This window comes from Ipomoea triloba, chromosome 15, assembly GCF_003576645.1.
Source record: "Ipomoea triloba cultivar NCNSP0323 chromosome 15, ASM357664v1".
NCBI classification, from domain to species: Eukaryota; Viridiplantae; Streptophyta; class Magnoliopsida; order Solanales; family Convolvulaceae; genus Ipomoea; species Ipomoea triloba.
In genome coordinates, this window is record NC_044930.1 from 5,184,297 (window position 1) to 5,315,153 (window position 130,857).

At 34.0% G+C, this 130,857-nt stretch overlaps 13 protein-coding genes and 1 long non-coding RNA gene across 19 annotated transcripts; 9 read left to right on the plus strand and 5 right to left on the minus strand.

Moving 5' to 3' along the window:
• Window positions 1-1,745: 1,745 nt before the first annotated feature.
• Window positions 1,746-6,082, minus strand: LOC116006561 (auxin transporter-like protein 2). Its single transcript, XM_031246991.1, has 9 exons — window positions 5,728-6,082; window positions 5,260-5,503; window positions 4,950-5,135; window positions 4,467-4,579; window positions 4,135-4,318; window positions 3,911-4,008; window positions 3,163-3,370; window positions 2,807-3,064; window positions 1,746-2,310 (listed from the first exon to the last, which is right to left on the minus strand). Exons 2-9 carry the CDS (start codon window positions 5,440-5,442, stop codon window positions 2,071-2,073), a joined length of 1,470 nt encoding a protein of 489 aa, XP_031102851.1. The 5' UTR covers window positions 5,443-5,503; window positions 5,728-6,082; the 3' UTR covers window positions 1,746-2,070.
• Window positions 6,083-23,050: 16,968 nt separating this feature from the next.
• Window positions 23,051-25,101, plus strand: LOC116007413 (BTB/POZ domain-containing protein At3g09030). The gene has a single exon (XM_031248074.1). The coding sequence runs from the start codon at window positions 23,155-23,157 to the stop codon at window positions 24,562-24,564; it is 1,410 nt and encodes a 469-aa protein (XP_031103934.1). The 5' UTR covers window positions 23,051-23,154; the 3' UTR covers window positions 24,565-25,101.
• Window positions 25,102-26,461: 1,360 nt separating this feature from the next.
• On the plus strand, window positions 26,462-29,422 carry LOC116005517 (protein NRT1/ PTR FAMILY 5.5-like). The gene is made up of 4 exons (XM_031245726.1): window positions 26,462-26,571; window positions 27,271-27,491; window positions 27,804-28,378; window positions 29,063-29,422. Exons 1-4 carry the CDS (start codon window positions 26,523-26,525, stop codon window positions 29,214-29,216), a joined length of 999 nt encoding a protein of 332 aa, XP_031101586.1. The 5' UTR covers window positions 26,462-26,522; the 3' UTR covers window positions 29,217-29,422.
• A 2,195-nt stretch (window positions 29,423-31,617) lies between these two features.
• Window positions 31,618-34,260, plus strand: LOC116007223 (protein NRT1/ PTR FAMILY 5.5-like). The gene is made up of 5 exons (XM_031247833.1): window positions 31,618-31,645; window positions 31,797-31,874; window positions 32,022-32,242; window positions 32,385-32,899; window positions 33,269-34,260. The coding sequence occupies exons 2-5, from the start codon at window positions 31,826-31,828 to the stop codon at window positions 34,113-34,115; spliced, it is 1,632 nt and encodes a 543-aa protein (XP_031103693.1). The 5' UTR covers window positions 31,618-31,645; window positions 31,797-31,825; the 3' UTR covers window positions 34,116-34,260.
• Window positions 34,261-35,742: 1,482 nt separating this feature from the next.
• Window positions 35,743-36,263, plus strand: LOC116006637. The gene is made up of 2 exons (XR_004095168.1): window positions 35,743-35,859; window positions 35,941-36,263. It is a non-coding gene; the product is annotated as an uncharacterized LOC116006637 (long non-coding RNA).
• A 631-nt stretch (window positions 36,264-36,894) lies between these two features.
• On the plus strand, window positions 36,895-50,350 carry LOC116006846. Its single transcript, XM_031247340.1, has 13 exons — window positions 36,895-36,909; window positions 37,519-37,716; window positions 38,760-40,024; window positions 41,155-41,304; window positions 41,455-41,464; window positions 41,895-41,945; window positions 42,043-42,121; window positions 42,786-43,003; window positions 43,331-44,598; window positions 47,261-47,318; window positions 47,424-47,508; window positions 48,213-48,439; window positions 48,876-50,350. The coding sequence occupies exons 1-13, from the start codon at window positions 36,895-36,897 to the stop codon at window positions 50,145-50,147; spliced, it is 4,896 nt and encodes a 1,631-aa protein (XP_031103200.1). The 3' UTR covers window positions 50,148-50,350.
• Window positions 50,351-51,400: 1,050 nt separating this feature from the next.
• Window positions 51,401-56,279, plus strand: LOC116006635 (putative tRNA (cytidine(32)/guanosine(34)-2'-O)-methyltransferase). Its single transcript, XM_031247084.1, has 12 exons — window positions 51,401-51,606; window positions 52,729-52,809; window positions 52,912-53,005; window positions 53,507-53,556; window positions 53,721-53,770; window positions 54,026-54,134; window positions 54,318-54,378; window positions 54,469-54,521; window positions 54,654-54,746; window positions 54,891-54,954; window positions 55,413-55,520; window positions 55,810-56,279. The coding sequence occupies exons 2-12, from the start codon at window positions 52,783-52,785 to the stop codon at window positions 56,049-56,051; spliced, it is 951 nt and encodes a 316-aa protein (XP_031102944.1). The 5' UTR covers window positions 51,401-51,606; window positions 52,729-52,782; the 3' UTR covers window positions 56,052-56,279.
• A 129-nt stretch (window positions 56,280-56,408) lies between these two features.
• On the minus strand, window positions 56,409-57,133 carry LOC116006636 (josephin-like protein). Its single transcript, XM_031247085.1, has one exon. It carries the CDS (start codon window positions 57,104-57,106, stop codon window positions 56,738-56,740), a length of 369 nt encoding a protein of 122 aa, XP_031102945.1. The 5' UTR covers window positions 57,107-57,133; the 3' UTR covers window positions 56,409-56,737.
• Window positions 57,134-61,727: 4,594 nt separating this feature from the next.
• Window positions 61,728-64,812, minus strand: LOC116006065 (protein FLUORESCENT IN BLUE LIGHT, chloroplastic-like). 2 transcript variants are annotated; one of them, XM_031246326.1, is made up of 4 exons: window positions 64,570-64,812; window positions 62,834-62,996; window positions 62,266-62,586; window positions 61,728-62,175 (listed from the first exon to the last, which is right to left on the minus strand). In XM_031246326.1, the coding sequence occupies exons 1-4, from the start codon at window positions 64,780-64,782 to the stop codon at window positions 61,973-61,975; spliced, it is 900 nt and encodes a 299-aa protein (XP_031102186.1). In that variant the 5' UTR covers window positions 64,783-64,812; the 3' UTR covers window positions 61,728-61,972. The 2 variants fall into 2 exon arrangements, with proteins under 2 accessions (XP_031102186.1, XP_031102184.1); XM_031246324.1 differs by having other exon boundaries at window positions 64,552-64,812.
• Window positions 64,813-67,968: 3,156 nt separating this feature from the next.
• Window positions 67,969-71,646, plus strand: LOC116006142 (sulfoquinovosyl transferase SQD2-like). The gene is made up of 11 exons (XM_031246422.1): window positions 67,969-68,319; window positions 68,974-69,040; window positions 69,205-69,275; window positions 69,403-69,520; window positions 69,644-69,717; window positions 69,811-69,866; window positions 69,960-70,043; window positions 70,133-70,220; window positions 70,328-70,405; window positions 70,688-70,744; window positions 70,933-71,646. Exons 1-11 carry the CDS (start codon window positions 68,204-68,206, stop codon window positions 71,411-71,413), a joined length of 1,290 nt encoding a protein of 429 aa, XP_031102282.1. The 5' UTR covers window positions 67,969-68,203; the 3' UTR covers window positions 71,414-71,646.
• Window positions 71,647-79,353: 7,707 nt separating this feature from the next.
• LOC116006382 (transcription factor DIVARICATA-like) lies at window positions 79,354-81,717 on the minus strand. The gene is made up of 2 exons (XM_031246734.1): window positions 80,705-81,717; window positions 79,354-80,213 (listed from the first exon to the last, which is right to left on the minus strand). The coding sequence occupies exons 1-2, from the start codon at window positions 81,139-81,141 to the stop codon at window positions 79,751-79,753; spliced, it is 900 nt and encodes a 299-aa protein (XP_031102594.1). The 5' UTR covers window positions 81,142-81,717; the 3' UTR covers window positions 79,354-79,750.
• Window positions 81,718-90,622: 8,905 nt separating this feature from the next.
• Window positions 90,623-94,562, minus strand: LOC116005544 (laccase-4-like). The gene is made up of 6 exons (XM_031245759.1): window positions 94,308-94,562; window positions 93,523-93,674; window positions 93,127-93,371; window positions 92,891-93,019; window positions 91,530-92,456; window positions 90,623-91,064 (listed from the first exon to the last, which is right to left on the minus strand). Exons 1-6 carry the CDS (start codon window positions 94,401-94,403, stop codon window positions 90,934-90,936), a joined length of 1,680 nt encoding a protein of 559 aa, XP_031101619.1. The 5' UTR covers window positions 94,404-94,562; the 3' UTR covers window positions 90,623-90,933.
• Window positions 94,563-106,820: 12,258 nt separating this feature from the next.
• Window positions 106,821-109,957, plus strand: LOC116007656 (protein NRT1/ PTR FAMILY 8.2-like). The gene is made up of 4 exons (XM_031248393.1): window positions 106,821-106,941; window positions 107,051-107,268; window positions 107,917-108,467; window positions 109,123-109,957. Exons 1-4 carry the CDS (start codon window positions 106,821-106,823, stop codon window positions 109,955-109,957), a joined length of 1,725 nt encoding a protein of 574 aa, XP_031104253.1.
• Window positions 109,958-120,646: 10,689 nt separating this feature from the next.
• LOC116005568 (AT-rich interactive domain-containing protein 2-like) lies at window positions 120,647-123,615 on the plus strand. Of its 5 annotated transcripts, XM_031245797.1 has the most exons (4): window positions 120,647-120,868; window positions 121,399-121,679; window positions 122,062-122,301; window positions 122,563-123,615. In XM_031245797.1, the coding sequence occupies exons 2-4, from the start codon at window positions 121,446-121,448 to the stop codon at window positions 123,217-123,219; spliced, it is 1,131 nt and encodes a 376-aa protein (XP_031101657.1). In that variant the 5' UTR covers window positions 120,647-120,868; window positions 121,399-121,445; the 3' UTR covers window positions 123,220-123,615. The 5 variants fall into 5 exon arrangements, with proteins under 5 accessions (XP_031101657.1, XP_031101654.1, XP_031101658.1 ...); XM_031245794.1 differs by having other exon boundaries at window positions 122,062-123,615; XM_031245798.1 differs by lacking the exon at window positions 122,062-122,301.
• Window positions 123,616-130,857: the final 7,242 nt, after the last annotated feature.

Genomic DNA, 130,857 nt, shown 5'->3' on the forward strand with positions numbered 1-130,857 from the left:
ATCGAGAGTTCAAACTCCCTCTTGTATAAAAAAATCAATCTGACCATGATTTTACCCTTTAATTGAGCCGACCTCTTGCGAATGGGGATTAGTTAAAGTATGTACACCTCATGGTCTACCTAAAAAAAATTTGTTAACGGATTTATTTCCACCCCTATCTGCTGGCCTTGAATCACCAAATCGGTGTAGTGGTGTCTAATTGCGGTGGCATTGGATTACTGAGTAATTTGATCATTTTCACACATCTTAAAGACCAAATATGTGATTAACAAAATATATTTTACACAATATTTTACTTTAAAAAAGAAACTCAAAAACTAAACCCTAAGAAACAAGTCAACTATCGACCAAGCAATGATTAGTAGAGGGGTGTGCCAGACTTGGGAATTGAAGCTCATGCATGTTCTTCCTAGGCACGTGACATGGCGTGGAGACCGATTTGATCGGCACGTGCATACCACGTGAGAATTTGGGTCTACTGCCTACTCCTTAACAGATAAAACAGATCAAAAAAAAAAAAAAATATAAAAAATAAACAGATTATCTAGATCTAGATGATTGTTAGATTCATAACCTTCAAAAGTCAATTTCCGATTTTGAAAATGGAAAATATTAATTAAATTTTTTTGAAGGTAAACGTAACTATTCCATTAATTCATAACATAAAACGTTTACATCAACGTTTACATCAACGATCAATGAAATGGTAAACCATTCCTTACAGTCAGACATAGAAACAACTTTTCTAACTATGCTATAGAAAACTTGAATCGCAGACTGTTTCATAACTAGGAAGCTATGTTCCTTCAAGGAGCTTAAAGCTTCATCAAAGATCTGGGTCTTCATCATCATTCTTTTTTGCTCGCCCATGATAAGATCAACACTTGCCGAAACCAAACTAAACGATTTATGCTAATGATAATGAAAAGCTCGTGAAAGTAACGAGAGGAAAAAGCCCGTGAAAGTAACGAGAGGAGAACACAATAATAGAGAAAATAAAAAGTGGTAAAGCCAAAATAGGGTTGGGAGTTCAAGACTACCAACACAAACCTCAATACCTACCTACTATTATTTTATTCAAAGGGAAAGAAAACAGAAGAAGAAGATTTGTGGCGATGGTCGGAGGCGGACGGGGCTGCAACGGTGGTCGGGACGGAAGAAGAGCGAGAGTAAACGTAGAAGGTGACCAAAACCGCCGGCTCAAAGCTCCATTAGAGCTCCGGCCGGAGGCCGGCGGTGGAAGCCGAAGTTGAGCAGCAGAGAAAAGCTTTTTGTTTTAGAGAGAAAAGGGAGGCAGCATTAGGGTTTTCAGAATATGCAAAATATTATTTAAATTAAATTTAAATTAAATCTTTTTAATCACACATTTTATCTCATATATAATAATATTTATTGATTATAAGTAAATTAGCTAATCACATCAAAATCAAAACTTAAAACTATATAAATTCATGTTACACTACCCATCCACATATCTTTATTCGAAGTATTACATGATGTAGAATATTACATATTTGTCTCAAAAGAGTGATTAAATGAGTAAAGCGTGATTTTTTATTTTTGTGTCGAATTATTCAGCTATATATATTACATGTTTATAAAAAGAATAAGTGCAATGATTAATGAGAAGTTATTCAATTTTACAAATCTGGTCGTCGAGACTCGAGATGTTGACTTGTTTGAGATGGAAATAAAGAATATATAATATTGTAACCAAATAAATGATGCAATGGAAATAGCCATGATATTGCAAGCCCTGCAAATCTAAATTATGTAATTTTTGGTGCTATAATAAACTAGGATATTGAGAATTGTTCAAAAACTAGCATATATTGGTTCCATTACTCTATGCTTTGATAGCAACGGAATGGTCACAAATCAGCACACTATCTTAATTATCTAATAACATATAAAACCCCAAAAAATCAAAATATTAGGAGTACCAAAAAAAAAAAAAAGGAAGATTAGCACACATCATAGGCAATTATAGGAGAAGTATTACTACTTCCCTATGTATATAATACAAAATACTAACACCTATCGAGGGTTGTTCGTCGGGACTGGTTTAAGTCAGTGGTGCCCGGTGACATTGGGCGCTGCTCGAGGAGGAAGCGCCACTGGTTTGGGCGGTTTGCATTGGTAGCACTTGGCGAAAAGCCCGAACGTGTCGATTTGTCTGACGAAATTGGTGACGCTAGCCCATCCCCCGAACCCGAACCCGACGACGAAAACCCAGCCCACTATGAAGATGTTGATGGCATACATGGCGGTCCAGCTGGGCATGAAGAATGGGGGCTTCTCCGCAGCATTCTGCAATGCCAACAAAAACCCCATCAATGACTAAAACAAACCCACCAGCAACTCATGTGAACCAAACATTCTAGTTTTCCGGATCACATGGTATACGACGTGGTACATTGCAACGTGTTGACAAATTGAGCCAAGACAGGGGAGGACTTATGAGGACCCAATTTTGGTACCAATCAATAATGTAACAGTTGTGCAGTTACTTTCATGGTGTGGTTTAATGGAGTCCCCAACTGGCCTGGACAGCTCATTTCAGACATTATCCAACACTTGGACTATACCATATAACTAAAAGGACCTCGCACCCATAATATCTTGTCTACCTATCAACATTTTCAAATCTAGGCCATTATCTGTTAATTGACTACCTGTCAGGTCCCTGTACTATAGTGTTTGTTCAATTTAGTCCATGTACTATAGTGTTACCTGTCGAGTGACTACCTGTGAGGTCCCGTACTATAGTGTTTTGTTCAATTTAGTCCCTGTACTATAGTGTTACCTGTCGAGCAGAGGCTTTGCGATAGGTGAGCATGTGGGCGAGGGCAGGGATGATGTAGACGGTGAAGCTAACTAGTAGCGCCCCAACAGCCGAGTTGATGGGGCCGAAGAACGGGAAGATTATAGCCAAGAACCATATAGGTATCACCACCGGGAGCCTCGCAAGTGCCCTCAGGCAAATGCTCTTCGTGTCGTGCATCCCTATTACCTTTTCCCACACAAAGTACAACGGGGTACATGCGAACCCAAATGTGATAAACTGCATACATAGTTAAAACACACCATCATATCATTTTAGTCTCGGTTTCCAATTCTGAACTTATATATAGTTGCAGTAAAGTTGTTATCACAACAGACCTGGTGAATGAGCATCAAGATAACAGCGGCGTCACGCCACCCGGACTTAGGGAGGAGCGAGAAGGCGTTCGAGTGGTCGAGAAGTTCATCCCCGAACGCCCAATAAACCGCGGTGGCTGAAGGAATGGTGAGGGTGAAGACATAGAGTGTAGCAAACAAGTAAATGTACTTGAACTTCTGTGGCTTCCACATAGCATGCATGATTTCCCTGTTTTTTTGTAACAATTATATACAATCAGGGCTATAGCCATTAATTACCACTTACCAGTTACCTCCAAATAAAATCTATAATTAAACTAGCAAAAAAAAGTATTCAACAGCTTCAAAGTAAAGGGATCAAGACAAATCATAAGCACTGGAACAATGAATCAACAGAATATAGAATCTAATGTTAATTATTAACTTCAGTGGTGTCAAGTATATCTAGACTAGAATATAAGCATTGGATTCTTGATTCCAAAATAGTTTAGTTGTTAAGATTAATGACCCAAATGCCCTTTAGTACTATGCAATTTAACATCCCCATAATTATCAAAGAATCATAGACCATGGTCAACATAGGAAAGAAATAAAAAAAAGAGGTCCTTTTTTCTTGCCACTCATTGTCTAATCAAGAATTGCATACTAAGTAGTACAAGAAGATATATAGTACAACAGATGAGCATAATAAACAACATACTCTACTTGGTATTAATTTCTTAACAGTTAATGTGCAGATAAGAACAGAACAGATCAAAGAAGTGCTTACACAGTGACAGCATGGCCACCAAAAGTGTAGAGTATATTTGTGGCACCAGTGAAGTACAAGACGAGCTTCGTTGGTCCCGAGTGCGCCACGCCTTCAGCCTAGTAACCGTGGTAAAAACCGTTATGCTTGGTCTGATCAATCATCAATGGTTTTCGGGCATAGACGTAGAAACTATAAGACCAGTAATTACAGAGAGTGTAATATTCGAGAAAAAATGTATTTACCTGACCATGAACAACAGCTGCAATAGTAAGGTACCAAGCAGTGTAAGTTGTCATTCCAAGGCCTAGGAAAGACCAAATCCTATAGTTGTGGAAGGAAGGAATAAAGACAGTGGTAGCACAGCAAGCTCCAAATATGTATGTCCAAGTCCTCTTGTCCAATCGGTCATTAATGTAATATATGTTACTGTATAATAGTCCAGAATATTGACAAACCAGTCAGTGTTCAAGAAACCCACCCACTTCAATTCAAAGTACAAAGTTTTTGTTTTTCTTTTCACACCTTTTCACAGATTATATGTTTGATGCAATATATGTATGTTAGTTCATCATACCTTGCACAAGCTATGAGTTGTATGACAGATCCAAATAGAAGGAAAGTACAGTTGAAGGCTAGCCCCACTGCTTTCCAATATGGTCCCAACAGCCCATCAAGCACTTCAAACCACTGCAAATTAAAAGATAATGTTAGGATCAAACGCTCACCGTCAAAAGTGGTAGCTATTAGTCAAACACCAACTTTATTTCCTTATATTTGCGTAACAGTCAACAGGCAAGTTATTGGACTTGGCCTTTAGGCCTATGCCCAACAATCTGCTAGCTGTTAGATTTGACCATTCAGACCTTGGCCCTTTAGGCCTATACCCAACAATCTGCTAGCCATCTGGTGTTAGATTTGACCATTCAGGCCTGCTAACCACTTGCTGCTAGACTTAGCCCTTCGGGTCTCAATCCAACGGATCAAAGCTTTATGATTTAGCATAAAATTCCAAAAAGAGGAAACAGTGTTTTGGGTGGCACATTATGCTATAACAGACCTGAATAACATGGTTCTTGAAGCTAACACCTTCTTTCTCTTTTCTGCTTCTGTACTCAACGTAGAGGACACTGATCAGATAAGCTGTCCAGCTACCAATCAGGCCATAGAAGATTTGGAACAAAATCCCAGATAGAATTCCAAGTTGTGAAAAGGAGTATGGCAGGGTCAACAGCACTTGTGCCACCTGTTTTACATGATTTTTCAAAACTTGTAATAAGGAATTCTGTCCCAGATTGAATAAATTAAAGAAGAAGAAAAAAAAAATTGAAGTGATATAGTGAAAGAAATAGGAGTTGTTAGTTTGTTACCTGATTGGAAGCACAACTGAACCAAGCATCCCAAGCAGAGCCGCCATGCCAGAGAAAGTTCTTCATACTGAACATGGACTCATTCTCTTCTTCTTTCTCGCCGAACCCTTCTTTGCCCCCAACCACGCCGTCGTGTTCTAAGCTGGAGACTATTGCTTCCTCGGCTTGCTTCTGAGGCAACATTGTTGTTCGATTTTGTACGATAAAAAAAGAAATATGTCTACGTTGTTGTTGCTGTGGGTGGCTGGAATAATAAGGACACGAAATGAGACAAAAAACAGAATTACAACAAATGGGAAAAAGATAAAAGGAAAACTCAGTCAGTCCCCCCCACCCCTCTGCACCAGATCCAAAAAAACACCCATCAAAATAGCCAAAGTTTTATGACTAGACAGATCTCATATTAACCCGACAATCTTAAACCCCCCCTTCTTTTTCCTTTTTTTTTTCATTTTCATAATCACATACCTTTCTTAGCTTCCCGCAAGAACTTCTCCAATTCCCAGTGGGAGAATGAACAGAAATATAAATTGGCGAGAGGGAAATAAATGCAGGCCAAAAATGATGGCACACAAGAATGCGAGAGAGAAAGACAGCCCTCAAAAGCTGCAAAAGCTCAGAGGGTCTGAGAAAAGAGTGTTCTGTTGTGTTCTGTTCTAAATTATTACAGAGAAAAAGGAAAGGAAGGGACTTTCACTCTTTCTTGCTCAAGATACAGAGAGATTGTATATATATTATATAAACAGCCTAGCTTTACTGGTGGGTTGGAGTGTATATATATTTATTGAGAGAGAGAGAGAGAGAGGGAGAGATAGAACTTTTTTTGGAGGGTATGGGTATGGGTATGGAATTCTCTCTCTTCACTGTATTCCACTGGCGATTCTGTTCTTGGATTTCCGTTTGAAGTTTGAAGAGACAGTGAAAGGGGAAGAGATAAATATGGTGATAGAGACTTGCGTTCACGCCGAAGAAACAAATGAGTGTAGCCTGCTTCGTCTTTATTGGCTCCCAACTGCCAATAATAACTTTTTTTTTATTACAAGATTATAATCAATTATAGTAATATTAATACCCAATTTAGTACCAAATTAATCAATTACAGTAATATTTTTAATTTAGTTTTAAATAACTTTTTTTTTACTTAATTACATCGTAGCCTTTGATGATTCTATCCATTTGACTCGTCTATTATGATAGTTTGGTAATTTTTTTGTATTAATATCTAATTTAGTCATTATAACGATTTTATCCAATTTAGTTCTCGACTATAATTGTTTTATCCAATTTAATCATTGTAGTTTTAACGATTTAATCTATCTATTATAATAGATTTTCTCAATTTAATCATTATTCTAACAGTTAATAGAGGCAGATGACTTAATTAGAAAAAATTATTAAAGTCCTATATCCAATTAAGCACCAAAAAAATCATTTATGACTAAACTGAGAAAAATCACAATAATCGATGATCAAATTGGGTATTAACTCATTTTCTTCTTGTCGCATAACAGTGCTCAATTTTATGTTAATAGCACGCACGTTGCCTGACTCAAATAATGTTAAACCTAACAATTAAAATAAGTAAATAATTAATATAGTTTTTATATATACAGTACAAGTTAATCAATATATCAATATATAATATAATGATTGTTTTCAATATAATCAAAATTGAAAATAAGTATTTTCAACTTCTGATAACAAGTAATATTAATAAAGATGAGTATTGTTGTATATCATTAGAATCAAAAAATAAAAATTATGTCATAAAAATTAATGCAATTTCAATGGTAATTGATAAGTTGGTAAAAGGTAACTTATCTTTGTTAAAAATAATGTGTCTATAAACCAACTATCATGTAGTGTGATAGCATCTAGGTTACTATTTTAAATGGGTGGTTATATGTTTGAACCTCAGTATAGAACAACTCATGAAAATACAAAAAAAAAATAAAAAATCGTATAAAATTGATTAGATAATACACTTTTGCATTTAAATTTTTAAAGTAGAGAGAAATTTTGTTGAAGATATATATAGAAAAACAACTTGTAATAAAATGTATATTCTAATTAAAGCAATATAGTTTTCAAATTAAAAATAAAATAAAATTTGTGTTCGTTACCATGGAGAGGATTTGATTTAATTAAAGAGAAGACAAATCATTTATTTCTCGCAAATATTATAATGATTATATTGTTAGATTAGTTAAATTCACTCCATTTAGAAAATATGGTCACCTTTGACTAGTCATACAATTTTAAGAGAGGATCTTTCCTGTTTGATTTCCTATAATAAATTTATTGTAAATTTAAGAGTATAAGACATTTAATAAATTGAGATAATATATAGTTTATTTACTGTACACTAGAATAGCATTTCTTGATACATCATCCTTTCATAGTTTCATTCATTACTTTATAGTGTATTGTAATAAATAATCTTGTTTGTATATTGTTTGAAAATTTCTTGAGTATTTTTCAAGAGGCCAATAGGACACCTACGCCCCAATGTCTATGTATTTTCCTTGTTTATAATTATTTATTTATCTCTGAATGTCAAAATTGTGACAGATGTACTTGGTTAAACAAAACAATCACAACCAAATAACTATTACTTACAAATTGTATTCGTTGACAGATGATGTAATAAGAGAATAAGTTATAGTTACAATGACTATATTGCAATATGAATGCAAAATAATGTAACAAGATACTAAAGAAACTTTTGTTTAGGGAGAAAAATGGGCAAATACAAGCTAAGGAAGAAAAATAGAAAAATAGAAAAATAGAGCCGGAAGGAGGTAATCGGCTTAAACGGAGCGAGCCGTACAGTGCAGCCGCCAGCCCCAGAACAAGCACGCAAAAAAAAAAAAAAAAAAAAAAAAAAAAAAAAACACAGCCCAGTATAGTATTTAAGCCCCTTGCGGCTTTTGCTCAGTCCCACATTCAACGCCGGCTTACAATTATAGCAAAAGATGCTTTTTTTTTTTTTTTTTTTTTCTCCTCTTTTCGATTTTTCGCTTTTTGTAATTTAGTAGTTTAATCATCAGGGGACGGCTAACCGTGACGGCGTGACCCATGTAATCGGCGCTTGGCCCCCACCAGAGCCTAGCACTAAACTATAAATTTCATCATTTTTTCATTAATATAATACTATTAATTAATAATTAAATACATATAATTATTACGATTATTAATACAAACCTATTAAAATGTCATGTAATACTATAGTTATTCATACTTCTTACTCTATTTTTTTTGAATGGCCATAAAAATTCGCATTCATTATTTAATGAAGATATAGACAAAGTAAACATGCCTATAATTATTCATACTTGATGTGGTAAATATACTAAGGAATACAGTCAAGTGTACAGACTCGAGAATAAGCGATAATAGATCAGAGGCTCCCAAGCTAATATGAGTTAAGTGAAAATGCCAAAATCCCCACACTCCTTTAGGCATTTAATGAGCTATTTATAGGAATTAAGAGGGAACATATGCCGGGCGTTCGACACGCTCTCCACATGCCTCACATGCACTGGTGTCGTCGGCAGTTCTCCCAATAGGTACATGTCGGGGTCGATTCCTGATAAGCCCATTTACAAGGGGATCATGCAAGGTGATAAGAAGATGGGTTTTTTCATATAGTGCAATGTTGTTCGGTTGAAGATATCCAGTCCGAGGGCTAAGGTCGAGACCGAGCTGAGGTTACGCTACAAATTGATACATAATCCCGATCGGGAGGATACTCGTTCTAAACTCATGTCGGGTTAGACCCAAAAGGATCGATTCTGGTCGGGAAATGCTCCTTTAGGAACACTCAGTACATACCAAGCAGATACACAATTGTATACACGAGAGGATATTCCCTATCAATACTTCTTACTCTATATTTATTCCACACTAACATTTAAATGTTGCAATAGACTAAAAAGTATGGGTCACAATTTAAAAAAAAAATATTATATTCTTTTTCCAATAAAAGCATAAATGTAATCGTTACCATATGAAGGGAGTCAAATATTCTATCCTAAAATAATATTGAAAATATCAAGCAATAAAAATGTCAACTATTATAAATAAAAATGGACATTAACATTTTTTAATTAACTAGTGAAAGTATAAATATAATTATATTTAATATTTATAAAAATACGACAATTATGTTCTATCTATTTCTAAAAACATAGTATTACAATTCTATCTATAATTATTGTCATATTTTAAAATTTCACCTTTAACCCCACAGGGCTTAGCTTCATGGGTTCAAGGATCATCTTGAAAGTCTTACTCTAGCGCCAAGGTAAAGTCGATTCTCACTGAAGACATGGGGAGTCATTAGGAGACTTTTTTTTTTTTTTGAATACTATTGACCTTGTTACATGATAAGATGTGATGAAGACTCTTTGTGTGTACAGTGTACATGTAGAAGTGAAAATTGTGGAATGAATATGCAACTTGTGATTTACCTCATCCAGCGTCTTTGGACAAAATTAAAGACGACAAAATTAAAGCAAAATAAAAAATGTAAGAGTAAAATTGGATTGGCAATTGAAAAAGGTGAAAGGAAAAGTTTGAGTTAGGTGGCGTATGCCATATGGAAAGCAGTGGTAGAAGAAAATTAAAGGCGTTTCGAATAAGGATTGGCAGAAGAATGCCTTTGCCAAATCTATGAATTTTTAACAAAAATCATTTGTTTTTTTTTTTTCCAACTGAAATTAATTAATTAATTGATTAAAATCGAATGACTTACATCGCTTTCAACTTTTTTGTTTTTTAAAGATTGAAAAGTAATATATGCATGCTAAGAGGAACGACAAACAAATACTAATTATAATAATATAAACAATTATTCTTTATAATTAAAGAAGGAACGTGCTATGTTTTTTTGAGTAATGATATTTGATAAAATTGACGATGTATAGATATCAATAATTTAATGAGATTTTGGAGTCTATAGAGGAACAATTTATATATCAAAGAGAAGTAAATATTTATATGAGGTTGCTTTGTATTTTTATAAATGGTATAATTAAAATTATTAACACTATTAAAATGAATTGTTAATTTTTCTGACATGACATTAATGTCATCACAATCACGTCACACATGATATGATGTGTTAAAGAAAAATCAAATAAGAATATTGAGAGAAAGTAGAAAGCTAAGGAAACTTAAAGCTCTAATGATTGTTAAAGCCATGATAATCCTTAGCATGTATATGATATAGTATGAATAGAGCTGAGCTTTGTTACGTTCCACTCTTATCGAAATGCTTATTAGTAATAGTAGTAGGATATACAATATTATTATATTAAGACATTTTATGATCTTTTCCATATATTCCCTCTTTGTATACAGGAGAAATAATCTTTATACAATTTTTTAAAACTCGATTATATATAGGTCACGATAAACTCTAAATTTTATTTGGTTCAGATACATATATATTTTGGCTAATTGCTAAATCAATTAGCATATTAGGATAGCTTCACTTCACTTTACCTATTTTGTTTTAACATATAAAGACCATATTGCCTTTGTGATTAAACAAAATAAAGTGAATTAAAAGTTTTTGGTGAGATTTGGCTGATAATTTGGCCGGACTGATTAAAGTTGATAAAATTTGAATAGTTAAGATACTAAAAAATTGATAATTTTAAAAGTTGTGGACTGCATTTAACAACATCCCAATAATCATATAACCAAAACTGAAATTTTCTCTATAAATTAATTTTAGTTCCAAAATAATTTTTAACTATACTATTTTTAAGTTGGTTGGGAATATGTTAGTGACTTAGTGGGGCTTGGATTGGAAAGCATGTGAAGAGAAGGAAGCACTCTTGGCATCATTTTTATGTTTCTCAATCAAACAGAAGCTAAGGTGAGTGGTTTGACCATCACCTATGCAAATTAAAGTTAGTTCAGCATAATAAAGACAAATACTCTTTTTTGACAACTGTTTAGTGCATTTGTAACAAAAAAAAAAAAAAAAAACTTAAAATTAAAATTATTCACACTATATTCTAATCAAATTAATCTCATCGTGAAATTTTTGTGTTGAGTCCGTCATTGTACACTATATTACTGTGTCAGTATAGAGTAAAAAATAATGTAAGTGTAATCATGTTCAAATAATTATTTTAATCATAAGATGTTAGTTCGAGTGGAAAGGTTTGAGTGAACTTCTAATGAGGCTGATCGCGCTTCATATAGATTCTGGATTAGTTCTATCTCGTAGAATACATATATTAGTGTCGCGGGTAGTAGAATACAGATATTAGTGTCGCGCGTTAAAAACAATAATTATATTCTAGTAGACGCATATATTGCTTATTGCAAGCAAATTATGATGGCAATGATCCCGGCAAAGAATGGTGGTGGGAGTGGCCGCCGTAGCATCCATGCGTGGTGGTGGTGGGGGAATTTTTTTTTTTTTTTTTACTTTTATCTTTTTTTTTTAATACTTACTTTGGGGGTTAAGAATAGAAAAAACATTTGTTTAATAAACAAAGGAAATGTGTTACACAAAACATTACAGGAACCCCCAACTTGCCCCGTTCAAACGGGTATCTGTCGGCCGTCTTGACCCAAAATTCCACCATTTCATACTTTGCACCCCACTTTAATTTTCATCATTTTGCTACTCTCAAACCTTTTAAAAAATAGTAATCTATAAATTTTTTAAATTAAAAATAGAGCTTCTATATTTTAATAACATAATTAATAACTAAATAATATGTCTCCATTACAAATTATAGATTTAAATTCATAGGTTGGGTCGAGTTAATTAAAATTTTAAAAGCAGATAATATAGTTAAACATAATCATCACAAGACCACAAATAGTTTGCATCAATGATATTTCTGTAAATAACTATATCATTCTGTTTAAAAAATGCATTACCTCTTTTTAATTAACGTTTTTTGAGTGTACTCAGAGTTTTCACTGCCGAACATCTTTTGGATGAGACAGCTATCTAACCTGGAAATTTAAGGCTGTTCCATATTCAAAGCCAAAGATTGAAACATTGACATTCGATCAAAGATGGATGAGTCCATTCCATTTAACTACACTCCCAAGTTATTGAATACTAATGATACAAGACATGAAAACTTGATTTTTTTTTATTACTTCGTACAATGTTGTTGAAATATGATTTTTAAAAAAGAAAATTGTAAATAATAGTAAAGCATTTGAGCATTGTACGGGGTAGTTGACAACAACTAGAATGAAATTTCCAATCACAGTCAAGAAATAAATAGTTTCTTAAATTTTTTATTAAAAAGGGGGGAAATGTTGGTGGTGATTTGTCATGAAATTCATGATTAGAAGTGAGTAGAGGACTTAGCAAAGTGATGTCATGATGGGGTGTATAGTGTATACCAATAATGAGATGGCATTAGAGGCTTTTTATTTATTTATTTTGTCAACCCATGCCAATTTTCACTTTCCTTAAAGTTATAAAAATTAAATTTATTTGCAGAAAACAAAAATAAAAACATTAAACTTATTGTTAGTGGAAGAAACAATGATTAAGGATAGGATATTAGAGCACGAGGCCTGAGAAATTCGGGAATCTGTTCCATCGTTGCCCTTCACATGGGTCCCGCTTTTACCGCTTCCAATTCAATCTCTTTGTATATTATTGTCTGTTTATTTGGTGTTCTGTTCTTTGTTTTCTATTTTTTACATTTTTAATTTTCATTTTTTTCTGTTTATAATTTTTTTTTTATTAATACTCTTTTTTAATTTAATTTTTAGACTAACATTACAAGTTAACATAAATCTAATTTTGAGTATTTTTAAATCTTATATTTATAATATTTTGTGGACATATTTAGTTTAAATGGAATACATATAAACTTTTTTTTTTTTTTTTTTACTTTTGAATCTATTATATACAAGATTTTAACATTTGTTATCTGAATTAAATTTATATTTAATATAGCATAATTAAAAATGTTCAAACAAATAACCTATTGAGTTCACCTATAATTTTTTTTTTTTTTTGAGTACGAGTTCACCTATAATTTAGTTTCTATAAAATGAATATTTTTCGACCTAATGGTATATGATCGCACGATCATATGTACAAGAATGTCTATCTAGCTACGTTCATTCAAATAAAACAATTTTTTGAATAACTGACCAAACTAACAACTAAATTGATAAAAAGAATTTGATTTTTATCGATTATTTGTTGAATGTTGTTTAAAAACTTTCTTATTTGTATTTTTTATAAATATTTTAAGAGTATCTTTATAATTGATGATAATATTAAATAAAATAATAACAAAATTAATTAATTATTATAATAAAATAGTTAAAATTTGAAATATTCATGATTCAGTACAAGATAATATCTGATCTATACTTTCTTAAACATTTTCAACCGAAAAAATCTAATTATTCACCACTATAGTTCTATGACCATCCATTTGAAATGATAATCAAAATGTCATCACACTACATAATTAATATCTAACCCATTAGATAACCTTAAAAAAAAAAAAAGTGAAACCACTCGTATTAAGTTAAAGTATTATTGTAATGTCTTATCTTAATTATGAAATTGCCTTTTCTCTTATTAGTTTTTCCTTTTGTGTCCTATCACTCACAAGGTCAATTTCACTTTCACTATATAACATTAATTTTAATTATATGAATTTTTCTATGTATTGATAATATTAATCATATGAATTTTTCTATTTGTTGATAATATGAAATACAATTAAGTAATTTTATTTTTCAAAATACTATTAACACTTATATCAACTACTAGTTTTTTTTATGCGCGATGCACAAAAAAATATGTGCCCAATATTAGTATTTTGTATTAAAATTTTAAATTTATTTATATTTTAATATAGTATAATAATAATAATAATAATAATAATGTAAAATATTTTTATAAATTGGATATTTATATTTTAAAAAATAACTAACATATAACTCTAATATTTAATGTGTATATATTATTATTATTATTATTGAAGAAGAAGATAAGAAAATATATGGTGGATGCATGTGCATAGTAACAATAGTGGAAAAGATAACGGAAGTTATAACGGTAGGGGTATATTTGTCCAAAATATTATGTAGTACAACTTTTATAACATAACGTACAAAAAAACTTAACGGAAAAAACGGACATAAACGAGGGGTATAACCTTCATTCACATTTATTATGTTTTTAGATTACTGGATAAGCTAAATATATTGTTTTTGTTGTACTCGGTATAGAAAAAATAGTCAAACAACACTATTTTTTTTTTTGAAATAGTAAAATGGGTTATATATTAACTATGTAGTGCGATGGTATCCTGATTACCCTTCCAAATGAATAGTTATAGATTCAAACCTGGTGGTGTGAGCTTAGGTTCTAATAGATCATTCCGTAAAATTTGAAACATTGTGGTTACAAAAACATTAACCTAATCAATAATAATGATATATTTTACATATCTTGTACTTGTAACTAATAAACTGAGAATTCTCAATTCATGCACCCAAGTGTGTGGTCCTAACAAAACATGATTTTATGTTTTCTCCCCTTCTCTATAGGTATTCTTTGGATGCTAGCTAGCTAGGTTGAAAGGGAAATGTAGAAAGGGAATTATGGGTTCTTTCATATGGGGCTAAGGCTAAGCCAGCTTTTATTCATCATCAACGTGCAACAACTTAATTAAAATAAAGAATCTTAGGTGGCCTGGGATGGAGTAGGGGGAACCCTAGAAGGAGTAGGGGCCAAAAAGTCACTCCAAACACACAAATTGTCTTTCCAAGTTTTGCCTTAGTGCATGCTGCTTAATTGGCTATACAAAGTGTGTACTTCATAGTATATTTATAGCTATACATACAAGTCCTCTCCCTTTCCAATATGGTATCTATCTCTTGCATGCCATAGCTTTTTCATCACTTTCAAAATGGGAGCTAGGTTGCTTTGGAGGTAACCTAGCTCCTAATATAAAGCATCACAAAGGTTAAAAGGAAATATTATATATAAGAACTACACTTAGAATTAGTGACAAATAAACTATATATATATATATATATATATATATATATATATATATATATATATATAAGTTTATTAGAAAATATTATAATATATGCACTGTGATAATACATGTGTTACGTAAAATTATATATGAAAAGATATAACTAATAAAGTGAAAAATGCTATTTCAGGTGGAACGTTTGAGATGATAGTTTAAAAATATAATGTAGTTTTAGTTTCTGAATTATAACGGAATAGTGATTTTAGTTCCTAATTAATCATTTAATGTGAACATGAGTAGTCTCTAAATTTTTATTCACACTATGTTTTTGGTTGTCTCGCACTACAAGAAAACACTAAAACACTTATAAACAATAAATAAATAAATAAATAAATAAATAAATATATATATATATATATATATATATATATATATATATATATATATATTTCGGGGTTAATTTGATTTTTTGTGTGGTGTCATGTTGGGTGCTATTTTAGTTTATAGGTTATGGCTAAAATATTATTGCTTCAATTTTTTCAGCTTAAGAAGACTAATACCGCAACTTGGTTAGAATTTTAGTGACTATTTATATTCACTTTGGATAACTAGAAATTAAAATTTCTATTTAACTCCTTTCAAAAAAAATTTCTATTTAACTATGACATAAAGATGAAAATAACACGTTTTTTAATCTTATAAATTTATTATTTTTTTTAGTACTACTAACTATGTTACAATGTAGTACTTGAAACCCATAACCTAGAGCCACTTTGTGCCTCTAGATAGACCATAAGGTCATTGACTTATAAAATTAGTGTTATAACTTCCTTTTTCAGTTAACTTGTGAGGTCATGCAAGTATGCTTATAAAAAGAATCATCACAATTTTATTTTTTTATACTTTTTGATCTTTACATTTACTATATCTCCACCACTATAAAATTAATATTTGTAACAGAATTTAAATCTTAATCAGGATAAACTTTGGCATTAAACGCATTCTTTACGAAATTCATAATTTTATTTGATTTTGTAGATCTGGTGAATATAGATATAATAATACTTTTGATTAGTCCAATTCTAATCCGAATTGAATAATTGTATTGGATGATTCGGATAGAGAGAAATGGTTTGGACCCATGAAACCGACCCGAAATGGGGTCCGAACATTATTTTGTACCAAACATCGAAACGGGTCCCCACTCTCCGGCATTCATACCATCAAGCATTAAATGGTTAAATACCAAGTTGTCTCAACATTATTTTCAGTTCAAGGCATATATCCTCCTTTAACGCCATGAAAACGAAATCTGGATATATCATATATATATATATGGATGGCTCTTCATTCCTACTTCCTAGCGCAGTACTGTGCAGTGGTACCAAAATTCCATCTTTATTTATACCTACACAAAACTTCAATTCTTGATGATTGATCTTTGGATAATATTAATTGCATTTTTTTTTTATTTCAATTTTGGTTTCCTATGATTATGCATTTGATTAAAAAAGTAATACTTGTACATCAAAATGTTAAAATATTACATTTGCCCTAAAAAAATTGTTATCCGATTCCTTATAAGTAAGAAACACTTTATTTCTAATTAGTAGTACATTTGCTAGTATAAGTATTATATTTGCATATTGACTCGATTAAACCCGACCCATATCATGATAAAGATCCGTGAGACGGTCTCACACAAGTGTGACCCTATATATAGAGTCCTTTTATTATTATTATTATCATTATTATTATTAGAATATAAGTGACTACATTAGGTAACTTAGGTTGCTAGCAGCTAAATAGTAAAAAAATTATGTTAGATCATTCATTGTTTTTTGTTAAGTTATATACTATTTTGTTGAATATTCATTGGTTTTCAACCCCTCAACAAAAATTCTGGCTCTCCACCGTATGCACCAATTACAATCATGAATTTTATTCTTTTTTTTTTTTATTGTTAAACATTTAGTTGATATGATACATATCATTCAATTGAGCACTAGAGTAGATAAAGAATCCTAAGTTTAAATTTCTATGATATTCAACAAATAAAAAAAAAACTAGTTTAATTTGACACACATAAAAGTGAATATAAAAACACAAGATAATAATAATAACTTAATAAGTTTAGGTTTCGCATCTAAATATTTACTCTGTTTTTTTTTCTTCTTCTTTTTTTTTTTTTGAGTAAGGAGGAAAATCCACCTTCACTATCCGAGAGTGTGCATTGGGTAATCTTATCCGAGAGTATGCATTGAGTAATCTTCTCTTTGACCATAGCCGGCAAAAAACCAGAAGAAGGTATACCAGTCTAGACTGCATATAGTTGACATACTCAAACCAAGAAGCTAACTAATAAAAACCACTCCCATTATGAATCGAACTTGAAACCTTGTATAATTACCAAGGTGATCAAGCGCTTGTCCAGCTTTAATTGGCTGGAGTTACTCCTACTAAATTTTAGAATATGTGATTTTGACATGCTATTAAAGTTTGACTCATCTTCTTATCAATAATTTAGAGGAATAATGGAACAATATCCTTTTTACTACAGTAGGTAGTAACTTTTTGTGAGCTTTCATTTCATGTCACATAATATAATTTATGAGGTGAGGATAATTAAGTGAAGAGAGAGAGGGTTGAAGAAGCAATTCAAAGTGTGTGTTAAGTGTCATTTCCTTTAGCTTTTACTTCTCAGTCTTTGGAATCTTTTTGGATTGGTGGGGGAAACTACAAGGGAGAATAGGACATCATTCATATCCCTATTCCCTAAAGCATCACCTACCCACACACATTTGTGGTGTTTATCCATCCTAAATCGACCAAAACTATGGTAATTAACATGTTGCTTGATTGCTTAAACTTAATGAATTCCTTTTCATAGAGGATAAAAACAAACAATTAAAGGAATAAACATGCAGGATATGATGATAGATTCTCGTTATATTATCTAATGGCGGCGGCATTATTTCTCTCTCTTCCTAATGTATATTAGTCAGATGATTCTTCAATGATTGATAGATTTTTTTTTTTTTAATTTTGAAACGATAAATCATAAATACAATACAATATTCACTGAAGAATAAGACAAAGTTCAGTTTTCATATGTTCCCCCGAAATGAATTGAATCTATTATGTACTCCTAATTATTTATGATGCACATAAATTCTTAAGAGTGAACGTTTTCGCGTTTTGTAAACGTTTTTTCTTTAAAAACTTACAGAACTCTACAAAATGTTTAACTGTCATTTTCTTAATTTATTTCATAAAAAAAAAATTAGTAAACAAGTTAACTCCGCCTTGTGACCATAGTCAGTAGGCCAATAGCTTGATCAATTTGGTTGTGTTACCATACTATCTAATTTCTTAATAAGAATTCTGCTATATTTGTTTTAATTACAATATAATTTCACATGTCTTTTAACTAATTTGTAGTGTGGTAGCTAGAATTCATAAATAAACAATAAATTAAACAAAAATAGTTTTGAAAATGGTTACAATTCATATAGTAATAGTTAAGTTTTAATGTAAATAGTATTTTCTCAAAATAAATTAGCAGTCCACCTTGCTTTGAGGTTTGTGCATGGTGATGATGAAAACTTATACAACAATATACGTGTTACAATGATAATAATAATATATTCATAATGTGATAAACCATTTAATAATTGAGAGAGACTCTTGCTCTCGTCATAAGTTATCTAATGCTGTAAAAATACAAGTAAAAATAAAAAGTTAAAGTAGGGATAGTTTGTTGTTGGGATTAAAAAAAAAAAAAAAAAAGGATGTAATGTGAAAAGGTAAATGAAGTCCGGCAGCAACGGATCAAGTGCTCCGAAAGCGCGGACGGCGGCGACGCCACCGATTGTGTCGGCACGGTGAAATTCACACTCACGCAAAACCACGCCGACAGAAGCTGTTTAGAATTTCGCCCATTCTAAGCAACCCATTTTTCAATTTGCAAATTGCAATCTTTCTTGGTAATCCTAAATAACCCTTTTACTTCGTCAATTCCAAGGTAAAATCATACGGAGTACTAAATAAATTACCTTTGACCTTAGCTTGTCTCTCAATTTCCGCTTGCCATTTTATATTAACAAAAATATATATATATAATCCTCCTCATGTAGTCAAAGTGATCTAACTGCATGCATATCATCGTCATCACCCCCATGTTATTCATTTATTACTTCAACACTTCTGGGGATTTGCAATGTAACAGTTTCATGTTACATGCACCAGTTGAAGCCACCCCATGCTCAACTACTCATTATTTTACACCAATCTGAATTCTCACTTAAATCTTCAAACAAATTTGACCACCATTTGAGTTGTCACTTACCCTTATCTTGTTAACTCAGTAACAAATCTATCAATTAAATTCAGGTAAATCTTTCCAAGATCTATTAGATATGTGATATCCAAGATAAACATGCACTTACCACTAGGTCAGTGTCAACAATCCCTACTAATACCTACTCTAATACTCATTGTTAGATCAAGTCCTCACTATTATTGTGTCAAAAATTATAGTTTTAGAAATAAAAGCACAACGTTATTTCTTTATAATTGCATAACAATCAACGTTACATTTCTATTAGGACCAAGAGCTTACTACCACGCCAAAAACTATAGCTTACAGCGAGTGTGCACCTTTATTTCCTTATATACGATCACATTTTTTAGATGCAAGGTGCTGGACTTGGCCCTTTAGGTCTCTGTCCAGCAATCTCATACCCACCAATTGCTGAGTTTGGTCTTTCACGGGCCTCCGCCAAACAATTTCAATGATAGAATGTTAATTAAACTCTATAAATTAACCTCCACTCAACCGAGATAAGTGGATGGGACATGGATGTATGCATAATGGCATTCCTAGCTCATGAAACTTTGGGGAGTTTGTAGGGCTTTTGTGGTGCTGTTCAAATTGAACACTATTATAGCAGGGCTGCATAATATGTGCTGATGATAATTGAAACCAAACATATTGGTGGGCCATGTTTTTTCACCAGACAAAACTTGGCTACATATATATTCTCATCCCAGTACTGTATAATGGCATGCATGCTTAAATAATTTGAACTGTCCATTAATTAATCAATGGGTTGTTCTTGCAGTAATTGTGTTAGCTAGCTTTCCTATTATCATCTTTGCTTGCTTACTACACTGCAATATAATAACATCAAAAGGGCTGTCTTGTTTGTCCACACTTTACGCATTTTGTTCAGTCAACATTCAATAAAGTGGCCAATGGCTTCAACCTTGGCGGTTTATAGAATGTATTTCTAACTCAGAATATATAAATTACTGGATCAAATGTAGATAGGGCTTCTTGTGCTGTCGGTGCGAATTGCACTATTAGGTATACATAAATGCACTACACAGTGTTCGGAAATGCACCAGAATGAAATGTATAAATGCATCACAAAATGCACTACACCTAATGGTGCGTTTCTGAACAATTTGTAGTGCATTTGTATGTACCTAATAGTAAATCACTGCACGGTCACGCGAGAACCTGACTCTCTCTCTCTATGTATATAAAAGAAGGGGAAAAGCTAACCATTTGAAAGGTCAAACTCACATTTTTTCCTTATTAAAGTAGTTTATCATAGGGTAAGTTTAGATTAAAAAGATATTGTGATTGAAGCGATCTAATTTTCTATGACCTTTCTCATATGTTTACTGCTAATACTAAATTTTCTTTTGTCTCAATTAAAAAACTAAACTAGTTACACATTTATTATTTAAATATTAATTATTTGCTTAATGATAATCTTATTTTTTTAGTTTTTTTTAATCATTTAAGTAGAGCATCACTAGATTTGTGGGATTGAAGAGAGAAAAGTGGAAATGAAGGCAATATAATGGGTGAATGGATGTCAGAGATGATGGTTGGCTTTGTGGACGCAGTGGCATGTGAGACATGTTGGGGTTTTTTGCGAATTTGCAGACAAAATAATATAAGTGAAACCATATGAATAAATAAATTAATATAAATTTCATCGATGTAAGATGCAGAAATAATATGAGCACATGAAAGTGTAGATAGCACTGATTTGTGTGCGTATGTATATATTGCTGTCTTAGATGCATGTTTAAATAAACTTTAAACTATGCAGTGTGTGATTACAAATGTGCCAAGTGTTTATTTTGGATTTAATAATTAATTAATTACCACCTGCATGTGGAATTAACTTATTAACGGCTATAACTGCCGTATTTGAAATAAATAGTTGAGTATATATAAATTTGAACCAAAACATAACATCTCAATCCAGACTGAAATTGTTTGAAAAAGTATAGATTATATATTACCTTGTAAAAAATCATGAGTATTTAAAAAAAAAGTATAGTTGATATTGCGAGGAAGGAGCTAAGGGAGATGTATCATGTATGTGTGAAAATGGAGGTACTGAAAGCTGCAGGTCATGCAAGTTCACATCAACCATGGAAAACAACCTTATTTCTCTTATCTGCAGGACAACTAGGTTACCCTTGGTACAAATTAAAACAGTGTTTTTGGCGACAAGAGAAACTTTGCATATATGTTAGTACAGGGACATTATAGTTTTTTTCTTTTTTTTTCTTCAGTCAGATCCCTCTCCTAGAGAGTTCCCGAGGTATCCATGTCCATGCTTCCGTCAATTTGGGGAGCTTAAGGCCTTCTATTTTGATGAGTTATACATATTTATCAGAGTTAAGTTGTCAAGATGAGCTAGCCGAGCAGGACATGCCAAAGCCTAAGGCCTTCTATTTGATGAATCTATAAGAAGACTATAATGTTCAAACCCAATCTTACCTTAATAGGTAGCCCGACCCGGTATGCAAGTTAGCTCTAAATATATGAATACCGCAAATTATAATGTGGACCGTGGTATCAAAACGACGTCGTTTTGATTAATGAAAATAGCCGCGCAATTGCAGTTTCCTTTTAACACAAGAATTTATTATCGAAATTGTCTCTCGACTATTGCGAAATTACCAATTTGGTCCCCGACAATTTTTCGTGCCCAATTAAGTCCCTCGACTTTAAAAATTTTAACCAATTTAGTCTTCTGTTTATTTTGCCGTTAAAATTGGGATTAAATTAATAATTTTGCTATAGTCAATGGACCATTTCAGCGAAAAATTAACTATCAATTTGGTCCATTGACTATAGCAAAATTACCAATTTTGTCCCAATTTTAATGACAAAATAAACGGAGGACCAAATTGGTTAAAATTTTCAAAGTCGAGGGACTTAATTGGGTACAAAAAATTGTCGAGGATCAAATTGGTAATTTTACAATAGTCGAGGGACCATTTCGATAATAAACTCTCAACACAACTACAATATTAGTTCAACACAACTGCAGTTCCAGACGGATGAAACAACCTCCGTTCCGCGCAACTGCAGTATCAGTCATGACCATGGTCCACGGTATAACAAGTGTATGAACACATGACTCAAGAAACTAAGGAAGATCAGAAGATGTTAACTTCAAAAATTAAAAGGGTGTTGCCTAGTTTTAAGTCTTTGAATGTGGATAAAAAATTCTAACTTTGGACCAACATTTTTGGGTTGGATCCAAGTGAAAAAATGTGGCATTTGCATTTGTAAGACAGGGTCCAGTTTCTGACTAGCCCAAAAACTGGGGTCTTTCCATCCAACCCAAAGTGCCTCACTGCCTTGTGCCTATTAAGGGAAAAGATGTTGAATGGCAGCCCAATCTTATCTTCATAACTTAACATTATGGGCATCTGGGAGTTAGTTTTGTTGGGTAAAAGTAGTTGTAACTCGTTGACAAAAATGACTTCCCCAAAACTTAGCGTTGCGTCTTAGAATCCTAGATTGCCCCCAAAACTCTCGTACGGCCTTTGGGTTCTCTGCTTCATAATCATGGAGGAGCGCCGAAATCCCGAAAATGCCCAGCCCGGTGACCGGGTCAAACTCAACGTCGGCGGCAAGCTCTTTGAGACCACCGTCTCTACGCTCCAGTCCGGCGGTCCCGACTCTCTTTTATCCGCCTTATCCAACCGCCCTTCCCATGACGAGGTTTTCATAGACCGCGACCCCGAAATCTTCTCCGCCCTCCTCTCCCTCCTCCGCACCAACCGCCTCCCCTCCACCGCCAGACGCTTCTCAAATCAAGAGCTCATCGACGAGGCGCTCTATTACGGCATCGACTCCCAACTCAGATCTGCTCTCGCTCCGATTCAACTCAGCGGAATTGACGCTTCGCTGTTTACCACCATTAAACCCTCCTCCGACGGCGTCGTATCGGACTTCAACGCCATCGACTCCGACGGATCAGTTTGGATTGCTCACGGTGGTCAGATTTCTATCTATGATTGGAGTTTGAGTCATTCAGGAACGGTACGGACACATCTGGATTATATTAGTTCGATTCGAACGGTCCGCCCGGATATTGCGGCGATAGGTTCGGAATTTGATTCCGGACTTCATTTCTATAACTTGGCGAACGGGCGGCGAATCGGGTCGACGGAGTGGACTGATCCATCGGACCCTAGAATTTACAAGGCGCGGGTCAACGCCATCGCCGACTCCGACGACTCTGTTTTCGCTTCGTTTCAGTGCCAACACAGAGAGAATTGCATTCTCGTGATCGACAAGTCCACCATGAAAGCGACGTCGGAGCTGGGGAGACAATCCGGCAACTCAGCCAAAACGACCGTCATCGGAAAGATGACGTACGTGCCGGAGATCGGTGCATTGTTCGGAAGTTCCATATCGGCCGGGGCGTTCGGGTATTCCGGATACGTGCGGTTATGGGACCCGAGATCCGCGGAGGTGGTTTGGGAGACGAACGAGCCAGGTTCGGGGCGCAGCAGCAGGTTCGGAGATCCATTTGCTGACGTGGCGGTGGACCCAGAGGATTTGACTCTGTTCAAGCTCTGCTCCAAGTCCGGCGATTTGGCAGTTGCAGATCTTCGGAAATTAAGCGATGACCCGTGGGTATATTTGAAGGAGAAGAATCCGAGTATGAGGTATACAGGAAATGGTGATAGTTTGAGTAGTTTCTTAATCCATTGTTACAGAAAACAAGTGTTTGTGGGGAGGGAGGGGGAATTGGAGGTATGGTCAAGAATTGAAGAACCCCAGAATGAAGGGGATTTGTCAGAAGGAATGTATAGGAGAAACTATGTGGATAAAGTGGATGATTCTGAAAGAGGGACAATCAAGAAGATTGAGGGTGGTGGAGATAGGCTATTTGTTACAAGAGAAAATGCTGAGGGGATTGAGGTCTGGCAAAGTTCCCATTTTTCTGGTGCACTCATGGTTTCTTGAATGTATAGTGCTGGGATTGTTTGATCATTGAGAAAATGTCATCATGTTCACCAATCAAGAACAAATGCACAGGGTATGTAGAGTATTAGCTGCTGAGATTCTTTGATCATTTGTTCACCAATGTTCCTAGTTTTGTCAAAGATTAATCTATTCAAAAAGGCTGCTTTCTTCCACCTTTCCTTTTATCAACCTCATGGAATGGTTGAATACTGGATTGCTGTTGCAGCCTTTAAACCTGCTGTTTATTCCTCAAAAGTTTGAAAATGACTAGCAGATTGTATTGATAAACTAGCATTGGAATATTGACCGGATTGTCCATGATTTTGGCAATGCAATTATGTATTGAAATTAGTGGTGCAAGGCCTCGCCTGATGATTGTGTTGTTGATTTACTTTTGCCTGTGTTTCATTGCTTACTTGGGAATTTAGAATCATTCTGGAATAATTCTTTTTGCCAAGTGTTTATTTGCGATTATTCCAGTTTGATGTATGTCTTTGTTATACTATTTTTGAGATAATTCCAGTTTGGTATATGTAATTGATGCATTTCAAATTCACCATTAGAGGCAAAAATTATTATTATTATTATTATTATTATTATTATTAAAATTATTATTATTATTAAATTTTTTTTTTATTTCAATTCATATTTAGTACTACGTACTAAACAAAAGTGATTATTTTACTTAACCATTTCACATGGTCCTTGGCATGACAGTTATTTGTTATTTAGGATAGAAATCATAATATTTATTACAGAAAATTCAATACTTATTTGAAATAAATAAATTGTTACTTATAATAGATATTATAATATTTATATGTAAAATTATTGTTATACTATTTAAGACCAGTAAAATGATTGTAATTGTGATACTTACAAAATGTGATTTGAAAATTGTAATCAGATTATCTTATCCTTTAATTAGTTTGATTTAAACATAAAGATAAAGAAAGTAAAACCAGGACACAACAAATGATTACGCAGTTCGAAGCCAAATCTCCTACGTCTGCGGGACACCCACGACAGCCCAATCCACTAGATGTTTGCCAAGATTACAGGAGATGAAATGCTAAACATACACAAGGTCCAAAACCTACTACATCAACATTCATCAAAACAATCTTCAAAACATCAACATTCATCAAAACAATCTTCAAAACATCTTCACGTGATTGGATTTGTGCAGCCTCAACACACTGAATCAGCACCAGATCATGAACAAAGAACCGAGTAGGAAGAACAAGAATTCTGCTGGAACAATGTTAGGAAACTCTTAGCTTAATAGGTCTCGAAAATCTCACTTGTAGAACTTACCAAAAGAAGCTTCATAAACCTTCCTTTAAATAGTAAGTCACGTAACCAACTTCCCTCAATCAAAAGCTAAAAAGACTCCCTTGAAAAGATAATGTCCACACATTTAAAACAACCCATAAACCTTTGATAAAACAGATCAGCTTTTGTTGGGATCCAAGAGCTTTGAACACGTCAACCTCAAAACAAAATAAAATTAAACTATCCTAGTTTTGTCAATTAATTAAGCCAATATATAAATGTGCATCATTTGTGCACTTACATGATTCTGTTACAATATAATGTCTGTTGGATTTTATTACTCACCTTAATTAGTTTGTTTCACAAGTTTGACTGTTTGAGGAACAAAATGTTTCACATACCGTACCGTACTGGCGGCATCTTCCGATGTCTTACTTGAGTTGCTAATAATAATTTATTCTTTACTTGGCTTTTATCATTATATTGAATTGATTCCTCGTTAGCTTAAAGATGAGATGAAGTGATAAAGTACGTATTTGTTAACTTTAATTGATTTGGAGACACATATATATAGCAGAGATCAGAGCTAGCTTCATTATATATATTCTCAGGTTTCTCAAGGAAGCTAGCTGTTTAATTTAAGCTCAATTATTTTAATTTGTTTCATTTGAAGCTGTAAACTGATGGCGTGCATTAAGCTTAGTGGGGAATGCACTATTGCGTGTACTATGGGTAATTTTTTAATATAATATTCACTGTTTGGCTAGCATTTTATTTAATTTAGAGTCATTTTCATTTTTGGTCCTATTGTTATTGGGGCATTGTCAATTTTAGTCCACTTCATTAATTTTTGTCATAATGCGGCCAGTCTTATTTAGTCATTGCCACTTTTAGTCCACCGTTAAAATTTTCGTCAAATGGCTGTCCAAAACATGGGTATTTTTGGTCTTTTCATGTTTTAGTCATCTCCTTGACCCTTTGCAGTTGTTTTCCTTACACATTTTCATCCAATGAAGAGGTCCAGCGAAAGCCATGTCAGCCACATTACAAAGCCATGGCTTTCGCCGGACCTCTGCATTGTATGAAAATGTGTAAGGAAAATCACTGCAAAGGGTAAAGGAGATGACTAAAGCAGGAAAAGACCAAAATACCCCTGTTTTGGACGGTTATTTGACAAAAATTTTAACGGCGGACTAAAAGTGGCAATGACTAAATAAGGTTGGCCGCAATGTGGCAAAAATTAATGAAGTAGACTAAAATTGGCAATGTCCCAATAACAGTAGGACCAAAAATGGGAATGACTCTTTAATTTAATTTGCAATTGATCCGATCCTTACATTATTATTTATGTTTTATTAATATAATTAAACTAAACTTGCTTTGATTTGTTTTAATAATTATATTGTTGTATGTGTACTACTATGCATGCAGTGTCAGGTTTGAAATGGGCTCATATCGTTGCAGAATACGCATTGTTCGTGCTCATAAATTACTTAACTAACACTTGGGGGCTAGGCTTTGCACACGCTGCCGGAATTATAAATCTTTTCTTTGGCATCTCTAAAGTTTTAGAGATATGTTTTGCTTTCATGGCGGATGCTTATCTTGGTATCTTTAAAATGCTTTTGCTCTCCACTCTAGTCTACAGCATTGTAAGTACTATACCTACAAAATTTTGATTTTTGGGGTCGGGGTGGGAGCCTGGTCCGCCTGCAATTCATGAATATTTTAGTACATATATGTTTAGATCATATATATATATCTATGGATACATTGATTTTAATCCATATTTCTTCTGGTATTCTTTAGGTCGTTTTTTCATATATGTTTTCGGTGAGATTCAAATCTCATACTGATGCCACATTCTGTAATAGTTTTTACTACTATAGGCTAAATCACACTTTATTTACTCTGTTATTACTTCTTGTTCTCTTTAATCTTAACAAATGTAGTGTAATGAACAGGGTTTGGCATTTCTAACAATGTCGACGCCACCGGTGCTCTCCAACTTTGCCGGAAACTGCAACAGATATGAGGCGGAGTGCGTTGGTCCCATACAAAAGGCATTCTTCTTCACATCATTGGTGTTAATGGGCGTAGGCATGGCGGGTAAGGCGGTTTCTCTGGATGCATACCTACGCCACTACCAAACCCCTCGTGATGATAATTCAAACGATCTTAATAACCAACAAGTTTATGATGAAGAAGAAGATGGTTTTTGGAGTGTAAACAATTTACTGGTAATAGGTATCTCCGTCGTTGCTGCTCTAGCACTTTCGAATATAAAGCCTTGGGATATTAAGTTTGCCATTCCGGCCATATTTTCCTTCACCGCAACACTGGTATTCTTCGCCGGAAAGGCGCTTGGGTTTTACAGTAACTACGGTGATAAGCCAGAAGGGAGTGCCCTTACTACAGTTCTGAGAGTCTTAGTTGCCGCCACGTACAAAAGTTGTCATGAACTCCCTGTCAACTCTGATGAACTTTACCAAGGAAACCACAACTCTGCTAACCAATTGCCCCATACTCATGGTTGTGGGTAACTTAGCCAACTAAATATTGTGTACTACTCGATTATTATATTAGATCAATTCCAATTCCAAAAACGTATATACTGTTAGGCGGAGGTCGGTAAGAGCTAAGTCTAGCAACATGTGACTAGAGGGATTGTTGGCAAATTATTGTATGGACCATGATAAAATGTACATTTTTAATGTACTAAATGTACATTATTTTTGTACTGAATGTACATTATTTTTATACTATAAAAATAATGTACATTCAGTACACAAATAATGTACATCCCCTGAATATAATGTACATTATTTTTATACTGGATGTACATTATTTTTATATTGAATGTGCATTATTTGATAGTATGGTCCACACAATAATGATTGGGGATTGTTAAGCCGGGCCGAGGTCAGTAAAGACCAAGTCCAACATCATTTAACTAGAGGGAGAGATTATTGGGCAGAGACCTATAAAAGGTCAAGTCCAGCATTCTAGCTCTCGAAAACGTTAACTGACCAGCCCAACACTATATGGTTAGAGATATTACTGAGCTGAGGCCTGAGGCTGCCAGGCAAGTAAATGGTCAAGTCTAGCATCCTAGCTTAATAGAGTTGCATGTGCTTCCTTTAGCTATAACTTTTTACATAGTGGTAAGCCAGCACTTATTATGTATCCTACATATCCTAATTTCTCTATAAATACATGACAGGTGCTTTGACAAGGCAGCCATCGTATCATCGCCGACAAAGAGAGTGGATAAGGAGGAGGAGAAGAAATGGAAAGTGTGCAGTGTGACAGAAGTAGAAGAAACCAAACTAACTGTTCAGACTGTTGGAAATATTTCGGGTAAGAGGAGAAAATAGGAGAGGAAATGAGATCTTCAGGCGTGATATCACTTTCCTATAAGCTTTTAATCTTTCCTCTATGAAAGCAACGAGGTATCAAGATTAAATCTTATGGGATACAAGAAGATGAAAACAAAGTTCTTAGGTTGCTTTGATAAGAACTTACTGGAGAGTTATTGTACTGTGATATATCAAGATATCATGCAAAATAAATTGCGTATTTGATCAGATGACACTCCTAGAATTCTAACTGTTAGGAGTAGTTACTAGAAGTTTATACCAGTTTAAAACTTCCAAAAATATATATAAAATATATTCTTTTGGATTTCACCATTCTGGTTCAGGCAGTTACGTACACACATGTGAAATATAATTTTAAATTATATTCACATGTTAATATCTCCAAAGATATATATTAATATAACTGATTTTAGATAAGTGTACGTAGGATTAACTTAGCATGCATGAAATCACATGCACATCAATAATCTCACTGCCTCATTCGAAAGGTAAAAGGCTCTTATGTAACAATAACCTATATATGAATGACTTTTAATGCATTTCACCCATGCAAAATTGCCATGTAATATATTATCCAAATTGGGCAGTAAAGGTGCATCACCTTTGACGAAGACATAACCCAATTTCCATGCAAGTATTATTGCTCAGCCAGACATCACCTTCGAGAGATACAACACCATTACATTCGAGAGATAAAATGCAGTACGCAGATTGCCTTCGAGACATTGTTTCCACGCGGACCTGCGAGACATCGATAGAACGATTCACGCAACCCTCAGTTCGAGACATCGTTTCATCGCGAACCGATCTCTCGTGCGAACTGACCTCTCGAGGCAACTCTCGCGATCTCTCATGACCTCTCGAACATCCAAAACCATCTCTACCAAACTAAATAATATTTATTACTCCACAACTCCAAAATATTATTTAAGCTTTCATGGTAGATATCTGAACCATTAATCTCATTACTATATAAATATCCAACACAAACAGCCATTGTGTGGCCACCAATCATAATATGCGGCTTGGTTTCTTCAATTGGAAACACCTTCTTCGTGGTGCAGGCAGCCAAGATGAATCACAACATCGGCAAATGGCAAGTCCCTTCCACCATCCTCCTACTCCTACCCAAAGCCGCGAAGTACGTCACGGTAGCCGGTTACAAAAGTGCCTTGAAATCTAAAATAGAGAGTCTAGAAAGAAAATATTCCACGGAGTTGGGATCAGTGATCGGCCCCATATATGCCATGATTAACACGGCAATGTGTTGTTTGTTCGCTGCCCTGGTGGAAACCGATAGGAGGCAACACATTGATCATGATGAGACGATTAGTGTATTTTGGCTGATACCTCAGTTCAATTTTCTTATTAACGTGGATGCGACTTTCCATGAGTTCATGAATGCCTTCTTCAAGGCTAACGCCGCTCCGTCCATGGCAAAGTATTATTGGTTCATAAACGCTCAGTCTTGTCTCGGTTTTAGCCTGCAACAAATGGTTCAAAAACGATGTTGACCAAAGTCGGTTGGATAAGTATTATTGGACTCTTACAGCTCTCACTGCCCTCACTTTTATTTGCTACTTTGTAATTGTGATATTGAAGATTAAGAAGCAGAACGCTAATACTGATGAAGTCCAATCAACAATTCATTCAGCAGCTAATATGATCTATTAGTGGCGGTTTAGTTGTTATATATGAAGTTAGACTTTTGTTTCTATTTGATTATATATATATAGTTTGTATTTTGTATCTCTCCCTCTTGTAAAGTCAGTTTTCCAAAACACATCCATATTGATGAAATTTTCTCTATTTTTCTTTTACCGTGAATGAAATCTTAATATTCTCTCTTCTGTTAATTTAACATGATATCGGAACATAAGTATCGGAGTTACACAATTGTTCTTTTTCTAATATTGGTGTAGGACAAGGGAAACTTAACATGTCAACAAGTGACGAAGAGAAAAACTGTCTAGAACTAAAATTAACTTAATTAGAAGCTTTTTTAATTATATTCAAAACTAACTTTTAAATACAAAAAATTGTTTAAATAGACACTAGAAAAATTGAAGAATTACAAATACTAAAAGCATGCTTGGAAAAGTAAAAAACACATAAATGGATTACTCTTTTATCACTCACCTCACCACCTTACTTAGTTTGTTTCACAAGTTTGAGGAACACGTTTTTCACGTATACTTCTAGCTATATCTCTTACTTGAGTTGAGAACAGTAATTTATTCTTTACTTAGATTTTATGATTGATTCTTGCTTTAAAGTTGAGATGTGCAGAAGTTCTTAGCTTGCTACTTTTGGAGATGTCTCCTTGGCCACGCCGGCCATCTCTTTTTCTCACTATTTATTTGCACTGCCATGCGTGGATATATACATGCATGCATATCACAGAGCTTCTCAGGTTTCTAATTAAAGTAAGGTCAATTATTATATTTTAATTTATTCAGAAACTAACTCTCTCAAGTTTGATTTGTTTCATTTATTACTCCGTATTTAATTAGTTAGTTACTACACATTTTCCAATTTATTCATGTCATGCTGTGCTGTCTGGTTGCATATATGCAGAGAGTGAGTGAACCTGCAAACCGATAGGAATGGCATGCTTCAGGGAACGCATTGAGGCTATCATTCGGTGGATTATGCGTAATAATTTTCATTTTCACGTTATTATCACTAAGTGTAACAAAAATAATATATATAAATTAAATGTAACGGTTATCGATACTATATATATACATGTAATCAGCTATCAACTATTTTTAATCTTCTTGTTTTAAATCTGTACGGCAGTGTCATCCTTGAAATGGGCTGATATAATTGAAGACTACACATTGTTCGAGATGATGACTTACTTAAGTGAAACATGGGGACTAGGATTTGCACGTGCTGCCGGAATTATAAACGTGTTCTATGGCGTCACCAAAATTTTGAGCTTAAGTTTTGCCTTCCTGGTGGATGCTTGTCTTGGTAACATTAAAATGCTTTTGCTCTCCGGTCTAGCCTCCAGCATTGTAAGTGCAATAATAATATTTCTCTCATATTAAAAAGATAATGTTGTAGTTAAAGATCAATAAAGCCAGATATCATTCAAATTAAAACTTATGCTAATAGTTGGATTGCACATTTATAGTTTTATATTATATGTTCAAACAGGGTTTGGCGTTTCTATCCATGTCAACGCCGCCGGTGCTCTCCAACTTCGCCGGAAACTGCAACAAATACGACGGGAAATGCGTCGGCCCGGCACAAAAGGCCATCTTCTTCACATCATTGGTGTTAATGGGCGTGGGCATGGCGGGTAACGCGGTTTCTATAGATACATTCCTTCAAAACCATGACAGTAAAAAAAATAAACTCAACTTCATAGTAGGGGCCATTGCTGCTCTAGCACTCCCATTTTTAAAGCCTTGGGAGGTTAGATTTGGGGTTGCCGGGATAATTTTCTTAGCCGCAACACTTATATTCTTCGTCGGAACGGTGCGCCGGTCTTACAGTCACAAGGATGACGATGATCCAAATGGGAGTGCCCTTACAACGGTTTTGAGAGTCTTTGTCGCCGCCACGCGCAAAGGTTGTCATCAACTCCCTGCTAACCCTAATGACCTTTACCAAGGACATGGCAACGACGACAACTTTGCTAAGCAATTGTCCCATACTAATCGATGCAGGTAACGTTTTATGTATCTTAACTTATATTTTCCAACACCAATATACAAACACTTTTAAAATAGTAAACTGTTTGAGACGTCAATACGAGCTAGCAGGCCAGTAATGAATCGGACGCGACCAGCCTCGGTTGTTGATTTTGTCGCCGAAAACGGGTAGAAGGTTCACCGGAAATATATTTAATCTGCTATCACAGGTCATAAATAAGTCTAGGGTTTATTTGCCCTAAAATAACAAGTTTAAGAGCCAAGCTTTTTGTAGTTGAAGGGCCTAATTGTACAATAAGGTATAGTTTGAGGGTTTATTTGACCCTTATCCCTAGATTTTTTTTTGTTTGAAGTATATATACGTTCGTTATGTTATTAATGTAGGTGGTTAGACAAGGCAGCCGTGGTATCACAAGGAAAGAGTGGGAGAGTGGATGAAGGAGAAGAGAAGAATAATAAGGAGGAGAGCAGATCATCATGGAAACTCTGCACTGTGGGAGAAGTAGAAGAAACCAAAATTTGCCTTCAGACCGCCATTTTATGGACATCATTCATAATATGTGGCCTGGTTTCTTCCTCCGGGAACACCTTCTTCGTGGCGCAGGCGGCCAAAATGAACCGGGGCATCGGGAAATGGCAAGTCCATCCCACCATCCTCCTACTCCTATCCAACGGCGCAAAATACCTCCTGGAATTCAACAACAAACACGGCTACAGATGCCTGAGAAAGTGCCTTGGCTGTTGCGGCTGCAATTTGATCGCCGCGCTGGTCAGCATCGCAAGTTCGATGCTCAACGCCGTGCTATGTTGCCTGAGCGCCGCCGTGGTGGAGAGTATAAGGAGGAAGAATATTAATAGTCCGATGAGCATATTCTGGTTGATACCTCAATTTTATTTCCTTACGATCCTGGATTCGTTGTTCGAAGAAGCCGTGGAAGATTTCTTCGAGGATCATGAGGTTCCGGCGTTGAAAAAGTACGCCGTACACCTCTTGAGGTTTGTGTGTGGTTTAGGACAAGTGGGGAGTGTTGTGTCGGTTTGGGTGTGCAAGAAATGGTTCAAGAATGAGGTTGACGAAAGTCGGTTGGATAAGTATTATTGGGCTCTCACTGCTTTGAGTGCCGTCAATTTGATTTGGTATGTTATAGTTGCAGTTGTTTACTACGTGAAATTCAAACCACGTTTCAAATCTAAGCCCGCCGATCCTACCCCTACCCCATGCTGCTGCTAGTTGATGCTGTATTTTTTATTTTTATTTTTAATTGTATCTAACAAATCCGTGGCTTTAATTTTCTGGCATTCTTGTAACTAGATATTGTCCATTTGTCCAGTGTGAAACACGATGTTAACTTATATAAATAAATATGAAGTAATGTTGTAACAAGAAATCCTAATGTTTGATTTAATGCTATGATTGGAAAAAAAAAACTACAAATTATTGAAAACTTCTTTGTAATAAACTACATTAATTGTAGAAGTAAAAATTCTTTCTGATTCATCACAAATTAAGATTTTGAGCTCGTTTGGGTTACTTTCCCTTAATGCAGCAACATATAATTGATCATGGACAAAAACAAGTTTCTTTAATAGCATGCCAACATTTGATAGTATATAATTGACCTTGACTTTTGTTTATGCTCATTGCATAGGATAACATCAGTGGAAATTATCTTTTGTTAAACTTGAAAGGCAATCTTGAGCCTGATAGGGTGATAGTCATTATATTCTAGCTATTAGTACCTTGTCCCAGCATTGGTCCATACCAATATGCTTGTTTTTATAGCATGGTCAATTAATTTCGTTACAACCAATTAACCGAGTACCATTGCAAATTAAAGGCCAAGAGTGTGATCAATATTTTTCAACCTTTTAAGAAGGTTAATGAATGATTTGAAATGTTGTAGCTTTTAGAGAACTCAATAACTTTACAATTTTAGTCCCTCACCAATAGAGATCGTTAAAGTTCATCACATTAATTTGCATTATATTACACATGTAGAGCTTGCTAGTAAATAATATAAAAATAAAAATACAATTTGTAATTATAAACCATTAAAGTTTTTGTTAGCATGCTAATGAGTTAAAATCATCAAAATCACTACCTCATGAAAAAATGGACGACCAAAGTCACCACATCATGAACAATATTGCTTACAACTATAATTGGACTGAAATCATTAATTAATTTGTATAAACATAGGGAGCAAAAATATCAATTTTCCTAATAATACAATAATTTACCCCATGCTAATATATATCGTCAAATTTAATTTATGGTTAACACTAAATATTCTTAAAAGTATATATTACACATTATAAATAATGATGAAACTAAGGTTAGCAAGATAAGTGAAGTCTCATTATGAGACATCAGAAAAGAAGAACATTAGCAAAGGTTTAAAAGAAAAATCTTACGGTTAAATAAGTTGTACTTGTAGATAAGTTAAAACTATTAAATATGTAGTAGTAGTAGATAAGTTAAAGTTTAATTTGCAACTATTTTTACTTTATATATAATACTCTTTGTCGCTGGTAGGGTTGCATGGTAAATAGTTAACTTTATATAAAATTGACTTAAGTATAATTACCATATTTGCTCCAATAATACATGATTTCCCTTTTATGGCATAGAAAATTAGGAAAGATAACTTCATTTTAGCTTGTACATCAAGTTAATGAATCATGCTTTTCACATATACGTACAGTATGATCTCTTACTTGAGTTGGTAGCAACATTTTGTTCTTTACTTGGCTTCTGCCATTATTTTATTTCACTTTAAAAAAGTTTAAGGTTGTGGAAGTATATGTTTGCTCATCCAATTAAGTATATATTGCTTTTAAACCTGTCTTCTTCCACATGCCACTTTACTTTTTATATTTCAGCATTGTGCATGCAGTGGATGCAATCTCCACTGTACTGATCGATCGAGCTTCTCAGGTTTCTGAAGGTTGAGATAGAGACTACTCTCTTTAAGGTTGATATATATATATATTTTTGTTCCATTTCTCATTCCACACACACAATTCACTGCAAATTGTGTGATTTTCTTTGGCAGCATGCAGGCCGGGAGTGAACCTCACAAAGTGATGGAGCAAAGTAAATGGTCCAACTGCCTGAGGACTTTTATTATTATGTGGACTTTGGGTAATTTCAATGTTAATTTTCATGTATTGTTATAATTACTATACTTATTTTAATTTCCCAAAAATGGTAAGTAATGTTATTAATATAGGCCAAGTCAGCTCTAGTTTGAGCCGTATATATAGTATAAACAAGTTGAGTTTGGGTGGCCTTGGGCTAGCAGGCTAGGCAGTTTGTAATTGATTATACTCTCACTGTCTCATTCATAAGTCAAATCAACTCTTTTTTCTTTGCTTATTTTATGTAGTAATTTTTAATTATTTTGTGTGTGTTTAATAATAGTTTTAATGTAAGTTCTAAATATATAAATTTTATATATTAATATTAAACTTAATTTTATGAAAACTGAATTAAAAATAACTTCATGACATAAAATGGGAAGGGGGATTAATAATATGCAGTTGGTGTTGGGAAAAATCCCACCTCCTGTGACAATCAAAATCACAGACCCGACACGGTACACAAATACGAGATAATACACAATAGCCCAAAAATAAATATGAACACAAGAAACACAAGATTTACGTGGAAAACCCCAAAACCACGGGCCACCAACAACAACAATTTCCACTATATCACAAATCTCGGGTACAAAGTTTTAGGCTACCACACGAGCCATACATCCACAAATCATCAAATACAACTCCTAGGCCAAAACATTCTTATAATATTCACAGGCTAAAAGGAATAATATCTCGTACTCAAAATATTCAACTACCACGAACAAGGTAAAATGAATACAAATATTACGAGATTATCCAAAGAGATGCCTGGAATAAATACAAGCTGACCTCAAATATTTGATGAAGATAGTACCCAAGAACTAGGCAAACCCACGACAAAATAGCACGGCAAAACTGCACCAAAGATGAAGGAGAAAATAGTTTGTTCCTTCTACTGATGAACCGCCGAACGCCAAAAGAAGAGGAAGAAGAAAGATGAGTTTTTCTTCCTCTGCCGAACTCACTGCCTCTCTATGTTTCTCTCTACTGCCGAAAAAAGAGAGAGAAGAATGGAAATAAAATTTCCACACTTGCTGCTGCCCACTACTGCCGAAAAACAACAACAAAAACAAAATGGGAATAATTGGAGAATGGAGCTACAGTGAAAGTTGCAGTCCACATGCGCATGATGTCTCCACTTGCTGCAAAGTCATGCTCCTTTTTCCTTCCACTACATTGTGTTTTTGTTTTATTTATTTTATTTTATTCCATTCACATAGGAGGGACCCAACAGTTGGATAGGTAACCACTTATTGGGTTAGTCAAATTATACCATGCAGAATGGTCCACCTTGTACATAATTTATTAATTGAAGACACATAATATATTAATTCCATGTACATCATTTAAATGTAGTTTTGGATCAACATAAGTTCGACTTGTTCCATGGTATAACATTTAATTTGATACAAGTGTTAAGACATGCAACTAATCCTGTTCACTTAATTTTGTATGGCATGCAGTATCACATGTAAAATGGTTTAATATAGCTGCAGCCTGCAGAGTACGCATTGTTTCTGCTGATGGATTACTTGACCGATGCGTGGGGACTAGGGTTCGCATATGCAGCTGCAATTATAAACATTTGGACTGGCCTCAGTAAACTTTTGATCTTATGCGGTGCTTACTTGGTGGACAAAATTGGTAACTACCGGATGCTCCTCTACTCCACTATAGTATACAGCATTGTAAGTAAAATATGTAATCTGAATGTTATTTTGAATCAAGATTCACAATGCATGGTAGAACATAATCCCGGTCAGGGTCAAATTTTAGGGCGTGCAAAATATGCAACAGCGCATGACCCCAAAATTTTAGGGGCCCCTAATCCCGTCCTGCCTCAATAGATAGTATATGTTTGTGATTATATTGACTCAAAATTAGATTTTCATGACTGATCTAAATTCTACTATGTATTATTCAAAAAAAATTAATTCTACTTTGTAATATTTAGGGGAATCACTTTTATTCAATTCACATTTCATTTATACTTCAATTTTTATTGCATGGACCATGGTCCACACAGCTATGTGTGAACCATAAATAAAAAGTACATTTTTAATATATTGAAAGTACATTATTTTTATACATAAAGTACATTATTTTAGAGTACATTATTTTAGTACTGAAGGTACATTATTTGATATCATTATTTTATATATACTATCAAATAGTGTACCTTCAGGACAAAAATAATGTACTTTTAGCATAATAAAAATGTATCTTATATTCATGGTGCATACAGCTATGTGGACCATGGTCCACTCAATAATTTGTCTTTATCCTTTTATAGGGCCTCACTTATTTATCCGCAAATTATATTGTGGACCATGGTGATCCACAATGCAATCATAACTGATACTGCAGTTGTGTTGAAAGGATACTGCAGTTGTGTTGAAAGGAAACTGCAGTTGCGCGAAACAGAGGCCGTTCATCCGTTCAACACAACTGCAGTATCTGTTCAACACAACTGTAGTTCTAGACCGATGACACGGCTTCCACGCAACTGCAATTGCCTTCCAACACAACTACAGTATCTGTTCAACACAAGTGCAATATTAGTTTAACACAACTGCAGTATCAGCCATGACCCATGATCCAAAATACATTGTGGACCATGGTTCCGATATAATGACTATTATTTATCAGGCCAGGCAAATCAAAAAATCCGCCATGGTTCCGGTAGTAAACCAGGCCGGCCATTCACAAGTTAAACACTATATATGGGCAGGGTTTGGCGTTTTTATACATGTCAACGCCGGCTGTGCTGGACAACATGGCCGGTAACTGCGGCGAGGACCGGGCGGAATGCTACGGCCCAGCGCAAAAGGCTACGTTCTACATATCATTGGTGCTAAAAGGCTTGGGCATGGCAGGTCACGCCGTTTCTCTTGATCCATACCTGCACGAAAAAGATGTGAACGAGAAAGTCCATAATATTTGGAGTCTTTTCAGAAATAAAAGTCTAGGTAATAATTTGACGAGAGCGGTGATCGCCGGAGTCTCCAGTTGGCTTCTGCCGCAACGTTGGAGTGCGCGGTTTGGGATTGTTGCGATCTATGGGTTTGCGGCCACGATCGCATTGGCGATCGGAAACATGTTTAAGAATGAGACAGAATATAAGAGTGAGGATATTAAAATAAATTTCTGTAAAATGTTGAACCAAACCGCCATGATTTGGACATCGTTCATAATGTGTGGGGTGGTTTCCTCCCTCGGAAACACCTTCTTCGTGGAGCAGGCCGACAGAATGAAGCCCACCGCCGGGATTTACACCGTCCCTCTCGGCGTCCTTTTACTCATAGCCCACGCCGCCAAGTTCATCCTCAAACAATGCTATCATTTTAGCTACACCTTGATCATGAAAATAATTGACGATTGGTGCGATAAGATAGCAAAACATTTCATAGGAGTTGAGGTCCATAAGCCGCTTTGTTTAAACGAGGTGCCGGCGCTGCTCGGCAACGTACCGGCGATGCTCAACGCCTTACTATGTTGCTTGGCGGCGGCGGTGGTGGAAAACTTAAGGCGGAAGGACACTATGAAGAAATATCTGCACCACGATAGCAAATTTTGGCTGGTGCCTCAATTCATTTTTGTTATCAGCATCGATGCATTCCTCCAAGTAAGCGTCAATGGTTTCTTCCATAACTACTATGAATCATCGCCTGAGGGGAAAGACGTCTCGGGAGATCAGTCATTGAAAAAGTACAGTATCCAGTTCACCAACTTCCTGATGGGTCTGGGATTTATAGGCAGTGTGGTGTCGGTTTTGGCGGTGGCCAAAATCAGCGAGAGTGTGAGTGGGAAAAGCTGGATACAGAAAGAAGTGAGTGATAGTCGGCTGGAGAACTACTATTGGCTCCTTGCTGTTCTATGTAGCGTCAATATCGTTTATTACGTTCTTGCAGCGATTTGCTACACCAGAAAGGCAATGACGGCCGCCGGCGACGCTCCTCATCAACCCCGGGATAAAACTGGATGCTGCTCTTGCTAGTTCATATGGTGCTGGGTTCTTTTTGTTATAAGCCGCTTGCCAGACTGCCAGACCAGACGGCCGATGGATTTTAATGTATGTCGAGTGATTTTTTTATTTTTATTATTTATTTATTTATTTTGGTGAAGAGAAAACCCATTGTCATTTTCTAAGGTGTGTCCAGTGTACCTGATAATTTTATTTTTTATGAGGCAAGATTAGAACCACGGAAAATAACTCCTGGAAAATATTTTTCGGGTTTTCAATGTTTTGATGCAATACGAAAATTTAGTCAACAGAAAATATTTTTCATTGATGAGGAAAAATGAAGGCATATTGTCATAAGTCATTTTCTGCCAACAACCAAAACATGGTTTCAATTTCCGCCAGTCTATTGAGAGATGAGAGTGTACGATCACTCACCTAATGAAAATGGTTATAATTGCTCGCACTCGATAGGCAGTATTTAAGAGAAGAGACCAATGTTTGAAACTCGACAATGACAGTATGGGAATTATGTCCAAAGTGAGCAAATTTTTTGTACGCATCGGCGTTTGACCATATCTATCGAGCCCCTCACATGCTCTCTCAGGACAAGGTGTGAGGAGTCGTTGGGGTTGGGGATTCAACCTTTTGGGATAAAAAATTGGTTATAATTGTCATCATTTAAACCTTCATAATTGGGAAGAAAAATACTACATGGACTCCAAAGTTATACGACTTACTTGTACTCTCTCACAAAAGTTTGATGTTGACACTTTCCTTGAGACCCACAGAATGAAGATAACCTATCATATATTGCCATGTCAGGGAGTACAAGTGAGGGAGTATAAAATGAGAGTTCATGTAGTAGAACTCAATTGGGAAAGAAATCCAAGAAACGTATGCATTTATTTCGTATAGTAGCCGCCGCGCAAATTATTGTGTATGTGGATCATAACAAAAAGTACATTTTTAATATACTAAATGTACATTATTTGTGCATTACTTCAATAAGGTGACAATTTTAATCACTCACCACCGATAGAAATTTTTAAAGTTCATCACATTTGCATTACACATGTAGAGCTTGTTAATAAATAATAATATAAAATAAAAAATACAACTTGTAATTATAAAGCTTTAAAAGTTTTTGTTAACATCTCTATAGCATCACCGATGCGCTCAAATGGAATCTCCGATTCATTCGCTCCTCATCAGGGAAGGCTTTGCAGCATCCTTTGCTCCTCCGAAACGTCGCAAAACATTTTGGATCAAATGGTCAAAGCCTCCTTTGGAAAGGCTTAAGCTCAACACGGACGTATAATAACAACCCTAGTTAAGGTGTGGGCAATCTAGTTAGCTGACCTATTAATATGAACAACGATACAGTCTCAAAATTTTCCATGAGAGTTGTACAGGATTGGACAATAAAACCTAAATATGATATGTTTGTAATGGGGTTATGCAGTTCATTGACGGTACTTAAAGCAATCAATCTCCACTCTTAGAACCAAAATTTGTCGCTTGTAGGGTTGCATGGTAAATAGTTAACATTACATAAAATTAAAGTGACTTAAATATAATTGCCATATTTGCTCCAATAATACATGATTCCCTTCTATGGCAGAGAAAATTAGGAAAGATAACTTCATTTTAGTTTGTACATCAAGTTAATGAAGCATGTTTTTCACATTTATAGTATGATCTCTTACTTGAGTTGCTAGCAACTTTTTGTTCTTTACTTGCCTTCTACCGTTATTTTATTTCACTTTAAAAAAGTTTAAGGTTGTGAATATGTTCCCCCATCCAAGTAAGTATTGCTTTTAAACGACCTGTCTTCTTCAACATGCCACTTTACTATTTATATTCCAGCATTGTGTATGCAGTGGATGCAATCTCCACTGATCGATCGAGCTTCTCAGGTTTCTGAAGGTTAAGATAATAGAGACTCTCTCTAAGGTTGATATATATTTTTGTTCCATTTCTCATTCCACACACACAATTCACTGCAAATTGTTAAGGTTATTCATGTCTGATTTTGTTTGGTTGCATGCAGGCCGGGAGTGAACCTGACGAAGTGATGGGGCAAAGTAAATCTTCCAGCTGCCTGAGGACTTTGATTATGTGGACTTTGGGTAATTTCAAATTTATTTTTCATGTATTGTCATAACTATACTTATTTTAATTTCCTAAAAATGGTAAGTAATGTTATTAAGATAGGCGAAGTCAGCTCTAGTCTTGATTATACTCCCCATGTTTCCTTTTATTTGTCATGTTACTATTTATTGGTAAAACTAACTCTGTTTTTTTTTTCTTTGCTTATTTTTGTAGTAAATTTTAATTATTTATAAATTTAATTTTTTTGGTTTAATAGTAGTTTAATTTTAATTTAGTTTCTAAATATATAAATTTTATATACTAATATTAAACTTAAAAACTGAATTAAAAATAACTTACATAAAATGGGATGGGGAGTAATAATATGCAGTTGGATAGGTAACCACTGAATTATACCATGCAGCATGGTCCAACTTGCATAGTGACATAAAGGTTACGTATCTATAATTAATATATTATGAACAATCAGTTACTTGTAATTAAACTGAAGGTATTTAATTGTAATAGGTATATAATTTATTAATTGAAGATACGTAATATATTAACTGCATGTGTATAATTTAAATGTAGTTTTGGATCAACATCAACAATGCATGTTCGACTTGTTCCATGTTATAACATTTGATACAAGTGTTAACACATGCAACTAATCCTGTTCACTTAATTTTGTATGGCATGCAGCATCACATGTGAGATGGTTTAATATAGCTGCAGAGTACGCACTGTTTCTTCTGATGACTTACTTGACCGATGCGTGGGGACTAGGGTTCGCATATGCAGCTGGAATTATAAACATTTGGACTGGCCTCAGTAAACTTTTGAGCTTATACGGTGCTTCCATGGTGGACAAATTTGGGAACTACAGGGTGCTCCTCTACTCCAGTATAGTATACAGCATTGTAAGTACAATATTTATTTTTACTTATATAGAGTAATAAAGTACTGAAGCTCAAAACCACTCATATAGGAGAACAATTTGGTATCACTAGACCATAAAATCCTTAACATTATGTCTGTAGTTAATATTTTGTACATGTAATTTAATTAATAACTTATGTGTATGTGGTTAACATTTTATGTATCAGTAGTACGTAGTTAACATGTTATGTGAAAAACACATAATTGTATCAACGGCAAGTATATAATTTAAAAATTATTTTGAAACAAGGTCTACCATGCAAGGCAGACCACCAGGCCATTCACAAATTAAATACTATAATGGGCAGGGTTTGACGTTTCTATACATGTCAACGCCGCCGGTGCTGGACAACATGGCCGGTAACTGCGGCGAGGACCGGCCGAAATGCTACGGCCCAGCGCAAAAGGGTACGTTCTACATATCATTAGTGCTAACAGGCGTGGGCATGGCAGGTCACACCGTTTCTCTTGATCCATTCCTGGACGAACAAGTGAACGAGAAGAAAGGCAATTCCAGTTGTTTTTGTTCGCCAAGAAATCTGGCTAATTATTTGATGAGAGCGGTAATCAACGGAGTCTCCAGTTGGCTTCTGCCGCAACGTTGGGGTGCGCGGTTTGGGATTGTTGCGATCTACGGGTTTGCCGCCACGATGGCCTTGGCGATCGCAAACAGGTTTTTTAATGATGATGAGAAACCAACGACCAGTGAGGATAACAAAATTGATTTCAGTAAAATGTTCAAGGAAACTGCGATGGTGTGGCCGTCGTTCATAATGTGTGGGGTGGTTTCCTCCTTCGGAAACACCTTCTTCGTCGAGCAGGCCGACAGAATGAAGCCCACCGCCGGGGTTTTCACCGTCCCTCTCGGCGTCCTTTTACTCCTAACCAAAGCCGCGGAGTTCATCCTCAAACACTGCTACGGTTTTAGCTACACCTTGATGAAAATATTCTTCAAATTGTGCGGTAAGCTCACAAAAAACTGCTACGGATTCGACGCCGATAAGATATCCGCGCTATTCGGCATCGGAACGGCGATGTACAACGCCGTACTATGTTGCTTGGTGGCGGCGGTGGTGGAAAACGCGAGGCGGAAGGACACTATGAAGAAATATCTGCACCACGATAGCAAATTTTGGCTGGTGCCTCAGTTCGTTTTTCTAATCGGCATCGATGCATTCCTGGAAGAAAGCATCCATGATTTCTTCAAAAAAATTGCCCCTCTCTATAAATCGTCATCCGAGAAGAAGGAAGATCAGTCCATGCAAAACTACATTATCCAATTCACCAACTTCGTGATGGGTCTGGGATTTATAGGGAGTGTGGTGTCGGTTTTGGCGGTGGCAAGAATCAGCAAGAGTGTTACTGGGAAAAGCTGGATACAGAAAGAAGTGTCTGATAGTCGGCTGGAGAACTACTATTGGGTTCTTACTGTTCTAAGTAGCATCAATATCGTTTATTACGTTTTTGCAGCGATTTGGTACACCGTAAAGCTAAGGGAGGCTACCAAGATCAGCGACGCGGCCGCCGGCGACCATCCTCAACAACCCCGGGGTGAAACTGGATGCTGCTCCTGCTAGTTCATGGTGATAATATACTCAGCACAAATGTGTGGAGCATGGTACATAGAATAATGATTGTTTTAATGTTGTTTTTTTTTTTTTTTTTACTGAAGCACAAAGAGTCAACAGTTACTCTTTTTTTTTTTTAATGTAAAACTAACAAAAGCTTTGGAGTGGCATTGTTGCTTTAATGTTTCCTGCAAGTTATTATTTGTGTCATGTTTGTATTTTTCTTTTTTGGTAAATGCGTTGGAAATAAATAAAGCTATTTAGGCGCACTCTTAAACTCTATTGTAGAGAGTTCTCACGTTTTAAGAATGGTGACCTCCGGTATGGGAGAGCTACTACATACCATTTAAGCACAAGGCTAATGATCTAGTGAATCTAACCTAAAAATATATATATATTTTTTGAATACTACTGACTCTATTACAAGCACACTGAGGCTCAAACCCACCACTTCCCGTATAAAGGGAAGGGTTTGACGCCACTGGACCACAAGGTCCTTGGCACCTAAAAATATATATGAAAAGCACGAATAGGAAATAGCTAGGATTTAATTTGAGTGATATGATGTTCAGAACTGAGAACAAATTACAGGTCAGGATACTACTATTTTGTACTCAAGAAATTGTGTGTCACGAGGCTCGTGACAGCAAAAGAAGACGGCACATTGGAACTGGGTGTCACAACCCTTGTCATGATGTGATGGGGTGCGTGATTGCAAAATTTGACTTGTTGGTCTTCATGAATGTTGTAGCCTTTTAACTTCACAATTTTAGTCCCTCACCAATAGGGATCATTAAAGTTCATCACATTTGCATTATATTACACATGTAGAGCTTGTTAGTAAATAATATAAAAATAAAAATACAATTCGTAATTATAAACCATTAATATTTTTGTTAATATGCTAATGAATTAAAATCATCAAAATCACTACCTCATGAAAAGATAAACGACCAAAGTCAACACATCATGAAAATTTGGAGGGTTAAAATTGCTTATTACAATTTACAACCATAATTGAATTGAAATCGTTAATTTGTATAAATATAGGGACCAAAAATGTCATTTTTTCTAATAATACAATAATTTACCGCATGATATATAATATATACTGTCAAATTTAATTTATGGTCAACACTAAATATTCTTAAAAGTATATATTATTATATTACACATTATAAATAATGAAACTAAAGTTAGGAAGCTAAGTGAAGTCTCATTAGGAGACCATATCAGAGAAGAAGAACATTAGCGAAGGTAAATAATTATGTTTAAAAGAAAATCTTAAAACTATGGGAAAATGGCATCTTTAGTCCCTGAGTTATGGGGTAGTGCCGACTCAGTCCCTGAGTTATGGCCGTATCCGAGTTTAGTCCCTCAGTTATTAGCAAAGTGGCGAGTTTAGTCCCTGGTCATTAAATTTGACGAAAAATTAAAAAATATATAAAATTTGAGGGGTAAAATAGGAAAATCACATTTTATTCTTATTCTTATATCAAAACTACTTTTACAACATTATTTTTTACTTCAAAGCATCATATTTTCAAGATTCTTCAATTTTAAAAGCAATTTAATAACTTTCATATCACTTGTTAGGAACCTGACTCTCGTATAAAGAAACACATGATCATTGTATTTAGGTGTCTGAAACACTCTATCCTAACAAGTTTTGATTTTTTTTTACTAAGTAACAAATGTAATCAAATTAAAACTTTTGAGATATAAAATGATGTCAAATTTCTCAGGTTGCTTTTATGATAAATTCACTAAAAGAATATTTGACTAAACTACTTCATACAAAAGAACTTTTACATACTAAAAATCTCAAGTTATTTCGTTGGTGATCAAGTGTTTCTTTGTTTGTGCTAAGTCTTAAGTTTGTTATACGAGAGCTAGTCAGCCAGGTTCCTAACAAGTCATTTGAAAGTTATTGAAATGCTTTTAAAATTGAAGACTCTTGAAAATAATTAGGCTAAGAAGTGAAAAATAATGTTGTAAAAGTGGTTTTGATATAAGAAGAAGAATAAAATGTGAATTTCCTATTTTACCCCTCAAATTTTAAATATTTTTTAATTTTTTCATCAAATTTAACGGCCAGGGACTAAACTCGCCACTTCGCGAATAACTGAGGGACTAAACTCGGATACGGCTACGACTCAGGGACTGAGTCGGCACTACCCCTATAACTCAGGGACTAAAGATGTCATTTTCCCTAAAACTATTAAATATGTAGTACTAGTAGATAAGTTAAAGTTTAATTTGCAACTATTTTTACTTTATATATTATACTCTTTGTCGCTAGTAGGGTTGCATTGTAAATAGTTAACTTTATATAAAATTGACTTAAATATAATTGCCATATTTGCTCCAATAATACATGATTTCACTTTTATGGCATAGAAAATTAGGAAAGATAACTTCATTTTAGCTTGTACATCAAGTTAATGAAGCATATCCATGCTTTTCACATATATAGTACGATCTCTTACTTGAGTTGGTAGCAACTTTTTGTTCTTTACTTGGCTTCTACTATTATTTTAATTCACTTTAAAAAAGTTTAAGGTTGTGAATATGTTCTCCCATCCAATTAGTATTGCTTTTAAACCTGTCTTCTTCAACATGCCACCTTACTTTTTATATTCCAGCATTGTGTATGCAGTGAATGCAATCTCCACTGATCAAGCTTCTCAGGTTTCTGAAGGTTGAGATAATAGAGACTCTCTCTAAGGTTGATATATATATATATATATATATTCCATTTCTCATTCCACACACACAATTCACTGCAAATTGTTAGGATTTTTCATGTGTGATTTTGTTTGGTTGCATGCAGGCCGGGAGTGAACCTGACAAAGTGATGGGGCAATGTAAATGTTCTAACTGCTGCAGCCTGAGTACTTTGATTATGTGGACTTTGGGTAATTTCAATTTCAATTTTCATGTATTGTTATTACTATACTTATTTTAATTTCCTAAAAATGGTAAGTAATGTTATTAATATAGGCCAAGTCAGCTCTAGTACGTATGAGCCCTATAGTAAACAAGTTGAGTTTGGGTTGCTTGGGCTAGGCACCCTGTAATTGATTATACTCTCTTATCTCGTTTTATCCGTTACGGTACTATATTATATTTATTGGTCAAACTAATTCTTTTTTCTTTGTTTATTTTCTTAGTAATTCTTAATTATTTTTAAATTTAATTTTTTCGTGTTTAATAGTAGTTTTAATTTAGTTTCTAATTATTTAAATTTTATATATTAATATTAAACTTAATTTTGTAAAAAATTGAATTAAAAATAACTTCAGTCACAGAAAATAGGACGATGAGGTAATAATATGCAGTTGGATAGGTAACCACTGATTGGCTTAGGCAAATTATGCCATGCAGCATGGTCCACCTTGCACTGTGACATTTAAGTTATGTACCTGCAGTTAATATATTATGAACATTCAGTTATTTGTAAATAAATTGAAGGTATGTTAATTGTAATAAGTATCTGATTTAAATATAATTTTAGATCAACATTTACCGTGCAAGTTGGACTTGTTCCATGTTATAACATTTGATACAAGTGTTAACACATGCAACTAATCCTGTTCACTTAATTTTGTATGGCATGCAGCATCACATGTGAAATGGTTTAATATAGCTGCAGAGTACGCATTGTTTCTTTTGATGGCTTACTTGACCGATGCGTGGGGACTAGGGTTCGCACATGCAGCTGCAATTATAAACATTTGGACTGGCTTCAGTAAACTTTTGAGCTTATACGGTGCTTACTTGACGGACAAAAATCAAGGAATTGAGAACTCCCGGATGCTCCTCTACTCCAGTATAGTGTACAGCATTGTGAGTACAATATTTATTTTTACTTAAAAGAGTAATACACGCACATAGTCGATCAATTGTTATTAAATAGACAAGGGTTCATCTTGCATTTTAAATCCTAGTTCAAAAATTATTTATCTCCGGTACTTGCACTTAACTGTTTATATGTGGTGTTCTTGTAAATAAATTGAAGAATATCACAAACTACACAAATAAAATGGTAATTAAAGGTATATAAATTGTTAACTACATGCATGTAATTTATAACTTATGTGTCTGTGGTTACCATTTTATATATGTATCACTAGTTAACAATGTTATGTGAAGGTACATAACTCCAGTTACAAAACATGTAATCTGAAAATTATTTGAGACTAGGGTCCACAATACAGGGCAGACTATGGTTGTGAGAGAAAACCAGGTCATTCACAAATAAAATGCTATGGGCTATGGGCAGGGTTTGGCGTTTCTATACATGTCAACGCCGCCGGTGCTGGACAATATGGCCGGTAACTGCAGCGAGGACCGGCCGGATTGCTACGGCCCAGCTCAAAAGGCTACGTTCTACATATCATTGGTGCTAACAGGCGTGGGCATGGCAGGTCACGCCGTTTCTCTTGATCCATTCCTGGACGAACGTGGTGTGAACGCGGAGGGTTTTTGCAACGTAAAAAGTATGTTTAATAAATTGATGAGAGGGGTGATCGCCGGAGTCTCCAGTTTTCTTCTGCCGCAACATTGGAGTGCGCGGTTTGGGATTGTCGCCATCTATGGGTTCGCGGCCACGATCGCATTGGCGATCGCAAACGGGATTTATAAAGAAGATGAGAACAAAACAAAGGAAATCGCAAACGGGACTTATAAAGAAGATGAGAAAAAAACAAAGAAAAAGGATGAAAAAATAAATTTCTGTAAAATGTTGAACCAAACCGCGATGGTGTGGCCATCGTTCATAATGTGTGGGGTGGTTTCCTCCATCGGAAACACCTTCTTTGTCGAGCAGGCCGACAGAATGAAGCCCACCGCCGGGGTTTACACCGTCCCTCTCGGCGTCCTTTTACTCCTAGCCAACGCCGCCAAGTTCATCCTCACACAATGCTTTAGTGCTAGCAACGACTTGATGAAAAAAGTCTTCGGTTGGTGCCATCTGATATTAAAAAATTGCTTCGGAGTAGTTGACGACGGTATAAAGAAGTTGGCGCCGCTGTTCGGCATCGGAATAGCAATGCTCAACGCCGTACTATGTTGCCTGGCGGCGGCGGTGGTGGAAAACATAAGGCGGAAGGACACTATGAAGGAATATCTGCACCACGATAGCAAATTTTGGCTGGTGCCTCAGTTCGTTTTTCTTATCGCCATCGATGCATTCCTCCAAGTAAGCGTCACAGATTTCTTCCAAAACTATAAATCATCATCGCCTGAGGAGAATTGGAAGGAAGATCAGTCCCTGAAAAAGTACAGTATCCAGTTCACCAACTTCGTGATGGGTCTGGGATTTATAGGCAGTGTGGTGTCGGTTTTGGCGGTGGCCAGAATCAGCAAGAGTGTGAGTGGGAAAAGCTGGATACAGAAAGAAGTGACTGATAGTCGGCTGGAGAATTACTATTGGGTTCTTGCTGTTCTAAGTAGCATCAATGTTGTTTATTACGTTATTGCAGCGATTTGCTACAGCAGAAAGGCAAAGAAGGCTCCCAATAACAACACGGCCGCCGGATGCTGCTCCTGCTAGTTGATGCTGCTGGCTGCTTTTTGTCATAATAAGACGCCTGGCCAGTGGCCTGCCAGAGAAAACCTGTTGTCTTTTTTAATGTGTGTCGAGTGATTTTTTACTTTTTTTTTTTTTTGAAGAGAAAACCTGTTGTCATTTTAATTTGTGAGGGTGTGTACAAATGTACAATGTATTTGATAAATTTATTTATTTTTTTTGAAAAATAGTATAATCCCTTTTTTTTTTTTTTTATTTTTAATATAATCCCTTTTTTACTTCCAACTTTTACTCTTACATCACCGTTCGTCATATTAGGAAGTAAATTTTGGAAATACCTATAGTGGAACGCTTTTCTTTTTTTTTTTATAATGTAAAATTGTCCAAACATGAAAGGTAAACTCCATTAAAAAAAAAACTTTGTACGACAGAGTTGGAGTGACATTCTTGCTTTAATGTTTCTTGCAAGTTATTATTTTTGTCATGTTTGTATTGTTTTTTTCTTGTTGGGCAGTGCAATGGAAATAAATAAAGTAACTTTTGACAAATTATATGGTGGACTCTAATTTAAAATTAAATGACATTATTTTATATTAAGGGTTCATTTGAAAATTTGAAAAACATTTTTCAAAAAAAAATTTCAAAAAATGACTCTTTTTCTTTTTGAAAAATAATCTAATTTTCTATTGTTTGACTGAAGGTTAAAAAATTATATATATTTTTCTCTTTCACTAGCTTGAAAATTATGAAATTACATTTTTCTGTTTGGTTTATTTTCTTGAAAATGAACATATTATTTATTTGACTACTATTAACCTTTTTGACTTTGTTAAACAGTCAATAGTGTTTAATTAATGAACTTTTTGTAACAATTTATTGTCTAAACGCTAAAACTCAAAAAGTTGCTCAAAATAGTTTTTTCAATAAGCTTTTTGAAAAAATCATTTTGCATTTAATAAGCTATCAACTAAGAGATAATTGTACTTTTTACATATTTAGAAGCTTAATTGACTTTTCCAATTTAGGGGTTTATTGAATTATTTTCTCAAAAATAAATCTTCAATATACTAAAAAGAAACATTTATTAATGATTCATAATATAATTTCTCAAGTAAATAATTGCTAACTAGAGACCAACCTATTTTTTTTTCAAACCTTTTCTCTCTTTCCAAAAAGAAAAAAAAAAACAAAAACAAACAAACAAACAAACCACCAACATTTTATACTGTGAAACTTGAACTGGCTCGTCGGGTTAGTTAAATATTAAAAAAAAAAAAAATTCTAAAAAACCAAAACCCTCGTCCCTCGTTGCCTCAGGCCGACTAGCCCTCAGCCTCGTTGCCTCTTTCAGACTTGAGCAATCCGATTCGCGGGTCGCTCCCTCTCTGCTGGGAACAGTCGAACAGCGTGCCCGACAGTCGTGGTCGTCGCTACCTTTGTGTCTGACGTGCTTCAGTAACCGAACAGGCGAACATCTGAACCAGTGAGTTTAGTCGTGTGTGTGACTGTGTGCATATTTATTGTAACATTTTTGCCCAATTTTCTGAAAGTTTGATGCTAAGTATGCAACCAGTGAGTATCGATATATATATTATTGAGTTTGTTGTTCTAATTTATTGATTTTTTATACAATTTCTTTAGTGAGATTTAAATTGATTGAATGATGTTTAAATTTACATTTATTGATGTAAATGTGCTCATTTTTGTTAAAATTTGAAGTTCAGAATTTTAAATTTAAAATTTTCAATGAGCTGGCTTATTGACATCCCTAGACTCATACCCACATGCATATATACATAAATTTTTTGATTTTGTTTCATTTTTTCTTTCCAATGTTTTTGGAGAACTGACCTAATTTTTGGCATTTCTCAATTTGTGGAGTATCCTGTAATAGATTTCATCTTTCCCTGTTCAATACTCAACCCATTAATTAGTGTTGGTTGTGTCCAGTAACTGAATAAGCCAAGAAAATCTTGATGGTTTTGCGAGTATTATCATATTGGAAGTATTTCTAGATCCATTTGAGTTGATGAGAACTGGGGATAATTACATTGTACATTTCAAACTCTAGCTTCCCACACTTTACTTATCCAATCATTCATATTATCAATACGTGGAGAATTGGATTGAATTCCTTTCGATTGCTCAGTTATACAAGTAATTTTAGATTTTAGATGTGTTTTGCATATTTGGACTGTTAGTATTTTGTAATTTGATTAGTCTTTTCCTTAATTTTATTCAACACATGGAATTAATTGCAATGTTCTATGAACAAAGAATTTCTGTAATTTATCCTAGTTTTAATTTCTGGCTTCTTGTATTTACTAATAGTGTTGCTATGCATACACCAATTACAGCTACATGAAATGTGATTGTGTTACATCTATAATGCTGATGGACTACATGATATAAAGTTGTTGCAATGTGTGCTTAATTATAGCCAGATTAAATTTGATGCCACTGGTGCCCAGTGTGGTGCCTGTGTGCCACGTGTGCACAAATGTTGCAAAATAGACTTTCACTTTCTCTCTTCTTTGAGCTTTATGTATTTTTATACGATACATGATATGATTTATAAAATTCACTTTAAATTGTTATTGAACAGGATTGAGTTAGGGGTTCCCCTTCACTTGTTAGCAGACTTACAGAAGTTGGGGATATGGGAAAAGCTTCAAGGGATAAAAGGGTACACTGTTTTGTCTGCTCAAATATATGTTGATATGACAAGTTTCATTTTATTTTTTTTCCCACCATATGCCAACTTTTTGTAACTAAATGAACTTTACAGGACATTTATTATCGGAAAGCTAAAGAGGAAGGGTGGCGTGCAAGGAGTGCCTTTAAACTCCTTCAGATTGATGAGGAGTTTAACATATTTGAAGGTGTTTGTTTGAAAATCTAGCAAAACGTTGACTGATTTTAATTCCTTATGAAGTGAAATTAATAATATATTGTTCACTGATGTTTTTTAATTGGGGTGCAGTTCAAGAAGGTGTTAACCACAATCTGGAATTACTTGGAATTATTAAGACACTATTTCCCTTTTAGATGAAGATTAGGGAATTTTTATCATTGGACAATGTGTACGTAGAAAAACTGAAATAGTTGTTGTAACTTAATGCGTATGTATATGGCAATGCTAGCAAGCTTTCGTTTGTCCTATGCTCCCAATTCAGATTTCAAGAAAATGTTTTCCTTTACCTGTTTAGTCTCAATTATTCATTTTTTGATCTCATGAAGTTGGCTATGTGTTATTATATTTGAAAACTATATGAAGATGGCAGGTTTTCATTTCATTATAATGTCCCCAATTAAGATTTTTAGCAAATGTTTATCTTGATTTCTTGATTTCTTGAAATGGACTATATGATATATATTTGCAGGGGTGAAACATGTCGTGGACTTGTGTGCAGCTCCTGGTAGCTGGAGTCAGGTATCTAACATTAGTAAAAAGTATTCTTTCCATTGATGATTTGTGTCTTCTTTAAGTCATCCATCTTACTAAGAACTTGGAGACTATTTTATTGTTAAAAACCCTAAAATGCTATTGTGGGACTGAATCGAATAAACATTTGAACTTATCTTTCTTATATATAGGTTTTGAGCCGGAAATTGTATCTCCCAGCAAAGCTGTCCCCAGATTCAACGTATGTGCATTGTTTTGATCTTCATTTATATTTATGTTATTTGTTTTTGTTTTTGTTTTTTTGTTTTTTTGTTTTTTGTTTTTTTTAATTTTCTTTAATAACCGGCATAGAAGTTTGTGGGTTCTTTATCCTGTCACACATACTTATACCAATTTGTTTATATATAAGGCTACCAACTTTATAAATAACAATATCTGATCCTTGTTGCCTAAAGTCTTATAAGCTAAGGTTTTCCCTTTTGCTATCATTTGCCAGGGACAATGATCTCCCACTTATTGTAGCCATTGATTTGCAGCCAATGGCTCCAATTGAAGGTGTGATTCAAGTACAGGGTGATATAACAAATGCTAGAACAGCTGAAGTGGTATGGGCTTTTACCCTGCTTTCTTTCAGAAATGTTTTTGTTTTGAGAGTTTGGGTGGGAATAATACATTGTCGTAATATAAATATGGTGCTCTGAGCCTCTGACATATAATTAAATAGGATAAGTGTTAATGCTAACTTTGCTACTGGTTTGTGAACATCATTTATCTTATTCTCTCATCAGGTAATTAGACATTTTGATGGATGCAAAGCTGACCTGGTTGTTTGTGATGGTGCACCTGATGGTAAGTGTTAAAACTTCACTTACTGTAAGTTGTTAGCATTTCTATTGATTGTGATCTCTGATAGCCTTTGTCTAACTCTTTATCTTGCAGTTACCGGACTCCATGATATGGATGAATTTGTTCAGTCCCAACTCATATTGGCAGTTAGTGCCTCTCTCTCCATATGTGTGTGTTTGTGTCTATATATGTATATGTATCATGTGTATGTATCTATCTATCTTTGTTATTGACTTTTTCTCTTGACCAGCATCTTTGTCACTGAAATGGCCTTGCAGGGTTTGACAATAGTTACTCACATACTAAAAAGTGGTGGAAAGTTCATAGCAAAAATTTTTCGAGGGAAAGATACAAGCCTTCTTTATTGTCAGGTTAGTTGCTTACATTTATATCCTCTTAGATGAGTTTTTGTATAAGATTTTACAACTAATCCGACGTATATATCCTCATTTTTGTTAGTTCAGCATTACTGTATCTTACTAGTGTAGTTTCTCATGTATTGGTTTTTAATGCAGCTAAAACTTTTTTTCACTGAAGTTACTTTTGCTAAGCCCAAAAGCAGTCGTAATTCAAGTATAGGTAAGTAGCAACTCCTTTCTCCCATTTTTGTGTAGAATTTGCCATAATAAAGCCTCTATAATAGAGGTGGCCCGTGGCCATGTGAATCTGTGATTGCCCATACCCTCACAGTTGTAGGAAACTAATAGTAAGTACTGGTGTTAGGATCCTTAATGGAGCAAGATAACCCTAAAAAGCTGTTTTTAATACTTTATTAAATAGATTTTGTAATCATTTACTTAAATAAGAAAGAATCCACCCTCCAAAAATTTGTGGTCCACAGAACCCTAATAAATCGTTGATACTGGGATCATTGTCTTAAAATCAAAGAAATGTAATACTTGTCAATGGCAAGGTAGAAAATTTTAGATTTGCTGTATTCTGGTAGGTAGTCCAATGTGTTCAAATGGAAGGGGAATATCAAATACTATTTGTAGAAAATGATTTTGCAGCTAAGCCATATGTTGTATCAAGTGCAGAAGCATTTGCTGTCTGTGAGAACTATTCTCCTCCTGAAGGATTTAATGAGAAAGACCTGTATCGTCTCCTTGAGAAGGTTGGAAGTCCATCTGGTGTAGAGGATCTAGGTAATTGCTGCTCCCATACCCCCCTATATTCTTTCCAGTATTAATGCTTCTCATCATTTCTCAGTTTCCACTTTTCCGATGCACTTTGTTCCTTTAACTGATTGTTTTTTTATGGCGCTGTTGTCAGCTTCTTTCTTTTGTCGTACTTTTCAGCTGTTGATTTGATTCCCTGCTTGATAAGTCAATTATGGCCCAAAATTCAGCGGCTAGAAAAGTACTTTTGCATAAATATGTATCTGCATTTTATGTCAAGTACTCAAGTTGTGAATTTTCATTTGTTACGTGGCAGATTGTAGTAGTGGATGGCTGGAAGGACCAAATAAGGTGTATATCCCATTCTTGGCTTGTGGAGACCTCAGCGGGTATGACTCTGACCGCTCATATCCCCTTCCAAAAAGTGCAGATGGAACTTATCAGAGCTTAGATCCTGTACAACCTCCAATTGCACCCCCTTACAAGAGAGCTCTCGAAATGAAGAAAGCTCAAAGCCAGGGTGTCCGGGATCTCGAGAAGCTTTCCCTTGGCCCCTAAAAGTATTGTATCCACAAATAGTTTCATGTACTAATTTATAAACCACAGGGCATGGACAGAAGGCTTTTGTTTGTAGTGGTTGGTGCTGGATGAGTCATTTTTTTGGTGTACCATTTATGAGGTTTTGAAATTTTGAAAACTACTGATTCTTTGTACTTGTGAACCTTTAAACCCAACAGGAAAGAGATTTGAAATGTTGCATTGATATTCAGATCTTGTGGGATGAAACTAATTCCGTCAAGTTTCAATTGGTTTCATTTGTCTGGACTGTTTAGGGTGTTAAAGTAATGCTAGACCTGCCTATAGTGTGCAATCTCAGGTTCATTTAAGCTTGTTCTTTTTCTTAAAACATTTGACTACAGGCAAATGCAGTATCATAAAAAAGTGTAACAAACAAATTATATGAGAAAGAGTTGTTGAAGAAAACAAAATAGTAGAAAATCCACACTGGAGCTCTGCCAATGAAAGACAGGCATTGGTCCAAAAACAACACTCTCTCTCCTACTGCCCTGCTTCTAAGCTAGCCATGCCAAAAACAACAAATCTCTGTAAAATTTCTTACATGAAAACACTGAATCAACGAATCAACAAACTACTCTCTTTCTCTCTCCTGTTCTTTCTTTACTTTTTTTTTTGGTGGGGCTAAATTTACACAAGAGTTTCCACTCTATACCAGGAAACTAACCTTAAAAAGAACTGGAAACCGAGCTTGATCTGGGCAAAGACGAAGAAGAGTTCAAGAACTCAATGCAATCCTCAATAGCCTCAGCTCTCTGGGAATCAACCAGCGTTTCTGCATAAGACCTGGACCTTACCAAGCTACTAGCAGAAGAAACTTTACGCGACGATCTCTTCCTATTAGAACTCGACATCAAACGGACGGCTTTCGACATCTTGGCTCCTAAGCTCTTGAGAAATCTGGCCGGCATAAACAGTGAAGACTTCTGGGGGAATTTGAAGCTCCACACTGGTGTTGTCACCCTCTCCTTGTTTCTCCCAACTTTTACTGCTCTTTCGTATTCGCCTTCTGGGCTGAAAATCACTCTCTTGCTCATTTTCTAGAATCTTGCTGGAGTGGGGAGGGTGGGAGTGGGGTAGGGGGGTGGTAGGCAGAGTAGTTGTAATATGGAGAAGAGAGGAGGGTGAAATGATGAAAGGAGGTATTTATTGAAAATTGATGAGAGGGAAAGAAGGTCTTACCAACTCCAAATTTATGGAATTAATGAATTTATGGGATTGATGGGTTAATCCAGCTAAGTTAGTCGGACTGTTAGCTTTATAATCACAATATAGTAATTTATTAATTTTTTTTTTCTTTTGAGCCGAAACACGAGAATTATGTGATGTCATGTATTTTATAAAGTTATATTTGATGTTTTATTAAAAAATATTTTTAAAAAATAATTTTATAATATACTATAAGATTCAAAGAAGCATAGGATATGAACACCGCACTTAATTGTAATTAAAATTTTAAATATTTGCATCTTTTTAATTATTATCAATTAATTTTATTCTTTTGTGATAAAGTCGGTCAATGAACCACTCATAAAAATTGTAACATTTATTACATGCTTTGGAAAAATATTCATTAAAAATTTTGTTTAAATAACGTTTTCTTGACGGGATTCTTTCAAAAAAAGTGGGAAATAGAATTTTATTCCCTATTTCAAATGGGTTGACCGTTGACCAGTTCTGAACAAGAGTTTAAAGCAGTAGTATATATTCCTTCTAAAAAAAAATTTAAAAATTAAAAAAGAAAAAAAAAAAAACCAAAACAGTTAAACACAAGAAAGGGGTTACAACTTACAACTAATAAAATCCCCAAAAATTATGCCCAAACTTTTAAATCATTGCATTCCAAATTTAGTTTTTAAAATGATATATAAGTTTCAACCCTAAACTTAAGGCTCTCACTGCTCTTTGTCTTGAAGATGGATGAAAGAGGTAAATCGTCGGATGTGCTTCAATTGGCTTATATATCATGGGCGTAGAGTCTGGTGCAGCGTAAAATACTCATGTGGCATCTTGGGACCCCTCTTACCCTGCGGACCAGCCTTATCCCTCATATGTGTCATACTGGTTTCACCATCCCATGGGCTCATAAGGGAAACGACAATAGCTCCCGACCAGTTGTGCCCTTCAAATTGCACCTCTTCATAGTCAAGTCCAAGACTAGTGACAAGCTCCCCAACTTAACTGGGTCGGCATGCTTGACTCGACCATACCTTAGCGTCTAAAGCAAAATTCACCTTGCCGCTATTGTCTCCCCCTACCCATCGCGCGTCAAGCTAGCCAGTTGGCCCATCCATTCATTGAGTCTAACACGGTTACGCAAAACAAGGTGTGACATATAGGCCTCTAAATACTTGTACACTAGTGTTTACAACAAGTCCAAATCAATACCTTGTGGTCCTTTGTAGAATGATACATACTTTGTTAGATATGATATACTTATTGGATCCGAACTTTCACGAACACTATACCACAATTTGAAAACAATAAAAATTTTCAACGTACTTCTCACACTACTAGTTTAGCTATTATCAATCTCCTTGCTTAATGTTACTTATTCATTTAATTTAATCCTTATCTACATTTTTACTTAAAAAACGTTGTATTATACTATTATATATACAATGCCGCAAAATATTGTTTAATGCTACAATTTTGTGAAGAAAACTGTGTTTTAGTTAGATGTACACCTAGCGTTAGTTAATAATCTTATAGGGATGTATAAACAAACTTGACATGTGTGTGTATATAGACATGATTGAATTTGATTTGTTCAAGATGGACCAAACGTGCATGGAAGGCAATCATAAGGTTGCATTAAAAAAAGAGAATATCCATTGCCCTATTTTTCTTCAAAAGTTGAAGAAATATCATTTTCACATCATTAATCAATTCAAATTATTCATTTTTTAAAAATGTGATTTTTTTTTTTTTTGTTGAAATTTGAAAACACACACATATACATGGTCTTGGAATCAAGAATGATGTCTGAAGAAAAAATCTGAGGATAGAGGACAAGCTGAGTATGAAGAACAACAGGCAGGAAATTGTGTTGCAAAAATCAAGAAAGAAAACAAAAATAGGGTTTTGGTCAAAAAGGAAAAAGGGGGTGGGGGGTGGGGTAGTGGGGGCAGGGTGTGTGAGGAATGGGAAAAAAGTGAATTGATGAAGATGGTAGAAAGAGTAGAAGACTATGGTGAATAAAGAGACAAGAAATGATGATTCTCTTCTCTTCATCAGCTTTTGCTTTAGAGAAAATGTTCCCTCTCTTGCCCTAACCCTCTCCCCTTTTCAATTTTCATTCTATTCTCATATCACATTTCTTTGGACTCTCCCCTTTTCATTCATCTCTATGTATATATGTTTTGTATTTATGACAAGGCCATGATATGGTATTTGAGATATTTTTTTATCATATCATTTTTTATTTCTCAATTTTTTCTTTCAAATTGATGAAGTTCAGTTCGAAATGTTGTCAATTCCACCAAATTTCACCGTTCTTCATACGAGAACTTTTTTTTTTTTTAATTTAATTTTGTCGATTCAGAAAGACCAAGAGTTGTCGAAATACTAGTCAAGAATAGCAAATAATAAAAAAGAATCACCTTGGTCAAGGAATCAAAAATGAGATTAATTCTTACAAATTATTATATATTTTCTAAATTTCTAAACAGCTAATCAACTTTTTGTTTTTATTTTATTTTATTTTAATTCACGCATAAGTATGTTTTTTATCCATTTTATTATTAAATTAAATTAATATGTAAGACTTTCTATTCTAATGCGTAAATTTTATAACATGATATGCATGTCCTTATCTCTTTAGCTTGAAGTGTAAACCTATTATTATAAACACATTTTACAAATTATTGCTCTCTTATATTAAACCATACACATAACACATACATTAACATACATGCATCATTTCCATCTTCATTATGGGTAATAATAACCAAATTGATTTTCATATAAATACAAATCATCATACATTAAAGTTAAAAATTTTTTTCTTCTTTAGAACAGTATTTTCCTCTTTCTCACTTGAGAAACAATCATATATTCTCAAATCTTATCCGATCCATGGATTCTCAATTTTGCATCTTCCTCCTTTCTTTGAGAAAAATTTTGCTTTTTCCTTTTATTTTTTTTAGCAAGCTAACATGATACGGTTGTTGAAAAATTGACTCGTAAATACATAGTCATTTTGAATTATAATTTAAAGTAGAATCTATTAATGATTTTTTTAAAGCATGCACCACTTGACTAAAATGTTTCCTTGTGAAGAAGTAACTATCAATTTTGAATTATTAGAGATCTCGGTTGTAAAGAAGTGAAGTATGTAGCAGACAATTTTGAATTATTAAAAATCTCGGGAATAGAATATGCATTAAAAAGAATCACGTTACACGGAGAAAAATGCATGAAAAAGAATCGCATTACACGGAGAAAGACCAAGTGATATGTAACACATGGTTTAAAGTTTGATATTGGATTTCCTACCATAGATTTTGAATGCAACAAAGAAATGTTGTGCTGACGTGGTTCCTGATAAATATGATGTTGGTATAATATTAAAGAAAAATATGATTCAAATATTGAATAAAAGAAAAGGGAATTCTTTATTCAACTATTTGCAGTCAATCTTCGTAGGTATTGTGAACTGATGACAACAACAAAAAAAAAAAAGGTACTTTTTTATTCAGATTTCTGATTGATCTCAAATTTGGTTTTATCTACTGAAAATTTTCATTTCAGTTTCAACATTTGATATTAATGGAAATTTAATGTCACGGGACTTATATAAGAGGGGGTCGATCAATATTCCAATATTGATTTGACACATCTTTTGAATAGTGGGATAAGAATATTATCCTCCCTCTGTCCCATTTTACTTGTCATATTTATTATTCATTGGTCAAACCAATTCTTTATTTTTTACTTATTTTCTTTCGTAATTTTTTATTATTTTTAAATTTAATTTTTTGTGTTTAATAGTACTTTTAGTGTAGTTTCTAAATATATAAATTTTATAATTTAATGCTAAACTTAATATTATAAAAAATTGGATTAAAAATTACTTCAGTCAAACCTCGTTAAACGAACCAGACAACCATTTTGGAACGGAGGTAATATATGTTTTCAATTTGAGTCTTTTTTTAAGAGACAAGATTTATCTTGACATTTTGTCTAATTAACAATTTTTACTCGTGATATGCAATAATAAATACCCTATATTATTACTCAATATTATACTATGTAAACAACAACAACAATAATATTTGTATTATAGGAAGTCCTAAAGAGGGACATAGTGTTTATAAAGAGGACCAATAAGTTGTGGTTGGACTAGGGAGTTGAATGGTTGAGGTGAAGGAGATAATGATTGTAGTTACTTGATTATTTGCCTTTAATTTGTTTACAAGTACAAAAACAACGGCAGATATATGATTTTTGGACTAGGGTTTACAATGAAATATGAACCTTGATTCATGTTACAGCAATTGCCTTGTAAGTGTGTAAATCATAAATGTAAAGAAGGCAATTTTGTGAGCTACTTTTAGTCAAGTATCCTGAAACCAATTCAATTCTTATCCCAAGCTTAAAGTCCCCTAATCCAGGGTTTCAACCAAACAAGGAATACAATTAGAGCCACCACCCACAAACCATTAATAAGCTTTTGATTTGGATAATGACAATAAACAAAGAAAAAGAGTTTTCTTTTAGACTTTGGCAAACATCATTAATTAACTCAGACACTAACTCAGACAAGTGTGGGAGGCAAACAAAAAGCAGACCATAGAAAACAAAGATTAGTTTTCTGGGGGAATTTAGAATTCCAGCCAACTAACTGTGACTACTAACAAATTAACATTATACTACCAAGAGGAAAAAGAGAAGAAAACTGCTCAATCTGACTGTAACCTCGAAATATATTGATCATAGTACTTTGCAGCTCGCTCCAGATCACCAAGCTCGGTGTAGCAGTCAGCTATTGCTCCATAAGCTTCGGTATTCCCAGAGTCCTCTTTCTCCCGTTCTGAAATGTCGAGAACCATAGAATGGTATTTGATGGCTTCCCGATACTTTCCCTGCCTTTGCAGTGATGCACCTAAGAAGACAAGGTTCGTCAAAATGTTCAGAGAGTTTGTCATTCTTAAGTAAAATAGTAGGGAGTATATGTGTATGAGATATTGCACACCTAAACCCCTTGCAGCCTTCTTCTCCTCTATTGAATCTTTAAGATCTTTGGCAAGATCAAGGGCTTTCTTAAACTCCGAAAATGCTTGCTTTGGGCCTTGGTTTCTCAAGAAACTCTTTCCGCTTCTAAGACAAGATAGTAGCTGCTCTTTCCTTGGATCAACAATCACTTCGCTTTCTGGTATTCTTGCACCAGCTGGAGCGTAACTCAAGCTTGGTGCATAAGATTCGATTTTAGCTTGCCTTTTTAATGCCGCATTGATCTGAAGCAGTTGTTCATTCAACCGCTTCAGTTCTCCTTTCCTCTGGCGTGCAAGTAACCCTGCAAACACAAAAGTATAAGAATTAAAGGAAATCCCCGCCCGTCTGCCCCAAAAGAAGAAAAACTTATGAGTTCTTTCACATAATAGTTCTGGCACAGCATTTCGTTAGGTGGGACAACTAATTAAATTAATTCACAGCAATCTATAACAATTTGTTATTTGTCCCAAAAAAATAATCCCAGAAAGCTAGCATACTGACATAAAGAAAAAGAAAAAGACTATTTTTGAAGCACCTTTCATCCTTACCTCCAACTGCGGCCCCGATTAGAGATACAAAGAGCAGCAAGGGCATGCTAAAATCAGATTTTTCTACTTCACATGTTTCCGCCAGCGCTTCTAGAGGTGTAACTATCATCAATGCATTAGCAACAATCAGTGTTGCTGGGCGTAACATAAATGGAAATATTTTCTGCCACGTAAATGATTTGATGAGCAACAGCTTGTACACTATTATTGTTCAAGAATATTTGAAATCCTTGTGAATAAGGGCATGATAAAATCAGATTTATCTACTTCACATGTTTCCACTAGTGCTTCTAGAGGTGTAACTATCATCAATGCATTAACAAGAAGTTTTGTTGGGCCTAACATAAATGGAAATATTGTGCCACATAAAAAATTTGATCAGGAACAGATTAATTGTTCACTATTATTATTCAACAATATTTTATATTTGGAATCCAAGCAAATAAAGGAATTGGATGACAATTTTTACACTTCTACTTCTCTGCGGAATTTCAATCTTCAGATTTTAGACTACTGAATAAGCTAAGTACATGTTAAGAGTAATAAATTAGAATTGAAATGGGAAGAACATTTAGACTTATAATAATAGTTGCTAAATCTAAAATTTCAGTTGAAATGATTTGATCTCTTGTTAACTATCTAATGATCCTTGAATAAAGCTTCAACGAATCAGACCAAATATGATACATCACATACATAAATCATGATCCTCGTTGAAAAGAATTAATGGGGCTATATAAAACAAAATATAGGCAAATGTGCATAGAACCACTTTGTCAAGGGTGACTAAACAGGAGAATAAGGTCCACCTTAAGTAGCCAAAATTGCAAATTGATTAGACACGATCCAAAACTCGAACAATATAAGCAAAACAAGAAGTGCATAAGAAGGAAAAAGTTTCTCACTTATCTACAATTGGGTCATTGAACTTTAAAGTGTGCAATTAAACCATTAAACAAGTAAAATATGTGCAATTGAGACATTTTTCCAAAATTTTCCAGTAGAATTCAATCACATTACTTACATGGTATGCACTAAGAACAGTCATTTCCTCCGTCATACTAGTTGGGATGAAAGATTGAAATGTTTTCAACTTCAATTGCATTAAAAGAAATCATAAAAATGTCCCAATTGCACATATTTTGCTTGTTTAATGGTTTGATTGCAAGTTCAGTGACCCAATTGCACAAAAGCGATAAGTTCATTAACCTATTTGACACTTGTTCCTAAGAAGAAAGACCTTGACAATTCAAAAGCTAAGCATATAAGGCATGATTGCCAGCACAGTGAACCTTAGTTCTTGACAGTTTGTAATGTCCTAAAACATGCAGAATTCAATATGAAGAACTCTATTCATGCTTCAATCGAAATATATAAAATCTGCCTAACCAAATGCCAAATGTTAATTCCAGTGAGTTACATTTGTGTGACTCATGAAAAGATCAAACAATGGCATTCCTTGTACTCTTTATTTCAGTTCACTCACATTAGTTTTCTACTCTAAAAGGCACACAAAGCAGCATAAATGTAATAAATCTAAATATGTCCCAAGATTATATCCCATTCAAGAATTAAACTATAATAAGTCTTAAATATGGCAGCATTAAAACAAACAACTGACAGATTTTTTTCCCCCCAGTTCAGCAAAAGAACACACACACACAACTGGCAATGCAATTATAGGAAAATGGTCACATAAGGAAACTAAAAATTAGTACTTTGATTTCTACTGGTACCCATTCGGTAGATTTTTTGGAATTTCTTTCCACAGCCATTCCCTGCTCATTCTTGAGCTGCCTATCGCTTAGAGGGGCGAGTGTTGCAGAGATGGTGACCAAATTGGGTTTTGCAGTGTGGGTTTTGGGGATGGAAAAGGAAGATGAAGAAGCAGCATGACGGCAAAGACTCCTCCTCGGCAGAAGCCCTTGCTGCACCACCATGATCCTCATTGCTTCTCTTCTTTTCGGTTTTGGATTTCTGATAACATTTGGATAAAAGATACTCCGTATTTCGTAAGAGACAAAATAAATAAATTAATTAATTAAATTAAATTTTAAAAATTAAAATATGTAAAACAATGGCTACTAAAAGGTAATTTCAGTCAAGCTATCAGGTTATTGATTTGATAACCACAAGATTTTAAATTTGACTCTCAATATAAACAATCTATTTGTTTAATTATGAATTTTTCTCGTAATAAAATAAAAGAACAGGTACAAATTTGAGAGTCATGATCAGGTGCGGCCGTGCGGTTCACACCACTCAATGTTAAGAAACACACCACACAAATATGCATTGTGCTGTGTTTCTTAACATTGTGGGTGTTTCTTAACATTGAGTGGTGTATTTCATAACATTGAGTGGTGTGTGACCGCAAGGCCGCACGGAAGAGCACGGCCGCATTTGAACCAAAATCACAAATATGATATCAAACTATTTAGAAAATATCAATTAAACCATTGAACTTTAAAAAGCTCAAAATTAGTCCATGAATTCAGAAAAAAATTGCAATTAACATTTTTAGCAAGTCTGCTGACACGGATTGCCACGTGCAACGTGTAATAATATTTTAAGAAAATGTACAAATAGCCATCGAACTATTCGAAAATAATAATTGAGCCACTAAACTTGAAAAAAATTCTAAATTAATCTATGAACTTGAAAAAAGATGATTTAAATTTTGTGAAAGTTGTGTACATTATTATTAAAATATATATAACTTTTTTATTTCTCTATATTATTCAAATATGATAATTAAAATTTATCACTTTAGAAATTGTGAAATATAATTTGAATTTATTTTTAAATTTATCAATATTTTAATATTGAACATGATTTTTCGCGTATTGCTATAATAAGTTTAACTCTTGCATAATATTGTCTTAAACAATGTGATGATCAAATTAGTTGAAATTGAAAATTAGGAACTACGTTAATAGTTGAGAAACATTTGAGGGACCAAAATAGTAATTTTTTCTTAATAATATAAATTCTTTTACTATCACATCAAGAAGTTATTGAAAGTGAATTTAGAAGAAAAAGTTACTCCTTTTTCATTCAAATATCTTTGCTTGAAGCCCGGAGAAAGTTTGGGGTTTCTATAATTCTATTGTCCATTGCTCATAGAGTTTTGCCATGCATACTCTCAAATTTTACTTCATTAATTATACTACTTCATGTGATAAATAGGGATAGAATATTTTCATTTTGTGACTTTGAGAAAAAAATTATTTACATAAAAGATTTGAGAATAAGGAATAAAAAGGGAAAATGGTCAAATAGACCCCTAAACTTTACACCAAAAGTAAATTATGCACTCAACTTTAAAATGCGCAATTAAGCCCTCAAACATGTCAAATTGAGACAATAAAGCCCAAAAATAGATACATGACATGTTATTGCAGGTCATTTGTATCCGGCGACCGGCGTGGACGTCGGTCGCCTGAAGTTTCCTTTCATCGTTTGTGACATTTTTCGGTAATTTTTGACAGGTAACCTATTGATTACCGATAAACTTGACTTATTTGACCAAAAATAACATATTTGAAGGCTTAATTGTACCTTTTTAAAGTTTATATATCTAACTGACTTGTGGTATAAAGTTTATAGTCCTATTTGACCATTTTTTCGAATAAAAATTATAAGTAAAATTGGAAATACATACGGAGTAATATTTTTCTTGCCCATATGGCCCAACACCAGTGGAACAGACAGTATTGTCACTTTGTCAGACAGCTACATTATCAGATGTTTCTATACACATTTACCATTGGTTGAAAATTTGTGACATTGTAATGATGTGGATAATATATTTTAATTGATTTAAAAATCAAATCTCAAATTCTAAAGCAAGAATGTAATGTTTTGACTCTTTAAATATTGAATTATTTGTAATTTTAAGTTGATGTGATTGGTGGCACTCAAACAAGACCCTGTGATTATCAAATACTCCGTAGCAATTATCAATTTCTTCAAACTTAAAGATCATTGTACATTAAAAGTGCATATAAGAGAACAATTAAAATAATTAAAACTTTCATTGTTTCAATCACGAAAAGATAATAATTTGTTAGAACAATGAGATTGAAGAAGCTTAATTAATTTCAGCATTGACATTGGTAATTAATTAATCATTTTAAATGTAATCTTAAAAGTTATAGCATCAATAATATTGGTCAATGATGTGATGGCAAGGAAACAAGTATATGCTTAATTAGTGTTCCAAAACCATGATTTGGACAGGTGTTAGAAGTGTGAAAGAAGCTGAGATGGTAGTAGTGGATAAAAATGTAGTAATCATTTTCATTGTTCAATGGACGCTCAGATTCTCTTCCAACTTTGCACGCACTCCCATCTCTTGCCATGCTCCAGTGGAATGAATCTACTGAATTTATTTTTTTTAGAGTACTCTCAATCTACTGAATTTATTTTTCAAAAAGAGTACTCTCAATCTACTGAATTTATTTTTTTTTAGAGTATTACAACTTAGTATTGCCTACTGAAGCACAAAAGCACTAAAACTCGAACCCACTCCCATCATCCATGTAGGACTGTAAACTGGGACACCGGATGCCACTAGACCACAAGATCTTTGGCATTAGCTACTATTTAATTAATTCTAATCAAATAACTTTGTATCGATTCTTTAAGATTGACCAGACAAGATAACTATGGCTTTCCATGTTCCAAGGCATTCGTTTCACATTATTTATTTACAATCCTACGATCATGTCTTCCATCTTCTGTTTTATGGCGTGCTTGATTGGAAGAAGAGAATTTAAAAGGAGAAAATTATAATTTTATGTGAAATAATAATATGAAAATAAAATGAGAATTTAAATTTTAGTATTTGATTTGTAAGAATAGAATTACTTAGATTTTCAGTGTTGCATATCAATGAAAATTAAAATATAATAAAAATATTAAGATTAAAATGTCCATATGTATTATGGCAGATAAATGAAATATCAACTTTAGATTAGAAAAGGTAATGAAAATTTTGTCTCAATATCTCCTTTTTTTTTCATTTTTCTTTTTTTCCTATAAACTGTCAAATTAAAATACCAATAAATTTGTTTACGTTTAAAATGAGGTGAAAGTAAAATTTTAATTTCTTCCCACTAAACAGGAAGAGAAATTTGCTTGACATTTACGACCAAACGAGCTGATACAGTTTTACCTCTCCATCTACCTTCTCCACCTGCTTTTCTTCTTCATGTGTACCCTCAAGTTTTCTCCAAGTTTCTTGCTTTTCTGCTTAAAGAACAAGAGTGGTCGGGCTTTTTAAGCGTAAAGAATGAGTCTTTAAAGTGGGAGAAGCGTAAAGGGGAGGTAGAAAGAAAGAAAGAGAGACCCTTTGTTGAGGGCAAGATGACCATTACAGAGCATAGAGATGAACAGGAGGAAAGCCCTCCTCCTTTGCTTGAAGCTGATATGAGTTCAGGGCCTAGGCGTATTGCTCTCTTTATTGAGCCTTCTCCTTTCTCGTGAGTCTTATTTCTGCGGATTTTATTTTTTAAAAATTTGTTTTGTGAGCTGACTTTGATGATGATGTAAATTATGCAGTTTTTGAACCATGGATTATTTTATGATCCATTTGACTTTAAAACAAAAGATAAAAAAAAAATTAATGAGTGGTTGTGATTTAGCTGGAGTTTTCTTGGATGTGTCCTTTAACAAAACATGTTTCTCCCCTTCATATAACTACATTTACTTTACATGTGCAACATCAAGTGTAGTAAATTTGTCATCTTCCAGTTAATCTGGTATTCTTCTCTTGGATGAGGGAAGGTTTTGATTTAATGCAATGGCATAGTTTTGGAACTATATGAGTATTTGTGCCAAGATTAAGTATTGTGTTAGACTGTCTCACATAATTCTATTAAACATATATTTTAACTAAAAAGTATTATAGATAGTCTCATAAGTCATAACTTATTCTTGTGCCATTGCATAAACTTAACAAATGTAGGTGCTATTGAACTGTGTTTGCTTCATCTCATTGTGCTAAGAAAATGATAAATAATGTGAAGGCTTGTATGCTGGTTCTGATGTTGAGAACAAACTTCTGAGAACTGAGAAGAACACTTAGGCATATGTTGATTAAACTAACCACATATTTTCTTGGGAAAAATGTGCAGTTATGTATCGGGTTATAAGAATCGATTCCAGAATTTCATCAAATATCTACGCGAAATGGGAGATGAGGTACACTCCATCTCTCATTGTACTGCTATTTCTTATAAGTGATAGCCTATTTCGTGATTCTACTTCCTGCTAAACGGATAAGTGGTTTCTTGATTAGGAATTCAATTCTAATTTCTTAGACAAGAAAATGTGAATTGAGCAGGCTTGTTGAATATCTGATGCAGGTAATGGTTGTGACAACACATGCAGGGTTGCCTGAAGAATTCTATGGAGCAAGACTAGTAGGATCACAGAGGTGTTAAGTGCTTGATTCATATGCTTGTTTACTGAATATTTATGTACCCATGTTTCAGCTGTTATATTATAAACTATTGACTTCTCAACATATTATAATCTTCTAATAGGTTTTTATTTATATCCAGCTTCCCCTGTCCCTTGTACCGAAACGTGCCTCTTTCACTCGCTCTCAGCCCTAGAATAATCTCTGAAGTTGTCAAATTTAAGCCTGACATTATACATTCCACTTCCCCTGGTATCATGGTGAGTTTTCCTTTGCTCCTTATCTAATACTGTTTTTGAATGCGATTTGCTTATTAGGGTGTTTTCGTATTCTTTTCAAGATGTTATCCTTTTTGTATTATGACATTTTCCATTGGCTTGTAGGTATTTGGTGCTCTCATTATTGCGAAACTCTCGTGCATCCCCATTGTCATGTCTTATCACACACACGTTCCAGTGTATGTCAACCTTTCCTTCGTTCTAATTATATTTTCACACGGAAGAATTTTAGTAGCTTCCATACGTGACATTGATTAGTCCTTTCTCTGCAGATACATTCCAAGATACACCTTTAGTTGGCTGGTCCAACCTATGTGGTTAATTATAAGTATGTGAACATCTAATATCCTGTAATCTTCACTTTGGATTTGACACCTTCATTTCTTTGATAATAATTGAATGTTTATTTATTCTCTGCCAGAATTTCTTCACAGGGCAGCTGATCTTACACTTGTGCCATCTGCTGCTATTGCAAAAGATCTGGAAGCTCACAAGGTAACAGAAGGTGAGAGCTAAGAACTTAAATGGAACTGTATTGACTATCATGATCTTCTTACAATGTTTTTCTGTTGAAATTTCTATCTTCCTTTGCAGCTAACAGAATCCGTTTATGGGACAAAGGGGTTGATTCCGAGAGCTTCCATCCCCGACATTGCTCACATGAAATGAGATTGAGACTTAGGTATGTATTGCTGTTTTCTGTATCGAATTTTCTTCATGCATTAGTTGCTTTTAGTATGACAGTTGAAATATTTACTTTTTCATTTTCGTTTTGTTTCTCATAATTAGCAATGGGGAACCTGACAAGCCATTGATAATCCATGTTGGACGACTTGGGGTTGAGAAGAATTTGGATTTCCTTAGAAGGTACTATGCTATTTTAGCTAAGCGTTAATAATTGCTTGTGCCGTCATTGCCTTCTTCCTAATAGTAGATTATTCTGTTTCTTCTGAGGATAATATGCCAATTCATTGGTTTTAATTATAACCTTAAACACCTGGTGAAATTACAAACTTTTAGTTTAGGTATTGGTCACTGAGGAGCACAAACCTAATACTATAATGTCTGTTATCTATATTTGGAGTTTAAATCTTCATTTTCAGGCTGTAGCTCAACTGCAACATTGACATTTTTGATTCCTAAAAACAGGGTTATGGATAGGCTTCCAGATGCTCGGATTGCTTTTATCGGGGATGGACCATACAGGTGAGTTGCATCATTGCAGAAACTCTGATTATTACTGAACAAAGTTTCTTAGGACAGTAATTTCTTGCAGCAAAAAGGCCAAATTGCGGTTATTTTTGTTGATAGTTGAGTCCATTAGACAATTGTTAGGATTTCCAGTATCTGTCGATTTGCAAAGTGATTACTTTTTTTCCATTTAATCGTTGTAGAGAGGAGCTGGAGAAGATGTTCTCTGGCATGCCTGCAGTGTTTACTGGTATGCTACTCGGGGAAGATCTTTCTCAGGCATACGCCAGTGGAGATGTTTTTGTCATGCCTTCAGAGTCCGAGACGCTTGGACTCGTTGTTTTAGAGGCCATGTCGTCTGGACTCCCCGTGGTGGCTGCTCGTGCAGGGGGGATCCCGGAAATTATTCCAGAAGAACAGCAAGGCAAGATCGGGTACTTGTACAATCCCGGGGATCTTGATGACTGTTTGAATAAACTGGAGCTTCTTCTGTGGAGCCCTGAATTGCGAGAAACAATGGGAAAAGCTGCACGCGAGGAGATGGAGAAGTATGACTGGAGGGCAGCGACGATAAGGATTCGCAATGAACATTACAGCTCTGCAATCTGGTTCTGGAGAAAAAAGAGAGCTCTTTTGCTTAGGCCATTCCAATGGCTATTTAAGTGTTTTTTTCCAGGCACCTGAAACCCAATAATGCCATTCGGATGTTTTTCTTGCAAGCACATCACAATCAGTTGTGGTCTTACTATTGATTGCATTGCATTGTATTGATGTAAATTATACTCCAAATTAGCTATTGTAAACTCATTTGATTGGAATATAGTTTTGAGAATCTTGGTGTTTTGTAAAGAGGCTGGTAAACCTTGCTGTGTAATAACCCGAAAACCACACATATATGAAGTGTTGAGGTCGTTTAATGATTTTTGAGTGCTAAAAATGAACATTTTATATGAACTGTATTTAGGTTAATGGCCAGTACATGAGTTTGTGGATATTATTTTTGTTGTAAATGCATGATGGAGGAATGAGGCCTCAACCCAAAGTTTGTTGGGCCAAAAAGTGGTGTTCCAAGAGTTAATGGGTCTAGAGAGTAATTATAACTTGCAAAATTTTTGGGCCTAGATGGGAAGAAAACAAAGTTAGGAGTGGGAATTGAGTTGAGAAGTAGAGTTAAGAGGATTGAGGCGCAAATGTTAGATGGTTGGTTCAAAAGTGGGACAATGCGAAAAGTTAAAGGGATGGGATAAAAGTGAAAAATAGAAAAAATTTAGGCCCAAAGTATGGCAAGGTATAAAATTCGAGATCATAAGCTGCAAAAGTGAAGAAAGTCAATTGTTATTGTGTGAACAACGATCCAAAAACACATAAATTACATTATTCTAACTCATAAAACACATTATTCTAGCACATAAAGACATAAAGTATATATTATTCTAAATCATTAAATATATTATTTTACCCCATAAATTTTATTATTCTAACACATAAAGTACATTATAAATTATTTTAACTCATAAAATACATTATTCTAACACATAAAGTAAATTATTTTAACTCGTAAAATACATTATCTTATCCCATAAATTTCATTATTCTAACACATATAAAGTACATTATTCTAACACATAAAGTACATTTTTCTAACTCATAAAATACATTATCTCATCCCAAAATATTCATTATTCTAACATATACGCGGAGCAAGATTTTTTTTTAAACATCAAAACGACGTCTTTTTGGACATTAGTCCACATAGAATTTTCCGAAGAAAGTGGGATGGATTAAAACTATATATATATATATATATATATATATATATATATATATAAATTTGGAATAAAAAAAAAGTTTATATTTTGAAAGTAAGCAAACATACATAAATATAATAAAGTGTTCATATATGGTCATAATAATTAACTTCCATATCACTATTATCATTACACAAAAACTCAATGGAGTAGCTCAAGTGACAAGTAAGCTCTTTTTGTTGAAAAAATTTTGAGAAAATGAACGCGGGTGGACCCGGACCGTTAAACGGAGGCGGTGAATTTACCAAAAAAAAAATATCATCACACAAATAATTAGCATGGACAATTGACAACCACTTCTTATGAACTATTGCATTGCCTTAGAAAAACATATTACACAATGAAGAGATTCTACTCAACAACTATTTATGGCACCAATAAAAACACAATATCACAAAATAAGAATTTATTTGTTTAACAACCTGCTTTGAAATTAGGCCCCCAATTTAACCAATACATTAATCAAACTTCTTCAATTGAATAATAATTAGTAGTTATTTGTAGTCACATATTTGAAAACTGGAAGCAATTTCTAACATATATTTTTTAAATATCAAGATAATAACAACGCCAGTATGCAAGGCAAAAGAATTCAATTTACGAAGACAAATAGACAGTTTTTATGTGATTCTTATACTCAAATATAATTGAAAAGATGTGCTTAGCTAATTTTGTATATTTCAAATGTTGAAGCTGATGGAACGTATGGAATTTGATTGTTTGAATAAAATTGTGTTGGAGTATTAGAACAGTTAAACATATATTATATAATCCATACATAACGGATTTTTATAACTCATTTTTGTATATGTTAAATTTTTATTAATGATATATTATATCAATGTCATGCCAGTGAGTTAAACTAACTTAATCATTGCTTTACTTGTAGGCAGCTTTGTTCTTTAGAAGATATGCGGAGTTAAATATTTTTAAGGGCTATTCTGCTTAATTAATTGTTTGTTTAGGACAATGGCTTCGAATTCTTTAATGCAGGGACCAGCACGGAACAATTCCATTGACAGTTATCAAAATGATAAAATTAATGATGGACCACAATAAAGAGTATTATATGTATGTTATGTCACAAAGACAAAATTTCTATTTATATATACAACACTATCTCATATTAAACTTGAATCATATCATACGGTCATTATACGGTGGACCATGGCCCACAATGCATGGTGGACTATGGTCTACAATGGTTTCAAAAACGCTGTCATTTCATTAAGTAAAGAAATCGTTGTCGTCAAGTCTTAACGAAGCTCCGTAAATAAAATTACAGTTTTGAGAAATACTATCTCACATTTGTTTTTATATTATCAAATAAAACTGTAGGTATATCAAAATGAAACTGTAGTTGTGTTAAAAGGATACTACAGTGTATATAAAATGAAACTGAATAACAGTTTCACATTTTGAGTATATATTGTCCTGTAGTTATATTGAAATGATATTGTAGTTGTGTTGAAAGGAAACTACAGTGGTCAAGCGACATAGTTGTGGCTCTACCACCTGAGAGGTCACAGGTTCAATCTTCAATGTGGGTGTTGGCATGTTGTAATAGAATCAATAGTAATAAAAAAGAAATTGAGTTGTTTCTTTTTATTAATCAAAAAAGCGCTGTTTTGATGCATAAACTACAATCCATTATTCACCACAGTCCATAGTAAAATTTGCGTATATCAGTTCATCCAACTAATGAGCTCTTGTATCTCGGGAGTCCTGGCCCATCTCCACGAGGCCTCCTTCACTCCTTCAACTTGACTCATCCTTGCTATCTTCAAGCCTATCGAGCTTTTATGAACCAATTCAATCCGTACACCTACAACTCTACTAGCTTACTGTCTCCAAATATCTATACCCATCAATAATTATTAAATTGTTGAAAAGGCATGCATGCCCTCGCGCTCAGCTCCGACCCATCTCACAAGGCCCATTTTTAGGGGCAGGTTCATATTTTTTTTTTCCTTCAATAAGGCGAAACATTAAAACAAAAGAGATAATTAAAAAAAAAGAAGAAATAGTTAAGAAATATAGTCATAAATATTATTGGATATAGACGAAAATAAAACACATCAAAATTTTATAAAGATATTCCTAACAAAAAATGAAACATAATTAATTTGACGAAATAATTCAAATAGATAACACATTATAAATTTTCAAACCCCTGACATTTCATAGCATACGCATCTATCAACTAATCCAACTAATCTATTGCTTACATTTATATGATTTTATATAGTTATATCTAAAACACGTACTATATACACATATATTTACATGGGCTATATATGGGGTGAGTGGGGGCAGCTTTCCCCACTGTAGCTCCGCCCCTACCCACTTCACTCCTTTGACTCGGCTCATTCTAGATTCCTAGTCATCCTCAAGTCCGATCTGTTAAGCTTTTTTGAAAAAACTCCCCTCCATACCTACAAATTCATGGTCTCGAAATATTAATTGAAATCAATCAATTATTATTATTAATATTATTATCAAATTACTAAAGAGTGGGCACATGCCCTCATTGTGAGTTATGCTTCCCTCTGTGGTTTCAGTGATTTATATAGCTTGAACTAGAAAACTTTTCTAATTTAACCTTGGATTAAGATAATCTTCCACAATCCAAAAAACATGATTCAAGGCCTTTGTAATGTTCTATCATTTTTTTTTTAATACTATTGACCCCGTTACATGTAGTATCTATCCATGGAGTAGATTGATCATTTGATCTAACCAAAATTTCCATTAATGTAGTTTATTTATTAGTGGCGGCTAAGAATCTAGTGGACCTTAGCTTTATCCTTTGCATTTTGGACTACTACTAATTCTAAAGGACAATGGAATTCTGCATTCCCTGCTGGTCCCTGCCCCTTCATCTTCTGTTTGTCCTTACTACCTGCACCCCTCAACTTGGAGTATTTAAAACGTTTTCGTTTTCTTCTGCTTAAACCGTAGTGACATTCAATTGAACTTACTATAATCGATCTCAGAATACCCAATGCCAAGGTTGTGTAGTGCTTTATAATCAAATATAATTGGTCTGCCTGCCAATTCTTGCTCCATGATGCAACCTTTTCTTTTAGCTTTCAAGTCACCATGAAGTCATAAATATGTTGATTTTGCTGTTTTTTGCTTTTTTATATACACGGAACACAATATGAAAGTGCCTTTCTTGACTCATAAAGCATCGACACAGGCATCTTTTTTAATTTTCTGTCAACTTTTACATACCACCCATATATCTGCCATCAATTTTGTTGTGGGCTTTGTTGGTGGTCGGTATTTTCATAATATTTCAATCAGTGTCAACAATGATTTTCGTTCCCTGTCTGCATGGTAGAGTTAACCAGCAAAGGCTGTGTTTTATAGTACATACCATAATGCTTCTAGAATTAGGTAAGAGGTGTTACTTCATACGACGTAAGCTACCTACTGCACCATTTTTATGCCTGCAACTACCAGCATACTCCAAACCAAGCATTCATTACAGCAAAAAAAATTCAGTGTATCATGTGATGGTGTATGGAACATGTTAGAAGGGACTTAAGTGCTTAGACTTGGCCTCTAACCTGACTCTGATACCATGGTTAGAATCAAGCAATTATTATGCTACGGCAAAAGTTATAGCTTGGAGCGAAGGTGTAACTTTATTTCCAGTTATACCGTCACATTTTCAAGATGTAGGGTGCTGGACTTGGCCTTTCAAGCATCCGCCTAACAATCCCCTAGCCACCTTGGGTTGGACTTCTGTCACATTTTCAAGAGGCAGGGTGCTGGACTTGGTCTTTCAGCCCTTCACCGGCCTCCACCCAACAAAATAAGATAGAGTTAAGTTTTTTAATGTATTTTGAGGGAAACCAGCAGTCATTGACCAAAGATGTGCACATGGTAAATCCTGCTTTGTGACCTAGCATGTAAAGAATCACAAAAAGGTAAACAGTCTATGTTACTTATAGCTAGTTGGGAGTTAAACTTGAAACCTTATAATTATTAAGCTAACCGTATGACCAAGTTGGGAATATATGTGTGTATGTATTTGATTTGTGAGGAGTGTTGCAGATAACAGGTTACAGATTTTGTTCAAAGGTTGTTCCAACAGAAGGCAGACAGGACAAGTGGAACCTTGCATTTCCAGCTAAGATCTACCAATCACAGCACATTGTACGGCTTTTGGTATTTCCTGACAGCTACGTATATAATCTTTAATCATTCTTGATGGAAAATACCTCACAGCCACACATTTATTATATATGGGGCTCTTACCTTGTGTGGGATCATTACTCTGGCATGTTGTTGTTTTGCCTCATTTTTTCTTCTTGTTTGGACTTAATTGTGCAATTTATATGTGTTCTTGGACTGATTATATATGATAATATATATATATCTGACATTCTCCACTTTCTGTCTTCTTTCTACTTTCCAATGAACTGAACCAGTTCTTTCATTTCTATGGCCTAAACTACACAAAATATATTTATTTCTTTCCAAAATAAACTATATGCACATGCTTTGACTCCTTTTAGCTTTATTTTTCATTTTCTTTATTCTAAGCTCCCAAAACCCCTTCCCATTAGAGGATGTAAATTACAGGTCACCCAAACAATCTCTCAGTCAGTCCACACTTTCGCCAACTCAGAGAGCCCAATAATAACCCAAAGTCTAGCCTGGGGAGCCCTGGCGCTAAGGTTTTGTCGGTGGAAGTTGAGTCAAACCCCTACCCTACCACTAGAATAGTGACTTTAGGTCAGGTGATGAACCACTTGAACTAGCTCGCGGGGCAACACTTTTAGGTGATGTGCATTACTAGATAGTGCACTGTTTTTGATATCATTCTGAAGCAAATTAAAGGGTTCAGAATCTTGTTAAATAAATGAGTATAAAACACAATAATATGGCCTTCATATACTCTTATTAAGAGGTCTGCATCAGAGTAGAATAAAGTGACAAAGTGCTTTCTGTGCAACTTGCAAAAAGGTACTTCTTTTCATCAAAAAGGAAGAGTGGGGCAGTTTTGTTATTTACTGGGAAAAGTCCTTAGGGCTCTGCAGGGCACTGTGGGCTGGGACCTAAAGCATTATGTTTTTTGGGACCATGATTTCCATGGTACTTATGACTCCAAATCTTCAAGGTAAATGCACCAATTAGCTAATGGCAGCCAAGAGCTCTTTGGTGAAAAGTAACAGTATCCTTAGCAACACAACAATCATTCTCAGTTCTTCATGTGTGGCCTTATGATTGGAAGTTGATTAAAATCATTTCATTTCAGTATCCAATTAAGATCTCACTGCTGCTTTAGTTGGATATATATATATATATTTTGGATTGCGAGAGAAACTGGTAGCGACTACCCAAGAATGTGTACTAGGTAAATTCTACCTTATGACTGTAACCAGTAGGTTAGGTTATCCATAATTGATTAGCTCAAACCAAAAAGACCACTCCTAGACAGCAGGCTAGGTTGCCCATAACTAATCTGCTCAAACTAACCAAGAAGGTCAATAGGCTGCTCCTGCCGAATAAACAGTCTGACCAATTTGGTCAAGGTTGTCCCGATATACATATTTATATCTATGGATGCTGGACAAAAGTGATTCATGGAAACATGTTGTGATAATGATTCTTCATTCTTTGATCATGATAATGTATCCAAGTGTTTTCAGTGGATCTTCACTAATCTTGGATACCTATTCTTTGACTATAACCCCATAGCTTGACTATTTTATCTCATCTCTCTAGATTACTGGAATCTAAATCCCACTTCTGCTTGATCAGGAAGGTGTCCACTGTGCTTTTTAATATACTCTTACACAATACCAAGCTCATATATAATCATCTCCCATGCACCAGGAATATTACTACCCCAATTGGGTATCTCTAATATGGGAATTTTTTTTTTCTTTTTGCTATATATTTTTACATGTCATGAAGATAGGTACACTACAATTTCAGTGGCTTTTAGGTCTTGAAAACTTTCTTCTTTTTCTTTTAAAAAAATTTTTAACTTTTTTTTGTATAAAAAGTGAACTACCAACTACTGATGCATTTGTATAGAGAAAAGAGCTTGGTATTAAATAAATACTAAAATACCCATACTGTCATTTTGCAGATCTGGCTTTCACCATGCTGGGTTCTGTTTAGGCGTCTCCACTTTTATCATAAATGCATCCTAGTCAAACAGAAGAGAAGATCAGAGAGGAGAGAGAACTTCAGTCAATGCATATACAGATCAGAGATTTATACCAATATATGTAGTTGTAGTGGTTATAATAACAATTGAAATAATTGGACCTTTGAGGTATAATAGCATGTGACGTTTAGTCCTAAACTTTCAATTTAACTATTTAATTTGTGGTCCTTCAACTTTCAAATTTAAACACCCATGATCTTTTAACTTTCAAATTAACGGCCCTTCAACTTTAATTTCAATTTTTAACTAGTCCTAATCCTAAGTTTGCTTTTACTTAAACTAGTGGAAACATCACAACTGGTTAAATTTAAGTGTGGTTAAATTGAAAGTTTAGGACTAAACGTGGTGGTGTCACTATATTCGAAGGCCCAATTGTTACCCAATTGTTATTAACTCTATTAAACTTCTATGGCAATTCTACTAAGGCTCATGGCTAACATTTTGGCATGGATAGTTAATATTAACAAGAACCAACTTATATATGCTTAATTCTGAGTCTGAAAGAAATCTGGAATTGATGAAACTTTCCCAACACTGAGAATCTTGATTCTTGAAGCTGCAGAATTTGCTTTATTTTGTAGTGTGTCTGCCTCTCTGTGCAGCTTATAATCACAACATGTTCATTTAAGGCCATTTGTGGACCAAACAAACAAAAATCTGGGATAAAAAAAGGAAAAAAAAAATGCAGTGATGGGCTTCCTGCTAATCAATCTTGATGAACACCCTTTGGAGCAGTGAAAATGAGGATGACAGCTTGAAGCTGAGCTCCTCCTCCAAATGCTACCCTCTCTCTCTCTCTCTCATCAGTGAACTTAAAGATTTGAGTTTTTAACAGTTGGAGCTCTTGTGTTTGCTTGTCATCAATTTGGGATGAACATATTACATTATAAGGCCATTATACTGAATTGTATGTACTATTACAGACAGTGACACACATCACACATCTATATATATATATACCTCAGCTCTGATCGAATTAGGCCGGCCTCCACCCGGTTTAATTTGATGATGATGAAGCAGTCATTCTGGTTGCATCTGAAACTGCAGACCATGCAGATTAATGTTGTTGTTGTTGTACTGCATATTATTATGTTCATGCAGATTTAGTCCGTACGATGATGTCCCTTGGAAAGTTGCAGCGGTTGCAGTTATCAAGCTGCCATATTGAGAATCGAATGTAATGCTCACTCCTCCATGATTATTCGACAAAGGAGGAGGAGTAGTTATAACTTGAGCCGCAGGTTTATCTGAGGAACAACTGTTAATATTGTTTTCTGGGGAAGGAGACTTGGTTTCTGACAGATTAACTGTTGTGATATCGTGTATGCTTGATCTCCTTTTATCTTTCCCTCCTGAAAGCTGCCTGATAAAGTATTTCTGGGCATGACTGGCAACTTGAGTTGGAGTTCTGGAAGTCACAAAATTTCGAGATATATTCCTCCAGTCCCCTTTCCCATACTTCTTCAGCCCCAGCAGAAATTGCCTGAAAAGTTGCCACAAAAAAAATAAATTAAAAAACACTGAACTATTATTGCAAGATTCAGACCATCTAATGTGTTGGGCAGAGGCCTTAAGAGCCAAGTCCAGCACCACCACGTGATTAGGGAATTGTTAGGTGAAGGCCTAAGGACTAAGGAGATTGTTGTGTAAAGGTTTGAAGGGTCAAATCCAGCACAAGTGACTAAAAAATTGTTGGATAAAGGCCTGAAACATCAAATTCAACACCAATGGTTAAGAAAGAAATTGTTAGGCAAATTAAAGGTTGAAGGGTCATGTCCAGGGCATCAGATGACTAGAGGATTGTTAGACAGATGCACGAAGGGTCGGGCCAACACCTGACCTTTTGGGCTATAACTGTTATGCATGTATAAGAAAATAAAATTGCGCCGCCCTTCGCTGGTGGCTATAACTTTTGACATAGTGATAAATTCTTGATCACAACGTAATGTTATTGAAATGATGATATGAGATCACCTGTGTTCTTCCTCAGTCCAGGGAACACCCTTTTTCCTTTCATGATCAGAAGAACGGCTGGAATTGCTGCGCTTCCCAGGAGGAGCATAGAACTGCCTGTAAGCATCATATCCGCCATGGGAATGGCTATCCACCCACTCCAATGTGAAAGAATGACTAGTTGCATACCCAGGAATGGGTATCAGCCCTGCCTCAATATCACTAACATCCGCCACCAATTCCCTATACTGCCTGATCACATCATTCACAGTCTTTCCAGGTATCATGGCTGCCACATTGTGCCACCGATCTGGGGTATCTTTATCAAACAAGGCCAGTGCATCCTCAAACCTCTTGTTCTCTTCCGCGGTCCATTTCGAGGCCTTCGCCTCATCGAACAGCCAGTTGGAGTCACTGAGATATGTTTCAGATGAGAGAATTCCCATTTCTTGGCTCATTCTTCACTGTTCATTACAGCTCTTCTGGGGATGTTTATGTATATAAATCATAAATGAATAGTGGGGGTGGGGAGGGGATAATGAAAGGGGAGGTTTCTATGGTTAATGGTCTGACCAGAATAATATAAATCAACAAGCTAAGGCATTTGAAGGAAAAAGGATAGGAATAGGAATATGAATACTTCTTTTGACATAAATATGAGGTGAGGAATCCAGAAAAGACCACCCAACTTTCCCAACCCCAAGGAAAAAATTTTCAAGAAACTGTTGAAGAAAAAAAGCAGATCTCTTGAAGGCTTCTTCAGAGTTCAAACTCACTGGGCAAGACTCCTATAGAAAACAGACAGCAGAGGGGGGAGAGATCTGAGTAAAAGTGTGGGAGATTTAAAGAGAAGCAGAATTAGGGGCAGTGATTGAGCTTAATAAAGAAGTAAAGCTTTTACTTTGCTTGGTCTTTATACTGTACTTATGAGAGAGAGAGAGAGAGAGAGAGAGATCTGAAATGGCAGAAAGCAATTGAGGGAGAGGGACAGAGAGATCAGAGGTGTTGAGTTGTTATTGGCTAGAATGGTTTCTTGTGGGGGCTGTGCCTCAAGAAAAACTTCTAAACTCCGTATATAAAATCTAGAGAGAGAGAGGGAGAGAGAGAGAAACAGCTGCCCAATCAAAAGCCCAAGAGGACAGACAATCTGTCACTGTAGATGTAGATTTCCATGGGCATTTTTGGAAGTGCAAACAAATAATTCTGCTAGCCTTACTCCTAGGAAATGTTTCTGCTGACATTTACCCTTCCATGTAACCTCAATTTCAAGAATTCTCACTTAAAATCATAACAAAAAAAAACAGCTTGATTGGGGTGAGTGGCCATAGACTTTTCTCCCTTAAAAGAGGTCAGGAGTTTGAACCTCCTCTTAGGCCGACCCGATGCAAATGAGGATTAGTCTGAGTATGGTACGAGTCCTGCACTGCGCCCATTGTGCTTTTACACACTAATACCTGTAGTATCACCATTGTCTTAGACTCCAGCAAAACAAAGCTCTTAACTTTTTTTTTTTAATCTTTAGATTGGTTAATTAGTGGAACTATGTTCAGGGTGACATTTACTCATTTAATCTCGATCTTGCAATAACCAATATGGTTGGCGTGGTGGTTCAACATCTCGTCCCATGTGAATGAAACAAACCATTTGGCCAGTCCCCTACCACTTAGTGGGTTGACCATTGGAACGGAAGATTAGTCTTCTAGCTGTCGACTCGATCTTGCAATATATGGTTGGGTACTATTATATATACTGACATTATATCATTTATCCCACTTTGTTACAAATAACTTGTAAAAAGTAATATATATATATATATTTTTTCTCCGATCCATTATGTGTAATTTGATGCAAAAAGTTGAGGTGTAGAAGGATGCTATATGATTGAAATTCTGATGCCCAAGCAGGAAAAATAGCAGATAGAGAGAATAAGAGTACATAATGGGAGAAAGACAAAGGAGGAGAAGAAGGAGAAAGAAGGGAAAAGTGTGTGTATTTATCTCACAGCTGCAAAACACGTCTATCCATAACTTGCAAACAAACAAAAGTATAATTAATTAGACTTCATTCTTCCCTGTTAAACGTCCTTTTCCTTAATTAACAATTCATCAACGTAACTTTCATGCATCTAACTTTCTCAAGCCTACCTGGCCTCAATGTTGTTAAGGAGGTTATGATGATGAATCATCATTTATCCATTCTTATTCTTATATAAATTAAATTAAACCATCTTTTGATGAAGGAATTGAAGCATTCAATTCAATCTTCTGTTAACAATCATCTAAGCACTGAAAATTATATGGATGGTTGACTTTATTGGTTCAAAGTGCATTTAATTTGCTCCAACCACTCTTTGAAAGAGTGTTGAGATGAACTGCAGTTGAAAACACTATTTCAATTGCAACACAAGTAAAGATCTGATAAGAGAAGAAGCGTAATTGAAGCGATTTTACATACAATTCTGATTTGTCATTGTTAATGTATTTTTTCAAATCCATTAGTATTATTTTCTTTTTGGTTTAATTGTTGTAACAGAATATATAATGTGTCAGAAAGTCAATTGTAACAAATTAAGGTATGGTAGTAAATGGTACAACATCAACAACGTGGTTTGAAGGAGTGTTGAAACCAATTGAAGTGATTTCACTTTTTTTTTTTTTTTTACACTTCTATTGTTTTTGCTGTTTTATATTCTATTTACGTGTTGTCACAATATTTACTATAACACTATAATAGTGACTAGCACAATATTCATAATTTCTGAACTGGTTAACCTGAAATAATCTAAAAATCTTATTTGCATTAATAATTCTCAAAAGAATCTATCATCAAAGTTTGAGAGCTGAAAAATTTTCTATACTCACTATTTTAACTCCTCCAATGTAGACACTGCACCCTCCTGGCTCATGTTGAATGGTGATTGGTGAAGCCATTCCTAGGTAGGCTCAATGAGTTTGGTGTTGTTACAATCAACTTTAATTTAATCTATTTTAGGTGAATTAAAGAATGATAGATTGATGTTATCACCCCATGTGTTTTGAGCAATTTTTTAATGCCTCGGGACCAAAAATGTTGTCCTTGGATTCATCACTCAGATGGATTATTGCACCATGCGTGAAGTTATTTATTACCACAAAATGTTAATTAAATTATATGGTTTTGTTTAATTAGTTGGAAGTACAGTGCAATTAATGAATAAATAATTGCTTAATTACAGATATTTAGCGTACGTAAATGTACGAAGTTCGAATTTAGCAGAGGATGTGTTCATACTTCATAGCAACATATGATCCTCCAAAGTCAGATTATTCGTATTATTTAAAAATTTATTGCGCCTGATCTGACAAGCTAAGAAGGATTGCTTTGGGTTGTTGAAAGTTGAAACATTACAATAATTTGAACTTTCATTAAAAAAAATGGTGTTGATAGAAAGAAAATAAATAATTATATAAAGATTAGTGGTGGGCTCCACTTTTACCTGTTCAATGATCTGTTTTATCATTATTCTTTTACTCATTTTTTTTTTTTTGGGAAAACGTAGTGGAGGATTTCTCCAATTTTGTATTTAAAAAAAAAATTAATGTTCAAAGTGATTTGCGATATATAAGATAATAAATATTTATTAACTATTATAACTTATTTGATTTTGAATTAATTGAATAAAGTCACATTAAATTGTTACAAAATACTCCGTAATTTTTAATACTTAGGAGCACATAAGAAATTAATTTTTTTCTTTATTAGACTACAAGTGTCTTGAGCAGACATTAATTGTATGATGCACTTTTAAGTTTGTATCATACTCAGACTAATTCTCGTTCGCACCGGAACTGACCCAATTAACATGCAAAATGTTGGCAAGATTGATTTTTCCATACCAGAGGAGCACACAAGAAATAAATTTACATTAACTAAAATCGTGTTATATCTACATATATTCAGTAATTAAAGATGTCTAAAATCATTTCAAAGAAGATCAAATACGCAAGAGATCGTTCTTTGCTGCGTATAACTCTATTGATTCTTATTAATAGTTTGCAAATTAACTACACAAAAAAAATATTTATGTATAAGAATAACGTTCTTCTCACTTTTTTTTAGCAATATGTATGTTCTACACACTTAAGCACTCATTTCGATACAAATAATTATTATTTATAAAGTATGATGCCTTATATTTAGCGATTTGTCTCACTTATATACGTATGAAAGGTAAAATATGCAAACATGAAATGTGGCATCTCCAAGCACCTTGAAAGTTTCGAAATATTATATAGTCGGATCCGTAATACCATGAACCACGACTAAGTATCAAGTGTTGAATTGAGAGAGAGAGAGAGGGGAGTGAGTTGTAGTATTAAAAAAAGAAAAAGAAAAAGGAGTGACTTTCCATAAATAGAAAGATGCTTTGGTTGTCATCTTTCCCAAAAGGGTGCGTATGGTTAGATGGGTGAGATCATGTCCACCTCCTAACGCCATTAAATTGCTTGCATATGTTGCTCATCTACACCAACCCAAGACCATTAATATATATATATAGTACTTAAATAGTTAAAAATTAGTGTTTGATATAAATAATATATTAAGATTAATATATATTCGCCTAAGATAATTATGCTCATTAAGATTAATGTATCAATAAGATTTTCAAGACTAAGTGTCACATATTTGTTGAGATCGGCCACATCACACAATTGAGCAATACTCGGTCAACGAGTCACAAAAAAAGACAAAATAGATCATTGTTGTTAAAGGATAATGATTGATTATAACTCCTAAGTCCTAAGATCCGATTTAAGTCTAAGAAATGAAAACAAACTAATTAATTGTACATTTAGACATGGTTGGTTTTGTTGGAACGATCCGATTAGTTTTAGTGAGATTCACTTTAACTTGTATAAATTTAACATTATTCTAACATTCAAGTGAGGATATATACTGACTTTTATTATCAATTATAACATAGAGATACATAATTTGAATATGATTCATACTGCGTATGATAAATCTTGATCCACGATGTAACGATTCAAAGCTTACCTCTGTCTGTTCAAATTTTTGTTCACTATCCACAAATATACACTAGGATGGCTAATATGGTTATTTGGGTGGTTTAAATCGCATGATTAATGAACTGTTGGTGAGTCATCTTCAACAGTCCCACATAGCGACATCATATAATGTTTGCTGGAATGTTTATACGAAAACTAAAGTGAGATCCGAATTTATAAGAGGTTAAGTGGTAGCAGTAGTGCATGTTTTGTTTTGTTGCTTTATGGAATTTGTTTCTTCATTCTTTAGAAGAGTGATAAGTGCAAAAGATACCACTTTTATAAGGTTATTTGTGGATCATTAAGTGCATAATTCACGGCCCTTATGAATGTTTTAGTCCTAATTTGCTTTAGAATGCTTGTTATTGTCATTAGACCCCGTTCCACGCTTGGCTAATTGTTTTGTAGGTAAAAGATGTGCAAAAAGGGCAGGAAATGACAACATTTCAGATAAGTGAAGAACAAACCAAAGTTGGAGCAAAAAATAGGCCAGGACTGCAGTGGACGCGAGGTGGACGCGCGTCCACCCATGCATCCACCCATGCGTCCAGGCCTGCGTTCGAAATTATGCTTGCAGAAGTTTGGCAGCAGAACAGCAGTCTGCTGTGGACGCGCAGTGAACGCGGGTTGGACGCCCGCGTCCAACTTTCAGCCCTCTGAAGTTTGGAGTTTGTGCAGCAAAAGGCACGCTGGACGCGCGTCCAGCCGTGCGTCCATCGCGGAAATTTCAGCAGTTGGGCGAGATTTAAAAGGGGAATGGAGCCATTTTGCAGGAGATCGATCACACTTCAGTTTTAGATCACTTTAGAATATTTCTCTCTCTAGGATTAGCCTAGAGAGATCTCCCCCAATTCACTCCACATTCCCAATTCACTCCACATTGCAATTCTTAGGTTTAGATTAGAATTAGAGAAGAATTCCATTGTTGCAAGATCGAGATCAACATTCAAGTTCAAGTTCAAAGTTCAAATCCCTAGCTAAGTCTTCATTTTAATTTCTTGTCATTACTTTTGCATTTTGTTATTTCAATTCCAAGTATGATTAGGTAGATCTTTGTGGATTTGGATTGAGCAATGTTGTATGGATATTCTTGAGCTTTGAATTGATCAATTAGGTTTTGCAATTGCTTTGATTATGAGTTTAATTGTGTGAATGGTGATCTTCTTTGACTCTTGTGTGGGAATGATCAACCTATATGAGAGATGTTTGGAGAAGGAGTCTCACTTACGAGAGTAAGGTTACTCCTTAGCCTAGCCTAGCACATTTCCCTCTCACCTTTGAGAAAAGGGAAAAGTGGAAGATAAGAGGCACATAACGTGTTTGACGAAATGCCTCTCCTAGCCTAGTGATCACAAGTATGACATTACGGTCTAAGGAGTGAGTCCATTGACCACGAGAGTGGCGGTGGTGTTGGTGACCTTGTCTCATTTTCATTATCTAAGTGTTGCTAGCCTAATATCTTAGGAAATCAAGGATACCTATATGAGTTGCAAGATCCAAATCCTCCTTTCCAATTGATTGTTTCCTTTGTTTGTTCCTTTTTTTCATAATGTTTCATGTGCATTTTCTTACTATGTTTGGGTTAGCTTTCAAACACTAAACACTATTGTGCTTAATCCCCTTACCGCTTGAATTCCCTCCTTGCCATCCTTTGAGAACGATACTCGGGAACTTCTTCCCGTTTTAACATCTATTTTTTTCCATCCACCGCGAAAACTACACTCATCAAAGAGACATTGGCACTAGACCCTTACTGGTTAAGTGGTTAGACCATAGTTTCTGAGAATCATGCCGGAAAGTTTTATCACTGTTATTTAATTGTTACCTGTTACTACAATATAATGAATTGTTACTATTGTTACATTGTTCACAGTCATTGTTGTACAAATTAAATGTTTTGAATTAGTTATAAATTTTAAGAAATTGAGTGGTATTTTCTTTTGGATATATTTATATAGTGTTGTTATAAGTTTAACTTATTACTTCATTGCTTACCTTCTATTATATTTTATAAAATTCCATTTCTTATTCTTTCATTTCCTTATGTGAAAGGAAAAAGTAGTTCTATGCACTCTTTGTTGGTAAGAAAAAGTTTATCTGACATTATTCTATCATTTTGTTATTAGAAAATGTCAATTATTATACTATTTTTGGACTATATATTGAATCATGTAACGTGATTTGTGACACATTCTTGAGAATAATCTGTGTAAATTTTGATTATGTTAATTGATATATATAATTTTATGGACTTAGACTCCCAAAATTTACTTTATAATAACATTAATGGTTAATCCTTGAATAGACCAAATTAGGACTTAATTGTTGCCTAAGCTTGGTATATAGTTTATCTACACTGAGAGATGTATAAGGTTGTATACCTAAAATATATAGTTGATTGCGTTCACTATCGGAAGACGTACATTATTTGGTAGATCACTTAGGATTCTAGTAGATCTTGCTTCAGTTCAACACGTCTATATCTCGGTAGACCCAACTAGCAAATCTCAACTCTGTTTTATATAAGCCAACAGTAGATCAGACGACCCTTAATTCAAGTGTTAAAGTCTTCCGGTAGATGTCCTATATATCATCTAACTTTGACTGGAATCATTCGAAGTACTTAAGTTAGGATTTGAAAGACCTTTTAATTTGTAGCAAATCCTAGGTCTACCATAAAATGTACTTTCAGTACGAGAAATATTATTTGTCATTTTTTGAAAAGAGTTGTTGCGCACACTTTTCAATGACACCTGACAACAATATATCTTTTGATTACAAACAAACATGCATTTTGGACCTACACCAACCAGAAACATTCCTTTTACATAAAAAGAAATGATTTTTACCCACTAGTTAATAGCGTGTTGTAAAAAGGAGGAAATTAAATGGAAGCTTTTGGACATTTACCATTTTAGAAGGCGCCAACAAGAAAATTTTAACATTCAAATTTTCTAGGCTCCCAACTCTACATGAAGAGTCACTCCTGAAGTGTGAAAAAGTTACGAGGTTAAGAGATTACAAACATTGGGAAATCTTCTATGAGCAAAGTCAATATACAATTCCAAGTACCTAGCCAATACAAGGCAACAAGTGAGCTGAGTGTGGTCAAAAGATTTTTTCATAATGTAATTAAGAGACATTACCTATGAATAAAGACATTGTCTCCATGCTAGGATACATAATTCATTATCTACTACCAATAATATCTTCTTGATATACATTATTAAGGCTTTATTGAAATTTAATTAAATATCTACTACCAATAATATCTTCTTGATATACATTATTAAGGCTTTGTTGAAATTTAATCTTTCAATTTCAATTTATTCTTGATTCTTGATATACCGAGAAATCAAACTCTAACACTGTGCTACAAGTTAAACTACACAAGAATGATAAGATAATGACTCTGTTTGGTAAATGACAGCTGATTGGGTTAGAGGATATAACTAGTTGATAAATAAATTCTATCACAATAATTATTACCATTACCATATTACTATCATACTAAATCATAATTATAATTAATATTATTCTAAATCATACTAATTACCATATTACTAAAATGCCCCTACGTTTGGGCGGGAAAATTTTGGAGGAGGTTATTGCTTTTATATATAGTATATAGTATACATTATTATTATGGAGTATTATTAGATTATTTTTGGGCCACTAGTTTTTCATGTCGCCTTTCATATTCCTCAGCTTCTGATGAAGTTGCTAGGCCCAATTTTAACTTAACCAAAATAAAGAGGCACGGAGAAGATGATTTGTATTGGGCTCTTGGGTATAGTTTATTGTATCGGATGGATTGAATGTTCATAAATTATTTGGAAGGAATCTCAACTCTGACCATAAAAATGATGAATAGTTTCATTTTGGTCTGAAAGTTTAACAGTTCAATTTCAATATATCTACTCATTAATATAATGATGTTTTTTAAAAAATAAAAAAGAAAAAGAAATATTATACCAAATTGACATGATAATTGGAGTGATGGAATAAAAGTTCTGATCCAGTATGAAGTATTGCATACTCCATAAATAAAAGAGGAATGATATAAGCTGTATTAAGTGTTTGCAAAGAATTAATAAACAATAAGGACACAAGGATTTAACGTTGAAATTACAACGGTAAAAATCATGAGCATTTTTAATAAAACCAACATAAAAATATTTAATGAATTTATAATATTTTTTAAAAAAATTTTTAACATCGATTTTTATAAATCAACCGATGTTGTTGATAATTATGAGATTTTTTTTAATTTTAAAAACAATACGACATCGACTTTTTGAATAACCGACGTCGTATATTATACATATTTAAAAAATGTATATTGAGGATACAAAAAAACCCGACATCGTATCTTATTTAAAAAAAAAAAAAAATTAACCAAGAAATCCATTGATTTTTTTTTAAATCGATGTCATATAGTTTACAAATTTTTTATTTTTATTTTATTAACGATACGATGTTGGTTATATTAAAAAATCTACATCCTATCCTAAATCCATCCATTTTAAAATCTAGATCTGCACATTTTTCATCATTATCATCATCTTCTTCTTTTTTTCTTCTTCTTCTCACCACCACCACTAGCTAGCTTCTTCTTCTTCTTCTCACCGTCGCGGTCTGCACTCCGCCACTGCTACCGCTGTCACCACCACTTTCCTTCTTCATTGTGAGTTTTTTTTTTTTTTTTGAAGTATTATTTTAATTTGTGAATTTTTGTAATTTGAAAATAATAATTTTAATTTATTTTGAATTATTTTTTAAAATTTTTGTGAATTGTTATAACTCGTAGTTGCATAATTGCCGGTGTCTATTTATTTATTTATGCTAGCAAATTATTAGTCATTTAGGATATTTTTAATGCAAAACGATATCTTGCACAGATTAGAAATTTATAAAATTGAGAAAAGAATCTCAATCAAAGATACATGAAAATTACAAACAAACAAAGAAAAAATTATAATTATTTTGTATTTGCTTGAGCAAAACTTTTCTTTCACTCAAGAAACGAATACTATACGGCATCTATCCTGATTGCCGATTGCTCATCACTCGTTTATTAATTTTCACTCTTTACTTCTGTATTGTGTCTGTTCCATCCTCGTCTCCGGCCTCATCAGCTCCCACGTTTGGTTCCTCGATCTCACAAATTAAACTGCTAAGTTTTCCGATTATATTGTTGCTTTAACACTTGGGTAGATCCTTAGGTGGTGGCAGAAGACTCTCGTTAGGACCCTTTCCATTATCCACAAGGAATGCCATCTTTAATCCCCATGTTGTGTGCACTTCAAGATGACAGTGCATGAACCATACTCCTGCAAATTAAAGTATCAATAATATAATTTCGATTAGTACAAGTTACCCCCACCAAAAAAAAAAGATTAATACAAGTTACAAAATTGGAATATTTGTTTGCTTATAATTAAAAGTTTAAATTGATAATGAGGTTACATATATATACTTTTTTGTCTAAATGTATGTACCTTTTTTAGTTAAGATATATACTAAAATTCCAAAGACTTAGACTTGCCCATTGGTAAATTCTCACACTCATGTCCTCACACTCTGATCTCATAGGATACTGGAGGGATAATTAGGGTGGTTCGACCGATTAAGTGGAAGGACCAGTATCTCGCTGGCATGAAGCCCACCATATTAGATATAATTTCACCTTGCAGCTATTAGGCCAGGCTTGATTATGTATCTTATTTATAATCTACTATCTAAGAATCAATTAAGCTGTCCGTGTCCAGCAATTAGATTAATCTATCTGTACCTACCTGGATTATCAGCACGGAATCTTATAGCAACCCATCCACCTGCGGGAACTCCGATAGTGTTTCTCTCGACTGGGTCAACGAGATTGAAGTTCTTAGGATCGGTTTTGGGGTTGAAATTCCCTAACCCTTTTCCGACAGCGAAGAAGTTGAATCCATGCAAATGGATGGGATGGTTTTCCGGGGCAATGATCCCCGTGTCCTGCAAAACCAACTGGACCGTCGAATTGTACGCCAGCCTGTAAAGCTTCGTCCCCGACGTAGTCTGCAGGTTGGCCGGGCCGGCGCCGGTGTAGTTAAAAGCATTCGGAGGATTCGCCGGGAAATCAGTGGTGAAAACTCCCTTTGTACCGAAGAAATGGGCCTGCAAGAGGGCCGTGGTGGGCATCACAAATGTGACGTTATTTATACTGGCCACGACCCGGCTCCCGTTCGCGGGCTTGCAGGACGGGCACGGGTTGACGCCCAGCCCGACCGTGAAGAAGAGCGAGTGGTCCACGCGCTGGGGAACGTTCGCGGGGAATTGCTTCGAATTGAGGCTTCTAAGAGCGTCTACGAAGGTGTTGGCCACGGGGGTGGCGTTTTTGGGCGGGGCGGTGGTGAGGGTGGTGGGGCCGGTGGCGAGTGTGCCGGTGTAGTGGAGCGTGGCGGTGGCTGTTTGGTTGTCGACGGCGACCGGAGCGTCCATGAAGGGGGAGGCGGCCACCATGTACTGGCCGGAGCCCTGGTCGGCGGTGACGATGACGTTGGTGGTTTGCCCCGGGGCGATCACGATCGTGTCAGCCTTGAAGGGCTTTACGTACGTGGCGTCAACCTCCACCACCGTCATCTTGTGGCCGGCGATCTTGAAGAAAAGCTCTTCATTGAGCGCAGCGTTGATCACTCTTAGCATGTACCTTTTCCCAGCTTCAACACTCAATCTATATCCACCTGCATGCAATATACCATATTCAGAGATTCCTAGATTGCCTATAACTGATTAGTCCAAAAAATCGTCGAAATAGGCATGAAGGTGCCTACAATGGGCACGATGGTGGATTATGCCTTAGGCCTTAGTTGAAATAGGCACGATAGTGTGTTATGCCTTGGTCAAAATGGGCATAAAAGTGTGTTATGCCTTAGCTGAAATGGGCACTAAGGTGCCTACAATGAGCACGACAGTGTGCTATGTCTGGGTCAAAATGAGCAGGAAGGTGCCTATGATGGGCACGATAGTGTGTTATGCTTTAGGCCAAAATGGGCACAATGGTGTGCCACTGTTAAGGCAAATTTGTAATATTGTAGTTACCGGTCTAACCAATTTGGCTGGTTGGGGTTGCCCCATTGTTATAATTGTACACAATTATGTTAAAATGTCACTATACCTTGTGTTGAACAATTTGCGACGGGTCCAGGATGGCCATTAATGGTATGAGCATCAGACACATTGGGGGCTAAACCTGATTTCAATGCTTCATTGATCACAGCTTCAGTATCAGATTTCCACCACTCAGCTGCAAATTTTCCAAATGATTAATTAATTAATTATTTCTGCAAATTAAACGAACTATATATTCCCATGTTCTTATTAGTATTGTTAGTTTTATATATATTTGCTTACCTAGTAGTACAACGGCTTCGTGGTCGGGTTTTGGGAAAGGGTAAGGGACACCAAGCTTAGGCAATATAACTAAAGCACCATGGACAGTAGACCTCAACCACAGAATATGTGCATGCCAAAATAGCGTGCCCCTTTGACCTGTAATGGTAAAATTGTACACATAACTATGTCCCGGACTAATTGGACATTGTGTGATATATGCCGGTCCATCTGCCCAACCGGTCCGAAGCTGCCTAACACCGTGCCTGTTATTAGAAAGTAGGAAATATATATGTTAACAACAACTAACTTAACTAGGGAAACCTTTATTACTAGCTAGATGTGAGAGTTAGTAAGAAATGAAATTAATTAAAATGAGTTGATTAAGGATTACGTGACTGAATATAATTATATTACCAGTGAATGGAGACATTGTATTTAACATGATTGACGACTCTAATGAGCACTGTATCACCTTCCCTAGCATAGATGGTGGGTCCTGGAAACTTTCCATTGACGGTGACGGCAGGCTTGGATGAGCACATGCGAGTCATGTTCTTCATCACCACCTAAACAAATAAAATTGTTGGTTAGTTCAGTTATAATACTTTAATTGATTTGTTGTACTTGCTACTATATATATAAACTGAGAACCATTATTTTAAACTGTACCTTGAAACCTATCCCTATTGAGCTTTAAAAAAACTCCATCCAATATTCATGTGAGAAAAAAGTATGTTGAAATATATAGTTTAGATCAACCACTATAACTAATTAGAAAATTTAATGTTAATTTTGACTCCGAGCTATCCTAGCTGAATAATTAAATACTATAAACTGTAACCACTCTAAGTAAGGTTGACTTACCAGAATTGAAGGTTCATCATCATCACCTTCAAATTATTTTAAGACATCCAACCAGGAACATGTGTAGTTCATTAATAATGATGACATGTTTTGTATAAATTAAAATTTGGAAAATAAAACTCTTATCACATGTCTTAATTTTTTTTTTTTTATGTACTTGGGTGATTTAACCTTCAATTAGCTCATAATGTTACTGATACAAGAGAAAGAGAGTAATAAAAATTACAAACAAACATTGATTTTTTTTGATGAATTAAAACCCATCATATAAACAGGGAGTAAAAAAAAAAGATTACAAGGTTTTGGGCAATTATAAATTTATAATTCATACTTACATCAAACTTGTAATGTCGAACCCGGCATTCCACGATCGCCGGAAACATAATACAGCAGGCAAGGAGGACGACAATCCGAAACCAAGAACACTCCATCGTAGGTTGTTTTGTCTCTCAGTTCTCTCTCTTTATTTTTATTCTTTTAATTTCTTGTAGATAGTAGTAAGAGAGAGAATAGTATGTAGTTGTGGGTTGTCGCAATGAGGCAATGACGGCACAATGCAAAGGGGATATATAGGAGATCGATGAAGCTAAAGGGCCTATGATCTGATCTGCTGCCATGTCGTTTTTGTTGGTTAGGTGAGAAGTGTTTTCATCTTCTTCTCATTTCTCAGTCTTCGTTTGAACTTCAACAAAACATCATCGTCGTCCTCGTCGTCCATCCTTCAATACGTACAGTATTAGGTAATTCCCTCCCAATCATTTCTTGCACCTTACATAAAGTTAGTTGTCACATATATTTTTCCATTTGTGCAGTGGTACCCCACTTCTAATTTACTTTAATTTGTAAGCTAAGTTATTATTCACTTACCTCCTAACCTCCTAACCTCCTTATAATTACATCTCTTTCTTTTCTTAATCATTTTGATCACCAAATCAGAAATTGCTAAAATGTGCCCAAAACACAATTGTTTTTGTTACCCATAGATGATCCGAGTTATATTTGAGAGTGTAGTTACCCAACACGTCATGTCTTATACCAAGTTATACTCTACTACGTACTAAACAAATAGACATCTCTTTAATTTTGATAAGATTAAATTTAGTATATATAGTCCAATCAATTCAAAATATTTAATTTATGGATATGTGGTAGTATATTAATTTGAGAATAGCAGTTAAAGAGGCCCTTGCCTAGCTAAGGTCCATCATTTTGTTAATTTAGTGGTTGAGTCTGATTGTCTTAATTTCTGTTATAGTTTTAACTCTACACTTTTAGACTTTTCTTGTGTTGGTTTGATTGTAAAGCAATGTCATAATATTGCTGATGACATTGGGAACGTGTCTGTTCGACATGTCAATAGCTCAGCGAATCATGTGGCCCATATCTTAGCTAGGGCAACTGGTTCCCCGTCTGTCCTTGGGTCGTGGATGTCTGTTTCCCCGATCTGTATCTCTCACTTGGTTGATTATTAATGCATTTCGTATTCTTACTCTCAAAATTTTATTTTTTTTTTGAGAATATTTAGTTCTCTAAACGTAAGAGTTATTGTATGTCCCTAATAATTATATGTTGTTATAGTAGGTCGATGCAAAGAAATTATAATTAATTTATAATATTATTCATTTGATGGTATATATTATTATATTATTTTAGTACTAGATGATATATAAGTTGACCAGGCTTCTGTGCATGGTTACAAATAGTACATTATGGATATATGCTAATACCTGCATGTACGGGTCAAGTTTGCAATGCGGGTTACTTTTCGGATCTCGGTCTATTTTTTTTTTAATTGTTCTTTTTTTTTTTTAATTTTTTTTTAATTTTTATGGAAATATAAAATGCCAAAATTTTTAAATTTGTCAAAATATTCTAACCCGTACTTTAAGAGTTATATATGCTGTATGCAGTACTGCAGTGGTATAAAAAGGGAGAGATGTATCAACCACCTGTGGTTTAAGTAGTGGTAGACTATGTTGTAAGGAGATATCGTGAGAGTAGCATTTTTCCATTTCTAAAATGTTTTGTCTTCAAACAAAATGTTTTGTTTTTGAAACTTATTTGAAAATGTTTTTGTGATATTTTTAATTAATTAAAAAATTTGAACTGTTTTTTAATAATTAATAAAAAATTCATGATAGTCAATAAATAAAATAAGTTTTATTGACACTCATATAGAATCATTTACGAGAAAGTTGGCAGCGGCTACCTGAAGGTATGTTCTATGTGAAGTTCGCCTTGTAACTTACCTTACAAAAGACCACAAAGAAATAAACTAGCCTAGATTGCCTATATATGGTTGACTGACTCAAATCGAAAAAGCCGGTAGACATGCAGCTCTTATATATAGAGAGTTAAATTTGGAACCTTATAGTTATCAAGTTAAATGTCTGACTAACACTGCTAGAGTTGTGCCCATAAAGAGTATTGTTGTCACATTACATGGTGATAAACTGATAATATAAAAAATATGAGTTAATTCCATTTTTTGTCCTAAACTTATAGGTGACAGTCCATTTTTAATCTTTTTTTTTAATCATAATATCAACATTTAGTCCTAGTATTATTGGCATGACCATTTTTGGTCATCCGTCAACAAAATCGTTGAAATATCGTTAAATACAAAGATATTTCGATCATTTTTATACAAAGTGAGTTAATCCTGCTATATTTTTATGTTTATTTTTTTTTGAAAAAAATTATAATTGAAGAGTGAAATGCTTTTGTATTTAACGGCATTACAACTGGTTTGTTGATAGGGGACAAAAAATGATCATGTTACAATAATATTAGGACTAAATGTAGATGCTCGAACAAAAAAAAAAAAAAAAAACTAAAAATGATCTGACACATATAAATCTATGACGAGATAAAATTTAAAAAATATTGATGGTTGTTGTTTATGAATAGTAGAATTATGTTTTCCTTAATGCTTTTAGGGTCAGCACAGCTTTGTTTCTGTTATAATTATTATTTAGTGTGGACATTATGAGTGGATTATATAACTGTTGTAACGGCCATTGTATTTATGTATCCATTATTTCTTTCAGTTACATCTGTAATTATATAAACATCCCTTGTACTATGAAGAAGATGAATGAGAATGTCTCCCCCCTTTCCTCCTTGTCTCTATACTCTCTATTATCTCAATATTTACAATTCCTGCAAAACACCAGTTTACCGGTTAGGAGCTAAAAGCCAACGGGCACAACAAATCTTTTCCAACACGTTATCAGCACGCTCAGTACACCGTGGTGAATGGTAATTTTATAAGTTTTTTTAATGCCTAAATTGCATATGTATGCCTGTGAATTTTGATAATATGCTAATATGCATTCTGGTATCTATATTCTGGTAGTATACATATATGAACCAATTGCATATATTTTTATGTGCATTTTGTTTATCTACATGAATTAAGTGTATATGGATATATTTTTTTTAGTATGCTAGAAACAAAGATGTTACTATTCTAGCAAAAGTGTTGAGAAGAAGGGTTAACGGTATCTTTATTTACTGATTAACGTTCATAGTTGTTCAAGTTGTCTATATGTATATATTTTAATACTGATTGTGTTGTTATGTTCCAATGCAATGCATACATATCCATGTTTATATATATTAATATTATTCAGAATACATTTTTTTTTTCAAAATTAATAAGAACGATATATAAGATATTCTGAACACCAAGTTTTTTTCAAAATACCTAAACAATACAGTATATTATTTTTATTATACAAAATCTATTATTTTTCGAAATATATGAATTTTTTTTTTCGAAAATATATATAGATCTGCAACATATGGAGTAATATATACTGGTTTCAATATATATTGGGTTGATATACATATTATGTATTTTGTATACTTCTATTTTCAGAATGTATGAAAAATTCGAAAGCTATTTTTTTTTTCAAAATATACAATTTTTTTCGAAAAAAAGATTGGAGAATACCTTCCGGATGGTTGCCGGAGTTCGGAATGTTTAGTCTGTTGCGACGTCACCAGTGGCCGACTCCGTTCGGTGGTGCTGGTTTTGATCGCATATGACAATCGTTGCCGGCTTCGTTCGGTAGTAATGCGCCGCCGCGGCGTGAATACCTGAGAAGGGTTTGTGATTTCATCGTCCGCTTGGCGTTGTCGTGTTGCTTTCGGATGCATCGCCATAGAGCTTTGTTTGTCTCTACGGGTGGATACGGTGGCATTATAGCAGCGCCGTGAGGGCCCTGCGAGGTGGTTACTGCTCCATGGGTATCAGTCTGAGGGTCGCCGTCCCCATCACTCCATGGCTGTCCGGTGGTAGATGAAATAGCAGATGAAAGGATAATGGTAATCACTGTTATTATCATTTATTTAATATTGATTTATTGACCAGAATACCTATTTTGTTAATCATTTATAATGGTAATTGCCATATTTTTGGACTATTTTTATGGTAATTGAGATTAGCATTATATTCTTTTAATATTGAACCTGATTATTAGAAATTACCATTATCATTGTATATTTTTCCAAATCATGTTTATGGATGAAAGATTGCAATACCTACGTTTTCTTTTTGGCATTTAATTGTCAAATATTAAGAGCATTTATACATACAATCGTTTTATACCTACAACCTTTTAAATCACAATTATCATTTTATTATTAATGGTAATTATGATTTTTATATAGAGATGGTTATTATCTTGTTTAATTGAAATGTTCTATTATTATATTATCTTTTCAAATTACCATATATTATTATATGGGTATTTTGAGGCAGTTTGCATCTTATTGATTGCTGGAAGATGTATTTGAATAATGAAAATGTTCATTTTGAATTGATTTAAATTGATAATTCAATCTTATGTCAGTACATCTATAATGTTTTAGAGTTTTTTTAGGAACTCTAAAATTAACGATTGCTACAATTTGTTTAATTGCATTATTTATCCCAATACAATCTATGATATTTTTTGGCTAGCCCTGCCAATTAGAAATTTGTGAAAAGGTGACTTTGACAATTACCAACATCATATAAAGACCAGCGATGGCCATACAATTGCTCGACAAACATACTGAAGATTCCAGATAAGTTTTTTTTAAAGAGGATCTTTTATAATTATCTTATATTGACAATTGTGTGCATTTATATAATGTGATATTTTAATTGTCTAAAAGAATATATGGCATGTATCGAAATTGATACTCATTTTTTTAGAAAGCATGATTAATCGAGGCAAATAGTGATAAGATCACTCCATATGACGTTGTATGTTGATAACCCTAATCATCATCATGAAACAAATTATTTGAGATAGACAATAAAATATCCTATTTTTAACTAGAGCTCTAAAATCTTAATAGAGTTTTGTCCGGAAGGCAAATTAAGTAATTATGGAGGAAAATTATCTATTTTGGGGACCTCCAAAAATTTAGAAACCACTACATATCACAAACACATAGTACATGGTTCAAACTCGCATTTCCCTATCTGCGTTAAGTTTTTCAATATCAGTATGCAATTCTCTCTTTTCTTAGAGCCATCAAATACTTAAGAATCTATAATAAGGATTACTAGAGACGCTGACTGCATACCCTATTATAAGATCGTTTCTCGGCATTAGGGGGAGATTTGACCAAACTTTTTATAGAATGCCGAGAAAATTTCATAAAATGAAAAGATCTTCAAACCCATGTATTAGTTTTATTGAACCAGAAGATTCAGAAATTGAACAAAAATCTGCTAGAAATATCAAGGAGTGACTATGTCCATAGAAATATTATTAAAATCCCCAAATAGGACTAAACTTTTTACCGATTTTCTTTATGCCAGAAGCATTAGAAATATTATCGGTTTCATAATTTGCAAAAACTAGATCTAGTGTAAAAATTTCGTCACTCCTAGAACATAAAATTTTATCCTGAAGATATTCATCTGGAAAACGAAAATCCCCAGTAAAATTGTAGGTGCACCAAATAAATAAAATACTGGGGAAGCGGAACAACCAAATTCAAAATACTATTGGGAAATGTCATCTATTTGGTTGATAAAAATGCCATGTGTATAAAAATATTTGCGAAATAGTTACAGTTGTCGACAACATATTTTGCCTCTATATATTGCTAATGAATACTTAAAATCTGGATCCAGAAATTAAAATAGTAGTTTAACGCCCGAAGCGTGCTAACTATTTTAGAAAAGAGCAATTAAGGCATACAAATCAAAACTCGCTAAAGAAAATATACACCAGAAAGTGTTATAATGTAAAGCGAGTTGAGGGTTTTACACAGAAACCCAATATGGTCATGGCATTATATTCCGCTATTTAAGAAAATTAGCAGAAAATAAATAAGATATGTAGTCAATAGACACAATTATCACATATTCTATATGGATAAGTCGGTTATTAATATCCCTGAATAAATAAGTTACTAAACTATGACCTTTTTCTACAAAGTATTGATTGAAAAAGGATTTTCTCCCCACGAAGAAAGGATGAAAATATATTCTCATATAGTATATGTTATTGTGAAATTTAAATGTATTTTCCTAGAAGGATATCTATAAATCCCTCTTGAAAAATCTAAATCAGTGGATTAAAAGTCATTATCTCGAAGGAGAAGGTACTTAAGGACCCGAAGTCCACTACTTCAAAATATAATAAGTAATTCCATCAGTTCATATGATCATTAAGAATATGATCAAATTCTATAGACAATCATGAAGATTGTGACATATATCTTCTCTACAACTTATTAAAACTTCAAGCCATGTAGAACTTGAAGATTGTTATCTTCAGGGGGAGATGAGGCTGCATTTACTTAAATCAATCCTGAAGATTAGTTCTTAAAAGGACCAACAGTTGCACTCTTTTTACAACATATGAATACATATATACCATGTACTCTTTTTCCCTCACTAGATTTTTCCCATTGGGTTTTTCTAGTGTGGTTTTTAACGAGGCATGAGTATAATATAATAAACGGGAAGAACGTTGCAAATAAGTACTTAAATAAGACGAACCCCGAAATCCTGAAGATTATGCCCTGAAGGTTCATGATTGTACTCTTTTTCCCTTAACTAAGTTTTTCCCACCGGGTTTTCTTAAGTTAAGGTTTTTAATGAGGCAACCAGGACTATATATGAGTTTGTAAATATCATGTACTATTTTCTTCAACTAGGTTTTTCCCACGTGGTTTTCCTAGTGAAGTTTTTAACGAGGCATGATTGTGATAAAATAATGTCCAAGGGGGAGTGTTATAATTATTATTTAGTGTGGACATTATGAGTGGATTATATAACTGTTGTAACGGTCATTGTATTTATGTATCCATTATTTCTTTCAGTTACATCTGTAATTATATAAACATCCCTTGTACTATGAAGAAGATGAATGAGAATGTCTCCTCCCTTTCTTCCTTGTCTCTATACTCTCTATTATCTCAATATTTACAATTCCTGCAAAACACCAGTTTACCGGTTAGGAGCTAAAGGCCAACGGGCACAACAAATCTTTTCCAACAGTTTCCATATTATTCTAGAATTGTATGTTTACATACTCTCATCATAAAAGGCAATTAATCCCTAAATTAGGATAAGTCATGAATTAATATATTTAACATCTGATAAGTAACCAAAGACATTGTGGTCTAGTGGCATCCGATGTCCTGGTTAACACTCTCACATAGGTGATGGGAGCTAGTAGTACTAAAAAAAACTCATCTCTAAAGTAGTTTAAGAGCTTATATTCTATATGTCCCTTCTAACAATTAAATGGCACATACACACAATCGAGTTTCACATCATATCACTTGTATCAGAGTTATGTTTTTAAAAAATATATGTTTTAGAATTAATCCTGAAGAAATTTCTAACTTAGAGATACACTTGAAAACTAGTCCAAAATATAAGAATTTATAACAATAAATAGAGTGTTTGACAATTAACAAATAATAAATTGGGTGAATTGTTACTGAGGGATAATCATGCAGGTGATTCAATTGATAAAAAAAAAAATTTATTACTGAAAAATGTTGTGTGCATAATCATGGAACAATGTCCCTATTTATAGGATTGAGAAACAATTACTCCTATTCTTACTCTAAATAGGTTCCTATATAATCCAAGGACCCTTATTTGGTTTAGGGTTAAAATGCCTACTACTTCTCTTACTCCCACCATATTTCCATGTTGCTTAGAATAAACTTCACTCCCTCACATACATCCTAGGCTAGCCCAACCCAAATCTTGGCCAAATACAATTGTATTATTATTTTTACATTATTTTAAAATTTGACGGTATATGTACTCCAATTTAATTAAGACAAGTTTATTTGCTTAACATCTAACCAATTATGACAGTACAACTACTTAATAAATTAGAGAAGTAAATGCAACTTTAAACACCACATGCATGTTAAGAACTAACACTATTTTAATACAAATTTGAACTTGAATTCAACATCTTTCAATTCAATAACTAACCTATCGTACAGATCAAGAATTTATAAATAATTATAAATATATACTCTAATTTCTAAATCTTAACCACAAAATAGAGTGAAACTAACATAGAAAAATGGTACGTCGCGTGGGGGTGACATTATGATTGAATATAAGAAAGTTGAGAATAACGTAACATAAACCAAACCCAAGTGTGGTTGTGAAATTGTTTTCAATGGCATGTATTGGTTGGATACATATTAAGGGTATGTTTGGTTTGCACATGGAAATCGGAATCAGAATGAGTATCAAATACTTGGTAATGGTAATGGATTTTGGTGAAATATTTTGCATGTTTGGTAGTAGGGTGGAATGAGAATGATTATTAATAGTTGGGGAAGAGGAGGGGGAAGGGAAATGAAACTCTAGGGTTGCAATTAATGGGGTAATCAAAACCCATAGCAGTGGTCTAAAAACCTGTCAACCAAACAATAACAATGACTTTGATACCTATTCTTGATAGCTAAACCTGTCAACCAAACACACTCTAAGTTACTAACTACAATTGTTATATCATGTACCAGGTTCACCTTATATCATGAATCATGGTCCAAAACGATATTCAAATTATGTAAACATATTATGTATCTTTAACATATTATGTACCTATTACAATTAAAATATTATGTACCTTCGGTTAATAAATTATGTACATATTATAATAGCATATTATGTACTTTTAGTTTATTCGCAGATACATAATTTGTTAACCGAAAGCACATAATATATTAATTGCTGATACATCATTCGAATATCATTTTTTTTTTAATCACGGTCCTTAATGTAAAGTGTGCCTTGGTTGAAAAAAAGTCCAGTTTCATAAGTTTTAAGTATACAAGTGTAGCCCTTTGAGGAAAAAAAAAAAAAAAAAAAAAAAAAAAAAGTGTGCCTTGGTTTATGGTATAATTTGCCTACTAAGTGCATGGTAGCCATAGAGCAAAAACAATTTCATTGTTTGAAAGGTAAGATTAAGGCAGCTCAACTACAGCAGTTTCCAACAACTGTCCTCGTCAGTTCACTTGATCAAATTCCCACTACTCACCCCCCTCACCCCAACCCCACGTTATCAAGTAGCTAGCTTAGCTAATAATACAAATATAAAATGAAAATTTCAACAATTATTGTTGGAACTTGGTCAACCAACAGAATCTTCTTGGAATTGGCAGGGAGTTCGACCAGCTACTTGGCTTTTGGTAGATTATGTTTCCCTTTCAATTGGATAGGTTAATGCTAATTTTAATGTTTTATGGTAAAAATTCCAAGAAAATTCTTGAACTACTTGTACAGTTTTGCTCATTTAGAATGTGACTGGTAAACAAACAGATAGAGTAGGATTAACACAAATCAGATCCGAGCTATCCGATCCTAGCTGATGGTTGAATCTTCAATTCTTTCTTCGGTGCCAATAGTTTGCTATATAAGGAATAGGTGTGGAGCAGATTGTGCTAGGTCCATTATACATAGATTAGATGCCATTGGTTGTATCTATATGTGTGGTATCACCATCATCATTGATATCACCATCACAATTACTAAAAGAATAGTTTCACTCCGGTAGACGTAGGTATATTGCCAAACCATTGTACGCAAATCTTGTTTTCTTTACTTTCTATGATTATTATTTCTTAATTCTTGGTTAATCTCAGCACAAATAAATATTAAGATGTATATTACTATCGAGTACAGTCACGAAAATTAACATTAGTTTTTCAATCATTGAATTTGCTTTGAGGAACATATTTAAATAACACTCAACATCTAAATCTTCAAAATCCTCACTAGACTATCGAAATGGGTTAAAAAGCTGGTTAATGAAGTCAAAGAAAGAATTGGTAATGAAAGAAATTTGCTAAAGGATGGTATTATTACATTTTAACTTGTAGAGTTCATGAACATGAGATGAAATTGGTAACAAAAGACAAATTATAGAACTGTCAATAGAGTCAAAGACAAAACATGATTAAAGTATTAGTTGAGAATTAAATTTAATTTAGAGATATCAAATTATCAATATACATGAAAACTAATTGAATTTGATATTAATTCGTACGCATATTGAATGGTCATACAAGTGTCAATAATATGAGAAAACCTACCTCACCACAAGCTAAAAATTGTGTGGGCTTCATAGACTTGTATTGGATTAGAATCCTCTAACTCTAGACTGTACCACATCAAACAAGTTGATGGGCTTTATGATTATCCCACGGGCTAATTTTTTTAGATAAAAATTATATTTTATTTTAATAATTAATTTTATTTCATTACTTATTATATTTTAATATACAATTATGAAAATATATGTTTAAAATTTATAAATACTTAATTACTACACATAAATCACATAACTATAACTTGTAATCATTTTGATATTTTAATTTATATTACATATACTCCGTAGTAAATAATAATATATAATATAATTTAAAAGCATTTATATATATAATTTTTTAAAAATACCAATATAAAAATGATATTACAACTTGAAAACAATTTTTTTTTTTAAAAATATTTAATATTGACCCCTGGCTCTCTGAGACCCGCTTTTTCTTGGACCAAAAATGTTTGATCCTAACCTCTCATCGATCAATGTACAGGTAGGTTAGAGTTGAGGTCGTGAACTTTTGTCCATTTTGACACATTTTGCAGTTTTGGTCTGTGAGTTTGCATTGGATGCTTCTTATTTGAAGTCTACAAGTGATCATTTTGAAAGGGAAAATACTATATATATCTTCTGTTATTTTTTTTTTCTCACAAATCTTTAATGTAGACATTATTTCTTAACGCTCACCTACATGATAACAATATGTTATTTATATTTATTACATGATGAAATAAAATTGATAAAGTAAAATTTAAGAATACTTATAGTACGTCTTTTGAAGGAAGTTTTTCATTTTTGGGTTCACAAGTTGAACCTTTTGAGGCAGAAAACACTCTGGCTAACAAGGGTTTGCAGTTCTTGTATGTCCGCAACTCTGCATGGCTCACCAGCTCCGATTGCCTACAATTCCATAGGTTGGAACCAAACTATGGAATTGTAATTTCACAATGCCATAAAGTTTGGTAGAAATGGAAGTGCATGCAATTCCATCCTACCAAACACCCCATTAACATATTGTACATTTAGTATTAAAGGATTGCACTTATAAAAATGTAAAAGTGCATTGCATTTAGGGTTTGGATTTTAGAATTTATGACTGAGTCTTTTTATTTTATTTGGTTTAGGGGTTCGTTTTTTACTAGTTAGGGTCTAACATTTGCAGTTTAGATTTAAAATTTAACCTTTTCATTGATTTTTTAAAATTACCCTAAATTGCATATTTAGTTGTTACATAATGCATATTTAAATGTTTAAGTTTGGAAAGTGAAATTGACGATAATTATGAAAATGTCGCCGTATTTTTTTTTAATTTGATATGATCCGTCTATTTTTACCGATGTAGGCCGAGACTGGTTCTTAATTAGTTTTCTCCTTTGATGGTGTGTTCTCATGGGATCATAAGCCTATATATATATATATATATATATATATATATATATATAACAGTGCAATGATACTCACAACCACTATTTGTTCGTCTGCACTAGGTAAATCTCGATCGCATTGTGAGCTTAGCCGGTAAAGGACTACAAGGAGGTAAATCAGCTTAAACTTCTCACAAGTCACAATTAATCAGTTCAAATAAAAAAGTTTGTATAAATTACTCCCATAAATAATTAAAATTAGAACTTTATGATTACCAAGTTAATAACCTTATATCAAATAATGGAATATTGGGGTCTCTAAAGGATGCAGCCTTCCAAAAAATGGCGTATGCCACACAAGGTATATATATATAATTGTTAATTAATGATATGATGCATCTGAAAATACGTGACCACGTCAACATACACCAAGAAGTAGAGTCGCCGTTGAATATCTGTCATTACACTCCCTACTTCTAAGGCAGTTGAATAGGAGCGACAATTCATCTGGTATCTCTGCATCCCCTACTTTTGTTCCCATATCTTTATCTTCAACTTTGCCAAAATCCCTAACTCCATCATACACAAACACTCTTTGACGACAATAATCTTTTCCTAACAATAAGCTCTACTTAATTATCTCCAATAACTCTCACTCTTTCTCTTGACCATGCATTCTCACAACCTTCTCATGGTAAATATATATCTGCATGCATGCATATATGCTTTTCATTTTTACCCCATTTTATGCATGTTCATCTTATTTTCAACTTGTTGATGCGTTTTTAGCGTATGTATCCAGAGATCTGTTGTTTACTTACAACTTCCTGAGGAGATTTGTTTACCTGGCCTTGAGAGATCATTGCGTGGTTGAAGTGGGAAAATATCGATGGAGGAAATCAGGGAAGAAGACGATGATCACACGACCAAGGATGGAACAGTGGATATACGTAACGAGCCTGCTGATAAAACTAAAACTGGAACATGGAAGGCCTGCCCGTTTATTCTTGGTACGATGAATCTTCGTTCTTTTATAATGTGTGGGCTTGAATTGACATTATGTGACATATAAATTCATATAATTCTGTGTAGCTAGCTAATTTCTCACGAATTGGGCAGGCACGGAGGGATGTGAGAGGTTGGCGTACTACGGTATGAGCACTAATTTAGTGAACTATCTTCGTCAACAGCTCGACCAAAATAATGTGACGGCATCAAAGACGGTCACGAATTGGCAAGGAACCTGCTACGCGACACCTTTGCTGGGTGCCTTCCTGGCTGATTCCTACCTCGGAAGATATCGAACCATTGCCTGTTTTTCTACCCTTTATGTCCTCGTAAGCAATTCATCATATCAATTTTTTTTTTAAGGTAATGAAGGAAACCCGTAGCCACTACTTTTAAGGTATGCACTAGCAAATCCTGCCCGCAAAGACAAACCAACCTAAATTGTCATAATTGACGGACTCAAACTAAGAATGCCAATAAGCTCCTCCCATGAAAACTAGCTCAAACCAGGTTGCTCCTGCTAGGAACCGATCAAGCGAGGAAGGGTAATAGGTTGCTCATGTGGGAAACTAGCTCAAACCAAGAATGCCAATAAGTTGCTCATGCCAGGGCGACCAATAGGTTGCTCTTGCAGGGAATCAATTCAAACCAAGAAGGCTAATAAATTGCTCATGTGGGGAACCAGCTCAAACTAAGAATGCCAATAGGTTACTCTTGTGGGAATTGGCTCAAGCCAGGAAAGGCCAATAAGTTACTCTTTGCCGGGAAGCGCAGCCAAGATGGCCTCCCCTACTAGGGACATAGATTCAAACAAAAAAAAAAAAGCCAATAGACCGCCTTTATTGGGTGAGAATTGAACTTGGAACAATGTGGTTACTAAGCCAACAATCAGAACAACTTGACTGGGTTGCATCCATTTAGTTTAGTTTCCTTGTTTTCATGTATCTTTGGGCTAATTTTGCTGCTAATAATTATAGGGAATGGCTTTGTTAACCATGTCTGCTTCCATCAAAGGGCTAAAACCAGCGTGTGACAAGGAGGCTTGCCACCCGACAGGGGTGCAATCTGCAATATGCTATGTTGCACTCTACCTAATTGCTTTCGGAACTGGTGGGATCAAACCATGCGTCTCCGCCTTCGGGGCTGACCAATTTGATGACAACGACACAAAGGAAAAGGAAACCAAGAGTTCCTTTTTCAACTACTTTTACCTAGCAATCAATATGGGTGCTCTGTTTGCTACCTCGGCTCTCGTGTGGCTTCAAACCCATGTGGGATGGGGATGGGGGTTTGGCATTCCGGCAGTCACCATGGCAATTTCAGTGCTGTTCTTCTACGCAGGTACTCGCCTTTATAGGTTCCAAACGCCCGGAGGAAGTCCCCTCACTCGAATATTGCAGGTTTTGGTTGCATCTATTGGGAAAACCCGCGTAAGAGCCCCTGCTGATAAGTCTCTTCTTTATGAGACTAACGATATAGAATCCAACATCAGGGGGAGTCGCAAACTCGAGTACACCTATAAGTTTAGGTAAATATACATACATTTCGGGCAAACCCTGTCAAATTGATTGTTAACTAAGTATCCACAAGATTACAAGCTAACTACCAGCCAAGCGTTTGACAACCTAGGTTGGTTTATTACGTTCATTTGACATTTTGTTGGCTAGGGTCATAATGTTGGTTTCCCTTGTCACTCAAAAAATTATAATTGGACTGTTGATTTGATACTATAATGTTACAAGTTTGACTTTACACTGGAGCTACTGACCATATATGAACAACCTAAGCTACTTTTACATTATTGTGCTCCTTTGTTGATTTGCGGACCAAGCTTCCCATGCGAAAGGAAATTGCGAACTGAGGAATGCACGATAAGTACTGCACGGATGCACCGAATCTACTGCATTAATGCACTGAAACTACTACACTAATGCACCATGGTTCTGTGCATTCATGTAGAACTTTGCATTCTTCAGAAGTTATGAATGCACCGAAACTATTATATGAATGCACCATGTTGTTGTGTATTTATGTAGAACTTATAGTGCATTCTTCAGAAGTTTGTAGGTTTGCATGAGAAGGCTGGTTCTCATTTGAATATATATATATATATAGTGGAATATGTATATATGTTGTCTTTGGAACTAATTCTTGAGGCCTTTAATGATGTGTTGGAAAGTCAGGTTCTTGGACAAGGCTGCAATAGAAACGGAACATGATAGGAGGGATAGAGGAAGAGTGAGTCCATGGAAGCTTTGCACCGTGACACAAGTGGAGGAGTTAAAATGCATCATTAGCTTGCTTCCCGTATGGACCACCGGAATAGTCTTCTGCGCGGTGTACAGCCAAGTGAGCACCATGTTCGTGCTGCAAGGCAACACCTTGGACCAGCACATCGGCCCCTACTTCAAGATCCCCTCCGCCTCGCTCAGCATTTTCGACACCATCAGCGTCATCTTCTGGACGCCCGTCTACGACCAAATCATCATCCGCATCGCCCGCCACTTCACCGGAAACGAACGAGGATTCACCACTCTCCAGCGGATGGGAGCCGGCCTGGCCATCTCCATATTCTCCATGGTCTCCGCCGGGCTTCTCGAGCTCTACCGGCTCGCCTACGTGAGGAAGATCAACGGCTACGATCTAGATACCATCCCCATATCCATCTTCTGGCAAATCCCGCAGTATTTTCTCGTGGGATGCGCGGAGGTTTTCACGTTTATTGGACAGCTAGAGTTCTTCTACGATGAGGCGCCTGATGCTATGAGAAGCATATGCGCCGCCCTGGCTCTGATGACTAATGCCTTGGGGAACTATCTTAGTACGCTTCTCGTTATGGTGGTCACTAAGGTCACCACTCGGCACGGGCAGCTTGGGTGGATTACGGATAACTTGAACCGCGGCCATCTCGACTATTTCTACGGCCTTTTGGCTATCCTCAGTGCTGTTAACTTCATTTTTTACCTCTGGATTGCTAAGCTTTACACTTACAAGAAGGCGGTACCGATTCCATCATGATTGAAGTCAATCGTTTGGTTTGATTTTCTTGTTTTTGAACTTTCTCAATAATATCTTTTGGAAAAGAGGGCAATATTATATTGTCATCAACATGTAACATTTTGTTTGTATTAACATACTATTGATGAGATATAGTGTATAAAGTTCAATGTCTTTCAGTAAACACAAAAATACTTCATCTAAAGTTTTGAGTTAGTGTTTTAAAATGCCCACTTTTACCATTTTAAATGCAACACAAACAAAAGATATCAACTATGACAAAGGTACATTATTTATATTTAACATTTCGTATCAAAGTCACTTTCGAAATTACCTCCTTACGGCATTATCTTCGATATTATTTCTAAAGTTTTGACTTGTACCTAGTATAAAAATTAAATCGTAAATAGTTTAAATCAAGTCTCATAAAATCAAGCATATGAAGTGGGAGAAAGAAGTATCTATATATTTACATCTACCACTACTTATATATTCCTTTACTGCTCTACACAACTCACACCACTGGGTTGCACAACAAGCATAATCGAATGCACAATTTTATTACCTAGAATGCGTACATATACACCAACATCCAAATATAGATAATATTATACTAAAAAATATTAATATTATACTAAAAAAAACAAGCAGGAAAAAATAAAAAATACTAATCACTTTCAATGATGAAGAAATCACGACTCGAATTCACAACCGTGATAATCCAAGAAAATAGGAAATAAATCTTATCACATCTACAATAGTTACAAAAAAAAAATGCTACTACCCCTAGTTTAAAAAAATATCAATCTATGCAAGTAAAAAAATGAACGCACGAAATTAGACCACACGTTCTCATGGTATCATATGAATACAACTCTCTCTCTCTCTCTCTCTCTCTCTCTCTCTATATATATATATATATATATATATATATATATATATAGAATTTTATTCAAATGTGGCCGCGCCCTTACGTACGGCCGTGCGGTTTACACCACTCAATGTTGAGAAATGCACCACTCAATATTAGGAAATGCACCACTCAATAACATTGAGTGGTGTATTTCATATTTAAGAAACACACCACTCAATGTATTGAGTGGTGTATTATTAACATTGAGTGGTGCATTTCTTAACATTGAGTGGTGTAAACCGCACGGCCGCACGTAAGGGCGCGGCCACACCTGAACATGACCCTATATATATATATATATATATATATATATATATATATATATNTATATATATATATATATATATATATATATATATATATATATATATATATTCAAATGTGGTCGCGCCTTTCCGTGCGATCGGTACGGTTCGCACAACTCAATGTTAGAAAATGCATCACAATGAAAATACACAAAAACACCAAAAAACACACCACACACCCAAAATAATGCACCATAACTCCCCTGCCCCTAATCGTGCATTTGCTAATACTGTGTGGTGTATATTTGCATGCCTAGTGGTGTGTTTTTTGGTTATGCGTATCTAATGATGCATATTTGTGTGGTGCATTTTCTAACATTGTGTGGTGTATATTTTTATACATAATGGTGCGGCCACACTGACCGCACATTAAGGGGCGGTCATACATGATTATGACCCTATATATATATATATATATATATATATAAGTGAAAGCTATTATCTTTTTAATCTTTATCCTAGAAGAATATGAATGTCATATATTATAATTATTCTAAGTATACTTTATCTTCTCTTAAATCAAATCTTATATGTTTTAACACAAATTTTAATTTTCTTTTCCAAATCTGTATTGCTTTAATTAAAATGTACATTTTATTACAAGCTAACCTACTATGCATGAGACAAAATTTCTCTCTATTTTAAGAATTTAAATGCAAAAAATTTATTACTGAGTATCTAATTAGTTTTATACGAAATTTTTTTCTCGAAATATCAGCAAAAGTTTACCAGATGAGTAGTTCACATATATCAACAATTGAGATCTCAATCATATATACGAGGAAAACTTATGAATTCATATGTTATAATTTAATTTGCATAACTCTTTAATAATTACCATTCGACAACATCAATAAGTCTATTATAATCATGTTAATTTTAACAAAAAATAAGTTAAGTTTACTTACTTATCAATATTGCATTAAGAAAGACTTAATTTATTTTAATATAAAAATTGTTAAAATATCATTTTTATTCTCGAATATAACTATCTACAACAATACTCATCTTTACAACTATTTTTTTTATTACGAGTTGAAAATACTCATTTTGATTATATTAAAAATAATTATTTTTATTTTATATTAATTATTTAATATTTAAAAATTTTTCCAAGTATTTTTTATTTTAATTTTCATGTTAGTCATTAATTTAATCATGCAATGCACACATTATAACTAATACACACACACTTGATTAAATTAATTTTAATTTTTGAAGACTTAATTAATTTGATGATCAACTTAGTGATCTTCTTATACATACGTATTGTTTTTTATTTTGATTATTCTTGTTGCTAACTAAAATTATTTTGGCATACGATTTATTAATTTATAAGTAATTTATTAAATTCTCAATTATTTGTTATGTTTTTTTTTTTATGTTTGTATATAACAAGGATATATTAGAGATTATAAAAATTTTCATGGAGAAGTTTAAACAAATCAAACATATTAATTAAATTTGCAAGTAATTTAGTTGTTATGTTTCATGAGCAACACTAAACATGCTAATTAATTTTTTTCTGTAAAATTATTCTAATCAAACATATTACTTAGAAATATTTTTCTGAGAATTTAATTGATAAGAAAGTATCAAACCACCTCTAAAAGCAAATATATATATACTTTTATGTCAATCATATGAGTTACTAGGTTACAATAAAATACCAAAAAATCAAATTTAAAAATAATTAAAAAATATTGACGAAAATAAGCAAAAAAGAAAGAATTGATTTGATCCTTGAATAGTGAACATCACAGGTAAAATGAGATAGATATGGAGTACATATATGTGTATATATATTAAAGTTCCATATTTAATACATTGGCAATGACTTTTAAATTTATTTTTTTTTCTTTTCCATTTGTTATTCCATTGTTTAAAAGTAGGGGAGGCAAAGGTAATGGGTTTTATAATTGCTTAAATATTTGAATCCAATAGTAAGATAACACAAGTAGGCAAACAAACAAAGTAATGTGTATCAAATCCCATAATAGAGTACAAAAGTCTCTAACCAAACAAAACATATATTTATACAGTCTAGGTACATGATGGATACAACTATTCATTTTGTGTATTGTTCGACAACCAACTTTAATTTGGGATTACACATAGGGACAACTCTAGTCAAAGTAGTCGGACAGATGGCTTGGTAACCACAAGGTTCCAAGTTCAACTATACTCCATGTATGAGCTGTCTATTGACTTTCTTGATTTGAGGTGATTAACTATGAACAACTTATGCTGGTTTATCTTCTTGTGGTCCTTTGTCAGCTAGAGTAGAGTCACATGGCGAGCTTCACCCAGTATGCACTTTTGGGTAGCAATTGTGAACTTTCTCGTAAATCAAAAGTGTAATAACATCTATAAACAAGTGATACCTTTAATTCTTGACCCCTTTTTACCCCATATTTTATCTAATTTTTGCTTACAAAGTGCTTTAATGTGAGTGGAATCTATGACTTGTTTGTGTGGTTTGATGTTTTTAGATAAAGTGAGTCACAACGAGTCAATAGGAGGCTTTTTAGAGCATAATGGAACAATTTTGAAAGCCAGGATTTCACTCAAGGAGGATCGGAGCAGTAGAACGTGAAGCAGGAGAAGAAGCATGAAAAATGGCCTCACACGGCCACCCAAACGGCCGTGTGAGTGGTTGTTTGCCCCCGTCACCATTTTGTTCAACAGATGCACCACATGGCCGTGTGGGAGGCCGTTTGCTCTGTACTCTGCACAGTATTTAAGCTTATTTTCTCCATTTTGTGCCCAAGTTAGAACCCTAGATAGCTTAGACTAGTTCTCTTTCATTTCCTTAGAGCAAAATAGCCTAGCCTAGCTTAAATCTACTTTAGTTACTCATTTTGGAGCATTGTATTGAAGATTTGGAGTGGATCTCAACAACTCTTCTCCTTCATTTAATACCAAAGTGGTTTATTTCTTCATCTTCTCTCTTCTTTACATTTATTGCTTATTTATGGTTTCTTTACTTGAAATTGCTATGCTTACCTTCCAAATGAATGAGTAGTACTTTATTTGGGTTATATTAGGTGGTTATTACTTCTATTGATGTTACCTATGTAATTATTGCATAAAGGGGTTGAACACCCACCTAGGGTTCTTGAGTTTGAATTAGGTTTTATTTCTCTTTCAATAGTTATTGCGCAGTGATTATTGCTTGCTCTTGGAAAGTCTTTCATCATAATGGAATTGGATGGAAGACTTGAGCCTTGAGCCTTCCCAATCTCAAACCCAATTTCCATTCTATGGAAATAGAGGTAGATTGGGGCTTACAAAACTTTTTTCTTAAAGAATTTGGGTTGATACACCATGGAAATTGGGCAACCCTTATTCTAATCTTTGTGAAAACATGGATTTCTTTGTGCTTATCTAAAGAACCTAAGTATAATGTTCTTCCCCCAATCTAAGTGTCAATGCATCAATAGGGTAATACACCTAATTTAACCCATCTTTCTCAATCGATTTATCTCCTAGGTTTTATTCTGCTTTCCCTTATATCCAAAATTCCAAAAATATTCTAGTTCCTAATTCCAACCCAAATATGATTTACTTGGATCCTTATGGATTCCAACACCTTGGTGCCTAGAGTTTAGGTAATCGCTCTTTACGCGCCATAAATCCCAATCTCCAGTGGAAACACACACATTTTCCTCAACATCTCTTCCATCTAGCTCCAGAGCCTTCAGATATAGATACGCCTTATTTAAAAACAAACAAAAGGCGAAAAACAAATCAATCTCAGATTTTAAAATGCAGAGAGAATGAAGGGAACCTTCACAATTTACTACAACCTTCATCTTGGTCAATGTTCGTCCCTATGCAACAAATGTGTTAAGAACAACGTAATCGTGATGTCTATTTACACCAATGATACCTCTCTCCCCTTCGCTAAATCTATGTCTATTCGCGGCGACCAAAACTCTAACTTGGAACACATGTATTTTTTTAATCCAAGTACAGTTAAGAATGTATCTCCCTTTCATTTAAAAAAAAAAAACATTTCCTTTTAAGCTTTCAATTTTCCCTCATAATAACACATGTATTTCCCATCTACATGGAGAGTTGTACTGTCATCCATGACCATGAGGTCTTCTCCAACTACAACTGTCATATACTACTGCAACCACATATCACCAAAACAATAAGAATTTATAAGGAAGATTTTGCGCAAAGATGGACAATAAATAAATCTTCCGTTTAATTACACAAATTTTAGAATAAATGAGATTCTTGCTTTATTTGTTTTCTATCTTTGCACAAAATCTTCCTTATAAATATATATTACTGGTTGTTTTAATAACCTTAGTATTATTAAATTTGGAGGGTTAATTATTAATATCCTATTTGGTTCAATTATTTTCAAACAATCTACCTTTTAAATTCTTGATACTACCAATTCTTTTTCATTTTCCCTTTTAAATCGAAATAAACTTATTATTAATAAAAGTTTGACGGAAAAATACAAAGGAGGATTTTATTTTTATTAATAGTATAGATAGTATAGATTATATATTAAATATTAGTATTTATGAATATAATTAATCAATTATAAGATATAAATATTACATTAATTTCAAATTTGGGTAACGACCGTGATCCCCTAGCATATATATATATATATATATATATATATATATATATATATATATATCAATTGCATATACTATCAACTGCTTATATTAGTTCGTGATCTCCTAGCGTATAGAATTGTATTATGTCTTAAAATATAATAAGTATCCAAATACTCTTGATTTCCATTTTTGTTTTCTACCATATATATAGAATTAAAAAATGTAAACAAAATATGTACCCTCTATATGTAAGTTATTCAATATAGAGGATAATATTACGTAATATAAATATTGTAATATATTAGTAAATATATTCTTATTGTATACAGTAAATAGTAAAAAAAAAAAAGAGACTAATTTACCATGAATATCAATTACTAATATCAATTATTGTATACGTTAATATTATATTTTTAAAAAAACAAATTCTTACCATGAATATCAATTAGTGTATATATAAATTAGTACTCCATATATTAAATAGCAATATTTTATTAAAATAGATAAAATATTATTGATTAGTTTAACTAGATGTGCGTGTGTAATATTTATATTTACATTTCTTTCGGTAAATTTACAGGGTCTTTCTCTCCGGTGGTCCGGGGTCCACCCACGTTCGCTCCGAGAGGCACAGGAGCTGGCACAAAGAGAGCTCACTTGCCACTTGAGCTACCCCGTTAGGTTATATTTATATTTATATTTACATAATAATGCGATTATCGTGATTTGGAAAGCATATTACCGTGAATTACGTTATTACCGTGAGAATTACGGTATAATTTATGTCCACCATGGAAATTATGTATAATTTGTGAAATTGGAAACACTATTACCAATTAATAGATATTAGTTAATTTTCATATAACATTTTCTTACCAATTATCTATACTATTAAAGTTGAAGAGGGAGATTTTATTTTTATTAAAAAAAAAAAGAAATAGATAGATAGATTATTGATTTTCATTCCTTATCCTATTTTATTTATTGATATTTTTAATACACACAAAATTTTGTCATTTAATATATTTATTATTACACTCTCGATCTCATTTTATTTACATTTTTTTTGAAAAATGCATTTTACTTGTATTATTTACTCTTCATTCTGCAAATTAATTATTTTTCTTTAAGAGTAATATCAATTCGTATATATTAAAATTATTATTATTATATATTAAATATTAGTATTTATGAATATAATTAATCAATTATAAGATTATTAAATATTACATCAATTTCAATTTTGGATAATAGTTGTGAGCCCTTAGCATATATATCATTTGCTTATATTATCAATTACTTATATTAATTCGTGATCCCCTAGCGTATACAATAAATAGTAAAAAAAAAAAATCTTCTGGACAATTGATAAGTATTCAACATATTCTTAATAATATTTATCAAATATATTCATATCATATTTAACATAACTTTAATTTGTTTAATTTTTTAATATTTTTTTATAAGAGTTAATTCCATTTTTTGTCCTAGATTTATATGTGACAATCCACTTTCTTTTTTATTAAAACATCCTCATTTGGTCCTAGTATTATTGTGGCATGACCAATTTTGTTCCTCCATCAACAAAATCGTTGAAATATCGTTAAATACAAAGTCATTTCAATCTTTTCTATACAATGTATGTTAAACCACTATATTTTTTATGTTTATTTTTTTGGAAACATTATAATTGAAGATCGAAATGTCATTGTATTTAACGATATTTAAACTGATTTGTTGATAAAAGACCAAAAATGGTCATGTCACAATAATACTAGGACCAAAAGTGGATGTTCTAATAAAAAAAGACTAAAAGTGGATTGCCACCTATAAATCTAGGACAAGAAATGGAATTAACACTTTCTATAACTTTTAAATTTAAAAATTTTTATCTAATAATATTTTTGATGTAGTTTAGAAATATTTAAATTTTATATAGTAAAACTAGACTAAACTAAATATTGCAAAATACTAAATTGTAAATCCCTTAAGGGGATATATTACTTACCAATTATTTAATCGATATTATATTGAATTTTTATGTAAAGTCTACTTATTATTAAAAATATAAATAAATTTAAAATTGAATCTGAAACAAAGCAGACAAATTTCAAAGTTGAAATATGAAAAATAAAACATAAAATGTGTTATTGTACAGGGATAAATGCCTGTTGCATATCAACCCTAATATTACCATTTATCCTATTATGTTATTCCCTAATTAATATGTCTTTTTTACACGGTATTATAACAACGTAAAAATAATACACAGAATTTGCAAACAATAATATTACCAATTATATTATAGAACTAGTTATCAAACGCGCGTTGCGCGATTAAACCAATGCTCAATGCGTATTTTTAAATTAGTGTTCCTTAATTGGTTAAAATAGTCATATAATAATGAGAGAGAAAAGAATGCTAAATTAATAAAAATCAAAGAAATAGTCTCGACGCTTATATATTTTAATAAAACATAACGAAATTGTAAATAGCTAAATTACAACTAAAGTAAGCAGAAACAAATAAACCACTTGCATGGGAGCAAATGACGTGCCGTCATTGTCACTTGTTTGGACACCGGTCCGACCATTTAAAATCCATGTGTAATTGTATTTATGATCAAGTACTTTATAGTTCGTCCGGACAGGTTTGACAATGACATTTGAGATGATGTAACCATTTGTTGGTTTGTAAAGTGATATCATACATTCCAATGTCAGTATCAAACACTAATGATTGAACCTGAGTTCCTTGCATTTAGATATAACATTTACAATGACGTTGGTGGTGGATGAGAGCATATTCATAATAATAATATAATAATAATAAGGAGAAATTTTTTACTATTTACTTACAGTTTCATCCTCAAGGACGATGAGCATATACTTTGAGAAATATGTTCATAAAAGATGTTATGAAATAATATAATGGGAACCACAACATTACATGCAATTATACAAGTATAGATGATGAACAGATTATACAATAGATATATTTACATAACGATATGAGAACCACAACATTACATACAATGATACAAGTATAGATGAACAGATTATACAATAGATATATATATATTTACATAACGATATTGAAGTTATACTAATTAATGAATATACCATCATTGATTTTTTTTTTTAATGTAATCATTATGAGTACAAATACAAATAATAGAATTAGCATGATAATATTTTGACAATCATACCTATATAATGATCTAGTTAGGAATCTATACAAAATTGTATTATAAAATTCTACTAAGACTTCAATATTCTAATTTTAAGTTAGGAATCTATACAGAATTATATTATTAGAATATTGCCAATTTGTTTGAAAACTGCAATAAAGAAACAAATTGCCTAAAGAATTTAATGTTAAACTTCCATTATATTTAACGGAAAGAATTTGGTAAAATTATAAATGATTAGGATATATTAGGAATTTAATTGGAGGTTGCACAATAAGAAGAACACAAAGTACAATATGTTATAACAGACTATTACACCGACATTTTTTAAGTTCCAGTTAGGAGTCTAACATTATTGGCTCTTATTATAAGTGTAGATATCATACATAGTATTACCAATTATGCTATTATGTTAGTACCTAATTAATATATCTTTTCTATACGGTATTATGTTATTACGTTAATACGTGAATATAGAAACAATATTACCAATTAATAGATATTAGTTAATTTTTATTTTACATTTTCTTACCAAATAAGCTTTATTAATTATTTGACCAATAAAATATATTTAATTAATTGACTACAAAAGTTTTGGCGAAAAAAATGAAATAAAGGGATTTTACTTTTATATATAATATAAGATTGATTACCATCTTGTGACGAGTTAATTATATAGAAGATATCATAAAAAGAGTTGAATAACACTATCTTCCCCTCCTATGTTCACCACTATGAGTGAAAAAAAAATGGATCTACTTAGTAATCAAATATAAAAAGTGCAACCAAATAGTGTTGCGGGATATTAGGAGGTGTGTGTAGCATCACTCAAAAGAGTGTATGTTGACAAATTATGTTATAGACTCGGGTTCACCTTACAAGGTGAACCCAAGTCCAAAACACGCGTATGGAATAACAGTGTCGTTAGTGGCACCGTTTCTTCTGCAATATTTTTTTGTGAATATAGAATTCAAAAAGTGTGTTATACTGTTGAATATAGAGTTATGTAATTGTGAATATAAATTTAAAAATTGTGGATATAGAGTTCTGCAATTGTGAGTATTGAGTTCTGTAATTGTATATTGAGATCTAAAATTGTGAATATAGAGTTCAAAAATTATAAATATAGAGGAACGAATTCTAAAGATAAATGGCAAGTTAACGGAAAGGGAGGAAGCAATTTTTATTTATTTATTCAGACGACGTCGTTTTGAAGCAAAACGACGCCGTTTTTGAACCGGGTACATGGTATAACAACTGATTTATGTTACACTAGGTTAAATACAAAAGGAGTCCAATAAAATAATGACACTTCATGAAAAGATAAGTTTAAAAGAGAATGTAACAACACTCATCAAATAAAGTAATTTCATATCAGCGTGGGTCCAACGCTATCTGTAGTTTGTTATTTGTGTTTATCTTTTTCTTACAATTGGATCCAATTTCTTGTTGTTAGAGCCCATAAAGGTATAAATAAATTTGACTAAATGAAGTCTAAAATGTAATCTAATAGTTCTAAGAACAAGAAGTTGTTCCCAAAGATCCAAAAGTAGGTGTGTGTGTTTTGTGGTGTTTAAGACTATATCCAATTTTCCTTTATTCTATAAGTACATAAGAATTTCTCACTCTCATAATTTTAAAATTGCTATATCATTATTGGTCATTTGGTCTACAATATATTGCTTGTAGGTTTTTTTTTCACTCTCCTCTTTTGCTAAAACTCAAGGGGTAGAAAAGAAAAGAATAAGAAGAAAAAGGGAAGAAAACGAAAAACCCAGAAAAAGAACGGACGGAATCTAATATCGAACGCCGGTGACCCGACCCGCCAAAGTTGAGCGCTCCGTACATCCACCTTCACCGGCCGGCGGTCTTTGTTCCGAAATCGTCGATACTCGAACATACAGCGTATGCTTGAGTGTGTATCTGTACAAATTGGTATGAAGTTTATTTCTATATACTTGTTATCTCTAGCTCACTGCTCTTTACTTTCTTTTTCGTCGAGATCTCTCTGTATATGCACACATGCATCATATATAGGTTATATACATATGTATTTTGTAGTCTACCAGTGAGCTGAGCATTGAGACGATGTGTATTGGAACAAACTCGAATTCTAGGGTTTCACGTGTTTTGGAAGTTGTACGGATAATTAACTTAGTCGTTCTACTCTGAAGTTACATGGATTTGAGATGAATGGTTTAAAAATGTTAATTTCTTGGATTTAAATATTGTACTGTAATGGTCTCCAATATATCGGGAAAGATGATCAGTTTTGTTTTGAGTTTGTTGAACATTGACTCTATTTTGCAATTAACGCATTTAATTTAGTGAGTGGAAATAATAACTATTTATTGCATTCAGTTGAATTTTCATGTTTGATCCTATACTTCATTACTTTGTTTTGCTGCTCTAAACCTTGGGTGGTGTGATTTTAGAATGTAATGAGTTTTGTAATTTAACATCAGAGTTGAATTTGGGGAACAGTTGATAGCAGAGCTTGGTTGTTGGATCAATGGCTGGATTGAAGCGAAGAGTGGAGCAGGGGATAGTCAAAGGATGTTCAACTGTAGAACCAGAAAAATGTCTCTTTGGAAAGTATTCTGATGCAGAAATGCTTGTTCAGTTGAGAAGAATTGCTCTGGATCCCTGTGATCCAGAAGTTACCCTAAAAAATGTTGGATCATTGTTCAGCCAGACACTAAGAGTGCGAGAAGTCTTGTCTCTCAGCCAGACCGACTGTCCACGGGTAAGTTCAACTTGCTATAATTCTTGATGACAATAAACTAACTGTGCCCAACTTCTCTATTGGCTCTGGAACCTGAGAATAGTTCTCAATTTGGAAAAGATAGGCTATATTTTGGACCAAGATCCTTTTAGTTTTCTTGCTATGGCTAATAGCAAGCACCATATGAGAAATCGTCAGATGATGATCTTAGGGTTTGGAGTTAAATCATAGCCCCAATGATGAATGAGCTTCAGGAAAAGGCATAGGGAAGCATTTAGTATTAGGCTAGGTTTATTGTGTTTTGCATTGGATTCCAGTTTTGCATGTTTGTATGTCTTTTAACATCTAAACCTTAAGTTTACATAATAGAAATGAATGCCTCTCCTCATATGTATATTAACAGAGAAAACGAAAGCTTCAACAGTATGTCAAAGAGAAGTTGAGAAGTGCTCCAAAGCTTGCTTTGGAGGCGTTTGACCAAGAAAGTGAAGGAAAAAAGAGTAGAAAGCAGTTGACCCATATGTCTAGTGTTTCAAGCTTGCTCGGCTCTGTTAAATCAACAAGAAGTTCTCAACAAAAACCTATCTCAACCTCACATAGCACAAAGAGCTTATTAACATTTGAGGACAGTTTTCAAGAGCGGGTATTTTCAGAATCCTATCTAGATGCTGTAAATATGGAACCTCCAACCAAGTATATTTCCCCTTTAATTGACTCTGATGAATCTGTAAATGGTTCAAACCCATTGAGTCCTGTGGACCTAACCCTAACCCCTACTAAAGGGCCCTTGCTGGCCTTGAATGAAGTGATTAACAATTCAAAGTCCTTGGCTACGAAAGGCAAACGTCTTCAATCACCTCGCCGGTCCATTCGGTTATTAAACTTAATTGGTGATCACTTGCAGACGATGGTTGTTCCAGTTGGGCCTCGCTTCCAGGCTGAAGTTCCTGAGTGGACTGTTCCACTTGGCAATGTAAGAGCTGATAGTGCTGACGGTGATTCTGATGATTCAAGATGGTTGGGAACCAGAGTATGGCCTGTTGAAATTGATGATACAAAATTATCTACTAGATCCATTGGGAAAGGCAGAGAAGAGTCTTGCAATTGTCAAGCCCCTGGTTCTGTTGATTGTGTTAGACGCCATGTTCTTGAGGAAAGACTCCTTCTGCAATGCGATCTTGGCCCTGCTTTCTCAACCTGGAAATTTGATCAAATGGGGGAACAAATGATGAAGTCATGGACAGTTAAGGAACAACAGATTTTTCAGCCATTGGTGAAAATCAAACCACAGACAAATGGAAAAAACTTTCTGAAGCATGCACTGAAATCCATCCCATCTGAATATAGGACAACCGTAATAAATTTTTACTTCAATGTGTTTCTCCCTGGACGCATTGGTATGCAAACAAGGATGTCATCTGAGGTGCAAGTCGACACTGATGATGATGAGGCTGGTGATTCTAATTACTTGCATGTGCCTAACAGATGCCATGGCAAAACTGGTATGCCTGTGAAGTCTAATGATGTGAAAAAAACTCGATACTTGCGTGTCAGGACTTGATTATTAGGACTCGAAGATCAAAGAATATTGGATTAACCTCTCCGTGGTTTTGCTTGGTAGCTTTGTTATTACAGTGCAGATTTTCATTTTCTACTTTTAGGCATTTAGTGAAAGTCACCCTCCCCGTAGGAGGGTGCTTTGAACCTCAGTCTAGTTGGCCGTGTAAAGGTGGCAATTTTGGCTCGATGTTATGATAAGTTGATAACCATTCTAAACTGCCATATTGAGGGTTACTTTTGGACATATTTAGTTTCAGTTTGGATTATTAACTGGCTGCAATGCTTGGGATTGGGCAAAGTGTGTTTAAATCAGGAGTAATGTTATACTCGTAAATTTATCTTCATAATATTCATGATCGATGTGGTGTTATTTGATTAGATCTCTTTTGTATTTGATTATTAAGTATATTTTTTAAAACTCGTAGTGTGGTTAACTGATACGATCTTATATATAAAGGGATGGTTCAGGTAAGAGCAAACTCCTAACTCCTATGTAAAAAGTGCGGATTAATAGATCCATTCATTTGGGAATCTTGATGGTAGTTGAGATCTATCCTCACTTTTGATGGTGGTGTTCTCATTTGAACACACTCCTATATCAGTCGTTATACTGTGGACCATGGTTCACAATGCATTGTGGCCCATGGGTCATGACTGCTACTTTCAGTTGTGTTGAAAGGGAACTGCAGTTGTGTGGAACAGATGCCGTTTCATCCATCTGAAACTGCAGTTGTGTTGAATTGATACTGCAGTTGTGTTAAACGGATGAACGTCCCCTGTTCCGCGCAACTGCAGTTTCCTTTCAACACAACTGCAGTATCAGTTCAACATAACTGCAGTATCAGCCATGATCATGGTCCACAGTATAATTTGCGCTCCTATATATATATACGTATATATAAAGGGGTTGGATCCTATGAGATTAGCCTTCTATGAAATCACCCTTCTACATCTTTTTAATGAGAACTGAGTTCTCTGCCATTAATGATTATTAGATGCAAGTGTGATATTAAGTTGCTAGTTGGGTATTATTTGCACCCCCAAAATCTTTATAGGGGACATGGATGAGGTAGGAATTTCATTATTCGTGCAAGTGTGAGCATTGTGGTGGGAGTGCGGGTGCGCGGAAGGGGAATATATCCCCTGTCCTGCCCCATTGTAATTCCTAATTACATGGATGACGATGGAAACTTGCAATGTACACCCGCACTCAACCTTGTGATTCTAACCAGCAAAGGACCACAAGGATGTAAACTCTGCCTTGTGATCTTAGTCGGAAAATGACCACAATGAGGTAAACCAGCCTAAGTTGTCCATAGTTAATCGACTCAAACCAAGAAGAAATCATGAGATTACATCCTAAGCCTCCCTCTCCAAAATATGAATGGCATATAGTAATTAATATAGAATTAATTGATAGGGGTGATATAGTAACTGACATGAGAATTTAATTTGGATTTAAATTGATGTGTAATCTTTATCAAATTTGTAAGAGTTGTATTCATGGTAGGAAATTAACTAAGAATCAAGTACTATCTAGGAAATCCGAAAAAGACAACTCTGAACGTTGGTTGCGTCAGTGTGCAATGCTTCACTATAGTGTATGCAGAGTGGGGACGAATTGTATGCTTCCAAACCTGTTGGTGTGTACGGGTGGATTCCTATAATTTAGTGTGTGCATTCCTATATTTTAGTGTGTGCAACATGGTGTTCGACGAGTTTTGAGTAAAAGCGTTGACTTTTAGTAAAATGCACAGCTGTTTGTGATTTTTCACACACTAATGATAGATGAAATGCATACTAAAAAACTTATATAATTAGGAATTTTTTACTATGTAAAAATAAAAATTTTGCACACACTGTTATACCAAAATACATGATAGTACACACACAGTGTAGATAGAGTCGTATGGCTTTACAGCCTTTGGCCGCATTATTACACACTACTATGGTTTCTATTACATACACTCATGGACGAATATGTACAGTGCTTAATATTATTCCACAACATTGGGGACTCTTAGTAAAATGCACACACCAGTTTGCGTGTTTGCACACACTTAGGTTACTATGGTTTCTATTGCACACATTCATGGACGGATATGCACAGTGTTCAATATTATTCCACAACATTGGGGACGCTCATTAAAACGCGCATACCAGATTGCGTGTTTGCACACATTTAGAGTAGGTCGTATGCATACTAAAAAAATGTACAACATGATTCTTGCATTTAATTTTTTAAAAATTTTGATTCCTACCATTGATAAAATCCCTCTAAATAAGGATAATATGGTATTTCAATTATATTCCAATTCAAACATGTAACTAAAATTACTATCACCCATATGCATTAAATATATCCTAATACTAGTTTCTCACGCTTTGCACGAATGAGATAATGCATAATGTTTATTTTTAGGGAAAATTGCACTTCTTGTTCCTAAGTTATAGAATAATTGTGGAATTCGTCCCTAAGTATTGGTCATACTCAATTTTCGTCCTTGAGTTATACTAAATTACAAATTTTGTCCCTAAATTATCATTGCGTTGCACTTTTCATCACTAACTTAGGTGTGCAAACTTCGATAAGTTTTCAGTTAACTTTTTTTAACTGAACTTTTTCGGTTCGGTTAATGGTTCAAGATTTTTTAAAATTTCAATTAACGGTTAATTCGGTTCGAAACTTCAATTAACTGAATTAATAGAACGGTTAACCAAACTTATATATATATATATATATATATATATATATATATATATATATATATATATATAATAATAATAATAATAATAATAATATGTAAAATCTCTATAAATTTGTAGTGTTGTTATGATATTGTTTTTATATATTTTCTTATGAATTTATTGTTATATATATTTAAATTTCGGTTAACCGAAGTTTCGAACCGAATTAATCGTTAATCGAAATTTTAAAAAACCTTTAGCCATTAATCGAACCGAAAAAGTTCGTTAAAAAACAGTTAACAGAAAATTTACTAAATTTTGCACACCTAAGTTAGGGACGAAAAGTGCAACGTATTGATAACTAAGGGACGGAATTTGCAATTTAGTATAACTCAGGGACGAAAAGTGCAAAACCAATGATAACTTACGGACGAAAAGTGAGTATAACCAAAACTTAGGGACAAATTCTACAATTATCTTATAATTTAGGGACAAAAACTGTAATTTTTCTTTATTTTTAAATAACTATTTCAAAGTATATCAATGCAAGATTATATAGGAGATGTTCATTTATATGTAATTGAATGTTGAATTTGTTTATTTAAATCAGTAATTCAAAGTTTATGAATGCAAGATAATATATGAGACATTGATTATAGTTGTCACTAAAATAAATGTTTGCAATTTTATAAAAACGTTAATCTAAATACTTAGTCTAAAAATGATAGTATAAATAAATAATACTTGTTCGTTTGAATTTCTCTAAGTGTTTTTAATTCTCTTTCGGGTAGCATTGTCATTGCCTTTATCTTCAGTACTTGTTTTTTTTTTTTAATTTATTTATTGGTATTTGGTAATGTGTCATGTGCAATTGAATTATTGTGGTAGTATAGAGGGCAGCGTCATGCAATAAAATTATGATAATATAGGAAGTTGTGAATTTGTTTCGTTGTGTTTGTATATATGACTGAGATCACTATGAACTCTTGATCTTGCAAGCGTCTATTGATATTTGACAGTGATGATTTTTCTCCCTATATGTTTCATATGCTGTGAGATGTGTGTCGTACATTCTCATGTAAAAGTATTGAACAAAATATTATTTCGTAATATTTATTATATTTTTAGAAGGTTAATGAGTAGTATATTTTGTTCTAGTTTCAAAACTTGTTTACTATAGTAACAACAATAACTTTGCAGGTAGTCCGAATATTGATGCTGCAATATGTCCAGTTTCATCAACAGTTTCTACCTCCATTTTGCACATATTTATTTTGAAGTTCATATTTTTGGAATTAGTATGAATGAGTGTAGTACTTAATTTTGTGTGTGTGTGTGTGTGTGTGTTTTTTTTTTTTTTAATTTTTTTGTTGATTTGATAATAATCTTGGAGTACCCACTGCTCTCTTTTCATTACAATTAAACATACAAATCACGCACCTTAAGAAAGAAAATCGCGCACCTTGAAAAGAAAATTACGCACCTAAAACAACCGCACAACCGCACGGAAACTTTTATATATATATATATATATAATTCCTAAATTTGTCAATTCTTTTTCAAAAGTTCCCAAACCAAGCTATGACTCTTAATAGCATGATGCTGACTTATACATATAGTTATTCCACATATTAAGATTCATATTGTAACAGAGTCAGTAGTACTCAAAAAATAAAAAATATTGTTACTCCACATATAGTATATATGTTTTTCATATTTTGACTTGTATTTAGGCTTTTTCATTTGTTATAATTTTACCTATAGCATTCCTTTGATTTTTTTACTTATTTGATTCATTTGTGTTTTTAAGTGTAATTCTTAATTCTTAATGATTGAGATTAATTAAAAGACTTTTGGGTATTTTAGATATATTTAAAGTGAATGAGGGCCAATGAGAATATAAAGAGATAGATGTAACACCTCTTGGAGAGTCAAAGAATAGTTCTTTTAATTAATAACCTTGATCATATGGGCAAATCAATACATAAGTGGATCAAAAAAGTAATAAGCTAAGTTGGAATATAATTTAATTTCCACTGAACATGACCACGATTTAGTATTTTTATTATATCTTAACATAGAAATATCTAAATTGAGCGATTATTGCGCATTTGAAAAGTCAACTTTTATGAAGACAATAGAGCCTAACTTTGATGTTAAAAAGATCAAAACAACATGGAAAGAGTTGTGTCCACTGCACGAAGAATGGATTGTATGATGAACGACAATTCATCAAACCGTTCCATGATGTTTATTTCTTCAAGTTAAATTACATTCGAATGGCCGGCTGAAGATGGATTTTCCCACATGCTTTACTCACAATTTAAGCGTGATATCACCATTTTTTCTTTTCTTGATACTGACCCATGCATGGAGGAGCCTTAGCTATTTTATATCATTTCCTTTTATATTTTTAGCTTAGTTTAATTTAGGTTCTTTAACACTTCGGAAGATTGTAATGAATTAGGTTGTGTTTGAAAATCAGGAAAATGACTCATATGACCATTTTCAACGCTTGGGGATCGAACCTGTAACCTCTCACTTGGAAGGGCCGCAACTATACTGCTTGACCACAAGGTATTTGGCAGAGTTGCTCATTTCTTGTTGATTTCTTTGTGCTTTGTGCTTAGTTTCTACTTTCTAGTACGTAATTGCACAAACTATTTGTGCTTCATATAGCTACATTAATGTTGAAGCTGCACTATGATGTAAAAATAGAGGCAACTTTACTAGTAGAAGTGAAGAACCCAAACAAGTTTTTATTCTCGTAACGTAATATATTTATAAGAAAACAATGAGATACACACCAAAACTAAAAATTTTAATATTAAGCAGAATAATTAGCACACTGAGATAGATGATAATGATAGCGATGGTGTCTGCCGCAGAATAATTACTATAAGAGCATTTATATATGCAGCATCTTATTTAGGTATATAATATATAAATGTGCACCATTCCAAGATAGATACGATATATAGTTTTTTAGCATTTTTTGTAGCAATAGCAAGTCTTTTTTTTACAGTCTCCATGGTGAGCCTTTTCCCTGCTTTTGCACCACGAATTGCACCTCGGCTTACTGCACTTTCCACTCCAACCTTTCGCCGGCTTTCCGCAGTACTTGTCTTTGCCGCCACCGCCACCGCCACCGCCGCCCCCACCGCCTCCTCTCTGTGCTTCCGCAGTTTGCACACCTGCCATGGCATACGTGAAAGAAAATTAAATATATAAATGTTTTTTACATACTGATGGAATTAAGTAACTCGGAGGTTGCAATTAACTAATATCAATAATTAAGGAATAAATAAATAAATAAATAAAAGTATGAAATTTAAGGAGACAAAAGCCTTATATTAGGAATTCTTGTAATGATATTACAAGAATCGGTAATGTTAAGATATGATGAGATGAAGATGGAGATGTCCTAAATGAGGACAAAGGATGCTTATTTAAAGTAGTAAGCCTAATCAACCTAAAAATAGTTTGACCCATGAGAATAGGACTTCGTCCAACTGCCTTCGTAGACCGACCAGAGAGGCTGACCTCGAAAGCCAACCACTAGGCTGATCACGAAGGCCGACCACAGAGGCTGACCCCGAAGGCCGACCTCGGGGTCTGACCACGAAGGCGGACCCCGGAGGCCGACCTTGCCGGTTGAGCCTCTTCCTGGCCTCCATCTCCAAGGCCATAGCCGATCACAGTGGTTGAGCCTGAGCCATGGCTGACCTCGTCCACATTGGACCATCCTAACTCGGGTCAATTTGTTTCGGCCCAGATCTATTCTTAATATATATTCATCACATGCTATTGAACGGAACGCGAATCGATCTCGAAAACTCTAATATAAAGTATTATACTTAATTAGCTTATATATATAGCATGAAATAATCAGGAAAAAAGAAGAAAGAGGGCATATGTGAATTAAGTCAACCCACCAAAGGATGCAATGAGAAGGAAGCAGAAGAAGAGGGCAATAAAGATTGTTTTGCTAATCATGGATCCTGCCATTTTAGTTTGCTTTAATTTCTTTCTGTTTGAAATATATATATATATATATATATATATATTTGCTTAGTTGGATGTGATGTGCAAATCCAAGTGAATGGGAGGCAGCTATTTATAGGCCTAAAATCCCATCTCTTTCATTCTCGTTATAGACTTTTGGAACCAAAAATGCAGGGGACAAATGTCCATTATTTTAAAATTTGACGTTCGGTAATATACAGCATGTACGACAGGCATCCCCATTATATTCCCCATTTAAATCCCATAAACTTCATTTGACCATGACTAGGTTTGATGGTTAATTTAGTATGTTGGTCGTGGCTGTTCAACTAACTGCTCCTTTTTTAAAAAAATTTATTTGTTTAACCGCATTGAATCTTTCCAATAGTGTTACGTGATTTTATGTTTTTTGGGGGCCGGGAAATTGATGTTCGAGCCGATGATTACGTTGAAGTTGAATTAACCATTTGTTAAGCTGCGCGCATGCATTTATGCAACAACCAGCAGACACAACTGACACATTAATCTCTGATTCGATCAAATGGCAATTATGAATTTAATTTCTTTGGTTAAACTGTCAGTAGTATGCTTCCATCAAGAAAATATGAATCGCCATCTTAGCTGAGTATTTCTCATTAATTTACTTTGCACTAAGGCCCTCCCCATTAGCATGTTTTGGCACAAGTTTTAATACAAAAAAACTACTGCTTCTTGTTTTACACAAATGGGGGTGTTGTTCTTTGGAGAATTCTTTCTCCTGCAACACCCCCAATTTTGTCAGGGTTTTGTCAGTTCATTTGCTTCTTTGTTTTTTTTTTTTTTTTTTTCTTCTTCAGCTGGTCGACGGCCAGCTGATTCTCTTATTCTTATTATTTTTTGCTGGCCGTTGAAATGGCCGGCCAGCTTCTTCTCTTTTTTTTTTTTTTTTTTTTTTTTTTTTTTTTTT

Excerpts from the sequence above, each read along its gene's own strand:
- LOC116006561 (XM_031246991.1), bottom strand. The coding sequence starts at position 5,442 with ATGTTGCCTCAGAAGCAAGCCGAGGAAGCAATAGTCTCCAGCTTAGAA. Across the intron at positions 4,319-4,466 it reads CAACTCATAGCTTGTGCAAG|TAACATATATTACATTAATG; the intron begins GTATGATGAACT and ends ACTATTATACAG. Across the intron at positions 4,009-4,134 it reads CAGCTGTTGTTCATGGTCAG|GCTGAAGGCGTGGCGCACTC; the intron begins GTAAATACATTT and ends CACGGTTACTAG.
- LOC116007413 (XM_031248074.1), top strand. The coding sequence starts at position 23,155 with ATGGAGGAGCGCCGAAATCCCGAAAATGCCCAGCCCGGTGACCGGGTC.
- LOC116005517 (XM_031245726.1), top strand. The coding sequence starts at position 26,523 with ATGGCGTGCATTAAGCTTAGTGGGGAATGCACTATTGCGTGTACTATG. Across the intron at positions 27,492-27,803 it reads CCACTCTAGTCTACAGCATT|GGTTTGGCATTTCTAACAAT; the intron begins GTAAGTACTATA and ends TGTAATGAACAG. Across the intron at positions 28,379-29,062 it reads CCCCATACTCATGGTTGTGG|GTGCTTTGACAAGGCAGCCA; the intron begins GTAACTTAGCCA and ends AATACATGACAG.
- LOC116007223 (XM_031247833.1), top strand. The coding sequence starts at position 31,826 with ATGGCATGCTTCAGGGAACGCATTGAGGCTATCATTCGGTGGATTATG. Across the intron at positions 32,243-32,384 it reads CCGGTCTAGCCTCCAGCATT|GGTTTGGCGTTTCTATCCAT; the intron begins GTAAGTGCAATA and ends ATGTTCAAACAG. Across the intron at positions 32,900-33,268 it reads TCCCATACTAATCGATGCAG|GTGGTTAGACAAGGCAGCCG; the intron begins GTAACGTTTTAT and ends TTATTAATGTAG.
- LOC116006846 (XM_031247340.1), top strand. Across the intron at positions 47,509-48,212 it reads TTTGATTATGTGGACTTTGG|CATCACATGTGAAATGGTTT; the intron begins GTAATTTCAATT and ends TATGGCATGCAG. Across the intron at positions 48,440-48,875 it reads CCAGTATAGTGTACAGCATT|GGTTTGGCGTTTCTATACAT; the intron begins GTGAGTACAATA and ends GGCTATGGGCAG.
- LOC116006635 (XM_031247084.1), top strand. The coding sequence starts at position 52,783 with ATGGGAAAAGCTTCAAGGGATAAAAGG. Across the intron at positions 53,557-53,720 it reads CTCCTGGTAGCTGGAGTCAG|GTTTTGAGCCGGAAATTGTA; the intron begins GTATCTAACATT and ends TCTTATATATAG. Across the intron at positions 53,771-54,025 it reads AAGCTGTCCCCAGATTCAAC|GGACAATGATCTCCCACTTA; the intron begins GTATGTGCATTG and ends ATCATTTGCCAG.
- LOC116006636 (XM_031247085.1), bottom strand. The coding sequence starts at position 57,106 with ATGAGCAAGAGAGTGATTTTCAGCCCAGAAGGCGAATACGAAAGAGCA.
- LOC116006065 (XM_031246324.1), bottom strand. The coding sequence starts at position 64,782 with ATGAGGATCATGGTGGTGCAGCAAGGGCTTCTGCCGAGGAGGAGTCTT. Across the intron at positions 62,997-64,551 it reads GGGTACCAGTAGAAATCAAA|AAAATATTTCCATTTATGTT; the intron begins GTACTAATTTTT and ends TTTACGTGGCAG. Across the intron at positions 62,587-62,833 it reads AATCGGGGCCGCAGTTGGAG|GGTTACTTGCACGCCAGAGG; the intron begins GTAAGGATGAAA and ends TTGTGTTTGCAG.
- LOC116006142 (XM_031246422.1), top strand. The coding sequence starts at position 68,204 with ATGACCATTACAGAGCATAGAGATGAACAGGAGGAAAGCCCTCCTCCT. Across the intron at positions 69,041-69,204 it reads TACGCGAAATGGGAGATGAG|GTAATGGTTGTGACAACACA; the intron begins GTACACTCCATC and ends TATCTGATGCAG. Across the intron at positions 69,276-69,402 it reads AGACTAGTAGGATCACAGAG|CTTCCCCTGTCCCTTGTACC; the intron begins GTGTTAAGTGCT and ends ATTTATATCCAG.
- LOC116006382 (XM_031246734.1), bottom strand. The coding sequence starts at position 81,141 with ATGAGCCAAGAAATGGGAATTCTCTCATCTGAAACATATCTCAGTGAC. Across the intron at positions 80,214-80,704 it reads TGGACTGAGGAAGAACACAG|GCAATTTCTGCTGGGGCTGA; the intron begins GTGATCTCATAT and ends GCAACTTTTCAG.
- LOC116005544 (XM_031245759.1), bottom strand. The coding sequence starts at position 94,403 with ATGGAGTGTTCTTGGTTTCGGATTGTCGTCCTCCTTGCCTGCTGTATT. Across the intron at positions 92,457-92,890 it reads CGCAAATTGTTCAACACAAG|GTGGATATAGATTGAGTGTT; the intron begins GTATAGTGACAT and ends TATTGCATGCAG. Across the intron at positions 91,065-91,529 it reads ATTCCGTGCTGATAATCCAG|GAGTATGGTTCATGCACTGT; the intron begins GTAGGTACAGAT and ends TTTAATTTGCAG.
- LOC116007656 (XM_031248393.1), top strand. The coding sequence starts at position 106,821 with ATGGAGGAAATCAGGGAAGAAGACGATGATCACACGACCAAGGATGGA. Across the intron at positions 107,269-107,916 it reads TTTCTACCCTTTATGTCCTC|GGAATGGCTTTGTTAACCAT; the intron begins GTAAGCAATTCA and ends TAATAATTATAG. Across the intron at positions 108,468-109,122 it reads GAGTACACCTATAAGTTTAG|GTTCTTGGACAAGGCTGCAA; the intron begins GTAAATATACAT and ends TTGGAAAGTCAG.
- LOC116005568 (XM_031245794.1), top strand. The coding sequence starts at position 121,446 with ATGGCTGGATTGAAGCGAAGAGTGGAGCAGGGGATAGTCAAAGGATGT. Across the intron at positions 121,680-122,061 it reads GCCAGACCGACTGTCCACGG|AGAAAACGAAAGCTTCAACA; the intron begins GTAAGTTCAACT and ends GTATATTAACAG.